The sequence below is a fragment of the Dasypus novemcinctus genome, chromosome 6, assembly GCF_030445035.2.
Source record: "Dasypus novemcinctus isolate mDasNov1 chromosome 6, mDasNov1.1.hap2, whole genome shotgun sequence".
Classification (NCBI taxonomy): Eukaryota; Metazoa; Chordata; class Mammalia; order Cingulata; family Dasypodidae; genus Dasypus; species Dasypus novemcinctus.
This window is the reverse complement of record NC_080678.1, coordinates 105825547-105969725: the sequence shown is the minus strand read 5'-3', so window position 1 is coordinate 105969725 and position 144179 is coordinate 105825547. Positions and strand designations below refer to the sequence as shown.

At 47.8% G+C, this 144179-nt stretch overlaps 1 pseudogene; it reads right to left on the bottom strand.

Annotated features, from left to right (window-relative positions):
- Window positions 1-37550: 37550 nt before the first annotated feature.
- LOC131278914 (FERM and PDZ domain-containing protein 2-like) lies at window positions 37551-142170 on the bottom strand (annotated as a pseudogene).
- Window positions 142171-144179: the final 2009 nt, after the last annotated feature.

The following is a 144179-nucleotide window of genomic DNA, read 5'->3' as shown; positions in this document are numbered from 1 at the left end:
TATGCCCTTAGATGATTCAATGGATCTGACATTGTTGAGAAACCCTCCAGATGTCATCTATGTGGGAAAGGCTTCAGTCAATCTTTAACCCTTAGGCAACATGAGAGAACTCACACCAGAGAGAAACCCTATGAATGTCATATATGTGGGAAAGCCTTTGAATCTATCCTTAGCACCAGAGGACTCACAGGGAGAGAAACCCTAAAAAGACCATCTATGTGGGAAAGTCTTCAACACTTCTTCTAGCATTAGGCAACGTGAGAGGCTTCACACTGGAGAGAAGCCCTTCACATGTGCTGTATGTGGGAAAACCACATACAGAACCACTCTTCTGGCCTTAGGAAACAGGAGAAGACTACTACTCAAGAGAAATCCTATGAATGCCATCTATGTGAGAAAGCCTTCAGAACAAGTTCCCAACTTAAAGGCCATGAGAGAACTCACACTGGAGAGAAACCATATGAGTGTCTTTTATGTGGCAAAGCTTTCATCCACTGGTCCCACTATCGACAACATGAGAGTACTCACACTGGAGAAAAAGTCTATGGATGTCATCTATGTGGGAAAGTCTTCAATCACTTTTCAAGCCTTTGTCAACAGGAGAGAATTCACACTGGAGAGAAACCCTATGAATGTCATTTATATGGGAAAGCCTTTGCCTTTTTTTTTTGTCCTTAGACAACATGAGAGAACTCACACTGGTTAAAAAAAAAACCCTAGTAATGCCATCTATGAGGGAAAGCCTTCACCCATTGTTCTGACCTTAGAAAACATGAGAACACTCACAGTAAAGTGAAATCTTGTGAATGTCATCTATGTGGGAAAACATTCACTTACTGTTCAGCCCTTAGCATCATAAGAGATTTCACAATGAGGGAAAAACACATGAATGTTCTCTATGTAGTAAAACTTTCATTCATTCTGGCCTTAGATGACATGAGAGAACACACACTGGAGAGAAATCCTATGAATGTCATCTATGTTGGAAAACCTTCCATCATTATTCTTACCTTAGAGAACATGAGGGAATTCACTGAACAGAAACCATGTGAATATCACCTATGTCATAAAGTCCTAACTCATTGTTCTCTCCTTTGGAAACATGAGAGAATTCCCAATGAGGAGAAACCACATGAATGTTGTCTGTGTGGGAAAGCTTTCACTCATTCTGAACTTAGATGACATGAGTGTACTCACATTTGAAAGAAACTGCATGAATGTCTTAATATGAATGGGAAGACCTTAAGTTTATTTTTTTAATTTACGCAATATATAAGAACTTAAATAGGAATAAAATACAAGTATATGGGACAGCTCTCAAGCAATGTTTTTATCTGAGGATATGACAGCAGTCACTAACATTCAATATACAGAAGAGATTATAAACATAAAATTAACCTTTAATACACCACAGAGCTCACACACTGAAGAAACACTATGCTTGTAATCAACAGGGAATAGCTTTTTATCTTATAACTACTTCATCTTACCTAAGCAAATCTATACAATGTCATAGTTGTTGCAAAACCTTCTATTGATGGTTTGATATAAAATGAGTGAACTAATTATATAAATACAATAAAAATAGAAGAGTCTTCACCTGCTTTTCAAAATTATAAAGAAACCAGGAAAATGATATGTGAGAGAAATTCTACATTGTAAATCAATGGAGGAATGCCTAAGTTTATATTCTCCTTTAAATTAAATGAAGGAACACAACAAGAGAAACACTAAGTTTGTAATGGATGTGTATAACTATTTACTCAAGGACCAACCTTGGTGTGCAAAAGAAAATTCAGTGTAGGAATAATCACTAAAAACAAAAAATAATCATGAAAAGTCTTTATGAGAAAGACAAAACTCCTAGGAGGAATACCAGATATTTCATGCTGAAAAACTGTTTGATGAAAACCACATGAAATCCCTTATTCATACAGCAACATTTGCAGGGCATGTAGGAATTCACATTATTTAAAACACTTTTCAGGTCATATATGAAAGAGTGTGTTCAGTGAGCATTCATTTCCTAGTAGCTTTAATATTCTTCCAATGAAGAAACAACCATTCTGAAGGTCAGATGGGTAAACCTTCAGCTGGATTTCACATCAGCTAACTCATACTGGAAAATAATACAATTTATATGTAGAATTTTGAAAAAAGAAAAAAGCCTTATGATTGAAAACATGTAATAAGGCAATGTAGACCTGTGAGGTGACCTGGAAATATTGGGTGAAGAATTTTTAAGAATATAAAATGAGATTCAACTCAATAGATTAGTATTTGCATATATGGAAGCAACAAAAGTTGTTGCTGAAAAATCTAATTTGGCAAATTGTAGTTTTCTATGTAGCCCTAAACAGAAATATTTGGATATGTTGGAAAATAATCTTTAATGTAAACTGAAACATAGAACAGAAAATGAAATGTCTTAGTCTTATGTTAATATTATAACATGTATGTGATATCAGGGATTTAGACAAATATGAATAAACATACCTTAGGAAAAAAGACAGTGACTCAAATATTAGATCTTATAGGCAGGTAGCCACTTCCTCCTTAGTCATACCAAGGCATTGTAGATAACTAAGAATTATGGCATATTTTGAGTGTACACAACACCCCAGAACACCTGAAAACAAGAGGGCAACAGATGTGCAGAAGCCATTCCTGGTTATAAGGCCAACCAATATGCTAAAGCACCTTTTATCCTACCAGTCTTGCATTATGGAATTGTTACAACTCAAAAACTTATTAAAATTCACATAATTTCAACAATTAAAATCTACTCACAAAAATAGAGCAAACTGGATAGCCATCAAAAAAAATAGATATTATATACAACAAAAAAGGTTTCAGCATAACTCCACCAACACTTCCTGCATAGTATCAGCAACTGTACAGAAGAAAAGAGGAAGAAAGAAAAAGGGACTTCTGATGGTCTTGAAAGTTACAGAACCCCCAAATCTCCAATAGGTACTCAGAAAATCTGTCGAAGAACAACATCTGAAACTGGAAGTGGCTTTGCAGGGTCCAATTCTTGGATGAGTGCAATGGAAACATAGTAAGGCTGGGGGGTACTAGAGTGATGGGAATCCTATAAAGTCCTGAAACTAACCAGCTGAAAGTTTTCTTATAGGACAAGGCTTCATAGTGAAGAGAAACTGCCAGGAGTATAAATCAAATTGAGCAGCGGGGGAAAATAGGATCAAAGGAAACAGAAGGGCCAAATAAAGTTGGGAATGGGGATAGGAGGAAACCAGTGCATGTCATAAAAAGCACACTTTGAACACCTGGTGGAAAGAGAGGACACCTAGAACTACAAAGGTAGCAAAGCACTCCTCACCCACTCTCCCTTTCTTAGCCATAGGAAAATTCTTCACATCTACACATGAGCAACAGTAAAACACTGAGATCAGTGCTCACAAAAAGTTATAATAAAAAAGGAAATCAGGAGAAAAATAATATCCTTTCAAGTAACAAAGGCACATTAGAAAAGCACGCCCACAAATGAGTTAAAAACCATAACCTAAAATTTGTAAACTAGCTTACAATAAAATTATTAGTAAAACAGTAACTTAAAACAAAATAAAAAAATAAAAACTTGCCCAAATATCTGAAACATTATCAAAAGATAGAGCAAGCAATTAAATAAACTACATAGTAAAAGAAAGGACAGAGAATACCAATACACACACACACAAAAATACACATTACAAAACATTTTTTAATAAATGGAAGCAAGTACCTTTAAACTTAAAACAATGGTTAAATATAAGGGAAGGAAGGATAAAGGGTAGAGGGACAGATTGGACAAGAGACTTCTTTGGACTAAACCTTGCTTTGTGTAAATTTAACTCTGAAACCATGCAAATAACTTTGAAACAATTAAATTTTGAAAATGAGATCCACTAAAAATTGAAAGCAAAATTAAAGGAAAAAACCTCTATATAAATTTGGTGGCATAATCACACAGAGGAAATATAATAGTAATCCAACTGACTTTCACTGCTCCCAGAATAAAGATCAAGAAGACTTCTAGGAAAACAAAAATATCCAGTACCCACAAAGTAAAATTCAGTCTGACTACCAATAAATGATTACCTAGCATGCAAAGATAAGAAGGAAAATACTTAATTAAAACTGAGCCTTAACAGATGAATTAGCAGGTAAATATATTAAAAGTTGTTATAAAAGAGAAGATTTGTGAACTAGAAGGCAAAGCAATAGAATATCCAAACTGAAACACAAGTAGGTGTAGCCCAGTGGTTGAGCACCTGCTTTCCATGTACAAGGTCCTGGGTTCAATCCCTGGTATCTCCTAAAAAATAAACAAAACAAAACAAAAACAAAAAAACCCAAACTGAAACACAAAGACAAAAAAATCTTTGAATAAAATGAAAAGAGCATCAGTGAGCTCTAAGACAACTTCAAACAGTCTAATATGCATGTAGTTTGATTCCATCAAAGAAAGAAGGGAGGCCAGAAAAAATATTTGAAGAAAGAATGGTCATTTTCCAAATCTGATGAGAAACCACAGACCAAGAAACTTAATGAAATCGAGGCAAAAAAATGAGTAAGGAAACTACACTCAGGTACATCTGATCAAGTTGCTCAAAACCAAAGATAAAGGGAATTTTTTAAAAGCAACCAGAGGAAAAAAGACATGCTATTGATAAAAGAACAAAGGTAAGGATACTAGTGGAAAGGCAGTGGAAGAACATCACACAAAAAAATTTTGTTTAAGAATAGAAAGAAATGGACAATATAGCGATATATAAACAGTGAAAATCTCTTTCAAAAACAAAGGCAAAATAAAGATTTTTCAGACATACAAGAGCTGAAAGAACTCCTTAATCAGCAAACCTGTAAAACAATATATGTTACATGAAGTCCTTTAGGCAAAAGTAAAATGATATCACATTGAAATCTATATGTATACAAAGGAATGAAGGGCACAGGAAATGGTAACAATAAGGATAAATATATCACAAATATTCTTATCACTTAAAAAGAAAATTGACTAATAAAAAATAATAACAATGCATTTTACAGTTTACAACCATATAAGTAAGTTGCATGACAAAAATACTACAAAGGGGAGCGATTATGGCTCAAGCAGTTGAGTGCATGCCTCCCACATGAGAGGTCCTGAGTTCAGTTCCCAGGGCCTCCAAAAGAAAAAAACAAACAGACAACAAGCAGACAATGAGCAAAAACAAACAGATAAGGGAGTCACACTGGGAGACATACACACACACTCAAAAATATTATAAAGGTCAAGGAGAAAAGGAAGTATATTATCAATAAAGATTCTAACACCATATGTGCAGTGGCATAATATCACTTTGGTAGGGTGAATTATGTATTCCTGTGGGTGTGAACCCATGGAAAATAGGACCTTTTGAAGACGTTATTTTTAGTTAAGGTGTGGCCCACCTGAATGAGGCTGGGCTTTAATCCTATTACTGGAAATTTTTTGAAGAGAAAGCCACATAGACAAGTAGAAGCAGGAAGTCAATGGAGCCTGGAAGAGAAAGAAAGGATACATCATGTGACAGAAAAGTCAAGGAACCCAGCCAGGGATTGCCAGCCAACCAGAACACTGCCTACCCCAAGAGGAAGCAAGTCTTCTAGCCTCTGAAACCATGAGCCAATAAATTCCAGTTGTTAAACCAACCCATTGTGTGGTATTTCTTGTCCATACAGCTGAGAAACTAAGGCAATCACTTAAAGGTAAACTGTAATAGTTTAAAGATGTATACTATAAATTCTGAAGCAACCACAAAATTACTTTATCAAAAAGAAGGAATAAAAATGGAAAAGGGAACACAAAACAGACAGGACGAATAGAAAACAAAAGTAAGATGACAGATTCAAATGTAACTATTACAATATCATATTAAATGTATATGGATTGAATACCCCAATTAAAAAACAGATATCATCAGAATGAATAAAAAAGAAAGACCAAACTATATGCTACTTAAAATACACTTTAAATATAAAGACACAAATAGGTTAAAAGTAAAAGATGGAAAATGCTATATCATACTAACACTAGTCAAATGAAAGATGGAGGGACGATGTTAATATTACAGAAGACAATTTCAGAGCAAGGAATGGTACCAGAAACAAAGAAGGTCATTTCACATTGATAAAGGGGTCAATTAATCAAGAGAACATAATATTCCTAAACATTTATACACCCAATAACAAAGCTTCAAAATAAAAAAACCAAGAATTTTGGTTTGCTAAGGAAAAATAGACAAATTCATAATTATAGATGGAGATTTAAATGCCCCACTCTCAAAAATGGATAGAACAAGTAGGAAGAAAATCAGCAAAAAATATAGTAGATTTGAACAATATCATCCAGCAGCTTGACATAACTAATATTTATAGAGAATGTTCTACCTAAAACAGAAGATTATTCTTCTTGAGTGCACATGAAACATTTGCCAAGATAAAGCAAATTCTGTACAATAAAATAATCTTTAAAAATTCAAAAGAATTCAAGTTATTCAAAGTATATTATTTGACCACAATGGAATTAAATCAGATATCAATACCAGAGTGGTCTCTGAAAAAAGCCTAAATATTTGGAAGCTAAATAACTCCCTCTTATATAACCCACAGATCAGAGAAGAAACCAAAAAGGAGGTCAGAATATATTTTAGACTAAATGAAAATTAAAACCTAACATAACAGAATTTATGGAATGTTGCTAAAAAAGTTCTGAGTGAGAAATTTACCACTTACACTAAAAAAGAAAAGAGAGCTCAAATTACCTGAGCTTCCACCTTAAGAAACTAGGAAAAGAAAAGCAAATAAAACTCAAAATAGTCATAAGAAATTAAATAAATATTAAAGCAGAAATTAATGAAATAGAAAAAACTAATAAAATACCAAAAGAGAAAACCAAAGAAACCAAAAGCTGGTTCTTTGAGTAGATCGATAAAATTAATAAAACTCTAGCCATACTGATAAAGAAAAAAAAGAGAGATACAAACCACAAAAATCAGAAGTGAAAGAAGTGACATCACTTCAGATTCAACAGATATAAAAAGGGTTATCAGGAAATACTATAACAACTTTATATCATTAAATTCAATAATCTAATTAAAATGGACAAATTCCTTGAATGATACAAACTAAAAAGCTCAATTATGGAAGAAAAAGATAATATGAATAGTCCTGAATCATTTTTAAAATCAAAACATCTCCAGACCTAGATGGCTTCCCTGGTGAATTCTATCAAACATCAAAGGAAAATTATACCAAATCTACACAAATGTTCCCCCAAAATTGAAGAGAAGTGAATTATGCCCAATATATTCTATGAAGCCAGTATCACCAGGATGCTAAAATAAGACAAAGACACTACAAAAAAATAAAACTATTCACTGAACAGAGATGCAAAATTTAAAACAAAATTTCATCAAATCAAGTCCAACAATGTTTTTCAAGGGTAAGAGATCATAACTAAATGGGCTTTGTGCCAGGAATTCACAGTTGGCAAACATTCAAAAATCAAACAATATAATTCACCATAATAACAAACCTAAAAAGCCATATGAAAACCTCAATATAGGAAAAAAGTCATTTGAAAAAGTATCCAAAATCCTTTCCTGATAATAATTACCAGCAATCTAGGGATGAAAGGGAATTTCCTCAATCTGATAAATGGTATCTACCAAAAAGTTCTAACTATAGTTAACATCATACCTAAAGGTGAAAGACTGAATGCTTTGACCTAAGATCAGGAACAAAACAAGTACATTCATTCTCACCCTTGCTATTCAACATTGTACTAGAGTTCTGACCAATACTAATGGGCAAGGAAAAGAAATAAGGGTATTCAAATAGGCCAAAAAATTAAATAAATGGGACTTTATTCATCAGGTAAAGATTACTGTACATAACTGTACCTGAAAAAAGTTGATTTTTAAAAGGTAAAATGATTTTAATAAAGTTGATTTTTGAACCATAGAAGATAAATAACTCACTTCATTAAGGGTAAAAATGGGAAGCAGATTTGGCCCAACAGATAGGGCCTCTGCCTACCAAGGTTCAAACCCAGGGCCTCCTGACCCTGTGGAGCTAGCCCATGCGCAGTGCTGATGCACGCAAGGAGTGCTGTGCCACACAGGGCTGTCCCCTGCATAGGGGAGCCCCAAGCGCAAGGACTGCACCCCATAAGGAGAGCCGCCAGCATGAAAGAAAGTGCAGTCGGCCCAGGATTAGCACCACCCACATGGAGAGCTGACGCAGCAGCAAGGTGATGCAACAAAATGAGACACAATTCTGGATACCACTGACAAGAATACAAGTGGACACAGAAGAACACACAGCAAATGGACACAAAGAGCAGACAACTGGGGGGGGGAGGGGAGAGAAATTAATTAATTAAAAAATAAAGGTTAAAATAAAATATGTAGAAGCAATTGCATGAAAACAATCAAGTTACTAATGAAAGTTTAAACATTAAAAACAAGTTTTTACCTACCACTCAGAGAAATGATGGAGAACTATCACATCCCATGTGTTAGCAGCAAGATCAAGGACTTCTGTGATAGTCCCAGGTTCCATTATCATCCTTTTTGCATTATAAGGATCGGACCCCTGCCAACAATTGCAACTGATCGACACAGAACCTCACTCTGAGCAAATGCTTTGCAATTATTAAAATGGAATAAGTAAAAATAACTAAACACTTAAAATAGCACTTTTAAATTACTCCATTTTCTAGATGCTTCTGCTATTTAGGCGCCAAGGTAAATAATCTAGTTTCTTTCTTTCATGATGTAAATTGCTTCAGCATATTTCCTCCTCCAAGCCCCTGAACCCTGGGTCCATCTGTCCTTTCTTTCCCCTCATTCCTTCCCCTCTCTACCACTAATTACAGACAGGACTTTATTTCAAAGTACAAAGTTCCTGCATCACCAATTAGAAGACCTGGGCATATGTAACACAAGGAACTACTGATTTATAGGTGACAACTGAACAATTTCCCTGAGATCATGACAGTCAAGAACACGTACACATTACATACTTGTGCAAAAGACAGTCAACAGAGTAGGCTGGAAACAGCTACCTTAGAGGGGCCTGCTTGCACAGCTGGCCCTTGGTTGACATCTGAGAACCTGACTTGTACACAGTTCCCTAACTGATATAAAACTAACTGGTAACAGTGGATCAATGTGCTGAAGCAACTGTACAAACAATGTGGCTTATGTTGAACACCTGCTGTCCTCCTGAGAGTCTCCTGAGTCTGTGCCTACATGATTCACCTCCAATAAAACCCCTGGACTCCTAGCCTCAGGTTACAGTAACATGTTTTGTCACAACCTGTAGCTGGAGGAACTGAAGCCTTTGTGACTCCACTGAGAGATGACTCTTGGAAGCATGTACCTGGTCTCCTTCAGACCTTACCCCACGAGCCTTTCCTTTTTGCTGATTTTGCTTTGTAACTGGTACCCTGTATTTATTATATAGATTCACTGTAATCATCACAGTGTAATTATTTATACTGTAAATATCACAATGAATAAATTCACTGTAATAGCCCTACAACTTCATGCTGATTCTTATGAGGCCTTCCAGTCAATTACTGAATCTGGGGGTGGATTTGGGGACCCTTGGTACAGTAGTGTTTACCTCGCTGGGAGAACACATTGCTGTCTCAATGAGCAGGTCCTACTTAATTGCATTTCCTGCCTCACATTTGCCAGGAGAGAAAGACCTACACAAGGGCTACCTGCACATCATCCCTGGGCAATCTCAGAACAGCCACCTCTGCAAAGTGAGAAATCATATAATGCTTCATTACTTTTACCATAATGAGTTTTGCATACATGGCATGCCTGCATCTGATTGTTTTTATAAATATGTTTTATTAAGTAACAAGTTTTTCTTAATATAAGAATATATTTCTCCAACAAAATGCAATTTGTTCTGCTATTATCAAGAGAGGAACTCCAGCCACATGTTTCATAATGTGCTATCAATAGGCATATGTGGATATGGTCTAAAATGAGAAACTCAATAAAAGATTAAGCCAGGGTAGACTCAAAGGAAAATGTAAAATGCCATTGTCTCTCTTCAGAAATGACTGCTCTGCCTATTCCCTCAAGATTCTACCTTTAAATTAATTCCCTTTAATACATGAGCATTTTCATGGGGGGTCTCCTGAAAAAACAGTCACTTACAGGACAAAGAAGGCATCTATGTTAGGAAAACAAGAAGTGAGGGAGATAACTTGTGAAAGGGGACTTCCCAACCTCTCTCAAATTATTTGTCCTCATATGCCTCAAGGCCACCTTTGTTCTTAATCTTTAGTTATCTAACATGTCAAACATAAGCTTTAAAACAGGGGACATCAAATATAAGAAGAAAACTTAAAAAACAAAACTGGGGGAAAAAAAACAACAGGGATGTTAGCAATGTTTTTTTCAATTAGAAAATTCTAAGTCCATAAATTCTCTCCTAGAAAGACTGATGTTCATTTGTCATGGTTAAAATATTCTTCTCTGAACTTAGAGTATAATCAGTTCCTTTGAGAAGTCCTGGACCCTTAGGGAAAAAAGAAAACACATGTTGCCACAACCCTTTTCTTCTTAGACATCTTCCCTCTGAGAGAAGTTAAAAGGGAGAAGAGAAAGCCAATGCTCTGGATTTCTAGGTCACTTTATGGCTTGAGCCCTGAGCTTCTAAAGGCTGGAAAAAAAGAAACAAGTTTCCCACCTCTGAAAATCTTCCCTCTCCCAACTCATCACCCCCACCTTCTCCCTTCTCTGGAAAGCCTCTGGGCCACTTCCCAGCAGTCTTGTGATTAGCAAGTGAAGTCTGAGCCACCTCTGGAAACAAGGTTGCTCCTGAAGATTTCAAATGGCACTCGTGCTTCAAGACAGCCCTGCTCTACTATGAAGCAAGTGGCTTAAGCTGTCCAACTACTCACTCAGGGACAACAAGGTGGGGAGAACAAAAAGAGGCATGAGGAGGGGAGGCAAGCTCAGCTTCAATGAGGCAGTTCTAAAAGAGTGACCATGAAGGCTCTAAACTTCCAACCCCATCCTCTTATCCAGTCACCAAGCAACAGAAGCTGCCCTTGGTTGCCTGGCAATGGTGCCTGACATGCCCTGAGTCTCTATATCCACCTGTCAGGAATGTGATCACAGATCACGTCTGGGAAGAGGAAAAATCCCCAATCGATTCCTCAGGCTTTGAGTGCCTACAATGTGCTGTACACTGTTAGGACTGAAAATACAGAGAGGAATATAACTTCCACCTTCAAGGAGCTCTCAGTTGAGTGGGCATCTGGGAAAATTCCTCACTGATTCTTGAAATCAGTCCAATGAAATGGAAGATAACTTTAGAGACCTCTTAAGAGTCCCCTAAAAGCCCTGTCTTAACACAATTATTTATGTGCATGTCTCTTCCATTCAAACTTCCAAAGGAATTAAATGTTTTAAGAGAAGTCTGGATATAGCTCCACTCCTAGGAATATACCCAAATGAATTTAAGAATTTAAAATCCACACAAAAACTTCATTGCAACATTATCCATAGTAGCCAAAGAGTGGAAACAACCCAAATGTCTATCAACTGATCGACGGATAAACAAAATATAGTATATCCATGTTAAGGGAATGTTAGTCACCATAAAAAAAGATTAAGGTGTTGAGGATAAACCTTGAAAACCTGGAAGTCAGACACAAATGGCCACATAGCATATGACTCCACTGATAAGAAATGTCCAGAAGAGACAAACCCATAGAGGCAGAAAACAGATTAGTGGTTTCCAAGGACTGGACCTGGAAGGGACTGCTTGAAGGGTAAGGGGTTTCATTTTTGGTTGTTGAAAATGTTCTGAAATTTGACACAGCTCATGGTTGAACAACTTCATAAATATACAAGTCCTGAATCATACACTTCACAAGGGTAAAATTTGTGGTATGTGAATTATATCTCAGCAAAAAAAAAAAATGATCATTTTAAAAAACAAAGGAAGAAAATAAATAAGTCCAAGAGGTTGCTTTAAAATACCAAGACTTCAATCTTAATTTAGGATTCATCTGCCACGTCATAAGAAATGGACATCAACAGATGAATGGAAAAATAAAATGTGGTATATACATGCAATGGACTATCATTCAGCCATGAAAATGAACTTCTGATACATGGGACAGCATGGGTGAACCTTGAAGACATCAGGTTGAGTGAAATAAGCCAAACACAAAGGTCAGATATTGTTTGATTTCACTTATATTCAATAACTAGAATATGCAAATTCATAGAGACAAAGTAGATTAAAGGTTACCAGGAACAGAGGGAAGAGGGAGTCAATGCTTAATGATTATAGCATTTCTGTTTGGGATGATGGAAAAGTTTTAGTAACCGATGGTGGTGATTGTAGTACAACATTGGTACTTCAATTACCATTGAATTGTAAGGTTGAAAGTGGTTAAAACGGGCTATTTTATATTGTATATGTTACCATAATATCAAAAGGAAAAAAGAGAAATTGTAGCCAATTCTTTTTCAAATTGGAATAACCCCAATAAATGTTGATAAAAGTTTGTGGGTAATGAGGAAAAGGGGAGTACAAGCATCAGTGAGGTTAGTTCTAATTCCCCAGTGGTCTGGTGGAGACATTCCAAGGCTGTAAAAGCTTAGTAATTCAAATATTTGGAGAAGTAGGAAAGAGGAAAGGGAAAGGAAAAAGAAGACTGTAGTTAATTCCACCTTGTCTAAAGTGGCAGCCTTCGTGTAACTGGATGAGTAACAACCTGCTCTTTGTATTCTCCATAAGCTCCCAAAGCAAACTTGCAAGAGAACACTGAAGATTTAAATAAACGGAAAGATATTCCAAGTTCATGGACAGGAAGACTCAAAATTGTTAAGTTATCAATTCTTCCCAATGTGATCAACAGATTTAAGGAAATCCCAATGAAAATGCTGGCAAGTTATTCTGTGGATATCAACAAACCAATTCTAAAGTTTAGATGAAATGGCAAAAGACCCAGAAAAGCCACTACAATACTAAGAACAAAGTTAAGAGGACTGACACTACTTGAATTCAAAACAATCTAAAGCTGCAGTAATCAAGTCAGTGTAGTAGTGGTGAAAGAATACACAAATAGATTGAAGGACCAGAAGAGCAAGCCTCCAGAGAAATACAATCAATTGGTCTTTGACAGAGAGCAAAGGCAACTCAATGGAGAAAGCACAGGGTTTTCAACAAATGGTTCTGGAACAAGGGGACATCTGTGTGCAAAATATAAATAAATCTAGACACAGATCTTAAACCTTTCACAAAAAAACAAACTCAAAATGGATCACAGACCAAAATGTATAATGCAAAGCTATAAAAGTGCCAGAGGATAACATAAGATATAATCTATTTGACCTTGAGTTTGGCACTGAAGTTCTAGATACAACATGAAAAGCACAATCCATGAAAGAAAAACAATGATAAACTGGACTTCATTAAAATTAAAAACTTCTTTACAGAAGACTCTATTAAGAGGATGAAAAGACAAACCACAGATGGGGAGAAAACATTGGAAAATACGTATCTGATAAAGGACTTATATTCAAAGTATACAAAGGACTCTTAAATAAGAAAATAACCCAATTACATATTGGCCAGAAGACAAAATTAATAGGGAGAAAGGAATGAAGGCAGGCAGAAAGTAGGGGAAGAAGGTGGAAGAGGGGAGAGAAAGATATAAAAGGGTAACCAAAACAAGAAATGAGAGGACTTCACTAGAGATCTTAATATTAGAGCTCTCAGAAGGATAACAAGCAAGTATTATGAACAACCATATACCAAATTTGATAACATAAACAAAAAGGACAATTTCTTGAAAAACTCAATGTACTGAAGTTATCCAATAAAAAAATTGAGTAGCATATATAACCCAAGTAGCCATGTATCTATATATGTGTATATGCATATGTATGAACATGTGTGTGTGTATATAAAAGAAACTGGGTCCATAGCTAAAAACCAACATGAGGAAAACTCCAGGCCCATAGGGCCTGACTGCTGAATTCTACCAAAGGTTTCAAGAAAAAATAACAAATTCTACACAAAATCTTGCAAAAATTAAAGAGGGAGGAATACTTCCCACTTGTTTTATGAGGCCATCATTAACCTGATATCAAAAGCATAATTATAGAACAGAATCTTTAATTACAGGCCATAGTCTCTCATGATGAAAAAATCATCAACAAAATATTAGCAAATAAAATTCATAGATATTTCTCCATTTATTTAGGTTTCCTTTCATTTCTCTTTTCTGTGTTTTGTAGTTTTTAGTACTCAACTATTTCAGTGATTCATTAGATTTATCCCTAAGTTTTTCATATTTTTGAAGCCATTGTAAATGGTATTTTTAAAATTTCAATTTCTAAGTATTCATTGCTAGTATATAGAAATACAATTGATTTTTGGATATTAACCTAGTATCCTGTGTCTTTGCTACAAACTCTTAGTATTACTAGTAACTTTTTCATAGATTCCTTGGGATATTCTATATAGACAATGTGTTGTCTACAAATAAAGACCACTGTATATTTTCCTTTTCAATCTGTGTACCTTTTGTCTTTTGCTTCCCTAGATTGCACTGGCTAAGACCTTTTGTAATGGTGAATACAAGTGATGAGATGGAACATCTAGACACAGTCATATAGTATAAGGATAGACATAACACCTCTCGGAACAGAATAAAATCAACTAATTCCCTTTTCAGGAAAGGTGCTGAGAATACACAACACAGATAGGAGAGTATTTTCAACAAATGGTGCTGGAACAACTGAACACCCACATGCAAAATTATGAACAGAGCTCTACAATATATACAAAATCAACTGAGAATGGCTCATGGGCCTAAATATGTAAACCTTCTGGAAGAAAACCTAGAAGAAAATCTTTGTGACATTGCGACATACAAGGATTTCTTAGGATACTAGAGTACAAACCACAGAAAGAAAACAATTGGCAGACAAATTAAAAACCATTAAGAAAAAGCAAAGACAAACCACAGATTGGGAGAAAATATTTGTGAAACACATATTGAAGAAGGACTTTATGCCACATATATAAAGACCAATTCACAAAGAAGCCAAGCAACCTAATATTTTTCAGTGAGCAAAATATTTGTACAGACATTTTACCAAAGAAATATGGATGACAAATAAACACATGAAAAGGTGCTCAACACTCCCGAAAAATACCAAAATGCAAAAGAAAACCATAATGAAATACTACTACATACCTATTAGAATACAGAATGACTAAAATCAAACACACACACACACAGCACAAAGTTCTGGCAAGGATATGAAGCAACTGGAACTCTCATTCATTGCCAGTGATATTTCAAAATGGTACAGCCATTTTGAAAAACACCGTGGCAGTTTCTTAAAGAATTAAAAATATACTTGCCTTACGACCCGCAACCCTACTGTCAGGTGTAGTTTCATACAAAAACCTGTGCCTGAACATTTACAGCAGCTTTACTTAGAAATGGCAAAAACTGGAAACAATTCAAGTATCCATCAACTGGTGAGTGGATGAATGATGGACTGATGAAAATGTGGCAGTGTTACATGACTTGACACATTTGTCAAAACTAATCAAACTGAATACCTAAAAAGAGTGAGTTTTCCTGTAATTAAATTATACCCCTATTGAAAAGATATTTAAACTGGATTGTGTTACTCCTGTGATTAAAACCCTCCATGAGCTTCTGTTTGCATTTCAAGTAAAATCCAAACTCCTCATTATTGCCAATAAAAGCCCCCATCATCTGGCCCTATCCCTCTGAACTCCTCTGCCACTCATTCCCTCACTGTCATTTTGTTCCAGCCATACCTAGTGGCTGCTCATTCATTCATCCAACAAATATTTATTGAGGGATGCGCCAGGTGCTGTTCTGGTGCTTTGAATGAAATAGAGATCTGGGTATTCCTCAATCTACCTTCTGGCAGGGAGCTCATTCTTCAAATGAGCCAAGTTCATCTCCTGCTACCTAAAACATGCACAGCATTTCGATTTCTGCCTACTTATCCTTGGAAATACCTCCCCTCATCAGCCAACCTACAGAGGCCCTCTGAGTCTGCATGGCTCTCCTCATTACCCCACTTTATTTTTCTTTGAAGTACCATTCATCACCCGAAAATCTGCTCTGTGTGTAATCCATGTGAATCTGCTCACGTGCTTCCTGCCTGTCTCCTCCAAGGTAAGTACCATGAGGACAGGGGCCTGGCTGTCTTGTCACCACTGAGGCACTCCAGCACCAAGAAAAATGTCTGGCACATGGTAGGCACTCAATACCTATTTATTAAGATACAGGAAGGCATGGAAAGAAAGGACACTAAGACAAGTATAAGTGAACGGATGGAGGCAGGGGCCCCAGTGGTGGCAGCCTACACAGGGACAATCTGCTGGTGTGGAAGAAAGTGAATTTAGGTCACCAGGAGGCTACAAGGTGTAAGACAGGGATTCACAACTTCAGCTGCACATTAGGATTAGGACTAACTGGAGAGCTTTCCAAAATCCCAGTTCCAGGACAGTCCAGGCCAATGAAACCAGAGAAATCTCTAAGAATGGTACACAACACTGGGTCATTTTTAAAACTTCCTGAGGGATTCCAACATGCAGTGACACTTGAGAACCACTGATGGAGTGCAGTATGGACTTGGGAGTTGTACGTTTCTGAATGCAAACCTTGGGCAAGTAACATAACTGCCCTCAGTCTCCAAATCCTCATCAACAAAATGGGAAGAATAAACATCTCCCAGAACCGCTGCAAGATGGAAATTCTACACAATGCTCTCAGTGCATGTTAATTCTCTTCCCCAGGGCAAAATGTCAGGAAATCTTCATGGCTTAGCTTAAGAAATGCTGATTTCTTTTACTTTCCTACCTGGAGATATGTTTCCTTTAAATCCAGGAGTAACAAAACTGTGAACAGAAACCAAGCTGATCATTCATAGACAATGATACTCAAACCTGGCTGCACAGAAGAATCAGGTGGGAAGCTTTTTAAACACACCAATGGCCAGCTCTTAAACAGATCAATTAAATCAGAATCTTTTGGGTGAGCCAGGGAATCATTTTTTGTTTGTGTGTGTGTCTGTGTATGTGTTTGTTTGGTAAAACTTCCCAGGTGATTCTGAAATAGTCAAGGCTAAAAAGCACTGACTGGCACTAACGATATCTCGTGCATACCAGACTCACTTAGAGCGCACTTAAAAAACAGATCCCAGCACCCTACCTGTGCTTTACTGCTTGAGAATCTGCAGAAGTAAAGCCTGCCGTTCTGCCAGGTTTTATGAACCACCCCTGCTGATGCAGATGCCAGCCCACGGGGCACCATGCCTTTCTAGCATGCATTCAGGCGATCTGTTGTACCTCATCAAAGATCACTTAGAGCTGTCCCTGGTCTCACATGCAAGGCCTGCCCAGGTGCTTTTCATCAGGAACCGACACCACACATCACAGTCACCCCAAAGATTTGGCCAAGCTTGTCCATACATTTTAGCACGCAGCCACGGAACCACACACCATTTACCACACTCCGTGCCCAGCACCAGCTATATAATAACTGGCCTTTCAACCACCCCTTGCATGGGCTGCTGATTCAGGAATGAAAATGGAATTACATTACTCCTCGAGGCTTACTGCCCTTTTCTAGGTGATGTGCAATTCCAGGACTAATGAAATAAACACCAGGGGTCAGATGAGTCTGAATAAAGTGTTCGCTCACCTCGGAGAGCTAATAAAATCGGAACCCTGAGGGAGGAGCAGGGATCCAGCGCCCTTCCATGCTCAAGCTCCACCAAGCCGTGGCAGCAGGACCCTCGGGGACGGGTTTGGGGGTGCGGGTCAGGGTCAGTCAGTCCCCATAGCGCCATGACTGTACTACCATCTGCCTGAATGCAGCCAGGCACTAGCTGGGCAGGTTAACTCTAATTTATTTAATCCTCGCAGGTGCTACTATGATTCCCACTTTCTGGACAAGGAAATAAAGGCACACAGAGGTGAAATGATTTGCCCAAGTCATATAGCTAGCAAGTGGAAGTTTTTTAATCCAGCTCATCTGGCTTTGGGCCCATTACCTTAACTACTCTACTCCAGACGAGTGATGGCTCAGCCAAATAAAAAAAATTCAAGTCCGTGGCAGAAACTAGGCCATGTGTAACTTGGGCAAGTTCCTTAACCACTCTGAGCCTATTTTTTCTTCTAAAAAAAAAGAGATATAATAGTAAGTGCCTCACAGAGTTGAGAGTATGCATATGAAGTGCTTGTAGTAGTGGCTCTCATTCAGACCTCAGTCAATGGCAGTTAGTATTGCTATATTTGTGTTAATACTGCCCAGCAGTCAGGAAGAAGAGTCAACCTAATAAACTGAAAATTTCCCCCTGGTAATCAAACTGTAGATGCCACAGATCCAATACAAAATGCAGGAAGAAGAGATCTTCACAGAAACTTAAGAACTGCCATGGCTGACAAACTCTGGTGCATCCAGTTGGGAACTCTGAAACAGTCTGATGATGGAGGGTTTTAGCTGCTACCCCATGGCTTTGAAAAGCAAACATCCTCGATCACCAAACTGTATAAAGAGAACCACACCAGGAGTCTGACCCCCACCAAAGGAACGTTCAGGACCCAACCCCCAGGCCTGTGGGTGTGAACACAAGTGAAAGGACCCCTGGAGATATTATTAGTTAAGCTGTGCCCAACTGAAGCAAGAAGCTGCCAACTGCAGTGGACTGGTTTTACTGGAGAACATGACAAGATGCCACAGGAGAAGATCCTGCAAAGTGGTCAATGTCAGCTCTCTTTAGCCACGTTTGTATAAACTGAGATGCCCAATGAGGACGGAAATAAAAACAGATAACACTGATCACGTGCTTGGCACTATATTAACTGGATTACCTCATTTAACCCTCACAGCACCATTACAAGGTTGACCATTCCTGAAGAAAATGACACATCCACACTGGTTAAGCTCACTTTAAACTCATGCCTGCATTTCGCAAATAGGCTCTCAATACAGCCTGGCCATCCAATTCTACCTCACAGGTTATTTCACTTTCCCACTCTCCAAAATGGCCATGTCTCAGGTCTCTCCTCCAATTTCCAGTACCTGTTTTTTCTCCTACTGCCCTCACTCAGCCAATGACTCTGCCTTTCCCACCAATGTTACTGACCTACCTGCATCCGCAGTTACCGTGGTGGATTAGGGCCCCTGCTCATTTCAAAGTCAGTCAGTCACCTCTTTTGTATCCCCTGTCCTCTCAGGCAGTCAAGGATTTCCCATGCAGTCTTCTCCTCTCTCATCAATATCATAACTTCTCTCCTTCCATGAGTTCAACCCCACTGGTGTATTAACTAGATGGTCTAGTTTCTTCTAGCTAGAAAAAAAATCTACTTGACCCTAAAGCCTCTCCACTCCACTATCATTGCTCTAGTTAAAATTATCAAAATCCTTCTGTTGGGGAATGAATCCTGTCCCCCACAAAAGGAACAATCAAGTCCCAACCCCCAGGTCTGTGGACATGAACCCAAGTGAAATAGGACCTCTGGAGATGTTATTAGCTAAGTCATGCCCAAACTCAAGGAGGGTGACCCTTTCCAGTTGGTGGAGGTCCTGATGAGTGAAGGAAACTGGACAGAGAAGCCAAGGGGAACAGCCAGAAGCTGGGAGTCAGCGGCGCCCAGAACAGAAAGGAGAAGGCGCTGCCATGTGCCTGAAAAGCCAAGGACCAAGGGAGCTGGCGGCCAGCCCCAGTCTGCAGGCAGAAAGCATCATTTTGCTGATGCCTTGACTTTGGACTTCTCCTAACCACAAAGTCATGGGCCTGGTAAACCCCCTTGTTCAAGCCAACCCATTAGCCAGAAAACTCAAACGCCTCCTAACTGCCAAATTCATTCTAAATAGCAGCATTAAGCATGGCTGACCACATTTCTCCCTTTTATTTACTTATTTATTTTTGACTTAACCCTACTCTTCTTTGTGTCCTGGCTCAACCTAGGCTTATCCAGTGGCTCAGTTTAACTACATCTATGGGTGATAATTCCAAAAATTAACTTTAGCCCTGACAGCCCCACGACTTCTGACTCAAATTTCCAATGGCCTATTTGACATCTCAACTAAAAATGTACTAGGCAATTGACAGATGGATAGAGAGATGAATAGATAAATAGAAATGTGAAAACACAAGGAGAGTTAAATGCCACCAGTGGGTGCATGGCCTTCACTGTAAAAAAAATTTTTTGAACTATGCTGTTAGTACAGTGTATGTTGGGAAAAAACCTACTACACATCTCAAGCCTAACATAGTCACATCATAATTATTGCTTCCATCCCTTTCAAACTCCTTACAGTATTCTTGTAAATACCAAGGCAAAAATAGACAAGGCAAAAATCCAGGGCTGAGCCTTGACTGCCTGTCTCCCACCTGGAACATAACGCCATGAATGCAGGGACCTTGCCCAGCTCGTTCATCAATATTCTCAGAGTCTAGAATAGTGCCTGGCACACAGGAAGTGTTCAAAACCAGTGGCTGAACTAATTAATGAGGGATTACTGTTCTGCTTCTCTTAAGGCCCTTCACCCTTCCTTGATCCTTGAACCAGAATGGAGCTCGTGGACTCCAACCGCCCCAGGCCCCAGGCAGCAGAGACTGTGTCATACTATCTCATTATGGATTCTGACCAGTCATATCAGACCCTTAAAGGAGAGTTCAAGAACTTTCTTTACCACAGACCCAAACTGTTCTCTGTCCCAAACCTGCTAAACACAGGAGCCACAGCACTTGTCACAGTACGTGGGCATCCGCTGCGCAGGGCCCGGCCATTCAGGCCTCACCAGGTCTCCAGCCACAATCACCCCTTTAGGCTCCCTGCACAGCACATGGTCTCTCCCTTCGTGACCGCAGGGCCTCACCTGAGGCCTGACAGGGCCCAGGGCAGCATAGCCCCGCCCTCAGGGGCTGCTGGACCTCACCTGAGAACCCGCCAGGCCCGCGGCACCCCGGCCCCGCCCTCTGGGGCCCACGCCCCCACGCCCCGGCGGGCCACCGTCGCCCTCCTCCCGGTGCCCTGCACTTGTCCTCACCCGGCCTGCCCCGCCCCCTCCGCCTCACCAGTTAGGTTCCGTGCAGGGTCCTCTCAGCCAACCCCGGCGCCGCCTGCGCGCTGCACACTGGAGCCTTGGCCCGCGCCCCTGACTTAGGCTGACTGAGCCCAGAGCGGTAGTGCTGCCCCTGCTGGTGGCCCGAGGCACTGCAGCGCCCTTCGCTGCCAGCAGTAAATTCTCTGGAGTGACAGCGGCCCGTCGCCCGTCTCCCAGGCCAGTGTCTTGGTGCCAACAGCCCTGCTCACTGAGGACTTCAGGGCACACCCTCTCCACCCAGCAAGGACTAGGTGGCTGCGCTCTCCAGGGAGGGCCTGGCCCGCACCTGAGCACCCTACTGATCCTGCAGGGGCGGCAGGGGAGGTTTGCAGTGTCAGAGCAGGGCGCATAGAGTGCTTGAGCACTCTGGACCGGATAGACCACTGCAGAAGGAGTCACTAGCCTGGCCAAAATAGGAGGTCAGTGGCCAATAGGCCAGTCGAGACAGTTTCAGGTCTGGTGGTCAGTCAAGAGAGAGTTCAGGGAGCAGACATCAGCTCAGAATCTGAAGCCAGAAACTTTACTTCTTAACAAGCACGCCCCTATCCATTTGATCCTAACCAGAGCCAAAACTGGCTGACCTGGCTCTTTGAAAGGTATGACAAGACCTGCCTCACAGCGCACAGCCTTCCTTGGGCTATGCCAGGAGACAGTCTCATGCTTGAGCTGAACTGGGCTGCGCAGGAATGGCCACCCCCTGCCCAGGTGAGGAGGAGTCGGCTTCCTGCTCCATGGTGTACTGGCAGCAGGTGCCTTCTTGCCCTCATCAGCCTGGCCTTCCCTCAGCTTCCAGGACATCCTTCGGGCAAGCATGTAAGTACCAGGGTTCAATTCCTCCTTAAAGATGGGCAGCGTGTCTTGTGTATCTTTTTCTTCCTCAGGATGCCTAAAATCAAGACTCTGCACCTGCTCACCATTTCATAAACGTGAGCAGAATGAATGAATTGAAATGTTGCAGACATCGTTGTGTCCCTACATAGGTGGCTGCTCCGGGGACACATAGAAGGAAGAATCCCTGCTTGCTACATCAGGAAATTCCCCTTGGTGGGCCCTGAGGTCTCAACCCATCTCTCCCAGGAACTTGGAAATTCCTACTGGACCACCCAATACTCCCAGTGGCCACTGACCTCCAGGGCTCTTCGTGATTTTGTTTCTACCAGTGAAAAATGAAAAGTACTATGAAGTTTAGGACTCTGTCATAGATTTGCACCATTCCTTCGAGGCCTTTGCAAGCCCTTGTGCCTTGTCAGTTACTGGGAGTGCAAGGAGGTGGGCAGACCTAGATTTAGATCTCTGCTCTGCTGCCTAATCCTGGGTGGCCTTGGCAGATTCTTCCCCGGCTTCTGTCTCAGCCTCCCTTTCATAGGTTTGAGTGTCTAATTGAGACAGAGGATGGTGGCCCCCCCCCCCCCCTTGCAGCCAACGCTTCCCGCCCTCCCCAGGAGATTAACTTCCTACAGGTCTCTAGAGCTGCCCCTCCCCGCACTCACTGGGCTCCTTGCTCCTACCTACCACCGTGTTTCCCTCTGAGCAAAGAACCCTCTGCAGGAGCAGCTCGGTACTGTTGGGGATAAGACCAGATGCCTGGATATTCTCCAGGGGCCTTATTAATGGCCCTCCTGGGGAATTGACAGTGGGGTAATCAATCAAAGCAGCAAACAGCTGGGACACATCCTGTGTCATTAACAAAGGGGCGGAACAATTAGTCGTTTAAAAAGCAAGCTCAAAGTGGTCTTGCTCTCTCCTCTGCTCTCCTGCCTTTGGAACCCTATTCTGGCCTTCTTCAGCCCTGCCTGGATCAATTCCACAGTCAAGAACCTAGACAAAATCAGGTTACAACCTCACATAAAAGACTATAAAAATAAATTGTGTGGAAGTCCAATGCCAATAAAAAAATTCCCAGTGGAGGCTGAAAAATATTTTATTGAAAGACCAAATGGACACATAATTACCTCGGTGTGAAGTCTGGGGCCACCTAGTCCCTGAGCCTTGGTGGGTACCCAATAAATATTAATGGCTCATTCCATTAATTGCCAGCTCACCCATTTGCAAAGCTTCAGCCAGTGCATTGCCCTGCACCCATCCCCCATAAGGAGAGAGAATCCTTAGGCTTTGAAGAGAGGGAGCATCTGGGTGGACAGGAAAACCTGGCACACACCCTTGAACATAAATGCCCTGCTTTATTAACTCTAAAATCATGATGTGGCAGAAAGTGGCGTGTAGAAATTGCCGGCTTCTAGAGAGCAGCTGGACTCGGAGCCTTTCAATCCTCCCATGTTACGGCAGCCTGTGCAGAGCCCGTGCTTCACAGTGGGAAAACAGGCGTGGCTATTGTATTGCATCTTATTAGCTGGACCTCGTAGGGCGCCTGCAGGAGGCAACTGCTTTGTTTCTTTCCAATAACCATTCAAACTCAATGCACAGATTCATTTTTGCCTAGGCCCTTGTAAATAAAATCTTGGGCATGTCCAGTTACTTTAAGCACTCCAAACAGAAAACTCTGTGTTCTGATCTGATTTGCAGGCTCTTGCCTCCTCCAGGCCTGTTCTGCTTTGGGCAGAAAACAGTCTTGAGAAAGAGGCATCCTCAACCTCTCCCTTTACGCCCAGCTTCACAGCCAGCCGAATGGATCAGCTCAGACACCTCCTCCCCTGGAATCTGGCCTGAGGCCCTCTAGGCTTGGCGGATACTTTGCAGAAAGAGAATCCTGTGGTTTCCCCAGGAATTGCCCTGGGGAAGGGGAAATCTCCAAATGCAACTCTGTTGATTAATGAGGTCCTGACCTTGGCTAGCTGCACACAGCGCCCTCCCTCAGCCCTCGCCCTTCCTGGGTCCACTCCAGGGCTACCAATATGTTTATATATTTCACACCATGAATGAAGGTGCCAAACAGGTGGGTCCCTGAAGGCCAGGATGCAGGCAGCGCTTTGTTAGCTAAGCCCTGAACCCTGATGAGTGGGGGAGGAAGGGTCACCTTTGTGTAATTCATCAGCCAAAAGGAGGGTGCCCTTTAGTCATTTTCCCAAAAGCCCCCTCTATGTGAGCAGATATCTCGGCTCACTCACTCTCTGTCCAGGCCCATATCGCCCCTCCATATTTCATGGCGGGTCCTGGCTGCCGCTCCCGTCCAGGTCCCCTTGGACATCCACATCATTGCCCTGGCATGGGTATTGACTCTTCCTCTTTGCCCTCCCACCAGGCAGGTTGTCAGAGCCATCACCTCTCACCTTTGACTTGCTCAGGCACGTGCCAGGCCCCCAGCTCTTGTGCCACCCCAACCCCCGAATTGCAGGACCCCTATGTAAAGCCTTACAAACTTCTTTTTTTTAATGTGGCCAAAGTTGAAGAAAAGCATATGAAGGGGCAGGAGTGAGCACAGCATGACTGTCCTGGGTATTCCAGGACCACCCATGTGGCTGCAGGAGGAAGAGTTCCTCCGGGAATGGTCAAGAGATGGCATTAGAATGGAAAAACTCGGGAAACGGACTTTGGCCCAGTGGTTAGGGCATCCGTCTACCATATGGGAGGTCCACGGTTCAAACCCCGGGCCTCCTTGACCCGTGTGGAGCTGGCCATGCGCAGCGCTGATGCGCGCAAGGAGTGCCGTGTCACGCAAGGGTGTCCCCCGCGTGGGCCCCACGCGCAAGGAGTGCGCCCGTGAGGAGAGCCACCCAGGGTGAAAAGAAAGAGCAGCCTGCCCAGGAATGGCGCCGCCCACACTTCCCGTGCCACTGACGACAACAGAAGCGGACAAAGAAACAAGACGTAGCAAATAGACACCAAGAACAGACAACCAGGGGATGGGGGGGAAATTAAATAAATAAATAAATCTTTAAAAAAAAAAAAAAAGAATGGAAAAACTGGGTTGTAGCCAGATCCTGGAGTGTTTTGCATGCCAGGCTAAGAAATTTGAATGTTATGCCAGAGGATTAGGCAAAAAAGCAGAGCACATGGCTTTATGTGCATCCCAGTGTGCTTTGGGGGACACTGTGGGGGCGGGCACAGTGAAAGAGGAGACTTCTTTGGTATGAGCTAAGCACGGGGAAGAAGCAATGTTTGGAGAGTCTTCCAATCAGTGAAAGAATTTCTCACCTTTTTCTCTGAGTGTCTTCAGTAGAATCTGGATAGCCACTCAGGCCTTTTGTTTGACCAGGTCTTTAAGGAAGCAGGGTGATTGAGTGGAAAGGTCCTGGACTTTATTTCAGAGTAACCACAGTTTTATTTGGGGGGACAATGAATAGTCCCCTCTTTACTGGTGATCTGAGACAAATAATTACCTTCTCTGAATCTCAGTTCGCTCCTCTACAAAAATGACACTAACAACGTTTAAGTCAGAATAAACCAGATTATGCTGCTGTAGAGCGAACAAACCCCCCATCTTAGTGACTCCTCGCAATGCAGGTTTTATTCTTGCTCTCCAGCGTGGGTCAGGGGGCAGCTCTGCTCCATGTTTCCTTTCTCCTTGCTTGTTATGATCCCTGGGCCAGATCACAGAGGGGTGGGGGTGGGTGGGATCTGCACATCTGCACATGCAATTAATGTGCCAGGATGGCATGGAAGTAGCACCCATGGCCTCTTCTCATCACTTTTTGGCCAGAATAAGTCCATGGCCCTGTGCTCAGAATGAAGAAACCAGAAATATTTGGAACACAGCATGAATGACTTCCCTGAATGTCAACTCCTCAAGGCTATGGTGAGGACGAGATCTGGTGAGACACACTAAGTGGCAGGAACCGATCTTGAACTCTATCAGGTTCTGACAGAAATGGAAGCTCCTCGAGGAAGAGCACCCCTACCCACAGCTGTAGTTAAGACTCCTAGCTTCTAACTGATAAGAACTTTAGGAAACCTTTTGTCTCCTTGGCCACAGAGGTAGACATAGGCCTTCCGTGTGAAAATACTTTCAAAATGATAAAAGGAAATTTGAAAATTCCAGCAAAGAAAATCCTTGGTGGGAAACAGAGATCCAAAAAGATCAGGACTGACAAATGTCTCTGAGTCATAGATACAGAGGGCCCTCAAGGACAGAATTTAGGGAAAAGCGGGTGAAAATCGCTGGTGACAGACAGAAGGCTTTTGGCTGCAAGTGTCAGGCAGTGCTCCTTAAACAGGAGTAGGAGAACTCCCAGAGCCACTGCAGGCAGGGTTCAGGTTGGTTGATTCAGCAGCTCAATTATGTCGACATGGACCCAGATTCTCTCCATCTTTCTGCTTGACCATCCAGTGTGTTGATTTCATTTGTCTTCATCTTCAGGCTGCTTCCTCTTGAGGTCATGGAAAGGCTTTCAGAAACTATCCAGTGGGAGAGATAAGTAATTGCTTTCTGGAAACTTTCTCTAGAGATGCATGGGGAACTTCCTAAAAGCCTCTACAAAGTATCTACACTGTGTATGCGTGTGTGTGTGTGTGTGTGTTGGCTTAAATTTCATCATTTGTTCTGTCCATAGTAAGAGAGATTACCCTTAAAGCAATTGGGTCTTATCCTAGAAGGAAAAATGAGAGATGGATGCTGAATGGACAATGACTAGTCTACTCTGTGTCCACTGATACTAAGCAGGCCTGGTTTTAAGAACTGCTTCAGAGATAGATGGTTTCCAGCACTGATCCTTAGCAGTTTCTTATTAAGGGGATAGTATTACATAGGACTTGTCAGCAGATTAGGAGTATAAGGAAGAACCAGAGAGCAGACAACTGGGGGGGGGGGGGGGAAGAGGTAGGAAAGGGAGAGAAATAAATTAAAAAATAATAAAAAATTTAAAAAGAACCAACTAGGAGACACCAATCCTCTCCCACTTCATTCCTTGTTTGCCCCTCAGCCGTGAAATATGTCCATGTGTACTCACCCTTAAAATCTTCTTCCAAGGCTTCTCCCTTTATGCTAGAGTTTCACAACACAGCCTTCTTTAGGGTTCTTTCCATAGGATCTCTTGTGGGTAAAGTTACACTATATCACTGCTCTGAGACCCTGCAGCTGCATCCCTTGCAATGGCATTCAGGATGAACCCACATTAGCTAAAGTAGCCAGCTAACCCTCTGGGGTATCTCATTCCAGAAATATCTCAAATTCCAAATGTACAAAACTGATCATCAAATGGGATTTTCTAACACCTCCATTCTCTCTTATATGAAATGAACAATAGCCTCCAAAGTGATTTCACTAATTCTTGTCTCTCCCACACCAAGAATTCATTCACCTCCACAAACCAGACTAATCTTTTTTAAACAGGGTTTGATTATAATGAATTCCAACTCAAAACCCAGAATTCTTGGTTCACAGTCTGTTCCCAGCCCATCTCTCCTGGCTCCTCTCCCATATTCCAGTTCCCAGGCACCCGTATGCTGCATCTTTGCTTGCCTCCTCCACATGCTCAAATGCTAAGCCCTTTAATTTTTACAGCACTCTCTCAGAGGAATACCTTGATCTTGCAGACCCAACCCTTAGGCATGATTACATTTTCCTTCTGGGAAAAATTTCTGTTTTCTATATGCCATCTGTCTTATTGGCCAAGCTGCTATGAAAAATGCCATACATTTGGTTGGTGGGGTATGTATTGTCTTGTAGTTTGGGAGGCTAGAAATCCAAAATCCAGGCTTTGGCAAGACCATGCTTTCTCCCCAAAGTCATCAGCGTTCTGGCGCTGGCTTGCACCAATCCTTGGAGTTCCTTAGCTTATTTCCTGCCTCCCTTGCATAGGGCTTTCTCTCTCCTTATGTCTGCATTTCTGTGTGACCTTCTCTGACTGCTAGCTTCCAGTTTCTTCCTTTTAAATGGCCTCTAGTAATGTGGATTAAGACTCATCCTGGGAAAGTGGATGTGGCTCAACTGATAGAGCATCTGCCTACCATAGAGGAAGTCCAGGGTTTAAACCCAGGGCCTCCCGGCCCGTGTGGTGAGTTGGCCCATGAGCAGTGCTGCCACGCACAAGGAGTGCTGTGCCATGCAGGGGTGTCCCCTGTGCAGGAGAGCCCCATGTGCAAGGAGTGCGCCCTGCAAGGAGAGCCACCCCACACAAAAAAAGCACAGCCTGCCCAGGAGTGACACTACATACATGGAGAGCTGATGCAGCAAGATGATGCAACAAAGAGACACAGATTCCCAGTGCTGCTGAGAATGCAAGCAGACACAGAAGAATACACAGCAAGTGGACACAGAGCAGACAATGGGAGGTAGAGGGGGGAAAGGGGAGAAATAGATAAATAAATAAATAAATCTTAAAAAAAAAGAAGACTCATCCTGATTCAGTTGGCTATACCCTCCAAGAATTCCCATTTACAAAGAGTTTCACAACCTACCACAACATCATTACAGCATTTATTCCATGCATTATAGTAATGTGCTTTTATTTTACCTCCTTCTCTGGAGTGTAAGCCCCTGGAGGGTAATGATCCAAGTTCATCACTATCTGCTTGGTCTTGCCCAGACCCTGCTATACAGTACATGCTCAATGAATGCATGTCGAGTTGAAAATGGAACAGAAACATTTAGATATGTTCCAATATTTGTCCAATTTTCTTTGTCTCCAGGATTCTTTGACTCTGTAAAGACAAGTCCATTATTCTGCAGCAGACTTACCAGTAGCTAAAGGATGGCGTTGGCTTAGATTTCTGTAATCTATGACCAAAAATGTTTTAAATGCAGTGACACTGCTAACTCTGGAGACAGCCTTTGGGGGGAGCACATGCACCCCAGTTGGCCACTGAAGCTGGCCATGCTCACTCTTCAAAGGATCTGTCACTTTCTGTAAAAACCCATCTGCCAAAATGCAGAGCTGCCACGGCAAGGTTGCCTCTTACAGTATCACAACCAGGACTTGACCTTAATAATGAATCCATCCATCTTGTTCAGATTTCTCCTGTTTTAGTTGTAATTATTTGTATGTGTGTATTTAGCTCTAGACAATTCTATCATGTGATTGGGTACATGTATCAACCACCACAATGAAAACACAAAACATTTCCATCACCACAAGAATCCCTTGCATTGCCCTTTATAACCACACCCACTTCCCTCCCACCTTACTACTCCAACCCCCCACCCTACCCCATTCCACACTTAACCCCTGGCAACCACTAATCTGTTCAGCATTTCTATAACTTTGTCATTTCAAGAATATTAGATAGATGGAATCATACAGTATGTATAACATTTTGGGCTTGCCTTTTTAAATTAAGCAGTCTCTGGAGAGTCATTCAATTTGTTGCATGTATCAGTAGCCTTTTTTTTTTATTTTGAAGTACCACCTCATGATTTGGATGTGCCACAGATGGTTTAGCTATCCACCTGTTGAAGAGCTTCTGGGTTGTTTCCATTTGGGGGCTGTTATGAACAAAGTTGCTCTGAACATTCGTGTACAGGTTTTGTGTAAACATAAACTTTAATTTCTCTGGAATAAATTCCCAAGGTGCAATTGCTGGGTCTTATAGTAATTACATGTTCACTTTTATAAGAAAGTGCCAAACTGTTTTTCAAGGGACTGTACAATTTTACATTCCCACCAGTGGTGTATGAGTGATCCAGTTTTTCCACATACTCATGAGCATTTGATGTCCCTATTTTTTTTCCCATTTCAGCCATTCTGCTAGGTTTATCATATCTCATTGTGGTTTTAGTTTGCATTTCCTTAATGGCTAATGAAGTTGAACAACTTTATATGTGCTTATCTGTAATCTGTATATAATCTTTAGTCAACTATCTGTTTATGTTTTTTGACAATTTTCCAATTGGGTTGTTTGTTCTTTAACTGTTAAGGTTTGAAAGTTCTTTATGTAGTCTAGATAATAATCCTTTGTTGGATTTATGGTTTGCTAATATTGCCTATCTTTCTAACAGTGTCTTACACAGGGCACAAGAGAAATTAATAACCGATTCTTATTATGGATTGTACTTTTGGTATCAAGTCTAAGAACTGTTTGCTTAGCTCCAGATCCCAAAGTTGTTCTCTTATATTTTTTTCCTAAAAGTTTTAGAGTTTTACATTTACATTTAAGTCCATGACCCATTTTGAATTAAATTTTGTATAAGGTGTAAGGTGTAGGTCAATTTTCATTTTTTTTGCCTATGGATGTCCAATTGTTCCAACAGCATTTGTGGAGAAGGCTATTCTTCCTCCATTGATTATCTTTTTTTTTAAAAGATTGATTGATTGATTAATTGATTGATTGATTCCTCCCCCCTCCCTCCATTGTCTGCTCTCTGTGTCCATTCACTGTGTGTTCTTCTGTGTCTGCTTATATTCTCATTAGGTGGCTCCAGGAACTGATCCTGGGACCTTCCAGAGTGGGAGAGAGGTGATCATTCTCTTGCACCTCCTCACCTCCCTGGTCGGCTGCATCTCTTATTGTCTCTTCTCTGTGTCTCTTTTTGTTGTGTCATCTTGCTGTGTCAGCTCTCTGCATGGGGCAGCACGTCACATGGGGCAGCTCGCCACACAGGCCAGCTTGCCTTCACCGGGAGGCCCTGGGTTTCAAACCCTGGCCCTTCCATATGGTAGACAGGAGCCCAATTGCTTGAGCCACACCTGCTTCCCCATTGATTAGCTTTTGCACTTGGTCAGTCGTCAGGGCATGAGTCTCTTTCTGGGTCCTCTGTTTTGTTCCACTGAGCTATAAGGCTGTCCCTCTGCAATACCATACTGTTTTGTTTACACAGCTATAGAATAAGTCTTAATATGGGATAGTGTGATTCCTCTCACTTTTTTCTACTTTTTCAAGGTTGTTTTAGCTAGTCTAGATTGTGTGCCTCCTTTCCACATAAATTTTAGAATAAATTTGCCTCTGTCTACAGTAAAACTTTGTTGGGATTTTGATAGGAAGTGCTTTAAACCTATAAATCAATTTGGGGAGGATTGACATCTTTACTGTGTTGAACTGGAAGTCCACTTTTGCTTCACAATTTAATGACAAACATTTGTACATTTGGGCCATCTTGGACAAATGATGTGCTGGTGCATAATAGGAGCTAAAGAAATGATTATGACGGAGAAGGAGGATGGTAGGGGCAGGCGGAGTCTTCAGGAGTCTGGAGCCTGCTTCCTAAATCTGGCCACACATGCAATCATCTGCTGAGCCCTACTGATTCAGAGTCTCCAGGGGTGAGGCCAGGGAATCTGCAGTTTTAGCACCCTTGAATGTTGTTTTCCTTGTCCAGTTGGATTTGTGAATGCCACACGCAGAGACTGAAAATGGGAGCTTTGTGCAGGCAATGAGCACAGTCCCTCTTTCTGACTCTTCTTCTGACTTTTGTCCTGAAACAAAGCAAAGTGGCAGATGCAATAGAGTCTGATTAAAACAAATACATTCATCCTGAGATATGACTCAAAAATGAGTATTGCCAGGTCTGGGGGTCCTATCCTACAAGCAGGAGGGCTAGATTAATTAATTGTGAAACTGCACCCACCCATTTCTTTTCCAAAAGGAAATAAGCAGAGTTCAGCAGAGGGCAAGCAGTTCTAAAATTGTACATACTGTTATCTATTCACTTCATTGCCTACTTGATTAATTACCTAACCTTGAGGTCAATGAAACTGTGTAATGCTGAACCAAAGGAGCTGGCCATGGCCCTAAGAGCATTTGAAACAAGACTGTTCAGATCCTTGAAAAATTCTTTTTCATTAATGGCAGAACCAGCCAAATGACCTCAAAGGCTTTACCATCACAGAGAGAACATGAAAACTAGAAATAAAAACATGTAGAGAAGAATTACAAATTGGATTTTAAAGGAAAAGTGTTTTTGAAATCTCTGCCTTTGTTTGCTGTTGAAATCCTTGTATTTTTCAATATGAAATTTACTATAAAGCAAAAAAGGAATTTTTTTAATAAAGGATTTTTTAACAAAATAAAGAGCATTTTCATAATCCTGTCACTGAAACAGTAGCTGATTTCTATTCCATTTATGAATGTTCTTTCTATTCTTTGAACTTCTTTGTGTGCGTACATGTTCTCCTATTATTGTAATCAGTTAGCATACAATTTTAAGTTATTACATCAAACTCTTTCTAAGTGTGACTTTCTTATAGTTATTATTTGGTTGCATAATATTCTATCATGCTGAAACAGAAGTACCAGAATTGCCTTTAATATTACCATATTGTAAAGCATTTTATTCACTTCCAATTTGTTGTTTTATGGAGAGCACTTTAATGAATATCTTAAAATAAATGAATATTTTATTTTTCTTATTCTGGATATTTAGGATAAATTCTGAAAATTGGCATTATTGGCTTAATGGGCGTAAACATTTTTATGGCTTTTGATACCTTGGAGTACAGCAGCTTCATCATTATCTTACCAACATTGGATAATATTCTTTTTTATTTTGAGAGTATAGTGAACGTAACTTAGTACATTGACTTTTTACCAGAATATTTTCCATGGGTTTGCCTAGCATTTGTATTTTTCTTGTGTACATTATCTATTCAAATTCCTTGTTTGATAAGTTATAATAAATTCCAAGGTTCTCTAAATATAATCTCTATTTACCATCATATAAACATTTTCCCAATTATTCTAGTTTTACATGAATTTTATCATGGTTATTATGTAGAAGTTTGAATATTTTCAATATTGTCAAGTTTGTAGTTCTTCTTTGTTAATGCTTTTTGCCAGAGGCCAAAGGAAATTATCATTCCTCTATAGATCTGATAAAAATTAGATTCTGTTTTCTACCAATTTTCCCCTGGTGGAGTTTTTTATATTTAATCTACCTGTACTTAATTTTAGTAAAATAAGGGGACTACGAATGTCAATCATGTTTTCAGCTATCCCAGCTCTATTCATGAAATCACCGTCCCCCCACCACCCTGTGTGAGAATCTGACTCGGCTGTGTGTCTCCCCATTAGACAGACTCAGGTAAGTAAGTATTCCTTGGTGCTCCCCTCTGTTCCACTGGATCTATTTCTTTTGTGCATTTGCTAACACCACATGGCTTGAGTTTTCCTTTTTGGTGGCAGGTATATGGCCTGATAGCTGGCAATGCTGCATCTGCCACTTCACAATTCCTTTTTTATGAGATAGTCCCATCTGGTTTTTTTCCTTCATATTATCTTTAGGATCAGATTGTTGAATCTCAAGGGAAAATGAGTTTGTAACTCTTTGGGGCTGGATAGGAAGGGCGCAGCCTGTATTACTCCCATTGCTTTGCGCCAAACTCCTTAGCAGATTCCTTCTAAGAAACCAGGCCACTTTGAAAACCACAGAAACCCCTTTGGCCAGTGGGGAACCCAAAAGTACACAGGTTCACGTTGCCACTGTCCCTAGAGAGCAGTAACCAGTGCAGCAGCAAGGCCTCACCCTGCCGGAGTGATCTCGAGGGGTTCTCAAGCCCTTTCCCAAAGGAGCACACCCACCCCTAACACACACACACAGCGCTTTACTTGACATAACCCCAAAACCGAAGACAGGTCATACCTACTCCTCAAAATGAGCCTCAAAGGTGGCAGGCATGATCTTTCTGGCAGTTAGCTCTTTTTTTTTAATTAAAAAAAAATTAATTGCTTTTTAAAAAGATAAATAGATCACAAAAAATTTACATTAAAAATAGAAGAGGTTCCCATATACCCCCCCCCCCCGCCTTCTCCCACATCAACAACCTCTTTCATCATTGTGGCACATTCATTACATTTGGCAAATACATCTTGGAGCACTGCTGCACCGCATGGATTATAGTTTATATTGCAGTTTACACTCTCCCAAGAACATTCAGTGGGTTATGGCAGGGTATATAATGTCCAGCATCTGTCCCTGCAGTGTCATTCAGGACAACTCCAAGTCCCAAAAATGCCTCTTAACCACTGGCCCAGGTCATTCATCCCAGGCTGCCACAGGCTTCCTTCTTGGAGGCGGAGCCGGTGGATACATCCTCTGGCTCGGTGACATCGGAGGCTCGTCTGCACGATTGCAGTCAGAAGGGTGTCCATGCAGAAGCTCCGGGGTCTGCCTGGCGTGGCTGTCTCCCTCTCCATTTACCTAAAACAGTAAGCAGCTTTGGAAGGGTGGCCCTGCCAGCTGGCCAGCAGCCTTCCCTAAAATGACAGTGTCATGTCCTTCTTCACCCCACTGGATATGGGGCTTTGTAAAGTCTCACGAAAGAAATACACTGTGAAGAAGAAGTAGGACCGGTGCCATTTGGCAGAAAGGCGGTTTGGGTAAATGTGCACACCACACAAATCCACGAGATGACACATTTCAGGAGAAATATAAAAATGCATCCAAAGTAGAATCAAACAGATGTATTGTGAAACCACCTCTCCTTGACATATGAGCTTGGACAAATTAAACTTCCCCACCCAACTTATAAAAGAGGAATAATAACATTCAGAGTTGAAGAGAGGATTAAATTAAATCACTTACAGACACTTCCTATGAAGTCTACTCTCTTAATGTCCATAAGGACCAAACAAAATCATTTGTTTTATAGGTTTAAACCCCTGCTCCTCATTCCATAAGCAGAGGCCTCTCTATATCCTCCAAGACATCTCCTCACTTCCAGGGCAAAAGGAAGAATATAAATAACAGAGCTCCCAAACCTTTCAGGAGTTGCTGGACCTCCTGGAGTATTTAAAGGGCTGCATTTTAAAAGCATGCAAGTTAACACTCTAGAAGTGCAGGGACTTCTTGACTTCCCTGAAGGCCACCCCGAGAGCACCCGTGTCACCCATCAGCAGGGCAGGTGACACCTGCTCCCTCTTCTGTGCAGGATAAATGGTAGTGACAGGACTGCCCCCCCATATCCCATGCACCATTCTCAACTGAGGGCTACTCAGTCCACCCCAGGTTCTTACTCCCATACCAGAGACAAGTGCTTCTTCCCACCCACGCCACACCCCATGTTAAGGCACAGCACCAGCTGACCAGTTCCTTCATCGACAGGGAAACAAAACAAACTCCAACACAGTAATACCGTTCATCGTCTCGCTGAATTAACTTCCCCCTTTATTAATGATGGAATTAGCTAACATCCTCGAGAGCTTCTTCCGGGTCGGGCAGACCATGAGCCAAACATGTGCTGTGCATTGTCATCTAATCCTCTCAATACCAGCGTGAAGCCAGCTTCGTTCTCTCCCTTTCACAGTCAGTTGACTGAGTCTTAAAGGGTTTAGAAGTCGTTGGTCCAAGGTCCCCAGTCTCCAGCAGGAGCCCCTCCAGCCACAAGCCCAGCTCCTATCTGCTCTGTTCTTTGCTGCCCCTTCAAATGCTCTGCCGACCTCCGTGGCACGTGTCATAAGTACTGGCCCTCGTGGCCCCTCGGCTGCTTACATGTGGGCCTCGAAGCCTCACCCACCTTCCGTCTTTTAGTTCTCCAGCCCTGTGCACCCCCAGCCTGGAAGGTGGCCTTGCTCATAGAAGCCACTCCCCATTGGCTCCACACGTCTGTGGATCCACAGTGCATTATTCCCCACGCTGGCAAGTGTCCGACTTCCCCATAAATGAGCAGGGCAGAGTCTTCAAAGCCTCCATGTTGGCCCCTCTATTAACTTGTTGCTTCCTATTTCAGGTAAGAGCCAGCTTTTATGTGCTATTTGAATTTCAATATCCATGGTCCTTATCAGCTTGCCTGCCACTGTCACCTGAGAATCCAGCTTAATCATCTGTGCCCACTGAACTTCCTTTTATACCAGAAGGAAGAAGTAGCTGGAGTATAATGAAATGGAAGGGAATGAAATGTGTTTCAATTATACCTGAATCTTCACACACCAAGGCTCTGGAAAGTTTCCATATGCTTCCTAAAGTGTGTTTCTGTTACAGTTTCTTGAACGTTCAGCATTTTTCAAAATGCTGGCCCTACGTACATTGTCAGCACTTTAAGAGAATGTTGGGTGGCTTATAGTGGCTTGTCAAGAATTTAATTTTCTCTGCTCCCAGTCTGACAGCATTTGCCGCACTTACTCCTCCCACATCTTTATCTACAGGAAGCTGACCCCAACCTGGCAGGCCCCTCTCAGCATCTGGCAACTCTTTCCATTAACAATTCGACTTGACTTTCTAGATTCTGGTCTCTACCCAGCCACTGTGGCTCAACAGGAAGGGCCCAAATTTGCATGATGTCCAGTCTCTCCTCTGAAATAGATCTAACTCAGGGGCAGGCAGGAGCAGACAAAACAAGCACCTGTGCATCCCATGCAGCCAAACAGGAGAGGGACCTGAGAGCATGACACCCACCTGAGGTCACCATCAGCCAGGTCCCCGGGCTCCTCCAGGTCTTCCCATTCACTCTCACTATCATGGAGATCTTCTGAGAGGACTCCCCAAGAGCAGACCTGCAGCAAGGGAATGGTCTCCGAATCTGCCTCCACACATTGGCTGCAGGGGAGCTGGCTCCGAGGTGTAGAGTTGACCCTGAGATGCTCTTCATCCACCATGACAGGAGAAGGGGGTTCATGTGGATGACACAGGTGATCTTCATCATCAACCCTATCCAAGGCAGGACTAGAAAACAGAAACTCATGCCTCTGCCAATGCTGATCAGAAATTCCTCTCACCACTTTTCCCTTATCTTAAGGATGCTCAACATGAGGCATCATGTGAGACCCAATCAGCCAGGATTCATACAGTTCCTGGCAGAGATTGCTCTGGGCACTCAGAAGTGAATAATTACTGTCCCGAGGAGCTTCCAATTTAATGGAAGGAGAGACCAATAAGCAAATGTTACAATTCAGATAGAAAGTGCTATGACAGAGGTGATATAGCACAGAGCATCATGGGAGCTTGAGGCAAACCTTACAGAGCCCAGGCGACCATAGAAGGCTTTCCAGGGGACATGCTATTGAAAGAAGAGAAATGACCCAGCTCTAGGACAGACCCTTCCCATGGTAATCTGAGTTGGTCAGATCCTGGGCAAGTATATTGGCTTCTTTGGGACCTTGATTTTCTCCTCTGAAAAATGAGAAGGTCAAGTGACAGATAGGATTGTTGGACATTCAAAATTAAATAATACGATGCGGCCCTTCCATGGCTCCTGGGACATAAGTTCTCAATAAATGTTGGGTGTTATTAGTAGTAGTATGATTACTGTTTCCACAGAAGAAATCAGGTAGAGAAAGGGCCAAAGAAGGAGGCTGGGAGCAATTCAAGTAGAAAACGTTCAAAGCCCTTTTTGCAAAGAGCAGGTTCTTTTCAGAGCACTGACCAAGTGCTATTTGGAGAGGCAGGCAGTCCGAGCAGCCTTTGTCTCAGGGAGAAAACAAGAGGCAGGCCAACAGTGAAGCTCTGTGTCTCCGGAGGCAACCAGCAGACAGCAGGGTAGAAGGATAAGTCTTCCCAGGGGCTGCCCTGACATTACCACGCCGCTTTTAGATTAGAAAAAGCAGTCCATGCAGACAGCAGGGCCTTTTGCACAGCATATCAAACATGTAGAGAAGGCACTTAGAAAATATCTGTGGAGAGTCTGGTTAGAGAGGATGAGAAGGTGAATCTAAGAGAAGAGCACAGAGATTTAGCTTTTTACTCAAGACACTAATCATTGCTTATCTTTGTGATTAAAGTTGTGGTCAAATTGGCCGGGTTGTAGTGGCTAGTGTTTGCTCAAACACTGGCCTAGTTGTTGGGGTGGAGGTATTTTGTAGTTGGAATTAGCATCTATAATCAGTAGACACGGAATAAAGGAAGTGAAGGAGATCACCATCAGCAATGTGGGTGGGCTCCTCCAATCAGCTGGAGGGCTTAAGACTGGACTTCGAGGTTTTTGCAACAACCAGAATGAACTCTGTCTGAAGAGGATACCCTCCACACCTCCCAGCCCTCCCTATAGGCTAGGACTAAAGACTTCAGCATACTCCAGGAATTGCCCATCTCTAAGCTGTTCTGTGGAATTTGGACTTGGCAGCCCTCACTCAGGTAAGCCAATTCTTTAAAACAGATCTTGACAGATGATTTAGGTAGGTGATTGAAAGTCACACAGACAGATAGAGATAGAATAGACAGATGGTAGATATGATAAATGATTAGATAGATAGGTATAGATAGGTAGGTGATACAGATAGAAAGATAGAGATAGATAATAGATGAGATAGATGATAAATAGGTAAGTTGATGACAAAGACAATAGATAAAAGATAGATATGGATTTAGATATACACATGATATAAAGAAATAGATATAGATATAAACATAGACATGACATAGACATAGATGTAGATGTAGACATATAGATATATAGATACATAAATGTATAGATATATTCCTATATCCATTTATATTCATTTGGTTCTGTTTCTCTGGAGAACTCCTTCCCCACACCTGGATTAATGGGTGATCTTTGCTGTGTGCCACCCGCCCTCCCCTCCCCTCTCCCACAATGTCTCTCATTTTTAGAATCAGCTCTGGCTCCTCCCAAAAGCTAAAAACCCCAAATGCCCATGGAGCCATCAGAGCAGGGGCTGCCTGTCCCAAGTGGAGTTTCAACATGAAGGAGAAATCCTTCTGCTTATGAGAGCTATAGGGTATGTGTAAATGTGTATTTCATGTACCTGTATGTACACTCAGGTGTATAAAAAGAAACTTTTTACAAGGTCTTAAGAGGAACCTTTGCTTTAAAAAAAAAAAAAAAAGATTCAAAATCACTGAGCACTTTGAAGGATAATTGGATTAAATAAAAAACTTAGCCCAAATAATTTCCTTATCAACATAGGGAGGGAACAGCCACAGAAGTTTAGTCTCAGAAAGGGAAACCCAGCCTGTTGCTTGAGTCCATACCCAATCCCTTTGCGAGGTGTGCAGAGCCTGCTAAGGAGCCACCAACAGCAGCCACGTGCCCACGAGGCCCACACCCCAATTCTCCATGTGTGGTCTCTCACCACGATGCTCCCTCCATGCCTTCTATTAAACTCCTTGCACTCTGACTTTGATTGGGTCTCCAGCTATGCCCTTGCCTGGACAGTGACCCTGAGCTGAGTCTGCCTGGGAGGCAGGAGGTGGTCAGAGTGTCAGAGGAGGCTCGGTGGTCCTAAGAGTAGAGTCCAGCCCACCATCCCAGGCTGAGTCAGGGAGAATGACCGTGCTGGACCTTTCCTTCCTCACATGCTGCCTGCAGCCCTGGAGAGTGCTGGGAAAGGTGAGCAAGAAAAGGCGAGGAAGAAGAAGTATCCTTGTTGAGTCCCAAGTCTGAGCTTATTTCATGGAAAAGGCAAGACTTGGAGATTTGGGGAACTTGCTAAAGACATGGCATTTCTTTAGAGCAAGAATGTTTGGGCAGGTGGGCTGGCTACAAGCATGCCAGGCAAAGAGGCAGAGCCCTGCACCCAGGGCTCCAGGCAAGCTTGAGCACCCAGGGCTCCAGGCAAGCTTGAGCACCCAGGTCTAACGCAGCCTCCCTTCTACAGCCTGAAGCCACTGGGGCTTCCTTTATGATGAGGACTCAGTGCTTTCTGCTCTCCCCCTATCTCCAGATACATTGATGACCTTGGCTGCTCCCAGCCCTAGTTACCTGTGATGGTTAAGTTCATGCGTCTACTTGGCCAAGTGATGGTGTCCAGTTATTGGGTTAAGCAAGCATTGGCCTGATTGTTACTATGAGGACATTTTGTAGACTTAAATCACCAGTCAGTTAATTGCATCTGTGGCTAATGACATCTACAATCAAATTAGAAGATTGCCTTCAACAATGAGAAAAGGGAAGTAGACTTGGCTCAATGGTTAGGGCATCCATCTACCATATGGGAGGTCTGCGGTTCAAACCCTGGGCCTCCTTGACCTGTGTGGAGCTGGCCCACATGCAGTGCTGATGTGCCCAAGGAGTGCTGTGCCACACAGGGGTGTCCCCCATGTAGGGGAGCCCCATGCACAAGGAGTGCACCCCATAAGAAGAGCTGCCAGCATGAAAGAAAGTGCAGCCTGCCCAGGAATGACGTCACACACACGGAGAGCTGACGCAGCAAGATGATGCAACAGAAAGAAACACAGATTCCCATGCTGCTGACAACAACAGAAGTGGACAAAGAAGATGCAGCAAATGGACACAGAGAACAGACAACTGGGGTGGGGGGTGGGAGAGAAATAAATAAATCTTTAAAAAAAAAAAAAAAGAACAATGAGAAAAGTCTCACCCAATCAGTTGAAGGCTTTAAAAGAAGAAGTGATGATTTCAGCAGTCAGAAGGGAGGGTTTCCATCTCTATTTCAGCCAACCAGCAGCCCCTGGGGAATTTGTGGAATGCCTTCATTGCTTGTGGACCTGTGCATTCCCACAGTCATGTGAGACAATTTTTCTATAATCTCATAATATTTACAGTTATCTCCTGTCAGTTCTGTTTCCCTAGAGAGCCCTGACTAATATATTACCTCTCTACCAACTTTCTCCCACAGAAGAAGCCTTTTATAAACAGATGAAACCTAGAGGCAGACCTGGGAACCTCACATGGTCTCTCTACCCCAAATCCTACCACTCTCCGGTGGCTATTTTTGAGGAGAGGAATCCACTTCTCTGTGCAGTTTTAAGGTCAGTGCAATAGTTCTGAAGCCTCTGCTTATGATAGGGTATTTACTGAGAGAAGAGGACACTTGCTGACTTTCCTGAACAACTATTCTTTAAAGAGTTGGGCCACCAAAATTATTTCCACATTTCAGGAGGACAAGCCAATTAGTAAATAGCATTTCCAGGTTGCCAGATTAAGATACTATAGTCACCCTGTTTACTTTCTGTTAAATTCAAAATGAAATTCAGTTTTGGTTTCTCTTCATGTAAGGTTCCACCACCTTGTCCAGTTCTCCAATGTCAGCCCCTACGAGGGTCAGGTCCCCATTAGCCAAGGTGAATGCACCCTGCAGCTGAGGGCCTCTGCTCCTGCCAGCATGAGTTCAGGGTTTGGCAGGTTGGGTTGGTGGTGTCCCTAAGACAGGCAGAGAGGTTCCTTGGACTGCTAGACTTGAAACTCAAAAGGAAAACCTGGGTAGGTTAGGGCAATAGGTAGGGGCAGAGTGAACGTTCTGGGACAGCATCATTGTGCAGAGAAAGCTCTGCTCTCCTCTGCTCTGAGCTCACCTCCGGCCTGGGTTCCTTCCTCACTGGTTGCCCTCAGCCTCACTCCAGGCCCTCCCACTTGTTTGGCAGCCCAGCTCCCCTGGCACCTCGCCCCTTGATTAGCTGCCTGACATATCACCTGGCATGGCCAGTGCAGGTGAATTCAGCCTTGAACCTCCAATCTTGCTCTGGAAGGAACTAGCACCTTCTCCTGAGATATACTTCAGGTCAAGGATTCAGTTTGACATTGCGTTCTTAGATGGCCATAAAGTCTTAGAGTGGTTAGATCATGACTTTTATGAATGGTGCTTGCTGCACTTGTGTTTGCATGTATGTTATTTATAAGTCTAACTAGATTTGCTAGGCAAAAAAAAAAAAAGAGGACAAAAAATAAGCTTGGAGAGTCTGCAGTGGCCACCTTTCCCTGAGATGAGGGCAAGCCCTCCCGTGGTCAGGAAGGTGGAGCCTGGAGTCAGCCTTGGTTCCCACAAGACCAGCCTTGAAAGCATTGCAGCTTCACTCAGCCCAGGCCAGAGACACGAGCCTTCAGATATCATCTGAAGTGACAGGCTCCCACAGCAAGCAGCCAAATGACATCACACATCCCAAGCGGTGTTCAAGGGTAACGCGACTACAGGTGATTTTCACCTATGTCCTAGCGTAAAAACTAACCTTGCCTAAGATACAACTCCAGCCAAGACCCATGCCTTCCTCAGTCAGGCACAGCAGCCCAACTTCCTGAGTAAAAATGCACTGCTGTATTCCAAGGTGCTTTCTGAAGATCTACTGCTGTAGGATAGATCTCCGGATACACAGCACAGTAAAAGAAGAGAAGAGGGAAGGAAAAATAAAACCTCATTTTCTCCTTGAGCACACGGGGTTTGCTGGGTGCTGGCTGGCCACCATCTGGCTGGAAGAAGTAGCCCCCTGGCAGATGGCACGTTCTGATTATTTTCTGGAGATTTCAATTGCTGAGACCTGGTCCTTCGGTGGAAACCTGGCAGGGTTGAGCTCCCGCTATGTCCCACACACTGAGCTAACACACCGTCGGGGTTAGTTCTTCTGATGCTCATGGCCCCGTGCAGTTGTCACTGTCCCCTTTTACCTTGAGAACCCCAAGCTCAAGAAAGCCACCTCTCCCAGCACACCCAAACATGGTAAAGCTGAACACAAGTCCATATGACTGGGAAGTCCATGCTCTTTTTGCTCTGAACTGCTGAAAGAGAGCTGGACTCAGGAATACCAGAAACAGAGGCCACTGGCCAGGGCCAGCCACCTCTGAACTGAGCTGCTGGCTCAGTCCCCCACTGGAATCCCAATTCTGGAGGTGGAGGAACCATTTCCAGGCTGAGTGTGAGCCCTGCTTGTCTTCCCGGAGGAGGCAATCACTACTTGTGCATTAAATACTAGCTGGGTCCCTCTCACTTGAGGAAAACCTGACCTGGTCTGTGTCCTTCGTTCCGAGAGGAGGAAAGCTTCCTAAGTGGGAGAGAGAAGATAGGGTAAAAATGAAGCCAGGCAATGTGAGGCAGCAGCACGCCATTGTCACCGGTGCCAGAGGGCCTGCAGCCTCTGAACCAGAGCCGCCCAGGCGACAAGCACCATGAGGGTCAGAGGCTCTACCAACATCTTCTGGAAAAGTCCTGAGGACTCCGGTATAACTCTCAGCAACTGTCTCGCCCAGTAATGGCAGATTCTGGACATCTGGTATAACCTGGCAAAGCAAAGACACTACGACACTATGCCAAATTTAATTAGATTTGGAAAAATAAAAGAATATGACATCTCTTGTGAAAAAAAAAAAAAGCAAATGACCAAAAGATAGCAGAAAAGAGGGCACTAGGACTTGTGAGCAGAAGAAATAGACTGGCAGATTTCACCTTAATTTTAAAAGGGACCTTCTGATCAACTACATGATGATAAAATGGGGTGCCCTGAGAGTCACCAAGTTCTGCCTCCTGGAGATTTTCAAGCAAAGGTTAGTCACCCTTTCTTCAAGGGTGTTACAGAGCAGTTTCCAGCGTGGGGTATGTGGTGAGATTAGACCATTTTTATTTTGAACAACCCTGAGATGCTGTGAATGCACATATGAAACTGGGACTATCTATACTAACAATTAATAAAAAATAATTTCATCATTAACAACTTTTAGTATTAAAAATAATACCACTAATGAATGACTCTATTTAACTACAGGCACACCAGGCAGGTGAAACACCAGGCCTGTAAATGAACCCAGAGCCCCTGTGTGATCCAGTTCTCAGGGCTACTGTTTATCACGCCAGCACCTGGCAGTAAAGCCTTTACAAATCCAGGAGTGGTCCCCCGCCTTTGGTGAAATACAGCTCCTTTTATACTTCCTACAAGATCAGGCAGAATGTTTTCCTTGGCTAAACCAATGGAGATGATTTCCTTTCTCTTTCTGTCAAGTCTATCATTGGTTGCCTGAAATGCGATTGTAAGGAACAATAAATAAGTTTGTGTTTATAAATTTTCAGACAATGAAAATGAAAATCCCTAATGAACATACCTGCCCACTCTGGTCTACCTTGGGACTTTTGGGCATGCACTGTGTTCTCTAAGAAATTGTATTTGCATGCTTACAGGGAGTGTATGGCTGGCTCCTGCTCACCCCAGGTGCCACCTGCCTAATTGTCTAGACCAGCTGCTTCAGACTTCATGTCACCCAACAGTTCCTATAAATCTGCCCTACCAGGTCATCTGGAATGACCAACAAATAAGAGCCATTTAATCTCAGTGGGCTTTATGTAATCTCAAACCACAAACTATTATTTCTTACTATTTGCCTGCTGTGTGCGTGAGCATCTAGCAAACTCCTAGAAGCAGTATCCGACCTGCATCTGTCCGCTTCTAGCAGATTCCCAAGCAGCCGTCATCAAAATGAATCAAAAGTGTGTTCTCCATCAGAACGGGACAAGGAACTAGAAATATTTATGGGTGCATGGGCACAAAAATGCAGATGAAGTTAAAAATGGCTATCAAAAAAGAATGTTTCATAACTCGGTTTCTGTGGATTTTTTTTAAAGGAAGAGACGATTACAAAGTATTAAAGTCAGTAATAGAAATGAGTTGTCTACAAAGGAACTTCTTTCTTACCCTGATGCTGTCAGATGCACAATAAAGGATTGTGTGCTGCCAGAGACCCCATGGCCAGCCAGGGGCTGCCTCCAGCATGTACTGGGGGGACAGACGAGGGCTGGGTGGGGTTTGCTTCCTTGAAAGAACACAAGTGCTAGTGACAACAGCTCCACACCTCCTTTTCCCTTGTTTCCTCCTCTCCCTCCAAATGCCTAGAACAGGGGTGGCTGCAGTGGCCTCTGAGCATCGTGAGTAATTGCTGGGTTACCACGTCCACCCACGAAAGCCCTGCCTTTACCCACTGTCGGCAAACAGGGCGATGCTTACCTGTCAAGTCTCCTGACATCACACACGGAATAGCAGTTTTGCCTCACATCCTTTTCCAAGGAGGTGGCCACACCGATGCGTCCAGTTCTCAGTGAGGTCCACGTAAGTGAGGGAGGGAATCCTGATGCCGGGTCAAGGAAGGGGCCCGAGGCTTCTCTCTGTGGGTGCTGTGTCTCTCCGGTAGCCCTCTGGAAGGACTCCCGCCCAAGAGCCAGGACTTGCTCTGCGACTGGTGATGCACCGCCTGCCTGGCTGTTGTCCCCATCCCTGCTGGAGCACCGCTCCAAGGCAGGGCAGGTTTTCCTCAGGGACTCCTTGCCTACCCAGAGCCCAGGAGTCTGTTAGAGAAATGCAAAGCACCCTGAGCCACATTTGGAGATTGCTCCTTTAAGGAGCGAAAAGGTCTCGGTCCATGGGATTTTAGAGCAGAGCTGGCTCCCCAGGGCAGTCCACATCCGTGAGAATCCAGCTCCTGCACCTGCTGCCACTGGCACCTGAGCCCCGCACTGAGTCATCCCAAAGCCCCTTAGCCTGGGGACTCTTGGGAAACCCCCAATATTGTGGTGGTTTTTATGTGTTTAATGGAGAAAGAATCTGCACATTTTAGACCAAGACAAAAACAGAAGTGACCGTGACAATCCCACTTTTTAGTAAGAAATGTTTAGGGGATTTTTGGGTGTGTTTTTGTTTTTCTGGGTTTTTTTTTTTTAGTTTTTTGTCTTCCTCTGTCCTCACCCAGGAAGCCTCATTTTCCCATTTCCCTGGCTCATCCACCCTACCCTCAGCATGCTGCCCTCTCCTAGAGGGCCTCACTGCTCAAAGCACGAGCTGATCTGGCTCAACTGCTAACGTCCCTACCGGCCCTTTGAGGTTGGCTGTCGAGGCCTTGTTAGCCCTGCTCAACCTTCTGAGATAAAAACATACAAAGCTGTGTATTATCTTCTGAGTTAGAATCTGAGTCTACCAGATTCATTGTCTTTGATCTATTTTACAACTCTGTGTGAATAAATATTGTGGTTCTTTGAATTCTCTTTTCAAACCAGCGTCCTCCCTCAGTGAATGAGTTAAATAAAATCTTTAACATGTATTCATTTTTATATCTGCATTATGGCCATGATTTTCCCTTTTGTTGAACATTCTTTACTACCACCATCCCACAGCCTACATGGATTTTGCTAGAGCGCACAGACTTTCAGGCCAGTTCTCACCTGTAACAGAGGAATCTTTACTTCTGCCCCCCACCGAGTGGCCTTGTGACCTCTCTGACTGTGCACACCCTACTGTGAGAGGGGCACAGCCCCAAATATCCAAATCTGCATAAGTATTTGGCTACAAACCATAACCACTTACTACTCAGCTGGTATAATGCATTATAATGTATTATAATGATATAGTACATGATCAAGGAATGCCCAAAGCAGAAATGTGTCATGGATGAGATTAAAAAATATGTATATATAGCAGTTATCCTATTTTCTTCAGCATGACTTGGGGAGACCTCCAAACCTCACTTTGAAACCATTCTCTCCTACCAAGTCTTCTCCAATGCTCCCTCCACAGCCATCCTCCAACCTCTTCAAGACTCCAATCAAGAGAGCCTGCTGCTTTTTCATTATCACCATCTCCACCTGCAATGTCCCCACTTTCCCTCTTATCCATGCTTAGAGCCCATGACTCTGCCCAGTAACCACTCCTTTCAGAGGAAACCCCAAGCTCCCATCCTTTGTGCTTCTGTCCTCATTATATGTAATGTGCAGGCATTTTAATTCCAGTACCTGGTGAAACCACATGCATACACCATGTCTGCTTTGGAGCAACTGATCAGATTTACTTCAAATGTATGACTGCAGATCTCAATGGGCACTCAAGTGCCAGATCATCTTTCTCTACTTCCTTAATAAATTCAGTGTCTGTGGTAGTTTGAGACTGCATGTACTCCAGAAAAGCATGTTCCTAAAGCTAGTCCATTCTTGTGGGTGTGAACATATTGTGGATGGGACCTTCTGATTAGGTTGCTTCAGTAACATGTGATCCAGGGTGGGTCTTAGTCCTCTTACTAGAGCCTTTATTAATGGGATGAATAGGGAGACAGAAGCAGGAAGAGCCACAAAAGCAGGATGCTGAAGGCAAGGAAGCCCAGAGGAGAAGAGGCCAGCTGATACCGCCATGTGCACTGCCATGTGACAGAGGAGTCTAGGATCACTAGCAGCCATCTTTAGAGAGAGAATACCTGATGGTGCCTTGGTTTGAATGTTTTTCTCAGCCTCAAAACTGTAAGCTTGTAACCCATTGTTAAAAGCCAACCCATTTTGGTATATTGCAATTTGGCAACCTAGCAGACTAAAATCATCTTCCCTCTCCTCAAGTCTCCAATAACTCAAAAGTTGACTTGGCCTCTTTCTTCACAGTAAGAATGGACACAACCAGATGAAATCCTCCATCTTCCCAGAGCAAATTCTACCAGCCAACCTGCATCTTATCCCCATGTCCTCCTCTACCTCTCATCCACCCAATTTCTCTGCTCTACTTCATAGAAAAATTCTTCAAGTGAATGTCTGTACTTACTATTTCTGCATCTCCCCCCTTCTCTCCTGTACCCACCCCAACCAGACTTCAGATGATCACCCACTCAGCCAAAAGGAATCTCTTTAATCAGGGTTCTAATGACCTACATCTTTCTACAGCCAAAGGACAACTCTGTTCTCATTTCACTCTACCACACAGCAACATTTGACACAATTGACCCCTTGCTCCAACTTGAGGGCTTTCTTTACCCAACTTCTAAGCTCTGCTCTTGCCTTGCTTTTGTACCCCCTCCCTGGCTCCTTCCTCTTGGTCTCATTTCTCTGGACCATACCTCTCAATATTGCAGGGTCCCATGACTCACTTGTCCCACTTCTTGTCTTTACCTGTACTTCCCCCCAAGGTAACTTTATCCAGTTCATGGCTTTAAACATCTATGTGCTGATAACTCCCAAATTCACCCTCTCTAGCCCTGACTTCATGCCTATTCTCCAGAAAAGAAAAAAGAAAAAAAAAAAAACTTTCTTAGTGACATCTCCACTAGATGTCCTGTAAGCATCTCAGTTTTACATGCTGTTGAGAATGCTTCTCCTCCATCCACCCCAAGCTGCTCAGCCTGAGCATCCCTTCTCTTACTTAGCAAGTGATACTACCATTCACCCAGGTGCCCAAACCAAACTTCCATTGCTTTCTCTCATAGCCTATCAATAATCCCATGATTATTGATACCTCCAAAACGTATTCCAAATCTGACGCCTTCTCACTTATGATTCTGCTCTAACCCCAGTCCCAGCCACAAAAATACCTATCCAAATGATTACAATAGCTTCAACCCATTTCCCCCCTCCAATCCATCTCTACCAGGAATCCATGTGATCTTACTAAAGTAGAAATCAGATGAGGACACGCTCCTGCTTGAACCCCCAGTGGCTTCCCATCATTGCCAGGATGGAATTAGTACGTACTATGACCTACATAGTCCTACCTGATCCCAGTCCTGCCTATCCCTGTGACTTCTTTCCCCTCCATCCTCCCTTCCATTCACTGCAGCCCAGGCACACCTGGCTTCTCTCTGTCCCTCAAACATCCAGACTCATTACTGTCAGAGAGCCTTTGCCCTTGTTGTTCCTCCTGCCAGGAATGACCTTACCCCAGATCTTTGTCTGGATGCTTCTTTCTCATCATCAGATTTCAAATACTCCTCCCTGACCACACTAGCTAATCCCCAGGTACTCTCAGTAGCATCATCCTACCTGATTTTCTCCAGAGTGCAGATCCTGATCTCAAACTCACTTCTTTCATCATGTATGTACTTGTCTCTCCCCCTACACTAGTAGGTGTACTCCCCCAGGACAAGGGCTCTTTTTTGTTCACTGCTGTGTCTCAGATACTTGATGGAATATGTGCAAGTCCCTTAACTTCTACCACCTCAGAATCCTCATCTTTAAAACAGTATATCAGTACCTACCTAGGCAGCAATTGCATATTAGATTAGATTAGAGAGTGCAGGCAGGTTTCCAGACAGCACCTAGGGTACAGCAGAGGCTCAGGAAGTCTGGGTCCCTTCTCTCTTCCCTCTTTGTCATTCACAGATTTGGAAGGTGTAGCAGTTTGATATTATTTATGAATCCCAAAAAGAGATACTGACTATGTTTGTAAACTGGTCTGTTTCTCTGAGCATGATACCTTTGACTGTATAAGAGTCAGCTGAGATGCCTTTGATTAAATTATGTTAAAATTAGGACTTTGATTCAACACACATCATTAGGGCCTGTAGAGTTGAGTTGCTGCCCCCTTGGTGGGCTATATAAATGGATACTCAATCAAGAACACTGAAGTAGATACATGGAGAGGAACACAGAGGAAGAGAGACAGCTCCATAGTCATGGTAGAAGCCCTGGGAAGAGAGATGAACCTGATAGTCTACAGCTGACCTTGTGAAGAGACCAAAGCATCTCAGCCCAGAGAGAAATGAGCCCTCCAGCCTACAGCTGAGATCAGAGGAAGCTGGGTGCATGGAACCTTAAGAGGAAGAGGAAGGCTGAACCCTCACAGACATCTTCTGCCATCTTGTTTCAACATGTGGCAACAAAGTTTGGTGAGGAAGTAACTTTGAATTGGACTCCTTAGGGCCTTGTGACTGCAAGCTTCTATCCCAAATAAATACCCTTTATCAAAGCCAACAGATTTCTGCTACCTTGCATCAGCACCCCTTTTGGCTAATACAGAAGGTTCTCAGAGTTCCTCTCCTTCACTCAACAGGTTGACTCTTCTCAAAAGCATCCCCCCCAAGTCTTGACTCTCCTCTACTTAAACACTCTGATGGCAAATAATTTACTCTCCTTGGGCAGTCACTGTATTTTGTGGATAGTTCTGGTGCTAAAAACTTTATTCTAGAATCCGAGGCCTAGAGAAGTGAGGTAACTTTCCAAGGCCCATGAACCAGCTAGCAGCAGAACAAGTTCAATAGATGCCACAGATGCTGCTTCAGGATGAAGACACTTCCTCAGAGGTGCTGGAGGCTCACAGCTAGCCTTCCACAGGAATTGCCCTCAGCTGAAGGGGCTCCCTCACCCTAGGTTTGCCCTCTCCCTGGTCAGTCTATCCCCCAACACTGGTTGATGCTGAGATGCAAAGGCCCAGGTTCTCCTGCCCCTATTCAGGACAGCTCTTCCCTCTCCCAAGCTTCTCACAAGCTTCCGCAGGGTCAGCTGAGGGTGCAGGGGCAGCTGCACCATTTTCAACTTCTCTGCCTAGTCCTGCTTCCCTCCCCTCTCAGGTGTGGTTCCAGAGAGCCCTCCCCAGAAACTTCCCACCCACCAATCTGCTTTAGTCTGTTTCCTGCAGACCCAATGGACAGCCTCAGGCAAAAATCCTTGACTTTCCTGCTTTCAGTGCCTCTTTTCTTGGCACAGCACCACCCAAGCCCTCATTCATATTTCAGGAAGGAGGACATCTGTCCTGTTTTTTTTACACTTCAGTCCTCAGAATGAAGTACCTGGTTTTCTGTGCTCTGGTTGTGTGTCTACTTTCCTTTTTCTTTATTTCTGCTCCTGGAGGCCCAGGCTGCTGGAGAACCTGGCTCTAGAAGTTCTACAGTGAAGAAATAAACATCTACAGGAAAAGTCAAATGTCACAAGAGGCAGAAGTAGGGAGTGGAAGCCCAAAGGAGCAGGCAGAGATGCCATCTCATGAGCTTGTCCCAGACTGCGGTGGATGTGCACCCGTTTGGACATGGTCTTGGTCTTGGTCCACATTCTGGTGGCTGTGGACCACTGTAAATAGGGTCTCCTGAAGATGTTACTCCAGTTTAGGTGTGGCCCGGCTGAATGAGATAGGGCTCAAATCAGATTACTGGAGTCCTTTATAAGCAGAGAGAAAGTCAGACCGGAAGAGAAGCCACAGGAAGAGCGAGAAGCTAGAAGTCAATGGAACCCCAAAGAGAAAGGAGACACAGCTGCCATGGGCATTGCCATGGGATGGTAAAGCCAAGGAGTCCCAAAGATTCCCGGCCAGTCAGAAGATACTGGTCCTGGGAGGACGCTCACCATCTAGCTCTGAAACCATTAGCCAATAAAGTTCCATTATTTAAACCAACCTATCTTAGGGGATTTGTTTTAGCAGCTAGGAAACTAAAGCACAGACTAACTGAGCATGGGGACCAGCTGATTTCCTACCCTAGTGCGAGAAGGAGGCCTACAAGCAAGGACGAGCTTCTCAGGACCCACCACGCAGGAAACCTAATACCTGAGCCCGAGCAGGTGAAGAGGGCAGAGTGTTCCGTGTCTTACCTGCCATCCCTGGCCAGTCCCAGCCTCCTGCGGGGCTCCTCAAAGTAGATGGAGCACCTCCTAGGGGAAACCAAAGTGTGTGGTGAAATCCAGGGCTGGGCACATCTGTGGCCACCAGGTGGGCACAAGCTCCCTCCTCTCCCCCACTCTCCCCACGCTCTCCCTGGTGCCTGTTTCCTCTCCCCCCTCTGCCCATCTTGATCTGTTTCCCGGCTCCAGAGAACCCTGCAGAGTGTAAACTTTTCAAAATGCAAGGGGCAGATGCTGCAGCCCGGGGTTCCCGCAATGGGCCCTGTGTGGAAATGGGCCATTCCTATTTGTGCCAGGACCTGCAGCTACTGGTGCTTTTTCTTCAGAGAGGGTGAAACAGACTCAAACACGTGACCGTCCCATCTCGACCCCTGGCCCCCCAGCTCACCTCCATCTCAGGGGCCACAGGCCCTTGCGGTCTCTTCCCTGCCACACTGCAAGAGCCTCCTCTGCACTCCTGCCTCTCCAGGGTCAAGCCCACGCCCCACGTTCCACCTCGCTCGAGGGTGATCTTGCCAAAACGTAGCTAAAACCAAGCCCCCTCTGCAACCACCAGCCTGCCCTCCACGTGGGCTCAGCCCCTGAAGCCCGTTCCCACCTGCCGTGGCCTCTGCCTTCAGCCCCCGGCCCTTGCCCCCTGTGCACCCACATCCTAACCCCCACCAGGCGGAACCTCTCAGGGCCCCGGGCACGTTTCCCCTCCTGAGACGATCTGATATTCTCCCTCCATGGGCCCTATTTCCTCTCCAGCCCAGGATTTCTTGGCCTTGGCGCAGGACATTTGGGGCCAGCGCACTCCCTGCTGAGCAGACCTGGCCCGTACACACTGGGACACGGGGCCATGCCCGCCTCCACCCACCAATGCCGGGAGCACGTGGCATCCACCTGCGCGCACATGCGCATCCACCTGCGCACATGCGCACTCACGCCCCAGCTGTGACAGGCGAAAGTGCCTCCAGACCTTGTCAAACGTGCCCTTAGAAGCAAAGTCCTCCCCGAGACCCTCAGATCCCCCTTAGCTGTACAGGACGCCCACGGAACACCCCTCCCCACCCCAACTCCCTGTGCCCTGGTGCAAACACCGCATTAGGTTTCTCTGTTGTTTTCTCTCATGGACTTATTGCCTGCGGTCACTGTTGTTTCCTTGTCTGTCCCTGGCACCCCCACCATGAACTCCAAGACCTCAAGAGCTGTCGCCCTGTGTCACCTGCAGTGGCGCTCAGAGAACGGCTCTGGGCTTAAAGCGTCAGCCCGGGGCACACGGGCGGCAAGAGACACAGGGGCACAGGGGCTGGCTCCCCACCACAATGGACAGGCCTGAGCCAGCTCTCTCTGTCCCTAGGGTTGGGTCACTCCCTGGCAGGCTTAGGGCTGGGTGACCGCACCCCACCGTCACCAGCCCAGGCTACTGAGCTCTGCCTTGAGCTTCCCAAACCATTGCCCACTCCTTTCTCCAGCTCCCCTCAAATGACCTGCCCTTGTCCGGGACTCTGGCTGACACCATATTTCCCTGACATTTTGAACTCTCAGTATGAGAAGTGGCCACTTCTTGCCCTCCCCATTTTTCGCTGACAGGAAATCAATGTAACACTACACACCAAATGCTGTAAATTTGGTGGAGGAATCAGGACGAGGGCAGCGAGGCCATCGCTCTAGTCCTTTCAGTGCCCTTACTCAGCTCCCAGAACCTTCCAGAGTGTGAGGAGGCCTCGAGCCAGCACGGAAGCCAGGGGTTTCTCATCTGTTTCCACGACCTTCGGCAGCAGCAGGGCCTGCTCAAGGGCAGATTTTTAAAAACCAAGATGGAAAATGAAAAGGGAGGCTGTTCCACCAACTGCCGTCTTTGTGTGAGGGGAGATGCGGCTCCACGCGTGATACTGGGGAGCCCAGGGTGTCCCCCGGGGTGGGATGGAGCGGCCTGACGACAGTGCCGCCGTGGGGTCCCCCGGGGGCTGGGAGGTAAGGCCTTGGGGACCTTCCGTACACGGCCAGCGTGACGTCGCCGGCGGAGAGCGCCCCGTTCTCCTCGGCGGGCTGCCCCGGGAAGAGCCTCTCCACCCTCAGGAGACTGTTCCAGGGGACACCACAGCTTTCACTTTCCATCGGCTCGCAGCTGAGTCCCAAACCACTGGAATTCTTTTTCAGTTTGATCTCGAACGTACAACCTGCGTGGTAGGAAGTCAAGCAAACAAAATCCTTCAGTCGATGGCACGGATTGGGATCCGGCCTCAAAATGCAAATTATCAAGGAGATGGATGATTTCTAGTTCACATAGGAAGACTTCATTTTCCTCGTTTTTAATATCTGAGTCCATTACACACGGTACAGGTCAGGGCTGTTCAATAAAAATAAAATGTGGGCTACAAATGTAAGCCACAATTGGAAGTTCAAAGCTTTCTAATAGCCACCTTTTTAAAAGAGTGAAGGGAAACATAAAATAAATATTGATCATATGATTTAATTGGATATTCCAAAATAGTACCATTTCAAAGGGTCATCAAAGTGACACAATTATTGAGATGTTTTACATTTTTTCTTGCATACGAGGCTTCAAAATCCAATATTTGTTTTATTAATTTGAGTTGGCCATACTTCAAGTGCTTAACTGCTGCAGGTAACAAGTAGCTGTCTTAACTGGAGAGTACATTTATAGTCAACAACGTTTACAGTTTGACATATGTTTTGTGCCCATGTACAACATACTGGCCCTTGGTAGAATTTGCACCACATATATTCCTGTTGCATCAATTTTTAGTATGCTTGAAATTCAATTTTTGCCTAATTAGACCATGCTGACTATTATCATCAACTCTACGGACAATATTTTTCATGGTCATTTTGTTTAGCTGTGTGGCCTGTGTGGGCCAATGCTACCAAAGATGAGCATAGCATCTGAAACCTAGCTACTCCCCCCACACACTGCCCTTCCCATCCTGCTCGGTGCTCAACACATAGAGGGGCAGAGCACGGCCAAGGAGCATGACTGGGGCCAGAATGAGAGCGTTGGAAGCAGTCCAGGTGGAGGTGTGCTGTGCGGCCAACTTTCCCATCCCCTCAGCTGGGATCCTCAGTTCAGTTCATACTCAGTTTCTCCAAGACAGAGTTGGGGTGAGCAGAGGAACAATGAAAGAAGAAGCCTCCTTGTTTCACCACCGAGTGCTACCCTCGGTCACAGCCAACCATGCCCCCCTGATCACCTCCCCTTCTGTCCAACGTGCAGGTCCTGTCGCAGGACTGAAAGCCTCTACCACGGGACTGGAAAATGGCTAAGTACCACATTACGGTATTGTAAGGCAATAGGCACTTTCTTAGCGGGAAACAAAATCAGGAGGGGTGTACAGAGAGATTACCCCTCAGAAGGCATGTAATTATGCCACTCTGAGCTGATTGTGGGTTTGCTGTTGAAAACGATGACAAGAATAAGGATAGAATTCCCGAGCATCTTCCCCTCTCACCTTGCCCGGCCAGTCCTCAGGTCCTTGGCTACAAATGCCCTGGTTGGAATGTCATCCTTAAATACCTTCATGCAAATGCTCTGGCCCAAAAGTCTTAGGAAGGCTGAAGGGCAGGATTAGGTCTGGTAATCATGTAGGGACAATACTTTTGTTTTGCAGAACTATATATGACTAGCTTGCCTCCCAACCCCATTAGAAAGCCAGCTGCATCATCTCCCCTGGCCCTCTTCTTCTGAGAACAGAGAGGAAGCCTCCCTGCCTTTCCCCTTTGAGTTGATATTTCAAAAGCAGCACCCGATGACAGGACAATAGTAACACTCAGTTCACTCTCCTCTCACCATCTGTCACTGAGACACAGCTCGTGGGCCTGCCAGGCAAGGTTGTTACCAAGGAAACAGCTGAACATACATCTCCCATCCTGTCATTGGCAGAAGGACTCTGCTGAGCCATCCTGAGGCCTCTGCTCTCTAAGACCAGCCTTGCAATCTACAAGGAAGGGTGAGCAAACTCAATTCACACTTCATATGGCAACTGGGAGGCCCTCCCTTCACCCTGCAAATGCTTCTTAATTTCCTGATGCTTGCATTAAGCTACTTCACTTGAATCTCAAATCAAAATCTCCAATCTATTTGGTGGGATCCAGACCCATCTTTCTAGCTCCCTGTTGGACAAGTAAGTATATGTGGGAGTAAAACGTGTCCCTCTGTTTCCATATTCAAGGCCAAACCCATCCCCTCTCCTCCTTCCCCCTCTTTGCTTTGCCTCCTCCCTTTGCAGTGGCTCTCAGCATGTGGACCCCTATGCAGTGAGGCTCCCAGGGGCTGCACTTGGAGTCATCTGGCTCTCCCCCTTCTGCCCTCCAAATAGTCACCTGGTTTCTCAGGCTTGCAGGTCGTACATTAGAAGCAGCCCCCCCAGTGCTTCCCCTTTCCCCATTTCCTCCCCCAATGCCAATGCCCAGCTGGACTGGGCAAGAGCCAGCGAACTTGGCTTCCTGGGTCCTGCCTTTGCCTCCCTCATCCCCACCCCCTCATGTCACCAGTGGACTGGCCTAAAACAAAAATCAGTCGTGCTACACACTTGATTCAAAGTCTCCAATGTTTCCCACTGCCCCAATCCAATCCCCCAGCATGGCACTCCCTCCAGGCCTTTTCCAGTCTGGCCTTCAGAGGCCTGATTTCCTTCTGGTTTGATTCCCTACCCCTCTCCCCCATATGGTCTATACCCAGTTGGGGTTCATGGACGAGTAGCTGGGCCCCTCCTGGCAGCCTTTTAGAAATGCCAACTTCTATCCTGGGGACATGGCCCTGCCACCATCATCTCCTGCAGTCATCATCCAGCGCAAGCCTGTGATCCCAGGGTGACAGCTCTTACCTGTTGTCACCCCCACTGAGTCAACCAGGTAGCAAAGTTCTACAGGGTTGTTCCTTGAGCACAGTGCCCAGCACTTAGTAGGTGCTCAGTAAACATGCACTCAGTGAGGTAGAGGGATAAATAAATTAAGAAATGAACACAAGCACAGGCCAAGTGCTCTGCTCACCCAGGTGGGCCCTGGCAGTGGGAGAGGGCAGGAGGCGGATGCACTGGGAAGCTGCTTCAGAAGCAGAACCTGTAGGTCTTAGAAACCAGCTGAAGGTCTGGGGGATAAAGAACAAGAATGAAGGGCTTCCTTTCACCAGGGAAAACAGGGAAGTAAACAGTCATAATTTGAACTGAAATGCAGAGAGCAGGATGCTTGGGAGCAGAGGGCAAGGGCAATTACTCCAGGCTGGAGAGGTTAGGGAGAGCTTACTCAAGGAAATAACACCTGACGTGAAGGCTGACGCTGTTAGCCAAGTGACGGTAGCAGGGAGGGGGGAGATGGAAGGTGATGGCCCTCCTGGTGCTAGCCATGTCATCATTTCTTCTTCTCGTAAGAACAGAGGGTCCTAATAAATCGCTTCTCAAGATATGTCAGACTAAGTTGCCAGGGTAAGTAACTTCACCATAAATCAGCAGCCTGCTTTGGGAGAGGAAGCCAAAGGGACCAGAACCATGCCCTGCAGTTGGCTGGAAGGGGCCCTGGTGGACCTTCAGTCTCTGCTGCCTTCCCAGTGATGGAGAAGGCAATGCCGGCTCTGAGGCTTGGACACTGGGTGGTTACAGAGCCCACCTTTAGGCAGAGGACCCAACACAATAAAGTCTCTTCTAGGTTGTGCCTGTACCCTGCCTGGAGTCAGGAGGAATCAGGAGGACCGCTGTGTGAGTCTCCTGCCCTGGGTGTCCTGAATTCCCACCTCATTGTGACTCAAAGGCCCTGGTGGGCAAAAATACAAGGGGATGGAGATGGGCATCCTCTGGGCAGGGGCTTTCACCATGTGCGAAGGCGAGGAGGGCAGAGGACTGGGGACGAGAGCATGAGCAAGCAGCACCCAGAGACAAGCTGGAGAAGCCATCACACCCCACCCGTTCCATCCTGCTGTCTGGTCCTGGAATCTAGGCAAGCAACAAGGAACTTTTTCAAGGCTATTTGTAGGGGCTGAGATTTTCTGCTTGGAAATAGCTGTCTGTTTCCTCCTGGTTTCACATCCCCATAGAAAAACCGTGATAAGTGGAAGAACAAAAAAGAAAAAAAGAGAGAAGGAGAAGAAATTTTGTTTTCTTTCCTGCCTCCCTCCCTCCCACCCAGAGGCCCCTGCAGTTCCTGATGCCATCCAGGAAAGCTCTGGAAGGAAGGAAAGCCTCCAGACAAGGCGCCCTTACCTGCCCTGAACCCTTGAGGCCCGGGACAGCCTGCCTGTGGGTGAGGCCGCACATGCTCGTTCCATCCACCTAGAGGAGCCGGTCACCTGGGGGAGGGACAGATGTTGCCCTCACATCCCAGCGCTTTGGCAGGAAGGCCTCTTCTTCCACACCCCTGCCCCAGCACCCTGCCCAGGACCTCAAGGAGGGGAGGTGAAGGCAGAGCTACGCGGTGTCCCTGCAGAATCAGGGGATCCCTGCCTTGGCCAGGAGCTGCACCCCACTCTGAACGCCGGGCAGCTCCTTTCAGTCCATCCTTCCAAAGCATGTAGGGAAACGGACTTTGGCCCAGTGGTTAGGGCGTCCGTCTACCATATGGGAGGTCCGCGGTTCAAACCCGGGCCTCCTTGACCCGTGTGGAGCTGGCCATGCGCAGCGCTGATGCCCGCAAGGAGTGTCGTGCCACACAAGGGTGTCCCCAGCGTGGGGGAGCCCCACGCACAAGGAGTGCACCCGTGAGGAAAGCTGCCCAGCGCGAAAAGAAAGAGCAGCCTGCCCAGGAATGGCGCCGCCCACACTTCCCGTGCCACTGACGACAACAGAAGTGGACAAAGAAACAAGATGCAGCAAATAGACACCAAGAACAGACAACCAGGGGAAGGGGGGAAATTAAATAAATAAATCTTTAAAAAACAAAAAAAACAACAACAACCAAAAAAACAAAGCATGTAATCAGTCAGCGATAGAAAAATCTTTCCATCACTGGCTCACAAAATGGTTAAAACAGATGGGCTCACCCTCATCCTCACCCCCATTTCCCTGAGAAATGGTTTTGTCAAGCCTCTCAGGGGTAATTTTTATAGCTCCAGGATGTGCTTTATTTCAAAAAAGTTTAGGGAGTTGCCATTGAGATGGAGGACACTGGAATTCTAGGGGACATGAAGATAAGGAAGATTCTAAGTGCCCTTTCTGACTCAATTCTGACAGTTTTGGAGAATAAGAGAAAATTAGCCCCTTCCTTTAGAGCCATGGGCCACGAGATAGGGCCGAGAAAAAGCTGGCAAGATCCTCCTCAGCTATGAAAGTGAGTCACAATGCAAGGGAAGCACATAGCTTGCTTTACATCACTTGCCGATATAGAGCATCCAATGCCCACAGTAGACCTATCTTGGGCAGGGCAGGTTAACTTACTTCCTTTGCAGGTGATGGAACCAAAACCAGGAGGGGCACTCTGCTGGCACGAGGTTTCACAGAGCGGAAGTGGGCGAGGCCAGGGTCTAAAGTCTGCCTGCTGAGGCTGTTGGCTGCAGGATGCAAATTCCGCACTAAGCGCCATCTCTTACCCTGCAGGATCCACCCTTCCCTGGCGGTGGGCCCTCCAGGAATGATGGACTTCACCTAGATGCCTCCATAGAGCACACGCGTGGTCGTGCCACCCTGGAAAGCTGAATCTCGCAGCTCACCACCCTGCCGGCTGCCCTGGGGGAGGCCCTGCCCGAGCTCCCTGATGAAGGCAGCCCCACCCGCCTACCACTCTATCCCAGTACCTTACCGCCTTTGGACACTGTCATATGTTTTCCTGTTAGTTTAGACTACAGCACCCATGGAGCAAGAAGGGTAGGAGCTCTCAAGAATGCATTCCACGTGCAGGAGCTTTGCCGTATCCCCAGAACCCAAGCTGGGTGCAGGGAAGGCTCTCGGGAATTGGAATTGCATCTGATGCACAGCACATCTCTCCGTGGGTAGAAACCAATGTGGCTGACTGTGGCTACTGCCTGGCGGCTGGAGCCTGGCCCCTCTCATGTTGGTGGATAGTTTGTATGTACAAAAATAGAGTTAATCTCTACATAGCATGCTGCAGCTCATTTTTTTTTACTTGACAGGAGATGGTGACCATTTCTCTAGAGTTTAGCAGATAAAGACCTAATTCTATCTTTTTCTTTCCAATTTACTTTATGCAGGTAAACACACATATAAAGATATTTACAATGGAATCATACTATTCTCAAAGAATTTCTTTCTCCTTCTTCTTCTCCATCTCCTCCTCCTCCCCCTCCACCTCCTCCATTTCCTCCTCCTCTTCCTCCTCCTCCTCCATCTCCTCTTCCTTCTCCTTCTCCTCCCCCTCCCCCTCCTTCTCCTCCTCCTCTTACCTCCTCCTCTTCCATCTCCTCTTCCTTCTCCTTCTCCTCCAACTCCTCCTCTCTCACATACAGCACTACTTACTAGGACTCTTATTTCCATGAAATAGATTCCCAGGAGTAGTATTTCTGGGTGGAAAGCTGTTCTCACTTTTTAAAACCAATTTTATTGATACATATTAATAAATACGTTCACTGTTAATTGTAACAGATGTTCTAGATTGCATCCCAATGTGAATGTTAAAATAATTATTCACTTTTCCACTGGCTTTGTATGAGAATACCTGCTCTCTGCATCCCACCAGCAAAATTTTGCCAATCTGGTAGAAATAAGGTTGGAAGCTTTATTCTAATTTAATTTGTATTTCTGTGGTTTTCCATTTGTTTAATGGTCATTTGGATTAGAATGTGACATTTCAATAATTATTTTTGAAATTAAATTTCCCCAAAGAAATTGAAAGTGTTTTGCTAGCCAAAGGAAGTAGCCTACCTCTTATCAGCATATTTATTAATTGTGACTATACCAAAATTTAGCAAGTTTCTCAAAGGAGAAATAACCATGTTTTGGTGTCTGATAGGACTGTTACCCAAAGGCAAGGATAAATTGTCTATACTCTTTACCAGTCCATTCACTCAATGTGGACACATGCACATTATTTCTTGGTTTCTTATATGCACATGTAAAATCTTCCACTGACATCAAATTTATGGCTGGATGATGATCCAACAATTCAGGTATCCTTGCTCTAGGCACACAGCATTATCTGGTAGGAAAGCAAAGAATGTCCTCCATTCACCTAGCTCTTGGGCTTCTTTTGGAAATTTTCACTAGCCATAGCATTCCCTTCCTGACGGAAAATTCTATCCTGTTTCCAATCAGTAATTAAATCTAACAACAAAGTTCCTGGAATCCAGACCCATTCCAATGTCTGTAACAAGGGCAAAAGCTTCCTACCTCTGAGTTCCCACCACCCTTTGTGGCTACCATGCCCCAAACTCTCCTCAAGGGTCTGCCAGATAAAGCCCAGAAACCAAAAACAAAGTGCCAGTCCTGGCCAAGGCCTCACCAATGCGACTTGTAGCTGGCCCTTGTAGCTGGGGGGGAACCAAGACTCCACCCTGGTCCTGTTCTGGATGATTGTGGATGACCCCACTCACCTTTGGCTTTTGCCCCTGCAGTCATACCATCTTTGCCTTCTCCTTGCCAACCACCTTAACCTCAAAGTCAGGATACATCCCTCAATTCCACTCATATTTCCTCCTCTGCTTGCTGGTGCTCCTTAGCACCTGCAAACCAAGGGTGACCTGCATCTCCCAGTTTGCCTTTGACCTCCATCCTCCACTGCAGGCTCCTGCTGATTTCTTAGTTCATCCACCTCCCTAGTGGTGGTGTACATGCTTGTGCACCATGAGTACATTATCAAAGGTTGCCATATGCATGGATGCCCGCCAAATGGCCATCATTTCAACATTGGCTTTCCATGCTCTCCTAACAACTCTTACAGTCACACTGAATCCAAGAGTCCCATCTTCTTTCACCAGTTCCACAAAGTAGATTTCACCAGCATTGGTTTCTGAAGGGGATAGTGGATGAGAAGAACCAGCACTCTGCACCAAACCAAAAGAATAAAAAGAAAACATGAAGGCACTCACCCCATCTATAAGCAATGGCACCACTTAGCTCCCAGCTGCTGACAGAAAGAACAAGAGCTTCATTTCCAGCTTTATTAGCTCCTCCCTGTATGGCCTGGGATGGTATTTTGGTCTCTTCAGACTCAGTTTTTCACAGTCCACAAAAATGGAACGAGAGAGCTCCCTCCTAACTTAGTGTGGCTGTGAATGACGTGCAGCACACAGCAGGGGCTCAATAAAGGTGGGTTCCCTCAAGTCTCCACTCATGATGTGAGCTTCTATGTTAAACTGACGTGTTCCAGAGACATCCTGGTAACTTCACACAGGATACACGGACAAGCAATGGCATACCAGATACCAGACAGACAAAAGCTTCTCAGGTGGAAGGAAACTTCAGGAAGAGCTTCACTAATTCCTAGCAATCATGGCTAGGATGGATGGCTGCTCCAGGGAAGGTGAGAAGAGAAAAATTTTCTATTCTGTACCAAGCATTTTGCTTGGTGCTATGACAATAACCATGTTAGATCTGTTCTCTCATTCATCCAATCATTCAACAACATTTATTGAGCACTAATTATGTGCCAGGCATTGTGCAAGTCACTGGGAATATGGCAGTGATAAGTGAGACATGATTCCTGCCCTTATTGAACTTACCATTTACTGTGGGACAGACTTTTAACAAACAGATTCCCAATTAACCCCAAAAAGTTGTGATGCTAAATGCAGTTGTGATAAAGTGCATGAGATAAAGTGCATGTTATCATCTGGAGGCTCAGAAATGTAAGAACACGTAGCCAGGCAGTGGAAGAACCAAAAGGTGAACCCACGTTCAGGCGATAGGAGCACTCACAGAACTGGGGGGGTCTCAGCAAGCAACAGCGGGAAACCAAGCCAGAGTCACACAGGGCTAGGAGGGAACGCCCAGGCTGCTGTGGATGTCCCACTGGCCACACAGCCCACGTCCAGCAGCTGGGCCCAAGGGCACTCCAGGCTCTTGTCCATTCTGTCCCCTCTCCTAGGCTGTGTCCTAGTTGCTACATTGGAAAATGTAACCTGGACACAGAAAATAAACAAGCTGGAGTAAATGGAATAATGATCTATCAAAAAGAAGACTTTCCAAAGAGACTGGTATAGTCACAGACAAAACCCTAGCCTTCCCAGACCACCCCACGCACACACCCCATGGTATTTGGTCTCAATTTTAAAAATCAAAGAGTGAAACAGCCTTTGAGAGTTGACACCCAACGTGCCCCAGGAGCTTCCTGGCAGTGAAGCTGCCCGGTGGCCCAGGGATCCTGGGCCCTGGCCGTTCTCCAGGCTGGGTCATGAGAGTCATGGCTGTGGTGACCCTCAGCATCCTGCCAGAAAGCAGGGTCCAGAGAAAACCAGGCTCGGAGAACACCAGTCTGAAGCCCCGCTTCTGGCCAAGGGAGCCTCTGATGTGTGGCCCGGTGGTTAAGCTTTTGCCTGTGGAGTCAGACTCCTTTGATTTGAATCCCAGTGTGGGTGCATACCCTCCGTGGGCCATTGGGTGTGCTCCTCCTTCTCTCTGTGCCTTAGGTACCACATCTCTTAAAAGAGTTTTTAATTGTAACTATCTTCTAGGGTTGCCTTAAAGACTCCATGAGATGGTACCTGAAAGTATTTAGGATGCTGCCTGGCACATAGTTAAGCGCTCAGTGCACATCAGCTGCCCGTCTTCTCTTGCAGACCCCCTGCATCCGGTTCTTCATAGGAGGCCCTGTCTGGGTGAGCTCCATGGCCAAAGAGGCAGGGATTTTCATGAAGCCCTCCATCATAGCAGATAATGATAGCAAAAGTGGAGCATGAGGCTCTGAGAAGTGGAATGACTTGCCTGTTTCCATCAGGGTCCCAGAAAGAGCTAGAAGGTGCATAGGCTCAACTTGGGTCATGGAAGAGAGTTTAGTGAAAGGCCTGTTTTCAAAGGCATTGGCAGCATTTAGAGAAACTGATAAGGAACAGGTTAGGTGCTGTGCAGCTAGAAATAATGGGAGCCTTTACTACCCCTAGGCCTGAAGGGCCAAAAGGGGGAGCAGTTGATGGAACCTAGAGAGAGGAGTTACATGGCGAAGACTGCCTGATGGGCACTGTGGTATTCAAAGGAACACAGCCAGCTCGTGGTGGTCATGCAGAGGTAGAGTGAAAAGCTGTCCTCACTCTTCCTCAACCTCCAGGCTTCTGTTGGATCTTCCCCTGAGCGGGGGCTACCAGAAAACAGAGGGCAAGGCAGGCTGCTGATAGTCCAAAAACACCAGCTTCACAGGGTCCAAAGCAGTAGGCAGAGGCCGGAGAGGGGTCTGGTAGAACACAGGGAGACTACCCCACCCAGCATCTGAAGTGACACTGCTAGAGGACGGCGGAGGCAGGATGGAGGCACACAGATGACTGGTACACCAAAGATGGGCTTTAGGATCTTCCTCCCTGATGGGGGCTGCGCAGAGCAAAGCCCTTGAGTTTCCAGCTTCGGGATGAATCAGAGGCCAAGAATAGGAGCTGCCTGATTGTCTATTCATTGCCCTTTGCAGAAATCCATCTCTTCATGTTGTCATTGCCAGGAATAATTATAATGAGCAACTATGGGTACTGAAGGCTCAAACACTGTGCCCTGTGGCCCAGGTACTGACTAAGAGCTTACTCCCCTTTATACTCTTCTCAAAACCAAGCAAGGCAGAAATTTATTTCCATTCTACAGATTAGAAAACTGAGACATTAAACTCCTATCCACCTGACATGGCAAATAAAGAGAAAAGGAGGACTTCAAAGGCAGTGCTGTTAGGCCCCACCACCTGTTCTCTCTCCTCCAAATTCTAGGAAGTGAGCAGAGGAAAGGAGTACCTTTACTGGCAGAGGGGAAAGTGGAGGCACCGGTCTGGGCACTGAGCTCTGAGCCTGAGCCTTTTCTACTTCTTCAATATTTCTCTCCTGATCTTGTGTGTGTGAAAGAAAACATCCCTGATTCCCGTCACCCAGGCTGTCCATGATGAAGATCCCAGCATTGGCTGTGCCGCTATTCATTTCCTTGTTTGGGGTGTGCTCACAGACACCTATAAAAACAAGCCAAGGGAAATGGACTTAGCCCAGGGTTAGGGCATCCGTCTACCACATGGGAGGTCCGCGGTTCAAACCCTGGGCCTCCTTGACCTGTGTGGAGCTGGCCGATGCGCAGTGCTGATGCGCATAAGGAGTCCCTGTGTAGGGGAGCCCCATGCGCAAGGAGTGCGCCCCGTAAGGAAAGCCGCCCAGTGCGAAAGAAAGTGCAGCCTGCTGAGGAATGGCGCCGCCCACACTTCCCGTGCTGCTGATGAGAACAGAAGCGGACAAAGAAACAAGATGGCAGCAAATAGACACAGAGAACAGACAACCGGGGGAGGGGGGGAATTAAATAAATAAATAAATCTTAAAAAAAAAAAAAACAAGCCAAGAAGAAGTCAGCAGCTGGGAAACGTGGGCAGCTCTACGTGGAGCACAGCACTTTCTTCCAGTGACAGAGGGACTTTCAGAGCTCCAGGGAAGGATGTAAGCTTAGCATCTAGGGAAGGATGGTGCTTTAAGAAAAGAGGGAAGGAAGATATGAAATGTGATTTCAAAACCTAAATGGCGCTTAAGTAACCCGACTATGAAAACACCAGATCAGAGGAGAGAACATCAACTCCTCCTTATTAAGCTCCTGCCAGGTACAAATCCTAGATCTATATGCCTTCCCATCTTCTCATAGTCCCATGAGGAAGGTGTTATCCCAATTCAAACTTGAGAAAACAAAGCCAAAAGGATTAAGTCACTGGCCTAAGTCCCCGCAGGCAGTACGTGGCAGTGCTCTTAAATCCAGCCTCTCTGGATTTTGAGCACTCAGCAGCATCTCCAACCTGTAGGGCTCTTTCTGGGGTACTTGGTAATAACCAAACTAGGATACAGCCTGGGTGACTGATCCCTGTGTACCCCACATCTAACCCTTGACCTGGCAAAGAACAGAGGAAAGAACATGAAGTCATGAATTAAAAAGTGAATCCTTGAGCAAGGCATTTAAGAATGGTGACCTCAATTTCCTTACACTAAATAGAAGTAATATAGCAACTACCTGGTAGGGTTTTGGTAAGGATTAGGGAGACGGTAGATAGATGATAGATAGATAGATAGATAGATAGATAGATAGATAGATAGATAGATAGATAGATAGATAGATAGGTAGATAGATAGATAGATAGATAGATACATAGATACATAGATAGATACATAGATAGATAGATAGATACATAGATAGATACATAGATAGATAGAATGATAAAGGTATGTATGTGTGGATGGATGGAAGTATGGATGGATGGATGGATGGGTGTACAGATGGATGAGAGAGAGGGATATAGAAAGATGATAGATATACAGATGATGGATGGATAGATAATAGATGATAGAATTATGTATGTATATATGGTAGAATGATAAGTGGGTGTATGGATGGATGATAGGTAGATAATAGAATGATAAATGAAAGGGTGAATGGATAGGTAGAATGATAAATGGATACATAGATGAGGGATGGATAGATAGATAATAAATATATGTACATATGGATGGATGGATGATAGAATGATAAATGGATGTGTAGATGAATGACAGAGAGAGATAGGGATATTGATAGATGATAGATATATAGATGATAGATGGATGGATGGATGGGTAGATAGATGATAGAGTGCTTAGTCCATTGTAGAGCCTCAATAAATGTATTCACTGTTAATATTAGGTGCTCAATATATGTATGTGGGAAGAAGGAATAGTAGATTTCTTTAGAGTGGGACATACAAACACACAAGTAGATTTACTATATTCAAAACAGACTCATTAGCCCTGAGAGATGTGCCCACGCTCACATGTTGAATGGATTTGATTAGGAGTTATTCCAATCTAAAGGTATTCAGTAAGGAGCTGTGGGGCCACCATTGTCTAATGCTGTATTCCTGGCCGTTTCCTTCAAATGTCCTCTTGTCCTTGTCCCTAGCAATATGGTAAGCACTGGGCCTTTTCTTCCACAACCTCCCAAGAGACTGTGGGGGACTTGTGATGGGTTGAAAAGCCAACTTTGCAATTGGTGCCCTGACTAAAAGTAAGACAAGCTAGGAGACCTTTTGCAGGTGATTAAAACTCACTTTACCGTAGACCTTGGTGGCTGCTCCTGATAGGAATGTTATCAGTCTGGCCCTGACTTCCCACAAGACTGGCTGCCCCAACAGCAAAAAATGTCCTGGTGGTCCATCTGTGCCCATAGATCCAGCCAGCATCACCGTGGAAATGCCTTCCTGTGGCTACGGGAATGCAGGTCATGGCTGTGGAAGGAACTCAAACTCTGATGAAGGAAGGATGCCAACAGGTGGCTGAGGTCCCCCAGAGAAAAGACATGTAATTCCTAGCCATCGTGGGGAACCCATTGTCCAAAATTCTTCTGAAACTAGTGGCTTGAGGATCACAGACTTTGGGTACTGGTTTTTGACAACCCCCATCACAACAGGCCATCCTTGAACTACTCTGAATTGAGAAACATCAGCTGCATTCTATTTCCTGACAACAAATTGGATCATTTGGCTGCGCCTCTCGGTCCCACTTTCATGGGAAATACTGGGAGGGAGACAATATTGCGGGAAGAACAGTAATCATGTTGGGAAACCTAACAGAGACCATAAAAGGAAGGTTGGTGTTTGCAGAAGTCCCAGGGCAGGCTCAGGCCCCTGGGTGAGAGGCCACTGCTGGGACCCAGGACAGCCTCCTGACACCCTCCCATGGCTTCCAGGCCACGACAGCCAGACACCTGGGAATGCCATCAGGGGGCTGCATGTCTGTGAGAGCACAAGAGCATGCATGGTTCCTGGGGGGCAAGGCAAAATGGGGTGCCTGTGTGTGGACTCTAGACAAGGGTGGATGATGTGACATGAGGCTTTCCTGCACATAAGAGGAATTTGTGCAATGCCACATCCCTGGAGTGGGAGGGAGAAATCCATGTGCCTGAATTTGCAGGCAGCCTGCACTTAAATTCTAGAACTGTTCAACCAAATAGCAGTGGTGGTCCCAGGCAATTGGGGGTGGGGGCATTAACCTCCCCCATTATCTCCATCAATCCCTGAAAAACTGCCCCAAATAAACATAATAATATTATTATTCATTACAAACAATTGTTGCTTTCTCATTCTTATCTAAAGGATGAATAAAAGCATCTTTTTAAAAAATTCACTCTTTTGGTTGATCTATAAAATGTCTGGCTGATCTGTAACAGGGGCACCAAAAAAGAAGAGCCTGCATGCTATGTGAATTCAACTTCAGAACAGCTTCCCAGGCCTCTTTGCCCTGCCTAAGCCCCTCCTAGGAAGACATCCTGGTGCAGCCACTTCCAAAAAGGACTTCAGGTACAATAAGGATGTCCTCCCTGACATGCATGGAAAAGTGGGCAGGAAAAGAAAACAACCAATGGGTGGGCCCAGCTGTGAACTGGGTACACCATACCCTTTCAACAGAACAAGCCAAGGCAGAAGCCAAGTGTATTGATTTGTGCCCCCTGCATTGCTTCTTTGCAAGCCACTAACTACTGCAAGGACAGCAATGCAGAAGACCCCCCAGGGACACAGAGACCCAGTGCCCATGGCGATCATGTGTTCCTAGACATCGAGGTGGCCCTTCTGCCTCCCTAACCTGGCTCAGATGTACCTTTCGGCTGAGAAACCATTAATTCTAGGTTGCCCGGAGAGTTCTGGACCATTCTAACAGCTATGTTGAATGCGAAGCCCTCCAGGCCGATGTGATTCAAGGCCACTATCTGCCCTCCTGGAAGAAGAAGGCATCTCAATAAGAAAGGGCAGTTCCTTAAAGCAGTATCCCTGGCTGTGTACGAAGCAGATATACCTGGTTTCATCTTTCCAGCTCTTTCTGCTAGTTCACCAGGTATAATAGAAGAGATGAAGATTCCAGAGTTCACTGTGCTCACATCTTCTCCTTCATTCATGACAAAACTATAATCCAAGACAGTGTTTCTTGTTAAGAGGATATGTAATAATTTGGTAGCTCGGAGATGTTGGGTCATCAGCCAGTAAGTGCCATAGCTGATATTTGCACACACGTGTCTAATTCTCAAGAAGCTCTTTTTCCTCTGCCCCAACACATGGAGAAAACTAGATAAACAGCCATGAGGGCAAGCACAGCCAAAGCTAGGAAGGCGACTCACCCAGGTGTGCTCAATTCTGCTCCAGGAGCTCATCAGAAACTAGAAAGAGTTGATTTTTCAACCCAGCACCTTGTCTCAGTTTCTCATTTTTTGTGTGGTTTTAAAGATCTTCAAAGGTGGTAACAAGAGATGAGAAGATTGGTTATTCTTCTCTATCCCTAAGAAGCTAACTATACTATAGAAAGGCTGTTAAAAGGCATTAGGGGGAAAGAAAGCCTTTGCCAATCTTGCACTTAGATTCTCAAGATATGCACCCAAAGGCTTATGGAGGCAGAAAGGCAAACTTTAACCTTAAAATCTCATTGATCTTGGGGGAAACTGAAAGGGAGGAAAAGCAGAAGTGACCCCTGAAGAAGGCAAACTGGGAGAGGAAGGACAGGAAGGTAGAATAGAAAGTCAAAAGGGACAAGTGCCCGCCCTGCCCAGGTGTAAAGATGGAACCTCACCCAAGGGCAGCCGGGAGCTGCTTACCAAAGCCACAGCATGGGTCATGCTTCAGTGTCATGCAAATGATTTCCTGATCCAGTTCTGCTGGAAAGCTCTTTGTCCTGTTGTTTTGTGAGCCTAGAGATGGAATCAAAGCAATACATGTGCTTTCCCCAAAATTATTTGGGACCTAATACAAAAAGAGAGAATGGTACTTGACAAAGTGAAAACAAACTCTGAGAGCAAACTGAGTTTAAATTTAGTCTCCTGACAGTGCTGGGAAGAGATCATTGAACACACAGTTCTGGCTAGCCTTACTGGATCAGTGTGAGGGACTTCGGGGTCTAAGAGCAGAGGTTGGAGCAGGGTGGGCTCTCCAGGGGTGCTGGCCTGGAAAGGGTGGTTTCCTGACTTACTATAGCTTTTGTTTTCTGCATTGGACTTGGACCAACCACAGAAGGTGAGCAGAGAGGTGCCTGTCTGCCAGTGAAAATCAAATGGGGAGCTCAGGATGGACAGCAAAGCCTTCCCTCCTTCACTTCTACTAATCGGGGGTGACACCAGCCAGCAGCCAGCCAGGGCACCCTGGAGCACTTCCCCCTCAGAGGAGTCCTTGGGGAGTGGCAGGCAGGCTGAGGCAGGGAGTTGGCATGCCTGTGCTGACAGAGCACATGGAGAAATGCCCAGGGGGTTCCCTCACAGCGGAGCTTTCTGCACCTCTCCTTCCTCCAGGTGCCACGGTGGATGCTCAGAGGCAGTTCATGATTAAGAGGTGCCCGGTGGCCTGCCAGATCCAACCCACATATAAATAGTTCTTCTCCTTAAGGAGTGTCTTTGTCCTTGCCCTTCATTGGAAACTTGCCGGAGGATGTCGGAGACAGGGACGGTTGTCTACTCCACATGTTTGCTGGTGAACCCTGGTGGAGAAGAGTCCAACCCCAGCCCCTTGGGTCTGCAGGAGGAGCCGCAGCCCTAAGGGATGCCACGCTTTCCTACTCATGCCCCTACCCCCTCGCCCCTCCTCCTTCAGGGGCCAGAGCACTGGGGTTCTCTCAGCCAAAGCTCTAACACATCTCAGAGCCACTTGCCAAGCCAAAGGCAGACGTTGACTGTGAGAGCACTTCCCAACTCTAAGTCGCTTTGAAAATAATTTAAAAAAAAAAAAAAGAAAGATTATGGACATTATTTGGGAAGCAGCCTGAAATGGCAGTGAGGGATTTAAAGCAAGCCTCGGGAGTAAGGTTTCCTTTACCCCAAATGGATCCTGCGGCCTGGTCGGTATCAGTGCACACGTTCAGAGCTGGCGGCCCACAGAGAGGGGTGGAAGTCCTTGGCTTCTGGATTGAACAGGTGCTCTGAAGCTGTCCCCGGCCAGTGGAGGGGCTGCAGAAAGCAACCCAACAAGACAAGGAGAGGCAAGATGAGACAAGGCCAGGTAAGGCAAGGGAGGAGATGCTCTTGGCATTTCAGATGGAGGCCTGGGGAAGGCCGCCCAGGCCCCGTCCTCTGGCAGGTGAGAAGATCAGCTCCGGCTATCAGGAGTCCATTGGGAAGGACAGCTCTAGGGTCTTACTTCCCAGCTGAGCTCACCCCCAGCCCCATCCCCACCAAGGAGCCAGGCTTGTGAGGACAGCCATGTAGAACACTCCAGAAGAATCCAGCTGCCTCCTGCACAGTGTCAAGAGTCCTCCATCTATACCACAGGAAGCAGAAGAACCATTTGGTTAAGCCCTGCCCAAATTTCTGAGCCACAAAAGCATGATCAGAGTAACTAAATGGTTGTCATTTAAGCCACTTGTTTGAGGCTAGTTTGTTACTCAGCATTAGAGACTCCAACAGTTTTGTCTCATTATTAGTGATTTCATTTGCAGCCAGTAGCAATGCATATTTGCACCTATAGAATTTAGGCCATAATTTTCCAAGAATAACTTTAAGATATCTGTGCATTGAGGGTCAACTGAATCACCCAAGCCCTATTGCCAAAACAGATGCAGAACTTTTCCTGAAGAAATGGTTCAGAGAGCCGTCTTCATTGGTCACCTGCTGCCTGTGAATCCAGACTACCTATATAACTTGTAGGGCTCTAGGCTCTTTTTTAACATTACAGATCATCATGTTATAGTGTAAAGTTGTGTTTATGAGCTCATTATTTTCTTGTATAAATTCAATAACAAGTAGTACGCTGATAGGTGAGATAGCATAGTGCAAATATTTGGGACACAGGGTCTGGAGTTCACTGCATGGGTTCAAATCCCAACCCCTCAGTTTCCTCCTCCATGCAGTGGTTAATACAACAGAAGCAGATTCACAGGGATCCTAGGGTCCAATTAGTAGGTGGTGTACAGAAGTGACTAGAACCATACCCAGCTCATGATAAGACCAAAAAGACTTAATGCAACTCATTCGTTTCTTCCTCTTCAATTGCATAGCACCACCTAGTTCTTTTTTCACCAAAAGATAGGGGTAAGGTAGTAGGGGTGATGGGATGCAGTGCTTGTTTGTGTTGAGCATAAAACAACTCCCAGCCTTCACTAAAGCTCTGCAGAGTGAGTTGACAGTTGGCTACCCCAGTGATTTATACCTTCCCTAGACATCAGACCCCCTTTAAACAATTCCTTCAGGTGCTGATCACCCCAGCATGCCAAACACATGGGCGTTTGGGGCCCAGGTGCGACGGCTTGCTCGGTCGGTAGAGGTGGGGTCTGGCTGCGGACGAGGGGTTGGTCCCACTTGGGACGAGGGGTCGGTCCGGCAGCAGACGAGGGGTCGGTCTCACAGGGGTTGCGCAGTTCGGCTGACGGGGTCGCCCAGCAAAGCCGGCGACAAAGGGGTCGCCCGGAGAAGCAGGCGACGAACTGGGGACAAGGGAGGCCAGGCCCTTGTCGGGGGCTCTCAGGACTGGAGGGCGCATGGCAGAAGAACTACCGCGGAGACAAGGTAAACACGCAAGTCCAACTTTATTGAGGGAGAGGCAACAGTTTTATAGGGGCTGGGGAAGGCTGATTGGTCGAAGCCACGCCCTGTTCTGATTGGTTGCCGGAGAAAGGTCAGTGGGCAGTACTGGACGGGGGAGGGGTGGTGGTTAGGGATTGGCCGTCGCTGTTGCTGGGGGAAGGGGCAGGGTTTAGGGATTGGTGGCTACTGTTGCTGGGGTGGAGGGCAGACTGGAGTTTCCCGCCCACGCCTGGCTGTTGCGGCTGTCGGGGGAAGGGAAGAGGGCAGACTGGATTTTTCCACCCACGCCTGGCTGTTGCTGCTGTCGGGGGAGGGAAAAGGGCAGACTGGATTTTTCCACCCTGCACCTGCGCAGGGAGAAAGAAGAAGAAGGGTGCCGCCCCACAGGCATTGTGTGGCACCATCCGGGAGGAGGGGCGACCGCGGAAGCATGGCTGCCGAGAAGGGGAGACCCGAGGGCACTCTGCGCCCATGCCGAGCTCCCTTCAGGGGTGGCGGTGAGTCCGACCAGCCACCCTATTATGGGGGCAGCGGCTTGGCCTGCCACGGCCGCTCCCCCGCCAGGCCAGCAAACCACACTTCAGCCCGAGGGGTGACCGCACCCAGGCAACAGAGGCACAAACCCACCTGCCTCTGACTCCCTCCCCACCACTGTCCAGGTTGAAGGCGTCCAGGGATGTGCAGGGCCGGCCTCCCTCGCCATCTTCGAGCCCACGTGCAAACAGCGCATTTCCTGAGCTCAAGAGTCTCTGAATCCAACTCGCAGGCATGGGCCCCCCCAGGGGGGCAGCATTCACGCTGGCCATTTGCACAGACTTGCTGAGGTCTGGATTGGGGGAGGGAAAAGCAAACAAACACACATGGGGGAGGTCTGCTTCTGCTGTGCGGGGACAGCGACAGCCCACTCACGCCCCGCTCCGCTCCCCCTTCCCTTCCCACTAGCTCATGGGACTCTTCTGATTGGCCCCGAGAATGCCCGTCCTCCTAACTAGCACGTGCCAGTACAGAGATCTCAGGGAGAGAAGGCAGAGGCACATGGCCGTCCTCCCCAGGAGCTGCGGGACTGGACGCGCGGGGCTACCCGAAGCCCTCATGGGAGTGAGGATCCCTCAGCTCCCCGCGGACGCCTGCATGGAAATGAACTGCGGCCACCCCTTCTGCTCCTCGCCTTTACAAAACCATCCTTGCAAACACTTCTCTGGGTGACAAATGAGGTTTCAAACCACTTGGGCTCCTGAGATGAGGCTCTGTCCTCTGGGACATAATCCTTGATAGCTACACGGCTCAGTGGGCCCATTGGTTGCCCTGGCAATGACATTTAAGCTGGGATTCCCATTTTTTCAAATACAAATACCTGCGAGATGTGTCAGGTCTCCCAGCTTGGACACGTTTGCCCTTTGTCCCTCCATGCCTAAAGGTTAACCAATGACCCCGGTGAATTCCTCAACTCAGTACGATAGATGCAGGGGACTCTTGCGATTCACTCTTCACATGATTAACATGAAGGAGAAATTGGGATTTGATTGATAGAACCCTTAAAATAACCAGACTTCACACCAAGCCAAGTTTGTTCTTCTAAAAAGAAAAACGATGATTATGGTTCGACCATCTGCTCCCTGCTGAGACAGAGCAGGAAGGAATGTTTGAGCACAAGGCGCTTAGGTAGCTCCAGTTTTCAGAGTGTGCAAGTGTGTGTGTGAGCATGTGTGTATATACATGAACATGTGTGTGAATGCGTGTGTGGTGCACGTGTGAGAATGTATGCACACATGTGTGCACATATATGCATGTGTATATGCATATACTTTTGTGTGTACGTGTACACATGGATGTGTGTGCAGTTGTGTGCATCAAACACACTGCAGCATCTACACTGCAAGGACTTCTGTGGGCATTAACCCCTCACACAGAAACGTCTCTTCCCTCCAGTGGTGTCCAGTTGGTTGCCAGGGCTTGCCCACTGAAAACTCTAGCCTTTAAAAAGCACTTCTGGAAAGGAGATTTGGCTCAACAGATAGGGCATCCACCTACCACATGGGAGGTGCAGGGTTCAAACCCAGGGCCTCCTGACCTGTGTGATGAGCTGGCCCATGCACAATGCTGATGCGCACAAGGAGTGCCCTGCCATGCATATGTAGGGGAGCCCCATGCACAAGGAGTGCACCCCGTAAGGAGAACCACCCAGCACAAAAAAAGCACAGCCTGCCCAGTTGTGGTGCTTCACACATGGAGAGCTGATGGGGCAAGATGATGCAACAAAATGAGACACAGATTCCGGGTGCCGCTGACACAAATGGACACAGAAGAACACAAAGCAAATGGCCACAGAGAGCAGACAACTGGTGGTGGGGGGGGGCGGGCGTGGAAGGGGACAGAAATAAATTTTTAAAAAGTATTTAAAAATAAATAGATAAATAAATAAAAAGCACTTCTTGTGAGCTTTCTGCATGCACAAGGTCTTAGGGGATTGTGACTCAGGTAGGGTGGGTAAGCAGCAAGGCACAGAAGCGCAAGTCTGGGCGGTTATCTGCTTTGATTCATTTAATCCTCATGTGACCCCTCCATAGCTAGGGAATAATCTGCCCATTTTACAGATGTGCAAACATGAGGCTAACAGCACGTGAATAGCTCACTCAAGGATCCAAGGCTGGTGTGCTAGTTTGAGGCTTTTTTTGGTCCCCAGAAAATTATGTTCTTAAAGCTCATCCATTCCTGGGGCGTGCGCCTATGGTGGGGGGAACTTCTTTTGATTAGGTTGCCTCAGTACAGCATGACCCAGGGTGGGTCTTAATCCTCTTCCTGGAGTCCTTTATGAACAGGATGAAGAGAGAGAAACACGAGGAATTAGCCACAGGAACAGAGAGAGAAAGCCACGAGCGTGAGGAGCTGGAGCAACGAAGCTGGAAGGGAAGGGAGAGCTCAGCAGACGCCACCATGTGCCTGGCCACGTGGCAGAGGAGCCCAGGAGCAGCTGGTCTTTAGGAAGAGAGCATCGCCCGATGGGGCCTTTTTGTAGGTGTTTTCACAGCCTCAGAACTGTCAGCTAATAAATCCCCCAAACAGCTAGTGAGTGGTGATCCAGGAGTCACGCCCAGGCCTGCTGACTCCACAGAGGAGCTGAGGACACGAAGACCATGCCAGTAGCACAATGGGTCAGTTGGAGGCAAGTGCAGGTGGCCTGGGCCCAGAGGGACAGAAGGATGGGACCTGAAGCTCAGACATGGGGGACAGTGATAGCCGCAGGGCCACTGTGGGGTGCTCTGGGCAGAGATGATGGTGCCGGGGCTCAGCTCGGAGATTTGGCTGGATGGGGTGAGGCTTTGCCTAGAGGTTGGGGGTACAAGAAGAAGGGGCTGTCCCTAGGGGAGGGGCATTCCCTGAGGTCATGGAGGAGGGAGAGGGAGGCTCTGTCCCCAACCAGGAGAGCAATCAGGAGACTGAGGCAGAAGCCCGGGGGTCAGGATGGAGACTGGGGCGGGGGAGGACATGAGTGTGCTGGGGTCCTGCCTTCAACGTCACCTCCTCTGCCCCAAGCAGGGCTCTGTAAGAGCTGAGGGGTGAGGGGTGGGCCAGGGGCTGCTGGTGCTGTCAGGCCTCCGGTGGGCATCGGTTGGGTGGGCAGTCAGAGCAGGCTCAGCTGGCAGGTACGAGAGCGGAGAAACAAGTAAAGGAGAGCTTGAGAATCCCTTCAGGAGTGGAAAGATGGGTCATCAAGGACACCCCAAAGCTGCCACCCAGCCGAAGGGAGTGGGCATTATCTGTTCACAGACCACGGGGGACTTGTGGCTGAGACATGGCACCCCGGAAGCAGCCCCCGAGTGTCTAGCTCAGCCTGGACTGTGAGGACCAAAGTCCAGGTGAGTCCCAGCTTTTCAAGGTGTGGGAGTCACAGGGGCTGAGGGGATGGGAGGCAGAGACCCCGGGCAGCCCCCTGAGCCCACAGCGTGCTGCAGCCACTCGACTCACGGGAGGGGCTTAAGGGACGCCCCCCCAAAAGGACCGAGAAAGACCGACAGGACCTGCTCTGCCCAGGGACAGAACCTGCCTAATTTATTCCAGAAATTACACCCTTGTCAAAGCTCGGTGGTTTTTCTCTCTCCCCAGGAATCCAAACAGAGCTATAAAGTAATATGCTTGTTGAGACAACTCACAGAAGAATGGCTAAGAAACCATTTAGAAAATGTTCAACTACTCAACCATCAGAGATGCAAAATAAAGCCACAGTAGCAAACCGTTTTCACCCATCAAATGAACAAAGATAAACATGGTAATATCTTTTCCAGCAAGGATGCAAGGAAGCAGGCTCGAGGATACTAGGCATGGGAATGGCACTCAGGAAATTAGGGCTCTTGAAAATTTCCATGCTCTTGTACCTGATAATGGCACTTCTGAGCTCGAGCTTAAAGAAACAATATAAGGCATAGAAAAACCTCTTTTCCAAGGAAGTGTATCTCAGTACACTGACAATATTGCAAAACCAAAAGTAAATGAAATATCTAAAAACAAGGAATGGTTAAGCACATGTTGAATTCCCACACAAATCATTCATTCATTCATTCATTCATTCATTCATTCATTCCCATTTGACACACGCCTGCTCCCTGCTGGGCTGTAAAGGCAGCAGGAGGTGGCCCTGTCTTCAAGGGACTCCCGGTCTGCTGTGGACTGAAGTTAGATGTATCGACCCATGCAAACGGCAGGCTACCGCAGGTCTACCCAAACAAGGGAGTGGTTGGCTCCGGCTGGCAAGGGAGTGTAGGACAGTCAATCAGGGAGGGCTTCCAGTGGGAGGCTGCCCTTGAACTTGGTCTTGAGGTGTCGGGCTGCTCTTGGAGGTCTGAGCCTGGAAGAAGGCAGGACCCATGCTGCAGGCAGAGGCACCTCTGAGCACCAAGGCGCAGAACCTGAGATGTCCATGTGGGGTCAGCAGCCTGCAGGCCGGCTGTGGTGCAGACAGAGAGCAGAGAGAGGGGTCAGGGGAAGACGTAAGTCAGGGCTGGGGCCGGACGGCGAGGAGTCTTCCAGAGGCGTGGGCTGGTCTCTGCAGACAACCGAGAGCCACCGACAGACATTCAGCAGGGGAACGACACTACCGGACTGGTCTTTTCCAAGGCCACTCTGAAGACTGGGGCAAGGATGGACTGCAGGGGCCATGCCCACTAGGGAAGACCTGGGGAGGTGGGCTGGGAGGAGAGGGCGCAGGTCCAGACCCTCCCCATTTCCTACAGGGTGGTGGGGGGTCCCATTCGAACAAGGCCATCCTGGTGGAGGGAGGTGGTTGGAGCAGGTTGTGTGGCCACACTGAGCCTGAGGACAGCATGGGGCCACGAGACGGAGGTGACCAGTGCTCGGCTGGATGCAATCATTGAAAGTGGTGCCTACAGAGAGTTTCTAATATGAAGAAATCTTTTAAAACCCAGGAAAAATGGTCTAAAATAGTCCTTTGTGATGCAAATGTTAGATTCCTGAAGTCTCATGGTGGTAAAATCTGCTGCTTGGGAAAACAGTATATTATGAGCAAAATAGGCTTAGAAGGACTAATTGCCCAAGTGAGCCTGTGAAATCTTTATAAATATTTTACACTCCCTGAAATCAGGCTGTAAAAGCAATATTCATGGTCTTTTACCCACGGCACCTCGGCAGGGGCAGGTAAGTCAGGTATAATTAATTTACATTCATCATCCCCAACTCCCTAGAAACATCTTGGCACTGCCACCCTGTGGTTTCAATGAAATGCTCATGGATTTATCTGGTTCTGTGCAAATAGTCTGCCACCTAAGATCCTTTTTTCATTTTGTTTTCTGAGTTAGGTTCTGCAGCCAAATGCTCAGACCATGGGACCCAGTGGTAGAGCTCCCATGGGAGCTGGCACACCCGAGCAAGATCTCCGTGAGCCGGAACGGAGCCGCTGCTCCTGCTCTCACTGAGCACGGCCCGCAGACACCAACCTTGCAGCATGACACGCACCGTCCCCCTGGATGGAACCCTACATTATGAGAAGGGCAGAGCTGCTCAAATGAGGAAACTGAGGCTCAGAGAGGGGAAATGAGTCTCTCCGAGTGACGCGGCTCCTCAGCACCCCTGCATGAGTCTATTGGATTCTCGCATGCTCACGCGCATCCAAATTACCTGGGTTTCTTTTAAAAGTGCAGGTGTTGGTTCAGTAGGTCTGGCACAGGCCTGAGAATCTGCATTCGAAGCAAGCTCCCAGTGATGCACATTCTGCAGGCCAGGGGAGCCCACAGCGACTATCAAGGGTGTCACCCGATGTGTTATATCATTCTCTTTTGTAACAGAAGAAGCCAAGCTTAGAGATGATGAGCTAAATGTGAGAACGCCGGCACGCAAAGCCTGGCTCCCTGGCCTGAATGTCCACCCTGGCAAGTGAAGAAGGGTTATATTGCAGGGGTGAAGGGAACAGGCAGTGCAATCAGAGAGGCACAGGTTCAAACCTCAGCCAGCGGGCACATTACTGGACTTCTCCGAGCTTCAGTCTGCTCATCCTTTAAGGGCCGGTACCTACCTCACCAGGCTGCTTGATAATTAAATGAGATAATTCATGCAAAGTACTTAGCACAACACCTGGGAAAAGGAGCAATCACAGTAGTAAACTGTTTCAAAGCACTTCCGAAGTGCTTAATAAATATGGACTACTTGCAGGGGTGGCACGATCATGTTTAAAGGACTCATCGCCTTCCTAGTTATACCAGTGATGCACACTCCTTGCAGAAAGTTTGATAAATACTGACCCATACAAAGGAGGGGAAGTGATTATGCCTGCAAGCCCAGCTCACAAAGGCAACACAAAAAACCATTTGTAGGCAGTTCATTTCTGTCTTCTTTGTTTCTTAATTTCTAACCCATTAATATTAACCAAATTGATATCACAAGTCAATGGTACCTGTAAGGTCTAATACAGTGGCCACCTGTGCCCATTTAAATTTTACCATCATTTAATTAAAATGAAATAAAATTTAAAGTTCATTATCTCAATTGCACTAGCCATCTTCAAGTGTACAACAGTCTGAGATATGGGACATCACAGCTAAAGAACATTTCACCACTGCAGAAAGTTTCATCAGATACCGTCCCATGAGTCACCTTTCCTCACTTAACATTATGTCATGTACACTTTCACACGTCATCCTTCTCTGAAAACTGATTTCAATGTCTAAATTATGTATATGTGCTAAGATTTATTTAACTAGTCTTATAGTTTGGGACACTCGGTTTGCTCCCAAATGTCCACTGTTACAAATAATGCTCTATGGAACCTCCATAAGCATGAACTTTTGTGACCTGCAGATAAGTAACAACCCAGGTAAAATGACAGGGCCACAAGGACCTGGACATTTTTAAGGCTTTTGATATCTATTCCTAAGTGCTCTGGAAAGACTGTATCAACTGGCTCTCCCAGTGAGTGTCGTTGTTTATTTTAGCCCTTAGCCACCTGAGGGGGAACAAAACAAGAAAATCACATTTCATTTTAATCATGTTTCTTTCATTGTTAGGGAGATTTAAATCTTTTTAAGAGGTTTCCAGGTCAAGTGTATCTATAAAAATTGTTGTATGAAAAGCACACTTGCCGAAGCCCAGAGGAGCCTGCAGCATTTACTCACGGGCTACAGGCGGGGAGGCTGTCGGGAGCCCATCTGCATGGTAAACCCCTGCTGGGTAGAGCGGAGGTCCAGGAAGTGTTTACAGGTTCCAGCCGTAGCGGTGACATCATGTGCTTCTTCCCAGTGACACTACTCATGATGGACAACTTTTTTCGCTGGGTGACACAAAGATTTCCATGCATTGGCCATCCCTGAGCCCCAGGATCATGACTGTACAGTGTGAGACAAAGTACTAGACCCCTCAGCTCAACAGCAATGTAGGGGACCAAGAGGTTGGCAGCAGCTGGCATCTGCCTATGCCCAGCATTTTTTCTTAAATTAAAGGAAACCCTTCTTGGCACTTTGCCCATCATTCATCAATCAAATATTTGTTTATCGAGCAATGTACTGAGTGGAGTATTAGGAGAAAAGGTATAAAATGAGCCAGGTACACGTTTGGCCCTCTATTCCCCCTTGTAAGGTGTGAGCACAGCCTAGAAGGTATAGTTCCAAAAAGCGGTTAAATATACCTGTTGTTTTCATTACACAAATCCCAAGACGTTGAAGGCAAGACCTCAGCTAACAGTGGTTGACATATTCTACCACGTCTTGCTATTATGTGCCTGGCTCTACTCTACAGGCTTCATGGGAATGCAGTGCTCTGGCCTCAAAGAAAGAGGACGCTTCTATGACTAGCCTTGTCTACAGACCAGGAACAGACCAAGGCCCACAGGACACAGGGCAGCTGGGACTGAGGTCACATCGCTGGGAAACGCTTCTCACATTTCCTTCAAAGCCCACACACCAAGTGAGACTCTTTGTATAGCTCAGTGGGATGAGCTGCAGAGGACTGAGGGTTATCGATATGGAGGCTCAGAGGGAAAAATCCATTATTGTTTGTGATATACCATTCTAATAAGAAAAATGAAATGCCAGGTATTCATGGTGGCGATTGACTCACATCCTCCACCAAAGACATTCACATCTTGAACCATGTCCATGTGGCACGAGCCCATTTGTCAATAGCACCTTTTGAAGATGTTGTTCCTGGTTAGGGTAAAGACAAATTGAACCAGGGTGGGTCTTAATCCACATGACTGGCAGTCTTAGAAAGAAGGAAATTTGGATGCAGCCATGTGAAAGCCAGAAGTCTGAGGAAGCCACACGAAGAAACCAGGGATGTTGCCATGTGACGGAGGACCGCCAGCACCAGAGAGCCACAGACTGCAGGAGAAGGCATGGCCTCGCCTGGTGGCCTTCCTGCCTCAAAACCATGAGATGATCAGTACCTGTGTCAGCCAACCCTTGGTGTGCTATTTGTCATAGCAGCTAAGGCCGACTAAGACAAGTAGAGCTATTAGGTACAAATTCGTATGTAACTTCCAAATAAAATCTCTTCAGGTAGTTCAGTAAGAATCTCAAGCTTCCTCCAATGAAGCTGTCTTTATAAAGACAGATTTGGGGCTTAAAATGATCCCCTGCCACTCTTGGTCCACCTTTTTAAAGCTGATCTTCACAGCCACCATTTAAAAACAAAAACAAAAACAAACACTGAAACTCTGCTTACATAAGTTAGATGGTAAACAAATGGATGTAGATGACTATTAGTTCCCTTTCCTCTGAAAAACTTTTATTTTCCACTAACCACATTTTAGATAAGTTGATCATTCTTCCAACTTCCTTTCCTTTATTTATTAAATCTTATTTTATTTTTATTTTTAAATAATGACATATTTTCTCAAGCATTCATAAATGCTACTCAATTGACCAGAGTAACTCTTAGTATTCAAATTATAAGTGCCTAAACCCCACTAGTCAATCATTGTAGCCACATTTTTCCAAAGCTGAAGATTTTCTGGAAATCCATAAATTTTGTCAATAAGCATTAATATTCATTCATAGTGCCTTGAAAAGTTTATATTAAGGTCATTCAGATGTCAAAAATGTCTGATAAGTAAACTGTTTTTTGAAGCTAATAACTCTTCTTTAAGAAATCTGAATTATTCAGACACACACAAATCATGTTTCTTTATGTTCAGAAACTCTTGACAAAACTCTCCTTTCGGACAGTAAATGCTCAAAGGTAAGAAACTGCACAGAATGATATTCTGATATTTTTTGACGTGAAGCCGAAAACAGACTTGGCTGCGGTGCTTCAATTTTATTTCTATTTTTCACCATGTGGATAACATCTTTTGATGGGAAATTCATATCTGCAGCCAAACTTTGACACAGAAGAGCTTCTCTGTGAGGAAAATGGCATGTAAGTTGAGGTGGGGATACTTTTACTTTGGATTCCAGCACTTTGTATGGCATGTGGCCACTTCAGCAACAGTTAATTTCTTGCTAACCATCTCAGAAATACACCTGGCACTTTTTGGACCCACTCCCCTGATGTCATGACACGAAGGTGGAGGCCAGAGGCCACATGAAATTGGCCTTGTCCTACAGTGACCAGCACAGAAAGGGTGTGAGGGATGGAGGAGAACAAGCCTCAACATGTGCAGAACCGGAAGCTGGACTGCAGAACTTTTTCAGTCACTGCAAATGAATACTCTTAATTCTGTTCTCAAAAACAGAACCCCATCAAAATGGAACTTCTGTCCTGTCAGGAATATATCCCATATATTTTCAACACCCCACACAAGACTTTTCTTCTTTGGATGGGATTCACTGAAATTGAGTTTATTAGAGTTTCCTGTTTGTAGCACAGAGCCCTGCTGCAAATCCATCTCTGTACGAATGTGCATGTTTTATCCATCCTAACTATCAATAATAAAAAGGGATTCCAACAAGCCAAGCTAGAAGAATCACTATGTTATTTTTATTATCCCTAGTGAAAATATTGTTTAAAAAATGTTATCCTATGACAGGTAATCAAAGAGAATGTCATCAAAAATTGGAAAGAAAAAAATTATTCCCGGGTTTTGGGGAGTAATTAAGATATTATTTTCTGGCTTTTATGATATTTGCTTTTAAGAAGTTGTGTTATAGACCAGCGATATTGACCAGACTCAGACTTTGAATAAAAGTTCCAATTGAGAGCTTTATTAGCTGTACGGCGACTGCCTCGTCCTCCGCAAAGGAGAGAGCAGCCCCGAGTTTCAGGGAAGAGGTGTTTTCATAGCCTTTTAGGAGGGGGAGGGGGTTTACTAGTAAGTGAGCGAGCAAGCAGGCACAGAAGCGGAACACTGCGGTTAGCTGAAGGTAGCGTATCTATTTTTTTTCCTTTAAGAAAAGCCCCTTCTTGTGAGCAGCCCCATGTTATTTATTGATACTCTCCTTGGAGGCTGCCTTAAGTTATTTATTGACACTCTCCTTGGAGGCCGCTCTAAGTTATTTACACTCTTTTTAGGTGCAGCCCTAAGTTGTTTACACTCTTTTTTATGAGCAGTCCTAAGTGATTTATTTATCTGAAGGCACTTGCAATTCCTATTTCCTAATGTAGTCCTATTCCTATTTTCCCAGTGTGGCCTTACCCTTACAGTTGTACGTTGTTGTGATTTTATTTTCTCATTCTAAGTAAATATTCACTTGCGCACCATGTTTTATGTTTGTAACTTTGTATATTTTTTCTTAAAAAGGGACCACAAAGCCTGTACCTGCCCCCACCTTCTGCTTTTCACTTCAGAGGTTTTAATTCCTCCTAATGACTAAGAACAATGACCACCAGGGGCTAAAATTCTATGTTGAAAATGGTTTTGATTGAATAACCTTGTCATCTGACCTGCTGCTAGTGTGGCTCCGGGTTGAATTCTTTGAACCTGGCAGCTTCCTCTATTCCCTTTGGAATTTGGCTGCAGGCTGCTCAGACCAGCCTCTGTAATTATTGGAAACATTCTGGCTTTTGTTATAAACTATTAAACTGAATACCGGCTTCCTGAGCTCATTATCAGATTTCTCAGCATTCCCCGTTCTCTGTTTATAGAAGCTTCTGGAATTCATGTCACATTCCATGTAAGATGTGTGTTTGCGGCAAGGGGCAGAGTCATTAATTCATATGATGATGTTCCCATAAAAATAAGGGGAGCAGATATGGCTCAAGCCGTTGAGCACCTGCTTCCCACACAGGAGGTCCTGGGTTCTGTTCCTGGTGCCTCCTAAAAACAAACAAGCAAACAGATGAAAATACCAACTCAGGGGAGCTGATGTGGCTCGGTGGTTGAGCACCAGCTTCCCCCATACGAGGTCTCAGATTCAATCCCCAGCCCCTGGTACCTCGAAAATAAGAAAAAGAAGAAGATCATGCCAAGGAAGAAAATGGCCTTCAGGGCACAGAAATCCTACCTGGTGACAAGGTAGTTTTAAGCCATCTTTGTTTTGTGAATCTGATGACTGCCCAGCTATAATTAAGAAACTGTCCCTGATAGTGGGGAAAACAATTTAAATATAAAATACTTACATAAGGGAACTGTAGAACTTTAGGACTTTGCAAAATACCAGTTTTTCAAAATTACTTTCTTAGGTTATTGCATTTCTAAGAATATATTAAAATAAATGAGATTGGAAATTTTGAACAATTAAATATGCTGTCAATAAAACAGAACAATGAAATAGTATTGAATCAATTCAGTAATTAAAATTCTTCAAATATTCTTTTAATTGAATTAAAATAATTCCAATAAATAAAACTCCAAAAAAAATAACAAAATATAAATATCGTTTATATTTCAAGATGGTTAAAGTATAAGAAAAAATAAGTTCCCTGATAATATAAAGGCCACTTGAATGTTCTGACTTAATGAAATTATATTAAATTATTATGTATTTTAGATATAAACATTTTTTTCCTAAAGGCAAAAAAACATTTATTCTGAAACTACTTACTATTCCCTTCCTGGGTATGGGAAAGGAAAATTTAAAAGGAAAATGTTTCAAAACCACGAGACTCCACTCCATGTAGACAAGTGTGACCGTTATTTCCATGGGTCAGCTTGGCTAGGGGATGGTGTCTAGTTGTTGTGTCAAGCACGCACTGGCCTGATGGGTACTGTGAGGGCATTTATCAGATGAATTTGCATCTATAATGAGTTGATTGCATCTACAAGGGACTGCATCTACCATCAACAAAGGAGATTGCCTTCAGCAATGTGGGGACTCTCTTCATCCAGCCAGTTGGAGGTCTTAAAAGCTAGGGATGAGGATTTCAGAAATCAGAAAGAGGAACGTCAGCCTCTACTTCAGTCAGCCAGCTTCCCCTGGGGAGTTCAACTTCACCTTGGTCAGAGTTTCCTGTGTGCGGCCACCCTACAGAGCTGAGCCAATGCCTATAATACATCCCTTTATATATATCTGCTCAATTCTGCTTCTCTGGAGAACCTCATAAAAGCACCCTCTCCTCTCCCATCTCCCTCATTCTCCCATGCTCTGAACACTGATGTATTCCCCAGATTGAGAAAACTTTACCCAGAGGGAAAGAGTATCCCCTTAGGTGGGTGTGGGTGGGAGGGTGGGAGAATTAGAGAAGAAACAGCCTCCTGGGAACCTCTCCAACCCCCCTGCTGGACTTCTGAACCTCCCACCGGGCATCAGAATGTCGGTTCAGGGACAGGCTATCTGCACGCCGTGCGTCTGGTCAGGGAAAGCTCACGTTCCCATTCTGCCTTGAAGGGGCAAGGGCTCAAAGGCAAGCGAGAAGCTTGCGTCCTTATCACCCGAGCCGCCCTCACGTGGGTGGAAGCCACCCCAATCTCACCACTGAAACTGCAAGGTTGCGATTCTGCTGGCATTTCTCACTTGGTAGACGATGATCCGCTTGGCACAGATCCCCAAGGCCATCTCCCGTCCCGGCCGCATCTTCTCTGGGAAAACTTGATGGACCAGCATGCCGTAGTCTGGTGCTGCTGAGCGAACTGCAGCAAGACAAGGCCAAGATTTGGCAGAGGCAGGCACACAGGTTTAAAACGATGGGTTTCAAACTACTCCAAGAAAACACGTGCTTAGGTGTTCTGGGAGAAAACAGCAAGAAAAACAAAACAAGAGTAGGTTTGCCAGATAGGTTCAGGAAACACTGAGCTAAACAAATTTTCTTGCTACAGAATCTCTCCATGCATCTGACAGGGAATGTGCAGGGTGAATCTCCAAGTGCATTTTCCTATTTCCTACATTTTTAACCCAAGGAGTCTCTTTTTTCAAGAGTGTCTACTAAGGGCACCAGGCAAATGGTTATTATGGAAATGGTACAATAGAAAAACAGTATTCTGAGCAAGGTTTTAGAATTCAGACTCTTCTCAGCCATGGCAAGGTAATGGAGTCCTTTTTCCCACTTGTGTCAACTTAAGTCCACAGCAGTATTTTCTGCTTCCCCCCCACACACACAAACACATTACAGATGGAGAAACTGAGGCACAGGCCTAGAAAGTGATGTCCCAGATCATGAGCATGGCTGTTAGAGCAAGATGAGCCATAAGCACTCTGCAGAGAAAGTGACCAGTCCCCTTTGCCCCAAGATCTGTCCTCAATTTACCAAGTTAGAAGACTCTATTTTGTCAGGGTCTCCAGGGTCGTTCGGTGCTGGGGACTGCATCAGACCAACTGAATTCTTAAAAGAGATAAGAGTATAAACCTGATGCAAATGGCTTTTGTTTGAATGGTAGCCGAGGCTCTAGTGGGGGCTCCCCCATCTTCATATCCACCTGGAAGGCAAAATGGGGTTCTTATGGCTAAGAGACTTAAAATGGAGTCTGATCAGATATCATAAACCGCCAAGGTCTGCAAAACTATGAGCAGTGATGTTTCTGAGAACAACTGGACACCGGGAACCAACCGCACGGTGAAGAAATCAGTAACTGTGGACCTTAAAGGACATTCAGAAAGCCCCCAAACATCCACCGATCCTAATTCTTTACAAACAGCTTACATAATCTTCTTTTTCTTGAAAACTCCTTTCTTGAAAACCCCAAGGTGGGACACAGCTTGGGGTGCTCCCTGAATCTGTGCTCCCTGAATTGCAATTCTAAGACCCCCAATAAACTCTTTTGTTGCCTTGCAGCTCGGTCTGTAATTTCTCGGCCAACAGGTGACTGAGGACGGCCCCCTGCAAGGGTTATTTCATATAAGTGAGGTCATACAATATTGTCCTTTTCTGTCTGACATTTCACCCAACATAATGTCTTCAAGTTTCATCCATGTTGCAGCATATATCAGAATTGCATTCATTTTTATGGCTGAATAATATTCCATTGTGTGTACAAATTTTTTTACCCATTCATCTGCTGAAGGACACTTGGGTTGCTTCTACTTTTTGGCTATTGTGAATAATGCTGCTATGAATATTGGTGCTCACATGTCTATTTGAGTCCTTGCTTTCAATTCTTTAGGGTCTATATTTAAGAGAGTAATTGTCAGTTCATATAGTAATTCTAGGTGTAATCTTTAAAAGAACCACCAAACTGCTAAATTGTTTTCCACAGCATTTCGTATGACCACCAGCAATGCACAAGAGATCCAGTTCCTCCATATCCTCATCAACCCTTACTACTGCCCATCTCTCTGATTAGTCATTCTTGTAGAGGTGCAGCAGTATCTCATTGTGGTTTTTATCTGCATTTCCCTCATAACTAATGACGGTGAGCATCTTTTTATGTGCTTATTAATCATGTGTATATCTTCTTTGGAGAAATGCCTATTCCTTTGCCCATTTTTTATTGGGCTGTTTTTTTTTGTTGTTGTTGAGTTATAAGACTTCTTTATATATTCTGGATATTAAATCTTTATTAGTCACATGATTCATAAATATTTTGTCCCATTCTGTGGGTAGGCTTTTCATTCTCTTGATCTTGTCTTTTGATGTACGAAAGTTTTAAATTTTAACAGAATCCAATTTCGCTTTTTTCCTTTTGTTGCTCATGTTTTCAGTAATGTATTTAAGAAACCACTGCCTAATCCAAGGTCTTGAAGATTTGCTACTATGTTTTCTTCTGAGAGTTTTATAGTTTTAGCTCTTAAAATTAGGTCTTTGATCCCCTCTGAGTTAACTTTCCTATTTGGTGTAAGGTAAGGGCTCTGCTTCATTCTCTTGCATGTAGATATTCAGTTTTCTCTATACCATTTGTTGAAGTCATTACACTTTTTAATGGTTTAGTATTAATTTATTTTTTAATTATAAAGAAGTATGACATTTTTCAGTATTCAGAGTCCCAAAATCCTTAAGCTTGCTAAGCATTTTGTATGTGGTATTTAATCTTCATGACAATCCTAAGAGATAGGGGAGCTATCTCTTTTCAGATGAGAAAATGAGGGACAGAAGGGTTAAGTACCCACAAAAGGTCACACAGCTTTTAAGTGGTGGACTGGAAATGTGTGTCCCTTTGTGCCTGAGTCTTCTCTTTTAACTACTGAAACGCAGGATATCCAGAACATTTGGAGAGATAGGCAAACATAAGTAATGTCACCAAGGACATGCTCAATCTGAGAAAGCAAAATAGCATTGTCTGTGCCTGCACACCCTCTCGATTAAGGAATTTTCTGAGACGTCACTTCTTGTCCATCATGTGCTGCTATTGCTGGTGTACTTCTCAGAGACGCTGCATCTCCCCGTACTTCAGGGCATCTCACTACCATGCCCACTTCTCCCTACAGCTGGCAGCCAAGTTGGCACTGGAACCAGGCTCTCCTGGCTCCCAGCCTATATAGAACCTTGTACTGGAAACCATAGGGAACAAAATGGACTATTTCCAGATTGTCATCAAGAGTCACAAGAAGTCCTACCCTTTGACCCTGTAATTCCACCTGGAGAATCTCCCCTAAGAAACTAGACTGAAAAATCTCAGCACCACCGTTCATAGGCTGTTCAACACAGGGTTGTTGACCACAGCTGAGGCTTTTGGGAGTGGGGGGGAGACTGGCTCTTGAGGGGAGAGTGATTTCCTCAAGCCTCTCCTGCCTTAAAAAGGCTTACCAGGTGACCCTTACAGAGGAGCTTACAGAGCATGGAGGGTCACCCGGGGAAGGCACAGTTGTGATGCTAAGTATAGCACAGGGCTGGGGGAAGCAGGCTCCAACCAGTGTGATGCCAGTAGTGTAAAAACAAAACTCACCAACGGAAAAAATGTTTGTAATATTCCACAACCCCTGATTCTGTAGACAAAGGGTTCTGCGGTTGAAAAAGCCTGGAAAACACTGAGTTAACCTTCAACAGAGTATTCTGGGGTTTTGATATGCTAATGTCGTTGACAATCTTGGAGTTGGGATTATGTCACCCAAACTGGACTTCTGCCAAATCTACTTCTGGTGTGAAATAATGAACTAGCAGAGTCAATCGTCAGTGAACCCAGGGCCACAACAGGCGTCTGTTTCAAGAAAATGCCATCCGAGAACGGCTTCTTTTTCTCTTTAATGAGAAAACAGAGCCGTGAGGAGATACACTTGAATAACCCAGTGACTGTTCATGGAGTAACGGGGTCCTGGGAGGAGCCAGCGTCCTCACAGTACTGGCAGCCGGGGGAGGAGAGGAGACCATCCAGAAATGATGCCAGTGCAAGGTGCCTTTGCAAGGCCCCCACACAATTTAGAAAGGCCCATAGCCTTGGACCCAGAAAGTCCACTCGTGGGATTCGGTGCCTAAGGAATGAAGCAGGCAAGCACTGGCTAAAGATTTAGGTACCAAACACCAACTAGCAAAGCTTTTGGAAAAAGACCTTGACCAAAAGGAGGAACTATTAACTACAAATGAGTTTTTATGGCTGAGAGGTTTCAAAATGAGTCCGGAGGTCACTCCAGAGGTTACACTTTTGCACGTCTCAGCAGGATCTCATTGACAGCCACAGTGAACAGTGCCTCAAACGGCACAGATTCTGAGGGCTCTAGAGATGCAGACACTAGAGGCAGGGCAGACAAGCCTCATGGAAGCAGAGTGGGCATCACCACCCCAAATCCTCAAGACTGAGGAACAAACAAACAGGGGGAATGCAGCTATGGACTAAAATAGACTTACTATTACTCTAGTAGTGGAAGACCTTAGAACATTCATGTGAAGTCAGTGGCCACCTGAGGTTCTGAGGGGAGGGAGAGGGAAGAACAGGGGTAATGTGGGCATTTGGGGGACATTGGAATTGTCCTGCATTATATTGCAATGGCAGTTACAGGCCATTATACATTTCATCAAAACCTATAAAATTGTGCAAAATGTAAAGCATAAACCATATTATAAGCGATAGACCATGGTTAGTAGCAGTGCTTCAATATGTGGTCATCAATTGTAACAAAGGTACCACACTAATGAAGGAAAGGGTGGGAGGGGGAGGGGTTGTAGTATATGGAAATTCCGTATTTTTTTTTTAATTTCTCTCCTCTTCCCCCCCCCCCAGCCCCCCATTGTCTGTTTTCTGTGTCTATTCATTGCATGCTCTTCTTTGTCCACTTCTGTTGTTGTCAGCGGCATGGGAATCTGTTTCTTTTTGTTGCATCATCTTGCTGTGTCAGCTTGTGTGCAGGGCCATTCCTGGGCAGGCTGCACTTTCTTTCGCACTGGGTAGCTCTCCTTATGGGGTGCACTCCTTGTGCGTGGGGCTCCCCTACGCAGGGGGCACCCCTGAGTGGCACTGCACTCCTTGCGCACGTCAGCACAGTGCATGGGTCAGCTGCACATGGGTCAAAGAGGCCCGGGGTTTGAACCGCGGACCTCCCATGTGGTAGACGGATGCCCTACCCATTGGGCCAAGTCTCCTTCCCTCCTTATATTTTTGATGTAACATTTATGTAATCTAAAGCTTCTTTTAAAAAAAAATTTTTTTTTAAAGATTTAGATAGAAAACTGTTAATCTCGGTATTGTCTAAGTCTATCCCAGACTGGAAATAATTTTGTATGTCAAATAATAGAGCCTTGAAGGGAAAAATTAGAGGACACTGTGTGCTGATTTGAAATAAGTTTTCAAAAATATTCATGATGTGCGAATATAAGAATATGCAAAAATGTGAACATAAAATAAGCCCAATTTAAATACACTTGCATATTCACATGGGATTGCACAGGACACGGCAAGCAGGACTAATATACTGGAAGGCAGTTGTGCTGTCTTCAGGTGGAGGGATTATCTTGCTGTATTTCCTTTTCTAACCAAGGAGAAGAAGAGGACTCTGTTGAGCCCACATGCCCCCAAGCGAGAAGGATGGCAGTGGGCTCTGGGGTGCGGATGGCAGAGCTCCCCTCATTTGTCTCTCTGTGCACCTTGGGCAGAAAGAGCAGGCCTCACTCCAAGCAGCCTACACAGGGGAATAAAGACCGCCTGCAAATTAAGTCAGATCCACTCAGTATCTCCCACGAGAGACTGAAACAAATAAGACAGGTTTCCTGCATCTTTGCTGATGAGATGGTGGCTTCCCTTCTATGCATTTTCCATCATTTGGATGGGGAGGGGGGGATGCACACAGTGAGCCGGTGACACAAAGCCAGGGTCTGGGGGCAGCAGCCGCCCTGCAGTGGCCTCCCAGAGGGCTGATGGGCTCAGATGGTTCTGGAAGGCCGCTTGTCAAGGGAACGCTGAGCCCTCTTGGGAGAGCACACCGAGGCGGGAGCAGGCAGCTGTGTCTGTCGGTGTTCTTAAATGACGTGATGGCCGGCTGGCCCCTGCTAGGAGCTGCCCACGGGTCTGCTACGTCGCGCAGTGTTTCTACCGCCATACACCGAGAAATGCGTACACCCTGCAGCTCCCTTTGAAGCCAATCCCAGCCAGTTCCCCAGCTGTGGGGAATACAGAGTTCCCTCCCGGTCGCTGCCCAGCTCTGCCTCCACTGCCCCTCTCCCCCACTCCCCCAGCCCTGCACGCAGTACTAACCAGTGTGATTGTTGCTATCGTTAGGGCATTTATTATGTACCATTGCATGCTTCTGGTACACTTCTGTCCTCTCCGGGGCACTTGGGACTCTTTTTAGTCCCTGCTCCCACCACCCTGGCCCAGTGGCAGTGAGATGTGCAGTAAGCAAAGCCCCATGCGTGGGGCAGGAGGGCCACTGCCCTTCCCAGGACAGTGGGCAGAGAGGGGCCCAGAGCCACCGTGGGGTCCCAGACCCCATGGGTGTGCTGTGCTGAAGCCACAGACTTGGAGTTCCCAGCCCAGTTCTGTGCCGTAGCTGCCCTGTGCGTCATCTCTGAGAAATGTGGCCTCCCCACCACAGGAAAATGGCTGGGGCCACTTCTCTCAGGCGAAGAAAGGCCCTCTGGCATCCACTCCCATCCCCCAAACCCCGCCCATCTCCTGGGGTCATCTCCCCTGCCACCTGCTTCCAGAAGCTTCCCCCTGAATCCCGGGGGGACGGAGCAACCTCGCTCGTCCCTCTTTGTGGGTCCGAACCCCCCAGAGAAGGCGCTGGGTCGGGGCAGCCGCACTGCACCCCCTCAACAGACCGAAGGGCGCCCATGGCCTTACCCGCAGGAACTCCAGCTCAGCCTCTGCCCTTCCGAGCGCTGCGGTGACACGGCGCATTTCTTTTTTTTTTTTTAAGATTTATTTATTATTATTTATTTCTCTCCCCTTCCCCCTCCCCACCCTGGTTATCTGTTCTCTGTGTCTATTTGCTGTGTCTTCTTTGTCCGCTTCTGTTGTTGTCAGTGGCACAAGAATCTGTGTTTCTTTTGTTGCGTCATCTTGCTGTGTCAGCTCTCTGTGTGTGTGGTGCCATTCCTGGGCAGGCTGTACTTTCTTTCGCACTGGGCGGCTCTGCTTATGGAGGGCACTCCTTGTGCGTGGGGCTTCCTTATGCGGCGGACACCCCTTCATGGCAGGCACTCCTTGCGCACATCAGCACTGCGCGTGGGCCAGCTCCACATGGGTCAAGGAGGCCTGGTGTTTGAACCGCGGACCTCCCATGTGGTAGGTGGATGACCTAACCACTGGGTCAAGTCCGCCGCCAACGGCGCATTTCTGAGACATCCACTCACCCCTGGAGCGCCATCGTCCCCCGGATCAGGCTGGCGGGAGGTAACCTTCCACTCGGAAGGACGCCTTCCTCTCTGCCTGCTGCACATGAGATGCAGAGAGAGGGCAGGACCAGAGCAGAAGGTGGGGGCCCCACCAGGGCCACAGGAGGGAGGTCCCTTGTGGGGGAGACCCACCCGGGGGGCCTCTTCTAGCACACGACAGGAAGGAGACCCCCTCCAGCCCTCGGGTCTATGGGGGGTCCTCAGAACATGTGAGCCTCCGGGATCCTCACCTACCCACGAAAAAGGCACTGCTTTACGGCCAATGCTGGGATGGACAAGTGCAGATATGGGAAGTCGCTCCACAAGCTGATGGAGGTGACTGCGGCAAGTGACGGAAACGAAGCCTGCCCACCCGAGCCCTCCCACGTTCCCTGCTGCCGGCCACACTGCCTCCCAAGTGGCACAGGAGTAACCCAGGCCCGAAGCTTTCTTTTCTCTTTGCACACACACCCCTGTCCTTGGCTCCTCTTTGGGGCCTTCGCCACAGTCCCATCTGTCCACGGGAAGGTGTCCCACAGCTGCCCCTGGAAGACAGAGTGCTGGGCCCCTGCCCCCACGGCCTTCACCCCCAAGCCTGCCCTCTAGGGAACCCGAGGCCGGAGCGCCCTAGCAGTGGCCGGAGGGGCAGCTTCCCGGGGATCCCCAACTTTCCTGCCCACGCTCCGAGGATCAAGGCGCTGAGGGAAAAGCCGCCCCCCAAGGCACCTGCAGCTGAGGGGAGCTCTGAGCTGGCCGCTCCGGAGTTCACCTGCCCTTGTGTCCTAAATCAGCCAACCGTGGCCTCAGGCCGCCTCCCAGCCTGGCCTTGCCAGGACAGTTCCCAGGGGCTGAGGGCGACCTCCCACAGGAGAGGCTGCTGCGAGCCTTCTCAGGAAGGGGTGAGCCAGGAGAGGAGATCGGGGACACAGCCCGTGTACCCTACATCTGCAGGCTCCTGGCGTGGCCCCCGGCGCCTGCGGCCTGAGAATCCCCAGCTGGACGGCCTTGTGGGGTCTGAGCTCAGCTCAGAGGGAAAGAAATTGCCCTGCCTTCAGGCCCCTTGACCTGGCATCTCACTGCCAGCCATATGTCCTTGAGAAGAATTCCACGTGGAACTGGAAAAGCTCCGGGCATAGAATATTTATTTCTATGTCACATACCCAAGAGAGATGTCGGGCAACTCCAATGGCATAACAACCAGTGTCACTTCCAGGGTGCTTAGCGGGGCCAACACCCAACAGTAAGGGAACGGAGAGCGGGCAAAGCCCACCCACCCGTGTAGGATGTCGCACAGCCTCTCCCGGCGGTCACTAGGAAGGCCTCGGGGACACAGAGCACGCTGCGTGAGAAAGCAGGATGCAAAGCGAAGGTGGCGGTGCTGACTACTGGCCACACGTGCCCGCACGTGGCCGGCGGCCGGGTGAGTATGCAGAGAGAGCCAAGTTGCTCTGCCGGGAGGATGTGATTAAAGAGATTTATTTTTATACTAAATTGTCTCTGTTTCCCTCTTTAAAATGCAAATGTAATCATGACACTCACTGCTTAGAATTCTTTGGAGGCTCCCCATCTCTCACTACATTAGCTTTCAAATTGCTTTCCTTTCCAGGCATCAGAACCGCTTATGAAACCAGCTGGAAGCCCCCCGGGAGGGTGTACTAGACCCGGAACTGAGGGGAGGCGCGCCCAGCCTCAGAAGTCCCCTCAGCCCTGGTCCCCACGGCCCCCTCAGCCCTGGCCCCTGTGGCCCCCACTGTCCCCTCACCCCTGGCCCCCATGGCCCCCTCATCCCTGGCCCCCGTGGCCCCCGTGGCCCCCTCAGCCCTGGCCCCCATGGCCCCCTCAGCGCTGGCCCCCACGGCCCCCTCAGCCCTGGCCCCTGCAGCCCCTCAGCCCTGGCTCCCACGGCCCCCTCAGCCCTGGCCCCTGCAGCCCCCTCAGCCCTGGCCCCCATGGCCCCCATGGTCCCCTCAGCCCTGGCCCCCACAGCCCCCGTGGCCCCCTCAGCCCTGGCCCCCACGGCCCCCGTGTCTCCCTCAGCCCTGGCCCCCATGGCCCCCTCCTCCCTGGCCCCCATGGCCCCCATGGCCCCCTCAGCCCTGGCCCCTGCAGCCCCCTCAGCCCTGGCCCCTGCAGCCCCCTCAGCCCTGGCTCCCGCGGCCCCCTTAGCCCTGGCCCCCACGGCCCCCGTTGCCCCCTCATCCCTGGCCCCCATGGCCCCCTCAGCCCTGGCCCCCGCGGCCCCCTCAGACCTGGCCCCCGCGGCCCCCTCAGCCCTGGCCCCCACGGCCCCTGCGGCCACCTTAGCCCTGGCCCCTGCGGCCCCTGCTGCTCCTGAGCTGCCAGCCACCAGCCTCCTGTGACCTGAGCAGCTCAGGGGAGGGGCCGCCTCGGGAGCACCCTGGAGGCCCTCTGTAGCACCCAGCAGAGCTGCCACCCCTGGCCAGGCCTGGAGCTGGTCAGGAGACCGGGACGTGACCCCAGACTTCCCAGCTCCCTTGACCTCACAGAACGTCAAATTTCTCGGCTGCCGTGGAAATAGCAGCAACTGCGCGGGGCTGGTGTAGAGATGAGAAGAGGCCAAGTGCGCAGCAGGCGTCTACCAGTCAGGACTGCGAGGATGACGACCCCACGAGGGGGTCTGCAGCGAGACCACGGGGCCAGCAGGGCACGTCTCGGGGAGGCCCTGGCTTCCAGGCAGGGGAGAGGTGGAGGCCTGGCAGGATCTGGGCGCGGCGCAGGAGGTGGAAGCGAGGACGGACAGGGCTGAGCGCAGAGGCAGGGGGTGGTCAGCAGGGAACCGGCGGCCCCGGGGGCATCGGCCCTCGGGAAGGAACACGGCCTGTGTCCAGGGCCAGCTCTGCCTCCCCAGCCGTCTCCACAGCCTCGGCCCGCGGTGTCCCCAGACTCAGCACTGGAGCCAGGGCCCCGGGTCTGTCACCACGTGTGGGAATCCACAGGCAGGGGCTTAGCTGCTGGGCCATTTTCTAATAGAGCAGCCCTGTTCCCCAGCACTGCTGCTGGGTGCAGGCGCCGGGGTGTGGGCAGCCAGCAGCCCAAGCCACGCTTTGGAGTGTGTGTGGGGGCTCACACCCTGAGCCAGTGCTTTGGGGTGTGTGTGGGGGGCTTATACCCTGAGCCAGTGCTTTGGGGTATGTTAGGGGGGCTTACACCCTGAGCCAGTGCTTTGGGGTGTGTGTGGGGGGGCTTATACCCTGAGCCATTCCAGGTGCTGGTAACTGTACTTGTATCACCACCCTTCACCCTTTATTTCCATTTTACAGATGAAAAGGCTGAGACCCAGAGAAAGGCGGCGCCCATGGTCACACAGCTTCTAATCATAAGAGCAGGATTTAACCCACTCCCCTCTGCCCCGGAAACCGAGGCACTCTGCTCTGCCCAGGCAGCCTGCTAAGGCTTTGCTAGCACTGCCCTGGGACACACCCTGCCCTGTCCACCTCAGCCACACACAAGGACAGGGCAGGAGGCTGCAGCTGGGATGTGAGCTGAGGAGCTGCGGGCCCCTGACTTAGAGCACCCTCAAAATGTGCATGCCCTTGTCCTCCCAAGGCCCTGAATGTTGCAGCACAAGGGCAAGCCAAGTCACTGTCCCTGCGGGCTGGGGTGACAGGGGCACCAGGGCGTCAGCCTGGGTGGGAGGGACCTGGGACTCCAGCTCCGGTTCCCACAAGCACGGCCGTGATGTTCCTGATGGGTGACTTTCACCCACCGTGTCATCCCCTCCAGGAGCCCAGTACTTCATCCACTCCCTAGAACAACAGCTCCTGAGCAAACTGGCCAAGCTTCGGGCACAGTTGGTGCCAGGCAAACGGCAGAACAAGACAGACAGCACCCTTACAGGACCCTCCCTGAGGGTCCATGCTGATGGGAGAGAAGGACAATCACAAGACAGTAAGGGAAGTATAACGCCAGGTGGTGATCAGTGCTACAAAGAAAAATGCAGCAGCATAAAAGGATGAGGAGGAGCCTGGAAGGCTCCAGAACACGGCAACTTTGGAAGATGTCCTAGGAGCAGAGCAAGACTCTACTGGTAAAGTCTAAAAGGTGTTTATAAAATTGCAGTCCATAACCCATTAGTAAGTGATAACATCAGTTTAGGGGCTCAGACTCAGCCTTTTAAAAGTTAAATACAGACTTCCAGCAAGATGGTGGCTGAGTGAGCTTGCCTTGCCGTCTCTCCTGGGAAGAGGCAGCTGGGCACCGCTGGAGGTTCTCCGGGACCAGGCTTTTTCAGGATTTTTTCAGGGCAGGAAGTGTCTGGACATCGATTTGGTGGGAAGGTAATGGAAAGGATTGGTCTATAAGATATAATTTGGGACTTTTCAGGAGGGGGAGGCAAGATGGCAGCTGAGTGAACTTCCCGGTTACTAGCTCCTGGGGGGAATCGGCTGGGAGGCGTCGGAGACTCTTTGGGACCGGCTGTTTCAGGATTTTTCCTGGTCCGGAGGTATCTGGACATCGATTTGGAGGGAAGGTAACAGAGAGGATCCATCTGTGAAATATACACGGAGATCCCAGCTACGAGTGGAGGACTCCCTCCTTGGGTAGGCGAAGCCGAGGCAGCTAGCACTGCGGCGGGTGGCGGGCGGGAGAGCCGAGCCGCGCTGTGCCACGGCGGGTGGCGGGCGAAGGAGCCGAGCCCAGCCGAGCCTAGCCACGCTGCGGCAGGCGGCGGGCGGGAGAGCCAAGCCGCGCTGTGGCAGGCGGCGGGTGGTGGGCGGGGAAGCCGACTCCGGCCGAGCCCAGCTGAGCCGCGGCGGGCGGGGGGGCCGAGCCCAGCTGAGCTTGGCCGAGCCCAGGCGCCGCGCCGGGCGGCGAGTGGGAGAGCCGAGCCACGCTGCGCCGCGCCGGGCGGCGGGCGGGAAAGCCGAGCCCAGCTGAGCCCAGCCGAGCCGCGGCGGGAGGGGAAGCCGAGCCCAGCCGAGCCGTGGCGGGCGGCAGGCGGGGGACCCGAGCCCAGCTGAGCCCAGCCGAGCCCAGCCGAGCCGCGGCGGGCGGCGGGCGGGGGACCGGGGCCCGGCTGAGCCCAGCCGAGCCTGGCGGCAGGGTTTCTGTTCTTTGGGTTTTTTTTTTTGTTTGTTTGTTTTGTTTTCTTTATTTTTTTATTTTTTGTTATTGTTGTTGTTCTTGTTGTTTTTTTTTTTTTTCAATCCTCTCTTTCTTGTCCCCAATATTCTTCTTATACTATTTTACCTTAACAATACAATAGGTCCTACAGGAAATACCTCACATTTGCTGGGTTTCCTCACCCTCCACTGCCTCATTTCTCTGTGAATAGATTTAGCCTATCTACACTATCCCCTTTCCCCTACAACTTGATATCCTCCACCATCTGCTATCTCTCCTATATTTCATCTCCCTTTCTTTGATCCACAAAGTGTATAACTCTTAATTTCTAATACCTTTGCTTAGTTTTCCATCTGGTATTCGTCCCTGAAACTATTACCTTTCTTTTCTCTTTCCCTCTCTCACGAAAAAAATAGCCTCTTAGTACGTACCACATTCCTCCCATATTCAGTCGTCTACCTCATTATAGGTACTTTCCTACTACTATAACTCTACACAATTTACATGATCTAACCTCCATCCTCCCAGAACTCATATTGTTGCTTTGTAAACATATATCACCAATACTACTTCACACTTTTTCCTTCCTTACACAATTGACTTTCCCCAGCACTAATACTTTCCTTTAAAGTGAGCTTAACTAGCAATAAGAAATTGGAATAAGAAGAACAAAGTGACAAAGAGAAGATATAACACTTACGCAAAAACAACAGCTAATTAATCTCCAAGACTAGACAAAGAAGCTAAGGAACTGATTAAACCAGTCAAGAAAAAATGTTGAAAAGACAGCAACAAAAATCTACAAACCAAACCAGTAATCAGGAAAACATGGCTGAATACAATCAACAAACTGAAAATCAGGAAGGGGGGCAGGACTTCGTACAAGCAATGAAAGATCTCAGAACATTTATCACCGACAAATTTGATGAAGTAATGAAAGAGGTTAACAGCGTGAAGACAACACTTGGAGGGGAAATTGCAGACATGCGCAAAAAAATAACAGATATGATGGAAATGAACACCACAATTCAAGAAATCAAAAATACACTTGCAGCAAATATCAGCAGACTAGAAGAGGCAGAGCAGAGAATTAGTGATGTGGAAGACAGTGCATTGGAAATCAAACAGATAGTAGAAGTGGTCAATAAAAAGGTAGAAAAAATCCAGATAGGACTTAGGGACCTGAATGATAACGCAAAACGCTCAAACATACGTATTATAGGCATTCCAGAAGGAGAAGAGAAGGGAAAGGGGTCAGAAGGAGTGTTGCAGGAAATAATGAATGAAAACTTCCCAAATCTACTGAAAGAGACAGATGTACATATCCAAGAAGCACAGCGCACTCCACTGGTCATAAACCCCAACAGGCCCACCCCAAGACATATACTTGTCAAATTATCCAATGCTCAAGATGAAGAAAAAATTCTAAAAGCAGCAAGAGAAAAGAAAACCATCACATACAAGGGAAACTCCATAAGATTAAGTGCTGATTTCTCATCTGAAACGATGGAGGCAAGAAGGCAGTGGTATGATATAGTCAAGGTACTAAAGGAAAAAAATCTCCAACCAAGAATACTCTATCCAGCTAAACTAGCATTCAAAAATGATGGAGAGTTCAAAATATTCACAGATAAACAGAAACGGAAAGAGTATATCAACAAGAAACCTCCCCTTCAAGAAATTCTTAAGGGAGTTCTGCAGGAAGAAAGGAAAAAACAGGACAGTCAGAGATGGAGGAGAGTGTAAAAGCAACAGGAAAGACAAAAATAGAAGGGGAAAATAAAATAATACAAACAAAATATAACAAACACAAATCCAACCAAACTATGGCTACCATAAATAACTCTCTAAACGTAATAACACTGAATGTCAATGGATTAAACTCACCTATCAAAAGATTCAGACTGGGACACTGGATAAGGAAATACGACCCATCTATATGCTGCCTACAAGAGACACATCTTAGACCCAGAGACTCATGGAGGTTGAAAGTGAATGGCTGGAAAACAATCATACAAGCAAACAACAACCAAAAAAAGGCAGGAGTAGCTATATTAATATCAGACAAAATAGACTTTAAATGCGAAACAATTGTGAGAGACAAAGAAGGATACCATATTTTAGTGAAAGGGACAATCTGTCAAGAAGATCGAACAATCATAAATATTTATGCTCCTAACAAGGGCGCCTCTAAATATGTGAGGCAAACGCTGGAAAAACTAAGTGAAAGAATAGATGCATCTACAATTATAGTGGGGGATTTTAATACACCACTATCAACATTGGACAGAACATCTCAAAAGAGAATCACTAAAGAAACAAAACATTTGAACAGTATATTAGAAGAGCTGGATCTAATAGACATATATAGATCATTACACCCAGACACAGCAGGATATACATTTTTCTCAAGCGCACATGGAACATTCTCCAAGATTGACCATATGCTAGGCCACAAAGAAAGGCTTAATGAATTCAGAAAGATCAAAATCATACAAAACAATATCTCTGACCACAGTGGAGTCAAGCTGGAAATTTGCAAGGGACAGAGACCCAGACTTCACACGACAATTTGGAAATTAAACAGCACACTCTTAGAAAAACAGTGGGTCAAAGAGGAAATCTCAAAAGAAATCAATGACTACCTTGAAACAAATGAAAATGATAACACAACATACCAAAATTTATGGGATGCAGCAAAAGCAGTACTGAGAGGGAAATTTATAGCCATAAATTCATATATCAAAAAAGAAGAAAGAGCAGAAATTGAAGAATTAACTGCACATTTGAAGGAATTAGAAAAACAACAACAAAGTAACCCAACAGGAAGAAGAAGGAAGGAAATAACAAAGATAAGAGCAGAACTAAATGAAATAGAAAATAAGAAAGCACTTGAAAAAATAAACAAGACCAAGAGCTGGTTTTTTGAGAAGATCACCAAAATTGACAAACCTTTAGCGAGACTAACAAAGAAAAAAAGAGAAAAGATGCAAATACACAAAATAAGAAATGAGAAAGGTGATATCACCACTGACCCCACAGAAATAAAGACTATCATAAGAGGATACTTTGAAAAACTATATTCCAACAAAAATGACAATTTAGAGGAAATGGACAAATTCCTAGAAATACATAAGCAGCCCATACTGACGAAAGAAGAAATTGATGATCTTAACAAACCAATCACAAGCAAAGAGATAGAATCAGTCATTAAAAATCTCCCAACTAAGAAGAGCCCAGGGCCAGACGGCTTCACAGGTGAATTCTACAAAACATTCCGGAAAGAACTAACACCAATCCTGTTGAAACTATTCCAAAAAATCGAAACAGAAGGAACACTGCCTAATTCCTTCTATGATGCCAACATTACCCTAGTACCAAAGCCAAACAAAGACACCACAAGAAAGGAAAATTACAGACCAATTTCTCTAATGAACCTAGACGCAAAAATTCTTAACAAAATACTTGCTAATCGTATTCAACAACACATTAAACGAATTATACACCATGACCAAGTGGGATTTATCCCAGGTATGCAAGGATGGTTCAACATAAGAAAATCAATCAATGTAATACACCATATAAACAGATTGAGAGAAAAAAACCACATGATTATATCTATAGATGCAGAAAAGGCATTTGACAAAATACAACACCCCTTCCTGATAAAAACACTCCAAAAGATCGGAATACAAGGAGACTTTTTGAACATGATAAAGAGTATATATGAAAAACCTAAAGCCAACATTGTTTACAATGGCGAAATCCTGAAATCCTTCCCTCTAAAATCAGGAACAAGACAAGGATGCCCATTGTCTCCGCTCCTATTTAACATTGTCTTGGAAGTACTGGCTCGAGCACTGAGACAAGAACCAGATATAAAAGGCATTCAAATTGGAAGGGAAGAAGTCAAAATTTCATTATTTGCAGATGACATGATCCTATATATAGAAAACCCTGAGAGATCTTCAACAAAGCTCCTAGAACTCATAAATGAGTTTAGCAAAGTCGCAGGTTATAAGATCAATGCGCAAAAATCAGTAGCATTTCTATACACCAATAATGAGCAAGATCAGGAGGAAATCAAGAAACAAATACCATTCACAATAGTAAATAAAAAAATCAAATACTTAGGAATAAATTTAACTAAAGAGGTAAAAAACTTATACATCGAGAACTATACAAGATTGTTCAAGGAAATCAAAGAAGACCTAAATAAATGGAAGAATATTCCCTGTTCATGGATAGGAAGACTGAATATTATTAAGATGTCTATCCTACCAAAACTGATCTACACATTCAATGCAATCCCAATAAAAATCAACACAGCCTTCTTTAAGGAACTAGAAAAACTAACTATGAAATTCATTTGGAATAAAAAGAGGCCCCGAATAGCCAAAGACATATTGAAAAAGAAAAACGAAATAGGAGGAATCACACTTCCTGACTTCAAAACATACTACAAAGCTACAGTAGTGAAAACAGCATGGTACTGGCATAAGGAGAGACACACAGACCAATGGAATCGAATTGAAAGTTCAGATATAGAACCTCATGTATATAGCCATATAATATTCGATAAAGCCACCAAACCCTCTCAACTGGGAGAGAATGGCCTATTCAACAAATGGTGCCTGGAGAACTGGATAGCCATATGTAGAAGAATGAAAGAGGATTACCATCTCACTCTTTATACAAAGATCAACTCAAGATGGATCAAAGACCTAAATATAAGAGCCAAGATCATAAAGACCTTAGAAAGCAGTGTAGGGAAACATCTACAGGACCTTGTAATAGGAAATGGCTTCATGAATATCACACCAAAAGCACGAGCAGCAAAAGAACAAATAGATAAATGGGACTACCTCAAAATTAAAGCCTTCTGCACCTCAAAGGAGTTTGTCAAGAAAGTAAAAAGGGAACCCACACAATGGGAGAAAATATTTGGCAACCATATATCTGATAAGAGACTTATAACTTGCATATATAAAGAACTCATATATCTCGAAAACAAAAAGATAAACAACCCATTTAAAAAATGGGAAAAAGATTTAAACAGACACTTCTCCAAAGAAGAAATACAAATGGCTAAAAAGCACATGAAAAAATGCTCCAAATCCCTAGCTATCAGGGAAATGCAAATCAAAACTACAATGAGATACCATCTTACTCCCATAAGATTGGCAGCCATGAAAAAAACAGTAGAATACAAATGCTGGAGAGGATGTGAAGAAAGGGGAACACTCATCCATTGCTGGTGGGAATGCAGAAGGATCCAACCATTCTGGAGGACAGTTTGGCAGTTTCTCAAAAAATTATCCATAGATTTGCCATATGACCCAGCAATACCACTGCTGGGTATATACCCATCAGATCTGAAAACAAGGACACAAACCGATATATGTACACCAATGTTCATAGCAGCATTGTTCACCATCGCCAAAAGTTGGAATCAATCCAAAAGTCCATCAACAGATGAGTGGATCAATAAACTGTGGTATATACACACAATGGAATACTACTCAGCTGTAAGAACCAATACACTACAATCGCACGTGATAACATGGATGAACCTTGAGAATCTTATGTTAAGTGAAGCAACCCAGGCATTGAAGGACAAAAGTATATGACCTCAATGATATGAAATAGGTTAACTGCCTGAGAGAGCTAGAGTCTGGAAAAGTGGCTTACTGGAAATCGGGGGGTGGAGGAAGGATGTGAGTTAATGTCTGTAGGGGTGGAATCTGTGATGAGCTGGGGGTAAGTATGAGCACAAAGAAGGGACAAAATGGGGGCAAGGGGTTACCTTCGGGTGGGGTTTTCTGGGTTTGAGGGGGGCTGGGGATGGGAAGAGGGGTAATATGGTCCAAGAAATAGGTGGGAGGGAGGGGCAACATACAAACATGGGAGAGTGCCAGAAGTTCGCTGAGAACTAAATGTTGAGTAAAACGTATCAAAGTATAAGTAGGAGGGTCACCTGGTTAGGACGCTCAGGGGGTATGGTCTGATGCGGGACGGACTCCGGAGGGAATAGCTGAAGGCTCCTTTTGCCAAGGTGGGTTCTACCATTGGGTGGGGTGGACCCATATCCTGGGGAAGACTAATGCCGTCGAATAGAGAGAACTGTATCTCTCGTGAGAAAGGACGGCTCCCAGGGCATTAGATTGGCAGGCGTTGTGGGCCCTAAGGGGAGGGGAAAATGGATGTGCAATGGATAGAACAAAGGTAAATAAGGGGGCAAAAGAGGAGTTATGTGAGAGTACACGAGGATGAATATAAAACAGCTAATATTACACCAAAAACATATAGGGGACGACAGACTAATAATGAAAACCATAAGACAAAACATAGGATAACTAAAAAATGTAGAAAACTGTACAACCTAAAGTATGGACCACATAGTAAGCACAAATGTTACCTTGTTTGAAAACTATAGTTTCGGAATCTGTACATCAGTTTCAGGAAATATGATATGAATAAGTTAAAAGATTATTGCTGTGGAAGGGAAAAGGTTTTATGGTGGATCTGGTGAAATACTGTATATGGTATATATGAATTTTGGTGATCTAAGACTCTTCTGAAGCTGACATTATGTTGGGATTCACTTTACGGGAAGTTTTGGATCACAGAGTGGTTCAACCATGGCAGTGGAGGAATACTGATATGGGATGTTATTGACAGGATATATATGGTTGACAGGGAGTTATACAGGGCATATGCCCAGGGTATATGGTAATGTCTATATATACTCATAGTGGAAACAATTAAAAACAACAGCTGGGGGGGTACTGGGCTCCTGGCCGGGGGGTCACTGTTGTGGGCCCTGGGAGAGCAGCGGCAATCCTCCAGGTGCAACGGCAAGAACCAACAAGGAAGGAGGGCCCAACAGTGGGCTCTTGATACTAATGGCTACACTTTTGAGCCTATGCACCTGCAATAAGAACAAGGCCTAGAGTAGCATTGTGCCTGGGGGTTTCCTCCTGACAGCCTTCATGTTACTCAAATGTGGCCACTCTCACAGCCAAACTCAGCGTGTAGATGTGATGCATTCCCCCCAGCGTGGGACACGACACCCGGGGATGAGCCTCCCTGGCACCGAGGGATCATTACCACATACCGGCTGAAGAAGCAACTAGAAAATGACCTTGAATTAAAGATTCAATGCGGAACAGCAGAATATACCTGTCTACATATAATAACATGACTTCGGGAAGTGGTTTGACCTAATGTAAGGGGGAAATGGAAAGAAGAAATGAGATTATAAGGCTGTGAGTCTCCAAAAAAGAGTCTGGAGGTTGTCAGAAGGAATACCCCTATGTACAACTGAACAGAGTCTAAGAGACAGATAAGGTAGATACAACCCCAGGTATTGGTTCTTTTGAGGGATAAAGAGACCCACGGGTTCTATGGTCATGGCAGAAGGGGTTCACTGCCATGACAGATGGCCCTTCTTTGGAGCTGGTGTTTCTGCGTGATGGAAATGGACTCAGAGGGGATCTCTTTTCACAAGACTTGCATGCTACTTTATTGAAATTGTAGTTGGTGCTGAGTTTAAGATATATGTAGGGGATTTGAATCTCTGGACTGATAATATGACACCCAGGCCCAGAGCCTCAACAGACTTCAGCTCCTACACTTTGACTTATTGGACTTACTCCACTCAGCTAACATGGAGTTGAAGAAGGTCAACCACCACAACATGGAGCCTAGAGTGTCTACAACTAGAAGCGGGAAGAGTGCATCCAGTACCCATGTGGAATCTAAGCCCTCACTTGACATAGGTGTGCAATGGACACAACCAATCCAATGTCCACAGAGAAAATGTGGAATGGGTGTGGGAACGGTAGCCATGGGGGCTGCTGGGTGTGGGGAACGGGAGGAAGAGATGAGATGTGGAGGCGTTTTCGGGACGTGGAGTTGTCCTGGATAGTGCTTCACGGACAATTACGGGACACTGTAGATCCCCCCAGGGCCCACTGGATGGAACGTGAGAGAGTCTGGGCTATGATGTGGACCATTGACTATGGGGTGCAGTGATGCTCAGAGATGAACTTACCAGGTGCAATGGATGTATCACGATGATGGGATAGAGTGTTGCTGTGGGGGGAGTGGGGGGCGGGGGCGGTGGGGTTGAATGGGACCTCATATATTTTTTTAATGTAATTAAAAAAATAATAATAAATAAATATTTTTAAAAAAATAAAATAAAAAGTTAAATACAATCAAATAAGAAACAGAATATTGATATTTGTTATATTTACATATATGTTGAATTGTAGTGGCCATTATTTTTTTTTAATCATAGATCAAAAATATCTGAAAGCCAGTGCACTAAAAGAACCATTTTAACACTCGCCCTTGCCCTTGCTCTTTTACCCAATTACTGGGAAGAAGCTTGCAAGCTATGGCAGAGCTCCACCCCATGCACTCTGTGAAGACCAAGAAGGCATTGGCACGGTGCCAGCTGCTGCTTCTTCTCAGCCTCGAAGCCAGGCCCAGGCGACCCCAGCAGTCCAGGAAATGACTCAAAGCTTCAGCCAAACAGGGCTCCTTTGTCCACCAAGGCTGGAGCACAGCGCACCACTGAGTGCTCACTGGTGACAGCCACGTATGTTTGGCCATGCAGTCCCCATTCCCTTCCTTCTGCAAGTGAGCTCCCCTTTTCCCTGGGGAACAGTCCTTCCTCATTCTCCCTCCATGCACTCTGGGACTGTGAGCTCAACCTCGGCTCCTAGAGTGGACTCATGTCTCAAACCCAACTACCTCCCTGCATAGCAATTAATCTAGGGTGAGCAGATGACCCTACCAAGACCTAGGGGACAGAATGTGGGGATTTCCATAGGGTTACAGGGGTGGGGGAGGAACACTCTTTTGTGCTGGGCTGGAACCTGGAGGATGAAATCCAGGAGCTGCTGAAGGTGAACCTGGCTGAGGATACCTCCACCCAGAGCCCAAGTCCTGCAGACACCCTTTACTCCTGCATCCAGCCATTCCCAGACCCTGGGCCCTTCAGGTTGGCAAGCCAATAAACCACACATGTAATTCCAGCCCATCTCTGTTTGATTTTCCATCTCTTGTAAACAAGCAAGCACTAATGTGTACTGGCCAAGGGCTGTGGGTGAAGAGTGAACTGTTCCTCTGAAGCTCACACCTGAAAGATGAAGTAAGTCCTGGGTGTAAACCCAGACAACGTGAAGGGAAGGGGCGTGGTGTGTGAGCTGGGGGAGACAGAGACTGCCAAAAGGGCCCAGAAGGTGGAGGAAGGGTTTCTTTCCACTTAGGGGAGGGCAGGAAAGTTGTGGGTTGGGGCTTGCCTTGAAGGACTGGTAAGAGGGGAATGGACTCGTTTCCATCCTGGTACAGAGTTGCTGCTCCGTCATCCCTGGCATGGTTTCTCTTTATCGTAGACGCCTACTCTAACGGGCCTTCACTTTTCCTTACAGGTTTGAGCTCTGCAGTTTCAGTGGGTACAAGATCTATCCTGGACATCGGAGGCACTATGCCAGAACCGACGGGAAGGTTTTCCAGTTTCTTAATGCAAAATGTGAATCGGCGTTCCTTTCTAAGAGGAACCCTCGGCAGATAAACTGGACTGTCCTCTTACAGAAGAAAGCATAAAAAGGGTCAGAAGGAATTTTAAAAAAGAGACCTCATCATGCAGTCAAATTCCAGAGGGCTATCACTGATGCATCCCTTGCTGATATTATGGCCAAGAGGAATCAGAGACCCGAAGTTAGAAAGGCTCAGCGAGAACAAGCTATCAGGCTCCCACAAAGGCAGCACCCAAACAAAAGATTGTGAAGCCTGTGAAGGTTTCTGCTCCCCGAATTGGAGGAAAATGCTAAGTTGGCAAATCAGATTTTTAAATAGAGATTTGGCTGTAAAAATAAAAAGAAGAAGAAGAAGAAGAAGAGGGGAATAGACAGGTAGACATGATTGAGAAGGCATCAAGCTGAGGATGTACTGGTTTAGCAGATCTCAAGGATGCAAGGGACCTTTTGAAGACATCTAAAGGAAGTATAAACCTTTGTTTTTCTCTTTCCTTTGAGCTGTGGATTCCTGCCTTCATATGGCTCTCACACCCTCTCTAGGGCCTCTCTCCTCCAAGTTAAAGACTCCCAGTGACACCCAGCTATTGTCCCATGGCACAGCTGAGTATCCTCCAAGGTAAAACCCAGTACACCAGCTAGGACCTTCTTCCCCCTTGCTTTTCCCTCTCTGCTCCTAGTGATGCAACCAGAGATGGACTCCACTTTTGGGTGGCATTTCACACTGCTGGGTCAAGCTGCTCAATTCCTGTTGAGGTCTATTGCCAAGTCTTATCTTGAACATGGGCAGGGGGCTTCAAGTGCCTAAGAGCAAAGCTGCTCTGCTCTCTGTCTCAGCTCATCAGCTTGGTCTCTCCTCACACCCCATTTTCAGCAGTACCTTACCATCATCCCTCACAGCTTTCGGGCATCTGCACATTAAATATCCAGGAGCCTCAGTTAACTTTCTGAGGACCATAATACAAGACCATGATAGTCGAATTAAGTCAACTGAAACTTAGATGTGGTTCTGCCGAGGCAGCAAGGCCTCAGCCCACAAGGTTAACGTCATCATTTGCGAGACTTGCAGCCCAGAAGATTCAGCACCAGTCATGGAGCCGGACAGAGCTGGGCTCATATTTAGACTTCCCCAATTCCTCGCCACATGAGCTCAGATCATTCCTGTAGAAAAGGTGAGTGATAACATCAACTTCGTGATGTTGCAGTGGGGGGCAAATGAATTAATACATGAAAAAGGCTTAGGTCAATGGCTGTTACACAGTGATCTCTCAGTAAAGGTTGACTCTTACTATTGATGGTGATGATGTGGTGATGGTGGTGATAGGAATCAATAAATGGTGATTATTATTTTTATGAGGGACCTATTAGACTAGAACTGTTACAATGTATAACCTTGACTTGCTCATCTTTATATCTCCCAAAGCTTGGCAAAAGGCACTCAATGAATGTGTGTTGGATAGGTGAATTGTGGGTGGGTGGGTGGATGGATGGTGGTGGATGGAAACATGAGTGACGGGATGGATGGATTGATGGTAAGTGGGTGGATGGGTGGGTGGGTGGATGGATACAGTTTAACCAGTCTCAGTGGTAGATGCCAACATTTCTCAAAGGCAGAGCTTCCACATGACTAACAGTTTCCCCCATTCCAAAACTGCTTCTCCAGTGACCTCACCCCCAAATCCATGCTTTGTGCCCCTACTTCCTGAGGAAAACTGCCCGGCTCGCCTTGCAGGGCGAGGGCCCCAGCTGCAGCAGGGTCTCATGGTGGCAGTACAGCATCTCCTCTAGGATGTCTTTCCGAAGCTGCAGGTAAACTGGTGTCTTGTCAGGCTGTGTCTGGGAAAGAAATGCAGGAATAAAGCCTGCTGGAGTGCTGTGGGAAAGGGAGAGTGTGAGGCCAGAGGGCTGGCTTTCCGCTCCTCTTCAGGGCTTGACTCGATCGACAGAGATCAAGGACAAGAACTTGTTGCTCACGGTTCACCAAGGGCTTTCATCTCCATTACCTCTCATTCTTAAAGCGAGAGTGGGGTTAGTATTCCACCTCAGGGATGAGGAAACTGAAGCCCTGGGGGCTAAAGGGGCAGCGTCTGTCCCTGGACCCATTTGGGCCTGGACAGGCCCTTTAGGAACAAACGCGCAAGTTGGCAGCACTCACTGGAGCAGCCCCAGGGGCTGACGGAGACCTTTATCCTCAGAAAGAGCGCGAAGTTCACCCCCGGTGTTTTCTTCTGCGGTTGCTCCCTCCAGCCCTCAGGGGCTATTTTGCACAATCTGGTTTCATTGTCCAGGAAAAAGAACTCGTTGTCTGTGAAAATGGAAATAGTGTTTGGAGGGTGAAGCAGGCGGGAAGCCCCTGAGCCCAGGGCCCAGGGTGGGGGCAGCACAGGAAGCGAGTCCTCTGGGCACCTGGCACCACCCTGACTTTTGTGGGGTGGGCTCCAGAGGAGGGGGTCCCAAAAGAGAAGCTCAGCACTGGGCTCCACTTCCTATCTGCCTCCCAGCTACCATCTTCAGAGAGAAAAGGAGAGATGTATTTTTTAAGTTCCTGCCATGCAGGCTTTCTGTGTCAGCTGGAATGGCCAGGTCTCCCAGCCAGGCCTGTAAATGGTGTCACACCTGCTCAGCCCTGAATTTCCATCTTGGCAACTTGCTGGTGGACGCCCCAGAAGGCACCTGCCAGTTTCCCCTCGAGCCTCACAGATCGGTGCCAGCTCTCTGCTCTCTGAATCCTCCAGCCAGCCTCAGCCCCTTCCCCACCTGCCCTGGGGCACTGCAGGTCTCCCGGGCCCTGCTTGGTGGCCCACCCACCGCTCTCCTTAGAAGTGGCTGCCTTCTCCACAGGCCACCTGGGAGTGGCATGATCCCGAGTTTTGGAAGGCAGAGCTTTAAAACACGTAACCAGCCTCTTCTCCTAAAGGCACATGTCTCGTGGGGGTGAAGAGTGTCTAGAATGCCACCAGCAGGCATCACTTGGTGCCCCAGTCTCACCCCCCCCTCACCCTTCCGTAAGGGCCAAGGCTCCCCAAGACAGGGAGCTCCCAGAAGAGTGTGGCTGGCAAACCCCACACACACTGGTTTATATAAACCCACAGGCATGGGCCCTGTTGAGTGGGGTTCCCGGAGGCCCCCTAGCTAAGCAGCTCTGGACGATGCCCCCGGGAGGGGCTCGGGGAGGCCCCCTGGCAAGGAGAGGCAGGTAGGGGCAAGCCTCAAGGCAGTATCCATGGAGCAAGGACACTGTTCTCATGAGGTTGCGTGATACGGCGCAATAAGAACACGTTGCTTCAAGATGCTAGGATTCTCACCCTACAAAGATGGAGCGAACGTCAGTTGAGCTCATGGAACACATTATGGTTGTAATGTTTATCTGGGGGTGGGGGGTCTCTTGGAGATGCTGGTGAAGACCATAGGGACATAACAGCATGGTCCACCCCCCTCCTTAGCCACCCTGTGGCACACTGACCATGAGCCCGTGAGCTTCCCATTACGACCTCGGCTGGGGAGGGGGACGAGGCATGGCGATGGGACGTGTGCAAGGTGGGCTGGGGGAGCCAGGGTCAAAGCCGCAGGCCTGCCTGCCCCGACCCGGTCTCTTCCCCATCACCCCACATTGAGATTAAAGGGGCATTTGGGTGATGGACATCAAGCCCCTCAAGTGAAGGGCAGGGATGGGAAGCAGGTGGAGACCCCCTTGCCCTGCAGATCCTTAAGACAGAGTCAACTCAGCTGGGGATGGGCTGGGGATTGGAACCAGAGCCCGTCAGTCCAGCAGGTCTCAACAGACACGTTTTTAACATTGCTCGTCTAACTCAAACCACGGAGGCTGAGCAGCCAGAGCCAGCCAGCCCCCAGACCCACAACGTCCCACACGGGTGTTTCCTTAGAACCACCTGCCCAAGGCGCACTGGATGCCTTCCCATGCCAGCTCGTTTCCAAGTGCGCCGAGAGGGGCGTCCCAGCCTAAGGCGGTCAGAAGGCCCGGAGCTCAGCATCCGGCACCCGCATGAACTGGCCCAGGTGCAGGCTGCTCAGCTGATGCCCACTTTTCACATAGGCCCAAGGTCAGGAAGGACGTGATGACATGGAAGACGGCGCCCACCGCGGACCCGACATCACACGTCACCTCCAAACGCCACCCATTCAGGAGCGCCATGTGGAGGGTCTCGAGCACCAGGCAGGAGTTCCCTTTGTCGGTCTGAAAAGGACAGTAATAGTATCAGGTGTAACACCAGCCAAGATGCTGCGCCTTGACCGTGTGCGAGCAACGGTGCTAAAGCACGTCGTGGGCATCGCATGTTTAACAGGCAAGCAACCTAAGGGATGTGTGCACTGCCCCCCGGGATCTAAGCCCCTCTCAACCGGAAACAGGAGGGGCATCACCATCCCCAGGTCCTCAACGAGGAACGAACCACCATGGGGGGAACGCAACTATGGGCTGGAATAGACTTACTATTACTCAAGCAATAGAACTTGTGTCATTGATATGAAGGCAGTGGCCACCAGAGGTTGAGGGGAGGAGAGGGGGAGAATAGGTATAAAATGGGGGATTTGGGGGACATTGGAATTGTTCTGAATGACATTGCCATGACAGAACCAGGCCTTTATACATTTTGTCAAAACCTACGACATGGCCCAGTACCATAATGTAAACTATAGTCCCTGGTTAGTAGCGATGCTTCAATACGGGTTCATCAGCTGTCACAATGTACCACACTAACGAAGGATGTTGCTAATGGGGGAAACTGGGGGGAGGGGGGATATGGGAATCCCCTATATTTTCGACGTAAACTTTTATGTAATCTAAAACTTCTTTAAAAATAAATAATTCTTTTTATTGAAACAAAAGAGTACGTATATTGACTATCCTCATTCAGCAGAAGAGGAAGGAGACTCCGAGATGGTGAGGGGCCTGCTCGTGGCTGCACAGGGAAAGCCGTGTGCTCTGCGGCCAGCAAGGCTGGGAGGCGGGCCTCGCTGCCGAAGCCGGGTGTCCCCGGGGCCCGGCGTCCTGAGCGCTGCCCCTGGCCCTGTCCAGGGCCCACGCCACCCCCAGGTGGTTGGTCAGCCTGATGTGCAGAGCCCACGCCCCCCGCAGAGCCCGGGCTGATGAATTCTGGAGAGCAGAGAGAGCTTGGGTGGAGACCCACTGGAGGGAGAAGGCTGGAGCTAAGGGGGCGAGGATTACTTGGAATGCAGAAATCAGTGGGCAGAGCCCCACCCAAAGGCCTTGCCAGAGGCCCCCTCTGCCTCTTCAGATCACCTGGCCATCAGCACCTCCACTGTCCCCAGGCACGTCCCCCACCTCCCGGCCACTGTGGGGGTCGCTCAAGCCCCCCGTTTCTGCAGCCACATGGGCCCCTGCTGCCTCTGTCGTTGCACACACTGTGCCCGTCCCCTTCTCCCGTGAGTCATCAAGGTCAGGCTCAGGGCCCTCGTCTGAGGCCTGGGGGGCCAAGCCCCCTCTCCCTGGGCTCAGCTCCCAACCCTCCTGAAATACTCCGTGTGCAGTCTTCTAAAGACGGGGGCCCAGCAGCCCAGGGTCTGTCCCAGACCTCATGGGGAGTCCTCGTTCAAGGGCAGTCAGGGAGGGATGCTGGTGTGGAATGGCGACTGTGCCCGCCATCCCCCAGCCTCCCCTGACACTGGCAGCAGCTGCCACACTCCGGGGGCCAGTGCAGACCTCCAGAGCCCGCGGGACCTGCTCCAGATCCTTCCTGTGGTTCCCACTGCCGCTCGTGGGTCACGGGGGGCCTGTTTGAACTACAGGTGCTGGGGGACCACCCCAGAGCTGTTCAACTGGCCAGGCGAGGCCCATGGACCAGCATTTTCAGGCCTCCCGGGCTGGGAGCTGGTGGGCGGCCGACCAGGGCAGATGCCCAGGAGGACCCACTGGGAGGTCAGGGCTCTGCAGCTGTCACCTCGAGGTCCTTCTTGATCATGTCTCTGGATCTGTGCTTGGTTAGCAATGAGCGATGTGACAGTAGAGCAGGTGCAGGGCTCGGAGGCTTGGCTCCCACAGGCTCCTGCCTGCCACTGCCTCCCTACCTCCCAGGAAAGCCTTCTCTGCTGTCCTCCCTCCTGGCGGCCCAGCCCCCTGTCCTCCCCATCCCTACTCCACCAGGTGACCACAGTCACCTCCCACCCTGGGTGGCCACCGGGGACGGGCCTGCATGCCACAGTAGCCCTCCCTGCCCTCCCGAGGGACCCGGCACAGGAGGGGCTGGGGACAGGCACACATGCCCCCAGGGGTGGGCACGGCGGTGGCAATTTCGGTGGGGGTCTGTGCCGGGCCACGCCTCTTGCTCAGCCCAATCCAGGTCCCAGCACGTCTCGATGCCCTGACCTTTGGGGTCGGCTCTCTGGCACGAGTCCAGACGGCAGGCCTGTGGGAGAGGGAGACTGATTTTACCATCCCCAGCTGGGGCAGGGGCCCAGCAGCGGGCGCGAGGGGAACCAGCCGACACACCAGTGCTCAAGTCGCAGGTGGCCTCCAGGTCCCTGGGAGGGTCTCCTCACCCTGGCAATGTGCCCAGGGGTGTGTGACATAAGGAGCAAATAAACCCTCCACAGCAGGTCAAGAGAGACCACAGACAAACAGTACCCAGGAACCACAGTGGCTGCTGTTGAGCAGGGCAGTGGCCTGCAGATGCGGCCAGCGGCCCGGCAGAAGATCTCCCAGGGTCTCCCACAAGCAACCCTGGGAGGGCGAGGGAAGCTGCTCTGCTTCCAGCACCCACGGGAAGCTCGCAGAGGCCCTTCCTTCTCATGACGTGGCTCGATGGGCTCTGGGAAAGCTGATGCCGCAGAAGCAGCCAGGGAAACAGGGGGTGTGACTCCAGTCAGAGAGGGAGACGGGGGGCTGCGGCCCCTTGGGCTCGCTGGGATCCATCAGCACAGACAGAGGACCCTGGGACAAGAAATGAGGGGCCAACGCAGCCAAGAATGGTCGTTTCAGCCCAAGCCAGGCCAGCCCCTGGGGACAACCCAGGCTCAGGGCTCCCCTTCCCCAGATGCCCAGGGAGGGGCACCTGGAAACCATCGTCTGTCACTGCACCCCTTACCGAGGGGACACTTGGCTCACACCCTTGTGCCAACTTCAGAGAGGTGGGTTTCAAGCAGTAAACAGGCCCCTGGAGCTGCAGCCGGGTCAAGATGCTCCCTATGGGTGCAGCAAGACCAGCACCCACCTCTGCAGCCCCCGATCTTGGTCTGCTGAGCACTGCTCCAGCAGCCTTGCAGGGAGGGAGTGGCCCCCGCCGATCGCAGCAGACCGCCCCATCCTCCCCAGGCGTAGAGCAGTCTGCGGTCACCCAGGCCACGTGAGCCCAAGATGCCAGGAAAGTGTCCCTGCAGTAGACCTTCCATACCAGGGGGACACCTGCAAGGCAGCCTGGGGGAGGGGTGGAGGTGGGGTCAGCCCAGAGCCACAGAGATGCGGGGCTGATGGGGGAAGTGGCCAGAGAACCCGCCCAGGACTGCATGCTGCCTCTGCCATTCCCCCCAGGGGGCCCCCAGTCAGGAAGTGTCCTGAGAAGGCTGTGGACCCCCAGAGAGAGGTCCCCTGACCCCCTACCGAGCCCGCCAGCCTCGTTGGGATCAAGATTCACCTGCCATGGGTAACGTAATCCTTGCTTTCTTGGAATAAGAAAATCATCACTCCATGTCACACTTTACACCCCAGCCCAGGTTCTGCACGCAGTGGGGGCCTTATCAGGGTTCACCCCACAAATCAGTCCCTGTGATGAGTGCACAGGAATTGGGGCCTCGGGCACTCAGGGTTCCTGCTCACAGGGCCAGTTTGCTAGAAGAAATGATGCAAGTGGAAGCAGCAGAGGGCTCGCTCCAAGGGAGGTGTCAGAGGATGTGACCGGACTGCCCTGAAGGCATGGGCTCCACCACGGGAGGAGCCAAAGGGCACGGTGCTGGGCCGGGAGGAAGGGCGGTGCTGGGAGGGGGGTGAAGAGGCTTGGGTCTCCCGTGGCCGTCTCCAAAGGCTGCAGAGGCCAAGTGGCCGGCCCGACAAGGCGAGCACTTCCAGCCCCAGGGGCCGGGGAGGTGGGAAGGTAGAACAAGCACCAGCTGCACATGGGGGGTTGGAAAAGGAGGTACAGGACAGAAGAGGGCCCAGCCGTGTCCTCGGGCAGTCATGGCTCAGACCAGCAGTTGCTGCGCTCCCGAAGGGCAGCTCTGAGAAGCAGGTGCCGAGGCCGTGGGGCACCTGCTCCCCTGCCTGCTGCTCACCCCCAGAAGCCCACATGGCCCACCCCCTCTCTCCATCCTGGTCTCCACTCCCCAGGCACCCCCAGGGAGCCGCCTTCCTGGCTCCCCGCCATCCCCAGCCCTGCTCCACCCCTGCCTCTTGGCTGGGATGGCGTCCTCTCATGCAATGCAGCTGATTGTCCTCTGTGTCCCCTGCTAAATGCAGAGGGAAGAGGGCGTTTGCTCACATCATGGATCCTGTGCCTAGAATAGTTCCTGACACACAGCAGAGCCTTAAGAGTGTTTCCTGGACTTGGCCAGGAGTTGCAGAGGGCTCCTTTCCAAGGCGAAGGGAAGCACCGAGGGAAGGGAACGAGCAGCTGCGGCAGGACCTGGCGCCGTCTCAGTGGGCGTCGGGGGGAGAGAGTAAGCCCCCCACCCAGGGCCAGGCACAAGGAGCAGCCCCTGGCCTGCCACCTTCTAGAGCCCACCCTGAGCTCAGCCGGCCAGCTGGGCCCACCCAACCTGGCAGCTCCCACCCCCTCGAAATCCCAGTTACCACAACGGAGCTGGGCAGATGCAAGGTTGCCAGGGCCTCTGCAGCCAGCAGGACAGATTCGGGCCTGGAGAGCTGGGGAGACACCTCAGAGTCACTGAAGGCATGGAAGGCAGGGGCCACAGGGCTGGAGACTCTGCCGAGGGCCTGCACCCCCTCACCGGCTCGCCTGCCCCCGCCCCCCGGCCCCGTCCTCCAGCGCGGGCAGGACATGCGGCTCGCCTGGGCTGAGGCCACAGCTCGGCTGGGACGTCTTACAGGTGGACTATAATGCTGGCGAGCCTCTTGTTCTTAAGTGGGGAACGGGGGTTCCTTCCTTTATAAGGCTCATAATTCACATGCAGCGACAGTGTCTTTCATACACAGCAAAATGATAAAATGCATTATCTATACCAACACATCTTGTAGGCAATAAAAGGGGTTTTCTTGAAAAACATAAACACCTTTAGATGCTGATTCGGGGGATTAAACGTCACGCGGACGCCCAAGATGGAACTGCTCGGGCTCGCGCCACGTGGGCCAGCTGAACCCTAACGTGCCTCCTACGTCCCCCAGCTCTCATGGAGCCGGAACCTCAGAGCAGCCCGTCATGGCCAGCGCCGGCGCGGCCCCCGGGGGCAAGAGCGGCCCAGGTAGCCTTCCTGCTGCCCCTGGCCAGGGCGTGGAGGCCGCTCCGTGGACCCTGCCTTTCGTGCGCTCCTCTGCCGTCTGCACGGGACCCTGCTCCTCTGCCGTCTGCACGGGATCCCACCGCCCCACCGCCCCCGGTTAAGCAGTGAGGCCCTCGTTTTCACGTGGTTAGAGAGTTTCCCTTTTATCCAACGGAAAGCCTGCCCTAGCTCTGGACCCTGACTCCGGGGTGAGCGCGGGAGGCTGTGGGCCACCAGCGTCCTCCATGGGACCAGGGGAGCCCCTTAATCCCCGTCGTTACTGAGCTCCCATGTCCTGCGGGGTGCAGAGTCTCCACCCGCCTTACGGGTGAGTAAACTGAGGCTCCAGGAGGTTGAAAAACAAGCCGAGTCACAGACCAGGAAGGAACGGAACTTGGGGGGCGGTTCTCAAGTGCCAGGAGCCCCCTGGGGACCCCTGAGCCAGGCGGCCACCACTCTAGCTGGGGTCTGGCTTGGGCCTGGGAAAGTTCCCAAAGGGGTGGTGGGGAAGCAAAGCCTCCTGGGCCGGCCACCTCTGCCCAAGCCCCCCTGCGCCTGGGTGGGTGTCACCCTGGGGTGCTGTGGGGGGGGCTGGGCAGGAGTGGGACCCGCACAGGGGCCTGTGCTGAGGTTGGGAGGGGGGCTGCTCAGCCTCTAATTCGAGCAGGGCTGTAAGCAGGTCCCTGAGACAGACAGACAGTTGACCACCTCCTCAGAGCATCTGGTGTTCCCCAGGGCTCCCCAAAGGGTCCTGCAGCCCGGAGAGGAGCCCCTGCAGAGACCCTTGGGGAACAGCCCACCCGGGAGGGGCTTGTCCCCACCCCAGGGGTGCCACTGTCCTCATGGCACTGCCGGGTTGACCGGCTTCAGCCAAGGACCGGTCACGTCTCGAGGGAGTGGCCGTGGCACCGGGCACCAGGGCGGCCCCCAGCAGGCCCCCTTGGCCCAGGAGGACATCCCACCCCCAGCAAGCTGGGCCCTCAGCAGAGCCCACTGGCCTGCAGGGAGCCGGGGTCCCCCAGCCTGGCCTGGGGGGCCTGGCACCACTGCACCCACATCCTCTGAAATGGACCCTGTTTACCAACCAGAAGGGAGAGCCTCTCCTCCCCCGCTGTCCTCTAGCTTTGCTCCTGCATCTCCGCCGAATCCGAAAGCCACTTCCTCTCCCTGAACTCCATCTGCAGCCAAATCCATCTCCCTAAAACCCTCCTTGTCCGTGAGCAAATCCGCTCCCTTTGCGCAAGGAGCCCGGGTGTTAGTGGACCTTATATACCCAGGTTAGTACCTTCTGCCCTGCTTTTCAGGGCTCTTGTCCCACACCGCCCTGGGCCCCCACCCAGGCCCACAGGCCCACCTGTGGGGTGACCCTGTCATCTGCAACCTTAAACCCACACAGCATCTGGCACCTCAGCACCTGCCAGGCTCAGGCTATGCCATAAACACCTCTTGACCTGAATTCAGGTTTATTTTAGGCCAGTTGAATACATCTCAGTCTGAGCCTTAAAAAGGAAAGAAAAATCCACAGATCTATTCATGGGAGCCCACGGTGCATTGCCTGACATCTGGGGCAGGAGAAAAATCCGTCTGTCCCTCGCCTGGACCTTCTCTCTACCAAGGGCCTTGGGTAATGCGCGTCCGTGTGCAGTATCCCAGGTGAGGGCAACAGTTATTGTGTTATGATCAGGGCTTCAGTGCCCAAAGGGATCCGCTAATCCTCAGAGCGACGGCTTTGTGAGGCAAAAGAGGTTATCAGCATGAACGCTGAGCTCAGCCCAGTGGGGTGATGTGTCGGTGACCCCGCCGCTCTGGAGCTGGGAAACCAAGATGTAAGCACCACACCAAAGCTCCTCGGCCCAATCATAGCGAACAAATGAGGGGTCCAGACCCTTCCAACTGTGAGCACAGCTCTGCCCGGTGCCTCCAGCCCCGGGCCAAGGGGGCACCATTCCAGGGAGGTGGGCCCCAGTTCCCCCGGCCCCCCATGGCTCACTGCCCAGCCCCCATGGGGAGTCTGCTTCAGGCTGCCGTTGGCTTCCCTTGTCCTTGCTTTGTGGGAAACCCCTCTGAGAAGGAGCTGGTGGCTGGGAGTCTCCCGCTGGCACAGAGAGCGCAGATCCGGAGCTGTCCGTGTGGCCCCCTGGAAGGTTCTGGGGAACTTTGCCTGTGAGGGCGCTGGCCCATGGTCAGAGAAGGGGGCACGCCGCTAACAAGGTGGTGGCTTCCACCGAGCCAACGCCTGCCACGGCAGGGCCTGGGCTGGGCGGGTTAGAGCCACTGTTTCCTGCCACCAACCGAAGCCCAGCAGGGAGTGGCCATCTCCATTTCCCAGACGAGGAAACTGAGGCCGAGAGACGTTAAGGTGGCGGAGCCACGTGGTGGGGACAAGGTTTGAGGTGGATGAACCCGGCTTCCACCTGCGTCTACTTCCCCGCCATCCACAGCCCTGCTCTCTGCTCCTGGGAGCCAGCAGCTCCCAAACAAGCCCTGGGGTGGGCAATGGGGATTTTTACTTTCTGCCTTCTAATTTTACATATCGTTCAATTTTTTTTTTTAATAAGCATATATTGGTTATGTGGCCAGTAAGAAAAAAATTTGTTTTCGTTGGGAAAATAATAAAATAGAGTTTTATATGTCAGGGGAGAGCATGGTGACGTGAACTCTACAGTACCTAGCTAAAGTCTGTTATGGGTGGAATCACGTCCCCCACAAAGTCATGTTCGGGTTCTAACCTGCTTCTGTGGGGTGACCCCATTTGCAAATTTGATCTTTAAAGGTGTTAGGGAAGGCCAACCAAGTCAGGTGGACCTTAATCCAACAGGGTGGAGGGAAGGTGGACCCGGTAGGAGGAGAGTGATGGGACAGAGATGGCCAGGGGACAGGGGCAGAGGCCGAGCCAGGGACTGAGTCAGGCCAGCACCAGCACACTGCACACTTGCAAGGAGGCAGAGCCCCACCGACGTCTCGATTTTGTACCTCTGGCCTCCACAACCATGAGAAAATAAATTTCTGGTGTTTAAGTTAACCGGTGTGTGTGACTTTTGTTACAGCAGCCCTGGCAAACTAAGGCAGCCTTCTCTGTGTATTTGACATCAAGTATGGCCAAAGTTCTTGGCTGAACCCTGGGAGCACACAGCAGGGTCACACTTCTCAACCAATCAATATGTAAATAAACATATCCCTCAAGCTTCACGCTGCCCGGGGCTCCAGGTCCAGGAAGCTATGGACATATGCAGGCTCTGATTGGACTGAAGCATCTATGTTAGATAATTGCACAATTGGCCACAATTCTTCACACTGATCTATACCCTCTGCAATGTGAAATGGCTGCTCTTTTAGTTTCCCACAGCTAAAACAAAAACCACACAACGGGTTGGCTTAACAACAGGAAGGTATTGGCTTATGGTTTCAGAGCACAGAAGACTTGCTCTCCTTCAGGGTCAGTGTCTTCTGGCTCGCTGGGAATTATTGGGGTTCCTGGGCTCCTCTGTCACATGGCAATGCACATGGCAGCATGTTCTCCTTTCTCTTCCTTCTTTCATTGACTCCCAGCTTCTGGCTACTCCCATGGCTTCTCTCTCCATGTCCAATTTCCTTTTGCTTCTCAGGACTTCAGCCATATTGGATTAAAGCCCCCCCTGCTTCAGTTTGGGCACAGCTTAGCTTCAGATCTCTTCAAAGTCTCATTCACAAATGTGTTCACACCACAGGACCTGAACATGCCTTCTGTTGGGGGGGTTTCCATCCCCAATACCGCCCTCCTCATTAAGAGGTGGCATCTGTTTCCCCAGCCCTTGAATCTGTGGCCAATGGAATGTGGTGCAAGCGGGAGCAGACCCGTTCTGAGCCTAGACTAGGAGAGGTTCTGTGCACTTTGCTCTCCCTCAGGCCTCTGCCGCCACTATGAGAGCAATTCCAGACTAGCCTGGGGCAGAGAGACACTTTGTGGAGAAGAGTCAGGGCTGCCCAGAAGCAAATCATTCTAGGTGAGCTGCAGCTGATTACCACTGCGTGATGGCACCCAGCAGAGTGCAGAAGAACCTTCCAGCTGAGCTCAGCTTCAATGACCAAGCCTCAAAACCCTGAGCTAAATAGATCACAGATGTGCTTTGTGGTTGCTTGTTACGCAACATTGTGTGGCAAAAGATAGCTGAGACAATATCAAAGCAGGTTAGTGTTCTATAATCAAGGCTGAGCTTGGCTCCCCAAAGGAGACATGACCTGACCACACAGTTGCCCTTGGGTCCCTCTCATCATCTTGGCTTTGAATCTTCTTAAATGTGGCCTCTTCATCTGCTGATGGAGTAGGGTCTGCTTTTGCTGGAGAAGCAAAGGGCTTTCCATCAGTGATCATAAAAAGCATAATGTGGGGGTGCCCACACCATTATCCCACCCCAAGATTCCAGCAGTCTATACACCTTGCCGCTTACTGTTAGCAAAGGGGCTGCAGTGAGAGCATCCAGAGGCACTTGAAGAGGATTCCCAGGAGCTTGGGGTCTCTGTGCCCTTCTCTGAAACTAACCAACAGCACAGTGGAAGACAGGAGCAGAGGCCACGGGCAAGGCCTTATTGAATCAGGCGGTCTGGAGCATGCCTACCTGCTTCACGAGTTCCCAGCTCTGTGGCCTTGGCAAAATTACTTAACCTCTCTGTTTCCTCATGCAGAAAATGAGGTAACAGAGGTTTAGGGCAGAGTAGTGAGGAGATGAAGTCTAATAGCAAGGGGAACCTTTGTTTCAGGGACAACAAATAATAACATTAATTTTTTTTTAAAACTCAGATTTGGTTGACAAGTAGCCACTCTTTTAATGCATTTAAGGCAATAACAAGGGAAGCAGACTTGGTCCAGTGGTTAGGGCATCCACCTACAACATGGGAGGTCCGCAGTTCAAACCCCGGGCCTCCTTGACCCGTGTGGAGATATCCCATGCACAGTGCTGAAGCATGGTGTCCCCCGCGGTGTCCCCCGCGTGGGGAAGCCCCACGTGCAAGGAGTGCACCCCATAAGGAGAACTGCCCAGCACAAAAGAAAGTGCAGCCTGCCCAGGAATGGTGCCACCCACATGGAGAGCTGACACACAAGATGACGCAACAAAAAGAAACACAGATTCCCGGTGCTGCTGATAAGGATAGAAGCAGTCACAGAAGAACACACAGCTAATGGACAGAGAGCAGACAATGGGGGTGGGGGGAATGGGAGAGAAATAAATAAATTAAATTAATCTTAAAAAAAAAGAGAATAACAAAAAGAGTCTTTTACAAATGGCTTCTCACTCCACCTAGAAACTCATTACAGGGAAATTTTCTTGCTTTTTTTAAAAATTTGTTTTATCAACTTAGATGGAATTTACTAAAAAAGGGTCATAATTTGAGGTAAATAATTCTATTATAGTGTATCCCCATATGAAGTGTTCCCCAGAACCAAGAGCGGTCCCAAGCTCAGCCGTTTCACCTGGAGGGCTTCCTGGACGAGTGTACCTGCCACAGGCTATCTCCACTGTCACAGCAGGAGCTACCCACCCACCCACAGGTTGCTTGGGACAGCATCCACCTCTGCTGGGGCGGGGGTGCCCCAGAGCCTGAGGCGGCAGGCTCGCACTGCTGGCCAGGTGCAACCTCTTCCTGAACAGGTGCCTTCTGCCCTGCTGCCGCAGGAGCTGTCTTCCAGTACTCTCCTCTCCACCTGAAGGTCAAGGGTACCCACGGCCCACGGTCAGGAGGGGGCATGCCCACGGACACATGCAAGGTGGGCTGCCAGGCACGACGCCCGGGTGGCAGGTGCACCCAAGGATGCATTCTTTCTCCCTAGCAACCCGAACGCACTCTCGCCCACCCGCCCATGTGCAGCTCACGCCCACCCCCACCTCCTAGGGGCCTCTGCTCTCCTGCTTCTTCCTGGGCAGCTTGTGCCTCCCTGGCCAGCGTCCTTGAGCCTGCCACACCCAGATGCCCTCCTCTCGACTTCTCAGTGGCCCTCCTTCTGCCCTCGGGGCCCCCGTCGATGTCCTTCTATCCGCCTTTCCTTGGTCCCTCCTCACCTGTCTCTAAGTTGCTGGCTTACCTGTCCCCCCGCATTGCCCTGTGTGGACGCTTCATGGTAGTGGCCCAGCACAGCGTCCCAGGAACGTGGAATAAGTGATGGAAATGTACGTTATCCGTCCCTGACGGAAACTCTGCAGGCCACTGTGGCGTCCAGCAGAGGTGAGTGGCATCCGTGGACGTCCTCACGTCTTTCAAATAAATATTCCCTCCTTGCCCATGAAGCCTCTGACTCCATTGACAGGAGCATGTTCACACGCCAGAAGGACAGGATTCCCGGCAGGGCACAGCATGGGAGAGCCATGGTCTGCCCCCTCGTTGGCAGCACCCCCACCTCTCTCCTCCTCTCCAGCCTCACGGCGTCTGCTTCAGTCGTGGTCTCCGTTCTCCAGCTTGTCCCTCAACTCCCAGCTGGTCTCTAGCCTTGCCTCCCTCTGCTTCTTCTAAAATGCAAAGCTCCTTAAAATGTGTACCATCGATACCATACCTAAGTCCCCCAATCCCAGCCCTGCCCTTGCCTCCAGGGGGACCAATCTGGGGTGAAATTCGGGCTCTGGAGCTCCCCGCAGGATCAGGCTGAGGCTCGTCTCCACTAGAGACCACCGCCCTGCTCAGCCTCTCCCCTCTCCTCTCCTCATGCCATATCACACACACACACACACACACACACACACACACACTAGGAGCCCCAACAAACAACTTACAGGGTCCCTGTCTCCAGCTTTGCTTTGAGGAAAACCAATGCAAGTCAAATGCCTGCTGTATGCCAGGTCCCTTGCTAGGCAGTGGGGAGTGCACAGGGCAGCAAACAGTGCCGCATGACAAGCATCACTCGGCACCCCTCCGTGGGGCACAAGATAGCAGAGAGAGCAGAGGGGAGGGAGTGGCCAGGGACTTTGCTCACAGCCCTGAGAGCCTTGGTAGCGTCTCTTGACATGAAAACAGCCATGTTGATCAACTGTGAGGCAGTTCATCTGTCAAAATTTGGTTCTAGGCCTCACCCAACCTGTAGGAAACTGGAGTCAAATTTTGATACGTGAACTGACTTACGGATAGTAAACATGATTGCTTTCATGTCAAGAGGAACTCTTAGAGATCTCAGGGGTTGTAGCCATGTTAGGAAACTGGACTTGTCTAAAGATTTTCACTAGGACTAGTGATGAGAATGTTCTAGATCATCTACCCTATCCAATATGGGAGCTGCTGGCCTCAATGGCTCTCAAGCTCTTGAAATGTGGCGAGATGACAGAGGAATTGGCCTTCTAACTTAACTTCATTTTACTTGATTTAAATTTGACTCATTTAAATTTAAACAGCCCGCGTGGCTCGTGGCCACCGTGGTGGAGTGCACGGGTCTACACAGCCCGCATGGCTCGTGGCCACCGTGGTGGGATGCGCAGGTCTACACTGACCACGGTGATGGTGCCCAGGACCAAGCCCACCAGCCGTCTGACGTGGAGGCGGGGCGGGGTGAGCGGCCACTTCTGGGGAGCGCAGCAGGCTTCCAGAACCAACGGCAGTGGCCGCCGCTTGCAAGCCCCCACACGTGGCCAGCAGAAGGCCGTGCGCAGGCTGGCCGAGCCGCCCGGCTGGGGAGCAGGAGCCGGTGCGGACCTCGGCGTGCTGCCGGGGGGCGCTCGCCGGGGCTGCCGGAGACTACGGGAGGCAGGCGTGCTCGTCACGGGGAGCACAGGGCCTGCGCCTCCTCGACAGCTTCAGAGCAGACCCGAGCTCCGGCACCGCAGCCCCGCCGCTGAGCAGTTCTCTGCCTCAGGTCCGTGTGCTGTGCTGCTTTTTAAGCCTCAATGCCCTTCGGGGTGCAGAGAGAGCCCCAGTATGTGCAGTGAAGTCTTGTGGAAACCAGGCGCCGGCCAGAAAGGGTTTCCCCTGTGCCCAGTGACCCCGACCCAGACAGAGGCCAGCTCTCGCTGGGATTTGCCTGGGCAGCCTGTCATCTCTTACCTTGCAGGGAGGCCTCAGGTTCAGACCAGAGCTCAGGTGCTGCCACACTCGACCCAGGTGAAGGCTGCACAGCCGTTTCTAGCCATGGGGCATCGGGTGGGAATTTGTATCTTAGTTTTTGCAAATCAGGGGCCTCTCCCGTGCCTGGGACTGCAGAGGTCCTCAGATGCACAGAGGGGGGCGGACAGCCCCTGCCTTGATGAGGTTGACAGCCCACGAGGACAACTGTCACTTAGAGAGACAGGAGGACATGGGAAGGACCCAGCCTGGGGTCATAGGAAGTGTCCTGGGGAGGGAACTGGGACCAGGAGAAATTTCGGGGGTTGAGTTGCAGGTGGAGGGAAAACCATGGAAGCAAAATCCTGAGATATAAATGAGGTGGCAGAGGCCCCAAAGGGAGGGCCACTGAGGGCAGGGCCGGAGCCCAGGGCAAAATGGCAGTGCCAGGCCCTCCTTCAAAAGTGTTAAGGATTCCAAGAGGTGACAGCAGAGGATTAGCCCAGGCGTGAGGCCTGGAGCATGGCCTCTTGGACTGCCCAGGCCACGTGGTCTAAGCTGACCCTGACCATGGGAGTAATCCAGGAGGAACCAGAGCCTGGTGGGGAGCCCTGTTCTGGGCCCCACAGGGGTGTGCTGTGAAGGTAGAGCAAACCCTTTGGGTAGTGGGGAGCTAAGAAGGAGTTCAAGAGAGAGGGACGTAGGCAGGTGTCTACTTTAGGAAGAGCATGCAGGAAGCACCTGGATGTTGGATTGGAGGGGCAGGGTAAGCCAGAAGGAGGGAAGGGAGAGACGAAGGGAGGAAAGAGGGAGGGAGAGAGGGAGGAAGGAAGGGAGGGAGGGAGGGAGGAAGGAAGGAAGGAGGGAGGCAGGCAGGCAGGCAGGAAGGAAGAAGGCAGGAAGGCAGGAAGTCAGGAAGGAAGGAAAGAAGGAAGGAGAGAAGGAAGGAGGGAGGGAGAGAGGGAGGGCTGCTGGTCTGTGTTCTCCGGCACATGCCCTTGCAGCACTAGTTTCTAACAAGTTTTTATAGGTTTCAGATGAAAGTTCACACATGCACACCACGCCCAGTGCCCCCGATCCAGCCAGAGACCAGCTTTCACTGGGATTCGGCCAGGCAGCTTGTCATATTCAAAAATTTTGTAAAATGCTGATAAAGTAAAAAATTTTGCAAAATGCTATGATAAAGTTTAAACATTTAAAAAGTTGAGGGAAGCACTGTGGCCCAGTTGAACTCCCATCTACCATACAGGAGGCCCTGGGTTCACATCCCGCGGCCTCCTTGTGAAGGCGAGCTCACCCGCACGCTGCAGAGTGCCGCCCGGCCCACAGGTGCCACAGAGAGCCGACTCAGCAAGGTGACGCAACAAAAAGAGGGTTGTCTGCGAGAACACAGAAGAGCGCGCAGCGAATGGACACAGAGGACAACAAGCAAGCTGCAAGGGGGAGGGGAAATAAAAATAAATACAAAAGAAAAAGACCTAAAAAAGTTGAAACACTTCTGTCTTTAAGCTTCTTCATGCTCTTTTAAGGAACAATTGCGAAAAATCACCCAGGGGCGATATTGCAGGGAACACTTTCCCAAATTTGTTGAGAACCTTTTAAGGCAAGCACCTCACCTTAGGAGGGGCTCATTTTTATAAATTCCTCTAGCCTGCCACTTCCTCTGAGCAGGGATGGTAAATGAGTCTCATCTTGCTTGCCAATCCCAAAATGCCTCACATGCTATGTTGAGCAGGATTCTGAGGTTGTTTGTGGACTCAGCAGGAAGGCGTTCTGTGATTGATTAGCAATGTCTGCCCAGAACCTACAAGGAGAGGGTGTGTAGCAGGAAGGCGTTCTGTGATTGATTGGCAATATCTGCCCAGAACCCAGGAGGAAAGGGCAGGGGTGCGTATGTTCACTAGGTGTGGTCCCTGCCCAGGAGAAAACCTTCAGAGAAACCCAAAGACACGAGCTGGTGGGATTTTGAGTATCTTGTTACAGACCTGGTTTGGTGGAACATGAAACTCTGCTGACCAGTAGAGGGTCATTCCTAAAGAATAGACCTGCATCTGCCCGAGAGAGAAAAAAGCACATGATTAGATTTGTCCCCTCTGGAAAAAACAATTCATTTCCCACATGTGGCAGACACTGCAGTAGAGGCTGGAAAGCTAGAAATTTGCTTCCTGGCAGTGACTATGCCCCAGTTTTGGCTAAAGACGTAAGGGAAGTCCATTGGGGGAGGGAGAGGCTTCTGAGAAAGCTTCTGCTTTATAGTCTGAGGGATTGAATGTGACTGATTCCATATTTTCCCATTGTCCTTGCCTTAATCTCTGATGTGCTTCATGGAACCATGCAGCCATTTTGTGACCATGAGGTAACAAGCCTAAAGAAAAAAAACTAGTAGCTAAGTAGAGTGGAATGGAAATAGTCTGGAACCTTGATGACAATGCTGAGCTGATAACCAAGCCCAGGACTTCTTAAGTAAAGAAAATCTATATCTGTGTGCGACAGTTTGCTCGGTCAGTAGAGGTGGGGTCTGGCTGCGGACGAGGGGTCGGTCCAGCTCTGGACGAGGGGTCGGTCCCACTTGGGACGAAGGGTCGGTCCCACCTGGGACGAAGGGTTGGTCCGGCAGCAGACGAGGGATCGGTCTCACAAGGGGTTGCGCGGTTCGGCTGACGGGGTCGCCCGGCGAAGCCGGCGATGAAGGGGTCACCCGGCGAAGCAGGCAACGAACTGGGGACAAGGGAGGCCAGGCCCTTGTCGGGGGCTCTCAGGACTGGAGGGCGCACGGCAGAAGAACTACCGCGGAGACAAGGTAAACACACAAGTCCACTCCACTGAGGGAGAGGCAACAGCTCCACAGGGGCTGGGGAAGGCCGACCGGTCGAAGCCACGCCCCGCTCCGATCGGCCGCCGGCAAAAGGCCAGCGGGCGGCACTGGACGGGGGAGGGGTGGCGGTCAGGGACTGGCCGCCGCCGTTGCTGGGGGAAGGGGCAGGGTTTAGGGATTGGTGGCCGCCGCCGCCGGGGTGGAGGGCAGACTGGATTTTTCCGCCCACGCCCGGCTGCCGCCGCTGTCGGAGGAAGGGAAAAGGGCAGACTGGACTTCTCCGCCCACGCCTGGCTGCTGCTGCCGTCGGGGGAGGGGAAAAGGGCAGACTGGAACCCTCCGCCCCACGCCCGCGCAGGGAGAAAGAAGAAGAAGGGCGCCGCCCCACAGGCACCGGGCGGCGCCATCCGGGAGGAGGGGCGGCCGCGGAAGCACGGCCGCCGAGAAGGGGAGACCCGAGGGCACCCCGCGCCCACGCCGAGCCTCCCCCAGGGGCGGCGGTGAGTCCGACCAGCCACCCTAGCCCACTGCGGCTGCTCCCCCGCCAGGCCAGCAAACCACACCTCAGCCCGAGGGGTGACCGCATCTGTGGTTCTTATAAACAGAAACATTTGTATCTGACATGCTACAGTTCAACCTGATTAAAAAGCAACACATTTTGTCTGGAAGAAGTTTGATGTGATGGGAATAGCATTGTGTGACCTCTCTGAGCCTCATTTTCCCCATCTATAAAGTGAGTATTTTGCCTGAAAGCTCATGAGGATAAAGTTAAAAGTACCTGAATATGGTACTAAGAATAAAAATAATTGTCGGTATTACACACAGAGCAATTACAATCCCTAGGCCTTGCTCTACGTCCTTTGCTCATATTAAACTCACTCAGTCCTCACAACCACCAGTGAGGTAGGTATTTTCATTATCCTAAACCTGACAAAGGAGGAAATTAAAATAACGGCAGGTTAGGGGACTTGCCCAAATCAGACCTCAAACCTGGACTTAGACTCACATGATTTGGACATTCACCACTTTGTGCTCAGAGGCACAAATGTCCATTTTTTATTTTTGTGGGGCTTCTCAGTGCCCATAAGATCTCTCTTTTTAGGAAAGAATTCTGCAGACTTTGGAGGGAAGATGTTGAATGAATGAAACTTGCCACGGAAAGATCTGTGGCTTTTGAGCGGTCCTGTGAGTTTCACGGACGTGGGTTTTGTTTTTGCATCTCTAGGGTAGGGCAAGTGTTCAGTGTCACATGGGCCAATTAGCCCTCTTCTTTGCCCAGAATTGTTCCCCTAAACCAGCTGTCCGTCCCATTGATGGATATGACACCACAGCAGGGACGTTTAGCTTTTGCACCCTCATTTCCAGAAAGATGAGGCTGAGCAGGTGGGGGAGCAGCCCCGAGCAGCGCCAGAGCCTCTGTGCACCCTGGGGCCCCGGCCCGGGTCCCAGGGCCCTGTGGCAGGGACTCTGAGCTCACGACTGTGCACCCTGGGGCCCCTGCCCAGGCTCCCGGGCCCCTGCGGAGGGGACTCTGATCTCACAACAGGGAGCCATGATCCCACTTGGAGACCCATGGGCCTACTGTGCTCCTCAGAGCCCCAAAGAAAAGCAGCCCCCGGCCAGGACATGTCCTGAGAGGAGCAGAATTTCCAGATCTGCACTTTTTCCTGGAAACACCAAGGATGGAAGGACAGAAGCCCCTGCTTCAACGCCCACAGGGCAGCCCGCCCAGTGCTGTGTGCCTGCCTTCTTTATTTCCTTGGAATTTCCTCTTTTTAAAATTAGACCCAAAAATTGCCTTTTGGAACTTCTTGCTATTTGGAAGCAAAACATGTCCATTGAGAGAAAAACAAAATTACCCCTGATGCTGCCGTCCAGAGATAATCACTGCAAACACCTTGCTGTACATGCTTTTAGAGCCTGCGTGTGTGTGCTTATCCACACTGTGTGTATTAAATGCCTTTTCAGGTCATTATACAAACTTCCACGTTCGTTTCAATAGCTGTTTACGTTCCACGTCTCCTTTAGCTTGTTTCCAATTATGACTAATCCAACAACGCAAATAAAACCTTGCTGCTGCTGAGTAAACCTGTGCTCACACCTTAGGGTAAATGCTAGACGAGGACCTGTGGGGTCACTTTTAGGGTTTCTGTGACATCTGGCCGATGGTACCAGTGCCAGGCCACTTATCCAGCTTTGGCATACTTCCTTTTGCAGATTTATAATAACCTGATGGATTAGGCAGTTATCAGTCCCAGGTCACAGATGTAGAAATTGGGGCTTGGGGACATGGCCTGGTGCTGGTTCAGGAGCTCATAAGCTGCCGGAAGGGAAGTCTGGGAAAAACGGTCTTTAACCCATTCAGAACCAGGCTAGCGAGGGCGGCGCTGGGAGCCGGGGCACCGAGCCCGGCACAGGCCTTGCCGGAGCCCTGCACGCTTACCTGAGCCGCCTCTGGCTCCCCCTCCTCGTCGCGTCCCTGCAGCTGTTCAGGGGCCTTGAAAGGAGCAGTCTCTGTGGGAAACATGGGCTTGGAAGGACAGGCTTCCGGCCGCAGAGAGCAGGGCTGACCAAGGCAGACCACGTAGCCCGAGGAACCTGAAACCAAGGCGACGACCAGGAGGGCAGAGGCCGGCCCCCCCGAGAGCAGCCGGGGACTGGCCGGCAGGCCCCACGCGGGACCGGGGTTTCAGCTGGACTGTGAGCAAGGCCAGGGAACAGCCCTGAGGCCTGCACACAGGTGGGCACAGGTTATGGGGGAAGTAGTGTCTAGCTCCTGCACCCAGAGGCCTTGGCAGCTGGGGGTGCCCAAGTAAAGCACAAAGGGACGTCAGGCCCACCGGGAAATTGGCACAAGCTGGACACCCCTGGGCACAGGCCTGAGACCAGGCAGCGCTCTCCCGGGGATGCTGTAGCTGCCCACCAGAGGGGAGGGGGGCTCCTACAGGCCCGGGACCTGCGCCTTCCCTGGCCACTTCTGAGTGGACGCCTGGGTGTCCGGATGTCTGTCCACTCCACAGTCATGGTCACTCCCTGCTCGGCCGCCCTGCAGCGCTCCTTCCCGCCAGCAGAGGGCGCTGGAGGGACACGGCCCAGGCCAGGAGCTCCCCCTCCACTTCTGAAGGGCCAGCGGTGCGGCTGGGGTCCCCCGGGGGTCCTGCGAACCCCACCACGCGCCCTGGCCAGGTCACCCCCTTCTTGCGCAGCCCTCAAGGCTGCACTCTGGGCTTCCTGTGGCATCAGCGCCCCCACCTGTGCCCGCCTGCACCCCAGAGCTTTCCCCCTCCCCACGCTAGCCCCCTGGCCCACACCCAGCGATCACCCCTGCCCCTGGGGTCCTTTCTGCCCACTGGGGGACTGCGGACCCCCGCTGGCCCCAGTGATCCAGAGAGCTCGCTGTCACCCTGGGCTGCAGCCTCAGCTGCCCCCACCGGGTCTGAGACCTGGGGAGGGGCCCCCCAATCAAAAAAAGTGTATCCCTTTGTTGTGGGTGCTGCCCCCTCAGCCCTGGTGGCCTGGTGTAGTGTCCCATCTTGTGGGGCTCGCTTAGGGCCCTTGGCTCTTTCTTTGTGAACCTGCCCTTTTCCCATGGCGTGAGCTTTGTCACCCGCAGCGCCTTCAGGGCGTGGCTGCCAGTCCTGGGGGCTGACCAGCCTCCCCACGGGAGGGGACAGCCGGAGAGCCTGCAGCCAGCCTTCTCCCTGAGCAGCCCCCGCCTGCACCAGCATGGAGACTGTTAGAAATAAAACGAAATGCAGTTTCTAGGGCTAAGAGAGTTAAGTGGAGGCGGGAGGCCACGTGGGAAGTGGCTCTCAGGCAGGTCTCAGGTGTCACAAACCACCAGAGTCTGCAAAGCCTCAGGCACAGTCTCCTCAACACCCCAGCGAGGGAGTGGACGGGCTCAAGTGGCTGAGCACCCACCTCCCACCTGGGAGGTCCTGATGCCTCCTGGGGAGAAAAACAAAACACCCAGGGACATCTGAACAACAAAAGGCAAACCGTAAGAAAAAGAACTCAGCCTGCTACCTAACCTGAAGGACAAATGCAGCACCCCAAATACCCACCAACCACAAACGACTTGCCTGGTCTGCTTTAAAAACCCTGGCCTGGAAATGCCCCGATGGGACACGGTCTGGGGTGCTTGCTGACGCTGCGCTCCCCGCCTTGCGATTCTAAGACCCCACATGGCTTCCCTGCCTTTGCAGCTTCGTGTATTTCGAGGTCCTCCCCAGGCCTGCACGGCGCTGGGCAGCGTCACGGAGGCGCGGCCAGCACCTGCAGAGACACAGGGCAGAGCACACCTGGGCCAGCCCTGCAGAGACACAGGGCAGAGTGCACCTGGGCCCACGGGCAAGCTGCTGTCCCGTCCAGCGTCTCGGCCTGCTCAGCCCAGCAAGGCCCAGGAGTGGAGCAAAGGGGGGCCGGCCGGGGGCTAGCCCTGCCGGCTGGGTCTCAGCGCCAGAGCACATGTCCATAAATCAACTCCCAGATGCACGGGTAAATGACTAGATGAATGAATGGACAAGGGCACCCAAGAGCCGGGCTCCTTCCGAAGGGCGCCCAAGTGGCGGCCGAGAGCTACCCTCTGTCCAGGAGAGGGGGCACCACCGCTTTGCCTCCAGCCCACGGCTGCGTGATCTGCCCTCCTGCCGCAGGCAGAACGGGACTCAGCGCCGGCCCCTTCCCTGAGGGTCTGCAGGCTCTGCCCCAGCAGGGAGAACCCCCTGAAGTCCCAGGGTGAGGGGAAGTGCAGACTCCCCGCCGCATCCAGCAGTGGAGCTGGAGGAGGCGGTGAGGGCGACGGGCTCCTCTTCCTGCGCTTCTTAGCCGCCGTCCTGTAGACCGAGGCTCACACAGAAGTTGATCCCACCAAGCTGCCCCCGCCAATCCTCAGGGAGCCCCGGGGCCGGGGCCGGGGGCCAGCTGGGAGAGCCAGGCGGGCCTTTGCTAACCAGCGACGTCACGGGTCCTGCCAACGGCCAGTGCTTCGGGCGTGGTGTTGCGTTCGGGCAGGGTGGGCCCCCCCCCAAGTCAAGCCTTCCACGTGCCCCTGCTCAGCGCTCTACAGAAGCCTCTAGGGCTGGTTTCCTCCCGTCTCAGGAAGAAAAGGAGGAGTACCCAGGGAAAAGGGCCTTCATCTCTTGAGCGGAAAGGACCCCACCACGGTGGGCAACTCCCCGGGGCCAGCTCCAGAACTGGTCAGGCTTCCTGGGCGATGAGCCTGGGAAGAAGGGATCGCAGGCAGGAAAGCAGGGTGGGTAGTGCAGGTAAAAGGTGAAGGCTTGGAGGCTAAGGCCCTAGCCCTTCTTTTTTTTTTTTTTTTTGCTTTTCTCCTTTTTTTCCAACTTGCCTTGACACTTTACACATCCCATTCAGCCACTTTTTAAGTTCTCTATACCCATAGTGAAAGGCTACTTATTAAAGGAAAAACAAGGACAAGATTATGATTCTCAGATGGGAAATCCCTGAATCCCCAAATAAATATCATGCAAAAATATTGAATGTATTTTTTGCCCACTCAATTAATGACTAGAAAAAATATATACAGTAAAATTCTCCTAGGATGGTGCGGCTAGTTAAAACTGTCATTTCAATATAGCAATTCTGGAGTAATGGAGGATAGACAACCTTTTCAAGAAATAGTGCTACATCAATAGAAGAAAATTTAACATTGGCCTAAATTTCATGTTGTATAAACATTAAATAAAATGGATATTAGATTTAATGTAAAACACAAAACTATAAATTTTAGAAAGAAACATAGGAGAAACTCTTTGTGATCTAGAACTAGAGAAAGAGTTCCTAGATTTGACAACAAAAATATGATCCTTAAAAAGAAAAATGGATTATCTAGACCTCATCAAGTTTTAAAATATTTGCTTTGAGAAAGACCCTGTTAAGAGGAAGAAAAGACAAGCTATGCACAGGAAGAAAACAACTTGTAAACTACATATCCACTCATACCTAGCATATATAAAGAAGGCTTAAAAGTCACCAGTAAGAAAGGAAACAATGCAATTAGAAAATGGGCAAAAGTCATGAATACACATTTCACCCAAGAGGATATACAGATGGAAAATAGCCCATGAAAAGATGTTCAACATCACCAGCCATTAGGGAAATGCAAATTAGCCCCACAATAAGAGAGCACATCCACCTATTAGAACGGCTGAAATAAAGCACCATGACAACACCAATTATTGGCAAGGATGCAGAGAAACTAGATCACGTAAATATTTCTGGTGGGAATGTAAAATGATGCATCTGTGCTGGAAAAGAGTTTGGAAGTTTTTACAGAACCAATTGTGTTGCTACCATATGACTCAGCCATAGCACTCAGAAAATTGTAATTTATGTGCACGCAGAAACCTTTCTGTGAATGCCCATTACAGTTTTATTTGTGTGGCCCCAAACCAGAAAAAAAACAGATGTCCTTTGGTGGGCGAAGGGGTAAACAAGCTGAGGGACCTCCAAACCATGGCATCCTCCTCAGCAATAAGAAGGAGTAACTTATCAATACATGAAACAAGTTGGATGAATTGCCAGAGAATTAGACTGGGGAAAAAGCTAACCCCAAACGGTTGTATGCTTCCATTTATACAACATTCTTGAAATGACAAAACTGGAGAAATGGAGAACAGATGAGTGGTTGCCGGGGATTAAGGATTAGGAGAGAGGTAAGTGGGTGTGGTTATAAAACGGAAACAAGAGGGGTCCTTGTGCTTAAGGGAACTGCTTTACATATCTTGATTGTAATGGTGTTACTTGAACTGGTGATAAAGTCACACAAAATGAAATACACACACACAGACAAATGCACACAAGTAAAGTGGCAAATCTGAGTGAGATCAGCAGAATGCATACAGGTCATTATCCAAGTTGGGATAGTTATGTTTACACTATAGTAGCCGCGTTTGAGAGAAATGAGGCAAAGGAAACATGCGAATGCTCTGTATTACTTTTTACAACCGTATGTGAATCTACAACCATTTCAAAATAAAAAATAATTCCAAACCAACTAGATGGGGAAAAGTAGATCATATGCCACCACTTGGTGCTATCAGCAACAGTGGAAACTCTCACATACTGCAGGGTAAAGTACAAATTGGTTCAACCAGTCACCCTGGAACACAAGTTAGCATTAACCAATAAATCTGAACATACACGTAAAGCACTCACACACACGCACAGAGGCAGGTGCTTCCCTAAGTGTGATTGCTTGGCTCAAGGACATCCAGGCTGGCAAGTCATATTTGGAGTCAGACGCCTCATACCACTGACACCATGTGGAAATGTGCTGCTGTGTGTGCACACAAATATACACACATGTATGAAGTGGCTTGGTTTGGCATGTCTGCTCCTTTGGTAGATATACCATTTCACAATAACTCTACCATCACCTAGATTTGTGGTTGCCAGGAGTTTGCAGGAGGACTAATAGGAAATAACTGCTAATGGTTATGGGTTTTTGGGGAGGATGATGACAAAATTCTTAAATTACAGAGGTGAACAGCTTTGATTAGTTGCACTCAAGCAGAAGATATTATTTCCCTACTTGTAGACTTTGGGGCAAGCTTTAAAAATGCAGAGACTGAAATTGAGGATTTAGGGATTCTTGGCCATGATACAGTCAACACTTTCTAACACATCTGAATTGGAGGAACAAAATGTAGATACTGTGTATTTTATATTCCCAACTTACCACAGGCCAAGTAGAGGCAAATGAGAAGTTTATGAAATATGGAGAAGTCAGAAAAGTGCTTAGCACAAACCAAACATTATGTAATTGTTAGCTTTTACAATTATTATCAGGCAACTGTAACCCAGCACTGATAGGTAATTAATATACTATGACTAGAATATTACTAGTTGTTATAGTTATAGATGAGGCTGGATATTAAAAACTTGAGACTCAGCAAACCAGCATATTGAATTATTCTTATGTAATAGACTCCAAAGAGTCTAGGCTTGTTTGGGTGAGATTTGTGCTTGCTCCTGTTTTTTTATTTTAAAAAATAAATGCATATGCCACTCTAAATTTGACTGCATTATAGATTTATCTTCAAAATTCAAACATTGTACCTCTGTTATTAAGAACATACCAACACTTACAGTCTTGTTAAAGGAATCAAATCTGATTTAGATCAGATATCACAACTAACAGCTAATTTTGATGAACTTCAGAAGATGGAGGGCATGTTGAACTGCAGATAGCAGGCAATTGCAAAATCTGAACTTGGAAAACTCTGCAGGTCAAACAGTCTGTGCTCCTCAGAGAATAAATTATAAAGCCAGGAAAGAGTAAGTAAAGTAATTGGGTGTAACAGAGTAAGGGCCTCTGAAATCCTCTCCTTAAAAGAAATGAGAACGTTGGCAAAAATTGTCAGAATCAACCTTTTCAGAACTCCTTACATGAATGTGTGCATTTCCAAGGCTGTGCGCATGCTCAAGAAAAACCTGAAACGACCCTAAGCTCTTGCTTCTGACAAACCATGAGGCTCTGTGTGAGTAGGATGTGAAGGCTAAGGCAGGGGTGAGAACTGCCTAGCTAAGTGTTAAGGACATGCCCCAACACCCGCAAAGTTCCTCGGCAAGGCAGGGAGCCTTATGGGTTCCAGGCACTTAAAGAAACCTCTGCCCAATCGTTAGCTGACTGCTAAGTTAGCCAAGGAGAGACTTTAGGGACCACAGATGACAAAGAACACAGACTTCAACACCGTTCAGGAAAGTAACTAATCGGCCAGCAACAATAGTAACGCAACCCAACAACAGACCCTGGGGAGGGTGAAAATCTGATTTCAAGAGATCTTACATTACGCTGTTTAAAATGTCCAGTTTTCATCACTTCTTGGCCTTTTGGCTAAGTTTAAGTATAGTATCAAGGGTAACATGTCCAGTTTTCAACTAAAATTTATGCAGAATGCAAAGAAATGAGAGAGTATGGCCCATACAAAGAGTAAGGGACAAATGGTCACCATCCCAAAGAAGCCACACCAACACTACTAGAGCCAAAAACAAGTTCCACAAGGTTGCAGGATACAAGATCATTATAAAAATCTACTGTGTTTCTATATACTAGCAATGAACAAAGTGAAACAGAAATTAAGAAAATAATTTCATTCACAATAAGATGAATCAAAATATCAAAAAGAATAAAATAATTTAATTTAATAGAAGTAGTACAAAGTTTATACATTGAAAACTATAAAACATCATTGAAAGAAATTAAAGAAGAGCCAAACAGATGGAAAGAACACAAAAATGCATGGATAGGAAGACAATATAGTTCAGTGGCAATACTCTCCAAATTAACCTACAAATTCATCACCAAACCTTACCAAACTCCCAGCTGCCTTTTTTAGTAGAAATTGACAAGCTGGTTCTAAAGTTCATAGAGGAATTGCAAGGGAACCAGAATCTGCAAACAATCTTTAAAAAGAAGAAAAAATTTCAAGAACTCATACTTTCTGATTTAAAAACATACAACAAGACTAAGGAAATCATGAAAGTGTGGTGCTGGCATAATAATAGACATATAGATCAATGAAATAAAATTAAGAATCCAAAAATATATGCTTGCAATTATGGTCAATTGATTTAAACAAGAGTGGCAAGGCAAATCAATGGGGAATGAATAGTCTTTTCAGTAAATTGTGCTAAGACCACTGGATAACCACACTGAAATGAATGAAGTTGGGCCCCTGCCTCATATTATATATAAAAATTAATTTAAAATGGATCAAAGGTATAGTGTAAGAGAAAAAAATATAGAAACTCTTTGAAGAACATGTAGAAAGAACCTACATGACCACAAATGTGGTAATGGATTCTTTCTAGCAGCCAAAGCACGAGCAAAAAATGAGATAAATTGGCCTTCGTTGCAAATAAAAACCTCTATGTTTCAAGAACACTATCAAGAAAGTGCAAAGACAAGGCCCAGAACAACAGAAAATATTTGTAAATCATATATCTGGTAAAGGTCTAATATTCAAAATATATAAAGAACTACAACTCAATAACAAAAGACAACCCAACTAAAATGGGCAAAGAATTTGAATAGACATTTCTCCAAAAAAGATAGAAAAATAACCAATAAGAACATGAAAAGATTCTCAACACCATTAGTCATTAGGGAAACATAAATTTAAAACAATAAGGAGAAACCACTTCCCATTGAACAGGATGGCCATAGTTAAAAAAAAAAAAAAAGAAAGAAAACAGACAATGACAAGTGTTAGCAAGGATGTGGGAAATTGGAGCCCTCATGCATTGATGGTGGTAATGTAAATCAATATAGGCACTTTGGAAAACAGTTTGACATTTCCTTAAAAGGCTAAACACAGAATTACCACAGGACTTGGCAATTCCATTCCTAGATATATACTCAAGAGAAATGAAAATATGCCTACACAAAATCTGTGTAAGAAAGTTCAGAACGTTCACAACAGTATTATATAATAACCAACCCAAATATCCATTAACTGAGACTGGATTAAAAAAAAGGTGGTGTATACATACAATGGAATATTATTCAGCAGAAGGAATGAAATACTATAAGATGGTTGAACGTTGGAAACATTATGCTGAGTGAAAGAAGCCAATCACAAATGACCACATATATGACCCCAAAACACTATTTATATGACACATCCATATCCATAGGGACAGAAAGTACATTTGTGGTTGCCAAGGATTTGAGGGAGGTGGAGTGGGTATAACTGCTAAAGGATATGGGTTGTTGTCAGGGTTTTGGGGGAGCAAGTGATGACAACATTCTGGAATTAGTGGAGGTGATTGTGCAACTTTGTGAACATACTAAAACTTCTGAATTATATACCTTACAAAGGTGAATTTTATAGTGTGTGCATTATAGCTTAATAACTTAAAAAAAAGGATAGAGGGAGAGACTCTAGGTAAAAATATTTAAAAATTTTTTAATTAGGTAAGACTAAGCTGTAGTGTCTAGGGACACACACTTAGGAGGTAGAACTAGAAAGAAACAAATAGAAATAGTGAGTACAAATGCCAGGGTAGCGGTTGCTCTCGGAGGGCCAGTAGGGCGATGGCCGTAGAGTGGGGGTTCTTTTTTTTGTTTTTTTTTATAAGATTTATTTATTTATTTATTTATTTATCACCCCTTCCCCCCGACCCCGGTTGTCTGTTCTCTTTGTCTATTTGCTGCATCTTCTTTGTCCGCTTCTGTTGTTGTCAGCGGCATGGGAATCTGTGTTTCTTTTTGGTGCATCATCTTGTTGTCAGCTCTCCATGTGTGCGGCGCCATTCCTGGGCAGGCCGCCCTTTCTTTCATGCTGGGCGGCTCTCCTTACGGGGCGCACTCCTTGTGCTTGGGGCTCCCCTGTGTGGGGGACACCCCTGCGTAGCACAGCACTCCTTGCACATGGGGCTCCCCTACACGGGGACACTGCGCATGGGCCAGCTCCACACGGGTCAAGGAGGCCCGGGACTTGAACCGTGGACCTCCCATGTGGTAGACGGACGCCCTAACCACTGGGCCAAGTCGCTTCCCTGAGCAGGGGTTCTTAACCTCCTCTGTCTCAAGGCCCCTTTGCCATCAGGTGACAACGATGGACCCCTTACTAGGTCCCCACATCCTGTGTATTATTTCATAGCGCTATCACACCCACACCGACACGTCCCCTTAGAGTCATGTGTTTATGAATCTCGGACCCCGTGTTAGGAAGCCCTGCCGTAGCTTCCGGAGAGGGCGGCAAATTTCTATCTCGTGGCCCGGCTGATGGTTACAAAGGCGTCTGCCTTGCACTAGCTCATGAAGCTACATGTTTCTTTATACCGTTTTCTGTCTATGTTTCTGATAAAAAGATTAAAACCATTTCAAATGCTGCCCTGCTAAAAGCATCTTTTAATAAATCCAGAAAAAATGTATTCCATTTCCATCCCTCTTCTCAAAATATGAACTTGACACTTTTTATCAGTTATATTAAACTGCTCTGAAGAGGATTATCCTGAAATTCTGTGAACAGAGTCCAAGCAGCGGCGAGGCCCGACCATTTCTTCTTTCCATCGAGGGTAGAGGGAAGGTGCACCTGCCATCGAGGGCACCGCAAGACGGCGGCTGTGGGCAGTCAAGACCCCTGGGTCGTCAGCGCTGAGGAGTCCCCTGAGGCCTGACGCTCCAGCCGTTCCTGTTCCCAGAAGTGCCACAAGCACACCTTCCGCCTCGAGCTCAACCACAAGCCAGAGGCCAGTGCCGGCCAGCTCTCCACTGTCCTTCCCTTCCACTTCCATCAACCCACTGTCCTGACTCACACGTGTGGCCCTGCTGCGGAAAGAAATGCCAGCATGCCACTTTTCTGCACAAACTCCCCCGTGACTGGCCCCGGGGTGGCAGCTGACTGCTGCCATCTGCCCGCAGGGCTGAGGTGGGGCCTGGAGAGTGTGGGTACCCCGGGAGCATCTCGGGGTCTGCATTCGGCCGGCAGCCCTCACCACCCCTGTGTGCAGCTGCCTGTTGGAGAGGCCCGCGGGGGAGGGGCCTATTGGGAGCCGCTCCAGGGACTCCAGCCCACCAGCCACCCCCCCCCCTCCATGGACCAACTCCATTTCACAGTGGTGTAGTTACCTGTGCATAATGTTGCAAATTCCATTTCAGAGCCGACTCTGCTAACAGCACAGGCCAACATTTCCATCGTGCTGATTGGCTGCTGGCCACTGCTCTTTGACTCCTGCCAACAGCCATTTGAAATGGGACTGTCAGCATGCCCATCTCACAGTTGAGGAAACTGAGGGTCCGAGAAGGCCAGAGGTTCTCCTGGGCTCCTGCAGCTAGGAGTTGAGCTCACACGGCTGGTTCCTGAGGCAGTGCCCTCTACCACCACACCGTGCAGTCCCTGGAGATGATGTGAAGTGTTTTAGAGTCCGTGATCTTGGACTAGAAAGCAGACATCAGCCTTTCCCCACCATACTGTGACACCCCTGGCCTCTCTCCAGCTTTTCTGACTGGTCTGGTTATAAGAGGCATCTTGAGCTGTCTTAAGAGCAGAGTCATCCCCCCGCCCAGATGAGGCCCGTCCAGCAGCTGGTGGGATGCTCCGCACGGCGGCACAGCCTTAGGGGGGCTCCACGGCCCTGCCCTCATCTCTAGCCCTTTCCTGGACCTCACCTCCGTGGCCCAAGGCCTCTGCTGAATTGACTCCACCTTCTGAAAGCTTCTGGGGTCCTCTCAGGGCTGAACAGTCTCCTTTTCCCCCGAGGCCCCCCTTCCCACCAGGAGCTTCCCCGGGCCCCTTTGGTGACTTCCCATGCTGGGGTGCAGCCCCGTCTCTGAGGGACTCCTGTCGCCCTCACCACCGGGCTGGCGCGGGCTAGAAGCTCGCGTTATGTGCTTGCTCTTTGGTGCTTCTCCTTGGGCCTCCCCCCAACTTGGGCCATGGTGACAGCAGCCCTGAGCCTCTGCTCTGAGGCCATCCTGACTCATAGCCCCCATCGTGCATTTATTTGACAGATTGTGATGGGTAGGTTCATGTGTCAACTTGGCTAAGGGATGGTGTCCAGTTTTTTGGCCAAGTGTATTCTTGAGAGTGTATTCCATAGATGGATTTGCAACTACAGTGAGCTGATTGCATCTACACTGGATTGCATCTACAATCAACAAAAGAGACTGCTTTCACCAATGAAGGGAGTCTCTGCACCCAGCAGTTGGAGGTCTTTAAGCCATAACTGAGGATTTCAGAAGTCAGAAGAATTCCTGCCTCGACTTCAGCCAGCCAGCATCTCCTGAGGAATTCAACATCGCCTTTATCTGAGTTTTCAACCTACATAATCTGGAATTGCCAATATCCATCAATGTCCATGGTTACATGAGCCAATTCCTTGAATAAATCATTTTACATTACATATGTGTATATGTGTGTCCTGCTGGTTCTAGAACCCTAAAACACAAATACTTACCAAGGACCAAAATACATTTTCCAATCTGTGCTGCAAATAGAATGGAGAACACCCTTCCCAGCCCTGGGAGGCTGTGCTCCGGTGGGAGCATGGAGAGGGAGAGCGAAAGGAGCAGAGAGACCAACCGGAAAATTCCAGAGAATGCAAAAGACTCTAAAGGAAAAGTAAGACGAGGCCCCTGAACACGCCTCTGAGCAGAGGACCCCTTAGCAGGGGACCCCTTAGCAGAGACCTGGGGAGGTCACGTTTGAGCCGAACCTGGCAGGAGGGGAAGGCGCCAGGCCTGGCAATGACCTTCCAGGTGGAAAGAGCAGCAGGCACAAAACCCAGGGCGTGGAAGGGCTGACGAGGCAGGAGCACGGAGAGTGGGGGAACAGGGAGCGAAACCAGCCAGACGGGCAGGGGTTTGGCTTTTACTTGGGGGCAAGAGGAAACCAGGGTGGGATTTAACCCAAGAAGGGGCTTGTTCTCTCCGCTAGCTGGCAGGACTCACGCGGCCCACTGCGCCAAGCCGGGCAGAAGCCGCTTTGCTTTCTGGGCACGCTTGAAGGGGTGCGGGAGCTCACGGCGCCGAGGGCCACCCTCTCCATGCCTCGTGGAGTCCCTGGGGTTAGCTCAGACGGTTTCCAAGCAAAAGCTATACTCAGGCCTGCTCTCCCCGCCCCAAGGGCCCGGTGTCCACGTCCCCGGCGGCCGCTCAGCGACGGTCACTGAGCTCCAGCTTGCGGGTGGGCCCGCGTACCCGAGGACGCGCAGGTGCATTTGCCACCCACGATTCTTCACAGGTACGTCGCGTGCTGGCTTCTCCGCCCGTCCTCTCCTGACTGCTGTGTCGTGCCGTGTCTTTTGAACTGTGTGACTTTAGACACATCTGATGTTCTGACCTCATTAACCTCCTCCCGTTCCCTCGCCTCCACCAAGGCACTGTCGACGACCTCTGGCCTTAAATACTTCCAGCGTTCTCGCAGAAATTCCCGCACTGGGACGAAAGCTGGCCCAAGTCTCTGGGGCCGCTCAGGCCCCCCATAGCTGGAGTTCAGGGCGCCACTGCACAGAGATAAGGGGTGTGGTGGACCAGGGACAGCCACACTGGATGGGACGAGAGGTCTGGCAACGATTCCCCTCCTACAACCCTCCCCCGTCACGCTGCACTCCTGGATCCCCCAAGTTTCCCAGCGTCCTTTTTCCCTCTCACTGCCCCTGAAATGTTGTTTCTCAGAATTTGGTCCTGAGGCCTGTATCAGTCTCCTATGGCTGCTGTGACAAAATTACCATAAACACAGTGGCTTAAAACCACAGAAATGTATCCTCTCCCAGTCACAGAGGATGAACTCCAAAATCAGCATCGCGGGGGTGAAGTCCCGCTGACCTCCAGAGGCTCTGGGGAAAACCCACCCCTCGCCTCTCCCAGCTTCTGGCGGCGCCCGCCATCCTTGGCGTGGAGCCCCTGTGCTCTCCTCTCTGCCTCCGTGCCTCCCGGCCTCCTCCTCCGACGCAGATCTGCTCCCCCCGTAAGGACACTTTGGTTGCATTTAGGGCCTCCTGGGTGACCCTGGATGATCTCCCCACCTTAATCACATCAGCAGAGCCCCTATTTTTGCAGTAGAAGGTGACATTCACAAGTTCCAGGGGTGGGTATATTTGGGGCCATTCCTCAACCTATCACAGGCCCTTAATTCGACATTCACTACCTGGTGGCTAAAAAGAAGACACGCACCCTCCAAGGTTGGAAGCCGAGGGCCCTGCCTTAGAGGGGGAGACCTTGGGCACAGGGCGCCCACTTGCCCTCGCTGAGCTGCCTTGTGCCGTCTGGAAGTGGAACTATTGGGAAGATTATACTCACCTGCTTGGACTGCACCAGGTGCAAAAACCATCTCACTGAGCTTCTCTTCCCATCACTGCCCCTCTCTATCTGAAAAGGGATTTTAGGCATCAGGGCTGCTGAGCAGCTTCCAACTATGAGATTTCAAGATATGGTGTTAATTGTTTCCATCTGTCTGCCAGGGTTGAGGTGCCATAAACATCCCATTTTGACCTTCATGAAAAGGCTTAAAATATCTCATGTCCCCAGAATAGACACCCGGGGGAGAAACCACAGAAGGACGCAAGCGCCACGGAATCCGAGCTCTCAGAATGATCGTCTCCTCCCTTCTTTTGTTCTTTCTCTCTTTCTCTTCATTCCTCCTTCCTCCGGACATTCAATAAGAAACAATTGCCCACTCTCAGGCCAAGACCTGAGTAAAACTTTCCAGAAGGCAGGCTATATCCCTCTCCCTAGGGAGAAGATTGCTTGTGCCTCATCTTGGCCCAGTTTACAAAGCTAAAGGTGTCAGGGCTTTTACTTTCCAGAACTCTCTTACCCAAGTAGGTAAATTCATCACTGCCGCTTTCTCCATGCAAACTGGCACTCCTCCCTGCTTTACATACTGGCAACACCAGTTACCGCTATACCACCTGCATCCCATGACCTTGGGCAGGTAAATGCTCAAAATCTCACTGCCCCCATCTGTGGAATGGAGGCGATAATTCCCATCCTACCAGGCGAGTGTGAGAAACAGAACAAGCTAATGCAAGAGAGGCAACCAGCAGCTGTCTTCCCTTCCCTCCGTGCTCCAAGGAGCAATCTCGCATTTGTAGATGAGAGGATGGATGCTAATGTGCAGAAAAATATTTTAGAGCTCTTAGAGTAGTTCAGAGTAACATTTTCCTTATCCCCAATCTTTTATTTACCATTTTCCCAATATTTGCTACCTTTCTGTATCACCTCTGCTATCATGATTTTTTAAATTTAAAGGCATTCATTTTAACAGGAAACTGTGTATCTTTATAATAAATGAAAAAGTGGTATCAATGGATGTTAATGGAAGATACCTAAAACTTTCTTTTAATTATCAACTTCTTGCCAGATATTTTTGCCTTCCAAAGGCTCTGAGCTGAGGACCTGAACTTTCATTGTGAAAAGAACAATTAGTCGCATTTGAGGAGTGTCAAAGGCTGGTTTCAAACACACTCTCTTCTTGACACGATCTGAAAATTGAAGTAAAATATCAAAAAACCATTCAATGTCCTATTGCAGCGGGGGTCCCAGCTGGTTCCGTGGTTGGCTAGCCCTGTACATGCTTTGGGACATACGTGTTTCTTCTTTGTTTATATCCTAGGGGCCAGTCACAGTGTAGCTTGAGCTCAGAGTGACTGGCTGAATCCTCACCTGCTGTACTTCCCAGCAACGCCTTAGGAAGAGGGTAACCTGATTCAACTTCCCGCATTCCATAAACTTTTGTGATTCCCACTGCCCCCTTCACAGTGGACAAGGGAATACGAGCCCTATTTCCAGGTGAGGAAACTGAGAATTAAGTTGACTAAGGCCACAGAAGGCGCATGGCTTGTCGCATGGTGCTCAAGTTGCTAAGCAGGGTTTTTTTTCCCAAGACTTATTTTTA